General features: G+C 59.5%; 2 protein-coding genes across 10 annotated transcripts; one reads left to right on the top strand and one right to left on the bottom strand.

The window, feature by feature from the left end:
• Positions 1–8,900: 8,900 nt before the first annotated feature.
• LETM1 (leucine zipper and EF-hand containing transmembrane protein 1) lies at positions 8,901–49,137 on the top strand. The gene is made up of 14 exons (XM_080795184.1): positions 8,901–9,271; positions 13,186–13,246; positions 20,848–21,298; positions 27,760–27,903; positions 28,513–28,650; positions 29,349–29,552; positions 36,492–36,611; positions 37,996–38,127; positions 38,378–38,521; positions 39,159–39,293; positions 42,285–42,419; positions 43,524–43,714; positions 44,675–44,813; positions 46,239–49,137. Exons 1-14 carry the CDS (start codon positions 9,193–9,195, stop codon positions 46,386–46,388), a joined length of 2,223 nt encoding a protein of 740 aa, XP_080651310.1. The 5' UTR covers positions 8,901–9,192; the 3' UTR covers positions 46,389–49,137.
• Positions 49,138–52,850: 3,713 nt separating this feature from the next.
• On the bottom strand, positions 52,851–69,019 carry FGFR3 (fibroblast growth factor receptor 3). Of its 9 annotated transcripts, none has more exons than XM_080797227.1 (18): positions 68,884–69,019; positions 68,292–68,502; positions 62,532–62,801; positions 62,146–62,199; positions 60,206–60,378; positions 60,009–60,132; positions 59,733–59,923; positions 58,616–58,766; positions 57,048–57,238; positions 56,557–56,705; positions 56,035–56,156; positions 55,843–55,953; positions 55,579–55,769; positions 55,364–55,486; positions 55,189–55,259; positions 54,873–55,010; positions 54,658–54,763; positions 52,851–54,587 (listed from the first exon to the last, which is right to left on the bottom strand). In XM_080797227.1, the coding sequence occupies exons 2-18, from the start codon at positions 68,398–68,400 to the stop codon at positions 54,441–54,443; spliced, it is 2,421 nt and encodes an 806-aa protein (XP_080653353.1). In that variant the 5' UTR covers positions 68,401–68,502; positions 68,884–69,019; the 3' UTR covers positions 52,851–54,440. The 9 variants fall into 9 exon arrangements, with proteins under 9 accessions (XP_080653353.1, XP_080653355.1, XP_080653354.1 ...); XM_080797229.1 differs by having other exon boundaries at positions 56,557–56,702; XM_080797228.1 differs by having other exon boundaries at positions 60,206–60,375.
• Positions 69,020–112,085: the final 43,066 nt, after the last annotated feature.

Here is a 112,085-nt window from a genome sequence, read left to right as displayed (position 1 = left end):
CAGGTGATTACAGATGATGGACGGCTACCCTGTTCTGGCCTTTTGAGGGGTTCAGCTGCCCTCCGTCTCAGCTCCCACAGCAGCACCCCACCCCCCCAGCTCTCAGGCCAGGGCCAAATTGGGCAAGGCCTTTAGGACCAGAGGACTCCAGGCCTGGTTGTTGGACCTGGGCCAAGCCCCACAACAACAGAACAAAAGATCAAGATTCATGGGGAGTCCCCTGGTCGCAAGGTCTTGCAGTGGGTAGTATTAACCACCCACTCTGGGCATACAGCTCTGGAAGGCACAATACAAGCTCCCCTCCTTGTCCCCAGGGTGGCCTTGGCCCAAGCACACTCTGCCTCCCTGCTCCTCCTTGCCACAGGTACTGCAGCTCATGGCTTGACCTCCCTGTAAGAGCTCCTGCCAAAGGCAAGGCCCAGACCCCTTAGCCGAAGGAGCCCCATCCCCTGCCAGGTCCAGGGTCCCTGAGGGGCCAGGCTCTTTGCTGTTTCCATGGGGATGCATGCACTCTGACCCCAGCCTTTCTCCATCCCTGGCCAAATAAAGAGGGCTTCCAAGTGGAAACTGGCAGTCTTAAGCCACCCCTCCTCCCATGCCCCAGGTGGCCCCTGCCTCCAAGGAGGGGAAGGAATAAAGGCCCTTCCCCCAGCCTAGGCAGAGCAGTAGGTGTGGAGGACCTCCCCCAACCCTCCTTCCCAGAAGCCCCTTCCCAGCCCAGCCCACTCTGCTCTCCAGACTGGAAACTTGCCTTTTCCAAGGCCTGGCTCTGCCTCATCTCCTAGGCCACTTCGGTCCACTGGGACAATCACAGGAGCAGGAGCTGCAGCCTCCAGGAGCCAGCAGACAGCACTGCAAGGGTCCTTAGGGTCACGTGGGCCAACTCTCCATGAAGTGGGAGTCCCTGTCAGGCAGGGAAGAAGGGCATGCAGACTGAAACCTGGCTGAGGAGACTCCACCCCACTTGCCCCCAAAAGCTGCTTCCTGGAGATCTCACCTGAGCTAGCCTACAGACCCCCCCAACCCCCCAGGAATTCCACTTCCTAAATCCCCTCTAATTCAACCTCTCTCCAGTAGGAGGCAGCTTTCTCCCCCTCCAGTCCATTCTCTACATCAACCAGAATTTTTCTAAACCACACAACTGACCGTGTCACCCAACTATTTAAAATCATGCTAAGGCTCCCCAGTGCCCCTCACACAAAACCCACTCCTCAGTCAGCCTTGTATTGGACGTCCAACTCTGCCTCTCCAACCCAGCCGTCCCCCCAGAGCTCCTAGTCTGAAGCTGACTCCCCTCTGGATGGCAGCCCTTGGACAGCCACGCACATCCACCCTGTGCAGGTATCAAATTGAACTTCTCCCTGTGTCCCCATGCCACATCTTACCTGGGATAGTACTTTCTCCAGAAGCCTTTTCTGACTCCTCCCAAGCTGGCTGCATCCTCTTGGAGGGTATGCACAGCCCTGTGTTTATCTCCAGGTGGCACTGCTGCCTGGGGCTGGACAGCCAGTCTTCTAGTCCTGGTCCCCCTTGAACAGGTTCCTTAGGGCCCCATTAAAATACCACAGAACAACACAAAGTTATTGTTTCACAGTTTTGAAGGCTGGAAGCCTGAAGCTGAGGCCTATGTAAGGCCATGCTTCCTCTGAGGCTCTCAGGGCGCATCTTCCCAGGCTCTTCCCAGCTTCTGGTGATGGTGGGCAAGACTTGGTGTTCCTGGGTTCCTATCAGCAATACTGCACTCCCAGGCTCTGTCTCACATGATCTCATTCCTTTGTGTCCACCTATTTTGTCTTCTTTCTTTCTTTTTAAAAAAACTTTATTTTTAAGTAATCTCTACACCTGAAGTGGGGCTCGATCTTACAATTTTGAGATCAAGCGTCGCTTGTTCCACCAACTGAGCCAGCCAGGGGCCCCTATTTTCCCTTCTCCTAAGGACGCCAGTCCTAAGCCGGCCTAAGGACTTCCTAATTTGATTACATCTGCAAAGACCCTGTTTCCAAATAAGGTCGCATTCACAGTTAGGGGAGTTAGGGCTTGAACGTATCTTTTGGGGGACACAATACAACCCACATCTCCCTTACTAGCTGCACGACCTTGGGCAGAGTGTGAGGCTTCCGTGTACACAGTGTGGCAGTAGTGCCGTAACCCCTGTAGGAGCGGCTGGGAGGTAGGAATGGCCGCTTCCCTAAGGGCACGTGGTCCCATTTGCCCCGCTGCCCTCCCTCGAGAAAGCGCGGGACACGCCTGGCCCGGGTGATGGCCCGGGCAGTCGCCGCGTGGGCGGCGGAACCGGAGCGGCGCGGGTGCAGCGGGGCAGGAAAGCTCGCACGTTCCGGCCGAGGGATAAGGAGGCGGCGCCCCGGCTGCGGAGGTTAGGAACCTGCCCCAGCGGGGTACGCAGAGCTCCCGCCGTCCTGGCCCCGCCCCACAAATCCCGCCCGCTCCATTGGCCACGCGCCGCGAGGCCCCGCCCCCGCCTCGGCCCCGCCAGCGGCCCGCTACCCGGCGGCTCTTCCTGCCTCTGACCGTCCGCCGCCCGGGTGCCGCCGGCTCAGCGAGTCTCGCGGCTTCAGCCGAGGGAACCGAGGGCAGCGATGAGAAGATGGGCGACCTTCGCCGTGCTGCGCCCACCCCTGCCTGCACCGCCCTCCTCCACGGGGACTGCCCCAGGTGGAGGACGACCAGTCAGGGCGCACCGGCCAGCGCTGCCCACCCACTCAGGCTTTCGCTGAAGAAACATTGTTTTGTGCTAAAGTTGCGCTTCTTTTTCTAATTATGAAGACTGCAGAAAATTAAAACCCAAACATCTTAGAGCGCCTGGGTGGCTCAATCGATAAGTGTCTGCCTTCCGCTCAGGTCATGATCCCAAGGTCGTGGGATCGAGCCCCACATCAGGCTCCCCAGGCTCCCTTTCCCACTCGCCCAGCTTGTCTTCCCTCTCTCGCTGTCTCTGCGTGTCAAATAAATAAAATCTTAAAAAAAAAAAAAAACACAACACCCAAAACATCAAAGAGAAGAAAATGAAAGTTCTTTGCAGGCTCTGGGCCTGCCACTAGGTGTAAGAACTGGTAAAATCTTGGAGAACTCTTTGGGGCACTTCCGTTCTGGACTAGTGACCAGCTTCCCCAGCCTGAGTTGGGGACTGACTAGAGACAGTGGAAGCGGGCGCTCACAGCCAGCCTAGTGGGCAGCCACACAGACAAAGAACCTGGCCTCTCTTTCCCTCACTCCTGCCCCCAGCCAGATGGACTTTTATTTTTTATTGTAATAAGTTTGCTTTTTTAAAGATTTTGTTTATTTATTTGTCAGAGAGAAAGAGTGCGCACAAGCAGGGGGAGCAGCAGGCAGAGGGAGAAGCAGGCTCCCCACTGAGCAGGGAGCCCGATGCAGGACTCAATCTCAGGACCCTGGGATCATGACCTGAGCTGAAGGCAGACGCTTCACTGACTGGCGCCACCCAGGTGCCTCTGTAATAAGTTTATATTTACAGAAAAGATGCACAGATAACATTTGCCCACCTGTTTCCCCTAGTCACATTTCCATGGTAGCTTTGTCAAAACTAAGAAACCAGCATCAGCCCATTACCACTAACTAACTTCTGGGCTTGATTCAGAGCTCACCAGTTTTCCCACAAATGTAGAAACATTTGTCCTTTTAAAAAAGCAAATTGGATTGAGGCTAGAACAGAGAATCCTGTAGTAGATGGGCCCTCCCACAGTCAACAACAATTAACATGGGCAAAACAGATGAGGCAGCTGTTTTCAGGTGTGACAAAACAGGAAAGGCAGGACTGCAATCTCCAGTGAAGGGAAATTCACAAGGTACACCTTGCCCACCCAGCTCTGTACTTGTGGCAGTCCGCTACCAGGGCACAGGGAGATGGGGTCCAGCCAGGGCACACCATCTGACTGATCTCAGGGGCCAGTGCTGCTGTTGGAATCTGTGGAGAGGGCACTGGAGGACAGGCAAGTGTGTCAAGGGGAGTCTAAGATGTCCCACTGTCCTTGGCTGAGAACGGGACTGCACATACTTGGGGTTAGGCCCCCAGACTTCCCAGACAAGTGTTGTGGGAGCTCTGGGCTAGCTAGAGTGGACACCTCGTTCAAGCCCATGAATCCCCCTGACATGAAGCTGAGACACTAGGATACATCCCCTTGGAATTGGAGCTTCATCCTACAGCAAAACATTCTCTGGACACATCTTGTCTGTTATTTATTGCTGTGTATCATGTTACCCAAAAACTAAGTGGTTCAAAACAAACAGTAAAGGGAGATGCAGACTCCCTGCTGAGCAGAGAGCCTGATGAGGGGCTCGATCCCAGGACCCTAGGACCATCACATGCAGTTGCTTTGGTCAGGAATTGGGAAAGAGTGAGACCACTAGTTCTGTCCTTGCGGACAAAATGATGCCCAGAGCTGCCATCATCCAAAACCTTGGCTGGGGCTGCAGATAGGATATGGGGACAGCTTTACTCGGGTGGTGGTGGACATTGGCAGGAGGCTTCAGGTCCTCCCCACGTGGGCCTTCTCTCAGGTTGCTTGAGTATCCTCCCAACACAGAGGCTGGCTTTCCCAGAATGGAAATCTGGAGGGAAGAAGGCAGAAGCCACAGAGTGTTTAGTAATCTGAAAGTACACATGGTCATTGTCAAAGGAAGATAACAGAATCTAGAGACTATAGTATATCATCCACAACAATCAGTGAGCAACAAAGTCACTGAGCATGCAAAGAAAAAAGGAGATGTGGCCATTATCAAGGTAAAAAAGCAATTAATAGAAACCAACCATTGGGGTGCCTAGGTGGCTCAGTGGGTTAAAGCCTCTGCCTTTGGCTCAGGTCATGATCCCAGGGTCCTGGGATCAAGCCCCACATTGGGCTCTCTGCTCAGCAGGGAGCCTGCTTCTTCCTCTCTCTCTGCCTACCTGTGATCTCTGTCTGTCGAATAAATAAATAAAATCTTAAAAAAGAAAAGAAAAGAAAGAACCAACCATAAGCCCAGTTTTAGATATGGTGAAGAAAAACTTTAAGACAGGTGACTGAAGATATTCAATAAAGGAAAATATGATCTAATGAATGAAGAGAAACCTCTATAGAAAAAATAGAAACTGTTAAAAACCACCAAATGAGGGGGCACCTGGGTGGCTCAGTTGGCTAAGCATCTAACTTCAGCTCAGGTCATGATTCCAGGGTTCTGGGATAGAGTCCTATGTCAGGCTCCCCTTGCTTCTCCCCCTGCTTGCTCTCTCTCTAATGAATAAATAAAATCTTAAAAAATAATAAAAGCTTTAATTTTAAAGGTTTACAAAAATATACGTTGGCAGTCACACTGACTCAGCAATCCAGCTTCTAGGGATTTGTCCTTGAGTTTGTTATAATAAAGTTCACTTTTAAATACAGAAACCCCTTCAAATAACAGTGGCTGAGAAGAGATGGATGTTTTCTCCATCTTAGGTGGAGCAAGTCCAAGGTCGGCAGTCCAGGGTCCGTCCTTTCCATCCCATCACCCACAGTGCTTGGCAGGCAGAAGGAAGCAGAAGGGTCAAAGGAAGCTGCTGAATGGAGCATTTTCCAGGAAACCCAGAAACCTAAGAATGGGTGTTGCTGTGGGGAATGAGTAGGCTTAGTCTCAGCCCCATAGACACCATTCCTGTGTACTCAAGGACCCAAATGAATGTCTCTTCCATACTCTAGTCTGGGCCATCACCTTGGTTGTGTATGTTGTTCCAACAACAAGATAGGGCTGGAGGCTAGTTACCTGCTCCTTCTGCTGTGTATGCCTGGCTGAGGCTGCTTTCAGTTGGAGGAAGGCATGCCTTTCCCCACGGTTCTCAAAGGTGTCCTGGCTCTTCCACCCCAAGGGCCTTGCCCTTCAGCTTCACTTCAGGCCCTTCTCCTGGGCTCACATCCTCGCACTTGTCATAGCCAATAAATGCAAGCCACCCACCACCCACTGTGAACATCCCTCTTTTGCTAGCTCACTTGCTGTGGTACCTGACTCCCATGGTACCTGATTCCCAACGCCCTTCAGGTCCTGCAGCCCCACAGGCCAGTGGTCCTGCCACTTTCCACTATCCCAAGCTGCTCCCACCTTTTCCTCACTTCCCCTCATCCCCTGTTTAAATTTCCCAGTCAAACCTTACGGCCACTCTTTTGCACACATCTTAAACTCCACAGTCCCTCTTCCTTCATCACCCTTCTGGGCAAAACTCCAACCCCGTGCAATCCAGTTTCACCTGCTCTGAGCCTGATCCTGGCCACAGGAGGGCAAACAGCTGGGTCTTCCTCTGCTACCCTGATTCCTAACCTGGTCCTCTAACCCAATGTCTAACATGACCTCCCCCCAACCAGATCCCTAACCTGACTCCTGACCTCATCCTCAACCAGATTCTCTAACCTCCCTAGCTAGGGCATTTGTGCTGTGTATCCCACCTCGTTTCTCGGGACTCTTGTCACTTGTGTAAACATGGAGCGACTATGGAAGAGTATGTTCAATTTGTGGGGAGCATAGAGAAAAGAAAAAGGCCTGTAAAAAAGAGAAGAAAGAAAAACAGCAGAGTCTGTGATACAAAAACAGACCCACTGCCAGGATTCTGTGCACTTGGACTGCTGCATGAGTAGGCGGGGAGCAAGAAGGCGGCCACCAATGTGGCATTAAGGGTATGGATGGCAAGCTGGCAGGATGCCAGGTTTCTACTTGTCTTTTAATTATTTTTATTAAGTAAGCTCTATGCCCAATGTAGGACTTGAACTTCTGACCCCAACATCAAGTCCTGCATGCTCTATGGATTGAGCCAGCCAGGTACCCCTCTACTTGTTTCTTTATATGACTTTTATTTTTAAAGATTTTATTTATTTGAGAGAGAGTGAACGAGTGCACAAACAAGGGTGAGAGGCAAAGGGAGAAGCAGACTCCCCGCCAAGCAGGGAGCCCAATGAGAGGCTCCATCCCATGAGCCTCTGATCCTGGGACCATGACCTGAGCTGAAGGCAGCCGGTTAACCGACTGAGCCACCCGGGCACCCCTTTATATTTATTTTTATAAACTTAAAATGCTTATAATAAGCACATGTTCTTTAGCTAATAAGAAAAACCAATAATGGGGGTTGCCTGGCGAGTTCAGTCGGTTAAGCCTCTGCCTTCTAGGCTCAGGTCCTAATCTCAGGGTCCTGGGATGGAGGCCCGCATTGGGCTCCCTGCTCATCAGGGAGCCTGCTTCTCCCTCTCCCTCTGCCTCTCGCCTGGCTTGACTCTCTCAAATGAATAAAATCTTTAAAAAAGAAAGAAAGAAAGTCCAATAAAGGTATTGTTAAAAATGACTTTCCCTAAAACTCCACCCTAGCAGTGGAGCTGCAGAAAGCATCCCAGGTGGGTGTTCACAAGTGCCCCCTCTGTAGAGACTCTATTTTTGCTTCTCTCTCTCATGCAAACTAGGTGGGCCACAGGAGAATCATGCCAAGGGCAAGTGAACATTGTTGCCATATTTCCTCACACTTGGCCCCTTGGCCTTCCTCCCATCCTCTGTCCTTCAAAGTCCTGCAGACACTTACAGCATTGTTAGGGACCAGCTTTGATTCTCACCCACTCTTTGGGGCTCCCTACTTGCCCCCTGATGGCTTTGGAACACAGCCTTCAGGAGCTGAGGGCCAATGTCAGTTACTAATATTAGCACAAGCCTTCTCCTACACTTTGGACATTGGAAGGCCACTCCTATCTGATCCTGAGCACCTGTTTGCCCTGATTCAGACCTGACCCTGGGCTCCACGGACAAGAACTGTCCTTCGTTATCCCACCATTGCTTCCTGAGGGATGTATAGGATAGGGTCCTGGCTTTATGGGCTTTTGACCTTGGAGGCCTGTTTCAGGCATCAACATGCTTAGATTAACTCTGTGTTAATGTCCATAGCGCTCACTGCCCAGTGCCAACATAAGCACTTCGTCTGGTCTCCCAAATGCCCTGCACTAACTAGCTCCATTTTCTCCCACCCGAGATGGGGACGCCAGGCCCATCCCCGCCCAGCATCTGACAGTCCCGGAAAGGAAAACCACTGCAGGCAGGCAACTTCTTCCAGATGGTGAGGGCCGAGCCCCCCAAAGAGACATGCAATTCAACCAAGTTCAGTCTCTCAATAGCGGAGAGCCTGCTAAGATTAGGGCTTCCACACTCCTGCAGCCCAGAGAACAGTTCTTCTGCACGGAGTAAGTACTGCCGAACCTTCCCTAAGCGGTACCCTGGGATTTACATCAGCGAACAAGAAACAGGCACTTGAAGCCAGAGGGAGGTAAAAGGCCTTCCAGGCTAAGCGTGGGACGGGGCAAGAAGGGGAGTGAGTCCCGAGGAGGAGCCTGTTGCCGCCGGGCTGGAGTGCTGGCTGGCAGGAGTGGCCTGCTGGGGGGGACCACGTCCACTGAACCCCAGGAGCCGCCCACCCCATCTCTCTCTGCCTGCTTTCCCTGCATCACCTCCTCCGTCCCCGTACGACCGTGGCGAATAGAACCCCATCTTAGGAAAGGGGAGCGTGGGCTAAAAGGTCCGCTCTGGGTGGAAGGTCTTCTGGAGCAGGCGTCTGAGCTCAGCTGGGAGGGTCAGCCCGCGAGCTGGGGGCGCCACCCTAGGCCCGGCCCCAGGGAGGGCCCCTCGGGGCTACGCGCGCCGGCCGGGGACGAAACCCACACCGAGCACTGGCTCGGCCACTCAAACCCGGCGGACGGCGTCCCTCCATTGAGCCCTCTATTGAGCCCTCTCCCGAGCGCCCCCAGCAGCGCGCGCCGCCGCCCTCCGCCCGCCCCCCGCCCGCCCCGACCCGGAAGGGCCCAGCGCGCATGCGCGGCTGGCGCGACGGGCCCCAGAATTCCGCGCGGTCTCGGAGTCCGGCCGTCGCGGAGCACGCCGGGACCCGCAGTCCGCGGCGGCGCGAGCCCGCCCTGCACCTGGCGGGCGGCGGGCGCCCGAGGGACCCAATGGGAGCGGCGGCTCGGCCGCCCCGCCCCGCGCCGCCGGACGCTGTGCCGGGACATGGCTGCCGCCGGTGCCGGGTCCTTGAGCTGAGCGCCCGCCGCCGGGAGCCAACCGCCGCCTTCAACCGTCCGCGCGGGCGGGCCGAGGCGCCGGCGGGCGGGCGAGCAGCCGCAGCCGCCGCGCAGGAGGTGGAGGCAGCAGCAGGAGACCCGAGCGACCGCCGCGGCCGGGCACATGGCGTCCATCTTATTGAGGAGCTGCTGCGGCCGGGGGCCCTCTCGCCTCCCGCCGCCCCGCCCCGCCGCCCCGAGGGGTAAGAAGCCGGCGCTCCGCCGACAGCGCGGGGCCTGGAGCCGGGGCCGGCGGGGTCGGGTGGGCCGGGCGGCGGCGAGGCCTGGGGCCGGGGCCGGGGCCGGCGCTGTCCGGAGGACGGGAGCAGAGGGCCGGGAGTCCGGGCGGACGGTCTCGGGCCTCGGGCCTCGAGCCTCGAGCCTCGGGGCTCGGCTGCCCCGCGGTAGCACAGCGCCGGCCGGCGTCCTGGTGGTCGCTGGGTAGGGGCGCTCGGACCTTGGGCTGGGGCTGGGGTCACGCGGAGCTGGGACCTTGCGCCGCCTCGCCCCTCTGCCCCGCCCTGGCCAGCCCGGTGTCGGGGTGTGGGAGCCGCGCGCGGGGCGGCGGCCTGTGACTCACTCGCGCCGTGACCTTAGCCGCCCGGCTGCTGGCGGCGGCGTCCTGAGCGGGGTTCGGAAAGTTTTTTGAAGGGAGCGCGCTGACGGCCAGCCCTAGGACGGTCTGGGCGCTCCTGTCGTGGTTAAGCTTGGTGGAATGCGGTGTTCACTCTCGGGGAAAGTCGTGCCCTTGGGACACGTTTAGGACTTCTTGAAATGAGATGGCCAGGGTCTGCGGGCTTGTAGGACGTCCGCAGCGCCGGTATCCTAGAACTGTTACGTGTTTGTAGAGGGGACCCCTGGCCTTGCTCGGGATGGCCCCAGGCAGGTCCCCTGGTATCCCCAGCCTCTGTGATCCTGGTGTCCACATAGAGATCACACCTAACTCGGGGCTCTTAAGGGTCCATATGTCAGTAGCCCAGATTCCCTTTCTGATTCTTTTTACATTAACCTGAGTTTGTTCCTTATCTGTTAAGATTAGGACTTCCCTTGCAAGTATTAGAGGCTCAAGTGAAATATATTTCAAAGTACTTTAGGATTCACAAAAGCACACCCGAGAAACATGATTCTTTAATTTTTAACAGTAATGACTGTTGGCTGCTTAGAATTTTGGAGCCATGGGAAGGGCACTGAGCAGCTTGAATTGACGGTGTGAATGGTCTGGGTGTCCAGGTCCCTCTGCTGTTTGAGCTCTCCTTGTATCTCTTCCCTGTTAAACATGGTAATAAAAATACTTTGGCCACTTCAGGTTTCTGTAGCATGTTCACAGTTTAAAAGTGAGCAGAATTTGTTTTTGTGGTTGTGTCATTCTGGGAATACAGATGTTTCTTGTAGTTAGCACTGTTCTTTATTATACAGAAAGGGGCTGAGAGTGGCTTGGACATTAGGTTTGCTGTAGGACCAACAGGGAATCCAGAGCCCGGGAGACCCATGGCTGGACTCCGAATCCAGTCTTGAACCTTCCAAAACATTCCTGGCTGGGCGCAGTGGCCCTTTTCTCCAGCAAGTTTCCCCAGTATTAACTTTTTCTGTCAGTGTGGCACATTGTCACAATTAGTGAACCAACACTGGTACATTGTTATTAACTGAGCTCCATACTGTATTCAGATTTCTTTTATTCTGTCTCACACTTTTTAAAATTTTATTTATTTTATTTTAAAGATTTTATTTATTTATTTGAGGGAGAGAGTGAGAGAGAGCATGAGTGAGGAGAAGGTCAGAGGGAGAAGCAGACTCCCTGTGGAGCTGGGAGCCCAATGCGGGACTCGATCCCTTGACTCCGGGATCATGACCTGAGCTGAAGGCAGTTGCTTAACCAGCTGAGCCACTCAGGTGCCCTCTGTCCCACGCTTTATTCTGATTTTTTTTTTTACTTTGTTATTTACATACTCGCTATTCGCCTTTGTCTTTTATTAGTACCTTCCCTTTATTGTGCACATATTTTATTTCTGATGTCTTGCTGCACCCCAGGACCTTACCCAGGACACCACATTACAGGTTGTAGTTATTTCTCTTTAGTCTCGGCTGTGACACGTTTCTCAGGGTTTTCTTGACAGTTTTGAGGACTGTTCAGCTCTATTGTAGAATTCCAACCTTCAGGGAGGGGAGAGGGTCTGGGGATTGACATTGATTGCCAGTGGCCTAGGGTGTGATCAGTCATGTCTAGGTAATGAAGAAAAGAACTCTTGACTAAGGGGGTTTGGGGAGCATTGGACTTAGTGGCATCTGTAGATGCCAAGCCCACAGGGACACAGACTCCTGCACTCAGAAGTCTTCTACACCATGCACTGTGTGCCTCCCCATCTGGCTGGTCCTCATGTCCTTTATAATAAACTGTAATAGTAGAGAATTTTCCCGAGTTCTGTGTTGTTGCAGAGAATTAATAAAACTCAAAGTGGTGGTGGGAACCCTCCTATTTGTAATTGGCAGAGGTGTGGGTGACCTGAGGAGCCTTTTTTGCAACTGGTGTCTGAAGCTGAGCAGTGTTGTGGGACTGAAGCCTTAGTAACCGTGGGTGTGCACTAACTCCAGGTAGGGACAGACAGAACCGACTAGTAGGCTGTCCAGCTAGGGCCAGAAAGTTGGAGAATTGGTTGTGGGGATGGGGATTAAAGGGACTTATAGAAGGAGGAAATGGCCCATCTGTGGCCCGTATCCCTGAGTCCTCCCCCTGGATCCCTCAGGAGCAGGCTCCTTGGAGGGCTGGGGAAACCTTCAGAGTGTGGAGATTGTGGGAAGGGGCCAGGTAGGACAGGGGATGTGCAGTTCACATAATATAGTGATAGGAGGGCAGGCCAAGGAGCTCTGGGAGCTGTGACAGCTTGTCTCCTTGCTGGGGGGAGGTGGGTGCGGGGCTGGGAGCCGTGGCTGAGCCATGTTCTTGAGGTGCGGGGCTGGCTCAGGCCTGGCACACTTCTGTTTGGTCCTCAGCTGGAGTAAGAAGGGCTTCGTGTTACTAAAAATGTGGTGTTTGAAGTATAAAAGATTATGAATCATGGTAACCACTTGGGAGCCCAGAGCCCAGCTTAAAACAAGACTGTCATCTATACTACAAGGTCCTGAATTTGATGGGAATAGCCTTCTACACAGAAGTTGCCTGTGATGACACTGGGTTTCTCTTGGGATACATAAAGTGACAAGTCTTTGTCTCCAGAGAGTCTGCCGGGAGCTGCTTGGGTCTCCCCTGCTTGGCCTGCTCGAAAGGTGTTTCGGGCTGGCACCTGTCCCTTGTCGTGCCCATCTTCTCTCCTCCGTTCTCACTCTGGTTCCCAGAGTGAACCCTCAGCACCCCGCACCCGCTCTGTGTACTCCTGCTGCCTCAGGGTGTTAGGGTGCCAGCCTGCCTTTCCAGCCTTGTGGCCTGGCACCCTGTCAGCATGGTGCCTCTGGCCCCGTGGCCCCCATATTTGTCACGTTCCCTCCGCAGGTGGTCTCCACAGCACAGGGCTTGATCCCAGGTAAGCCCGGGCATTGGTCTTGAGAACGCACTCTGAATTTATGCTTACGGAAACCACACTGAGTTAGAAAAAGTGTCAAAAATATACAAAAATCATTAAAGTGTGCTGTACACTCACCAGTACTGTTTATCCAAGAAATAGCTTGCTCTTAGCGTCTGTTTTACCAATAATTCTATAGCCCTCGCCCCCTCCTGTGGGCAGAGACGGTGTTGGGCTGTTTGCATGGGGTCCTTGTTGCTCTGTGGGGTGTCTGTGCGTTGGGGGTCCCATGCAGCCTTGCATCAGCTGGAGTGAGTAGGGAGTGGTCCTGCCTGGGGAGACCCCCAGGCCTGGACTCTGTGGACCCTGTGCTGGTGAAACCTGGTATCCCTGGTTGGGGTGTTTGAAGCCAGGGGCTGTTGAAGATTCCCCTTCTTTCTAGGGCTACCCCAAGACCCTGTGTTCCTAACTGAACAGACCCTTCACTTAGCAGCAGTCTGAAACCTTCTAACAGAACAGACTTCCAGAGACTTACTCTGCAAAAGAGACTCTAAAAGGTGAAATCAGTCTGCAGCCCCTGGTTTGAGACTTACATTCTTGTTTTCTCCTTGTCTTTGTTGTAGGTACTCTGAGAGATCGTGCCTGTCTCAGCTGTGCCAACACCGTGGGGCTGATAAGCCACCTGTAAGTCAACAACGTCACTGTGCGTCCCTTTAAAGTGGGAGCTTGAAAATGCTTGAGTGCTGTGTGACTTCTGATTTTGGGGGGATGGTACAGTCTACCCTCCTGTTCTTTAACCTCATATGTTATTGGAATTTGGGAAAATAAACATTCATAATCCTAGTACCTGTGGTAAATATTACTACATTTTGGTGAATTTTATTCTGGTCTTTTTTTCATGTGTCTGTTTTTGAAAAGTGTGTACTTACTGTGCACCATGTGCTTTTCCACATTCCCACGGCTGTTTGTGGGTTTTCATGTTCTTGTGCAAGGAGACATAGGCTGCACCAAGACCCTCCCTTGAACCCCATTTGGTCCTTTGCAGAGCATTGTGTTGAGTGACTGCTGGCCACAGGGCTCACCCCCGCCTGGTGGGGGATGTGTGGGATGTGGTGGACTTAGCCCTTCCCTGTGGTGGTACTTTGTGAGGCTGGAGGACTTCCTGGGGGGAGTGGCATCCATATTTCCCTGTCCACTGTCGTTATGTGGACTCGAACATCCCTTAGGGCTCCTGTGCTCTCCCACCCACCATTCCCTCTGCCCGGCATCCCCGAGCATAGTTTCCTTCTTCTTCTTCTTCTTTTTTTTTTTTTTAAAGATTTTATTTATTTATTTGATAGACAGAAATTACAAGTAGGCTGAGAGGCAGGCAGAGAGAGAGGAGGAAGCAGGCTCCCCGCTGAGCAGAGAGCCCGATGCCAGGCTCGAATCCCAGGACCTTGAGACCATGACCTGAGCCGAAGACAGAAGACTGAGCCACCCAGGCGCCCTGAGTAGTTTCCTTCTGATCAGCTTCCCCACCTACGTGGTTGGATTCCCAGACCTGTCTCTTGACTCCCAGGCCCTTGTCTACTTGCCCCAGATACCCAGAGTAGAACCTGTCTCTCCCTTCGGACAGCCCAGATTCTTCCAATCCGGGAGTACATACATTTTTCCCAATTGCTGTCCAGCTGGCCCCTCACAACCACGGAGCTATAGGGTCTTCCAAGTTTTTTTATAATTTGAGCTTGTTCATTTATCACTTCATCTTGTCTGTAACACTTTTCTGGAGAATGCTTCCTGGAATAGATTTAATTCCCTAAAATAAAAACTGTAAGTCATACACAAAAACTTGGTTGATGGTGAAGCAAAATTGTGTTTAAACACAGGGGGCTTGAGTGGCCTTTCCTGCATGTGTGAGTGTCTTTGTGGAATGGGGTTGGCACATGTGCAGTGTACCGTGGGGACACAGAAGAGTCTGATTCAGAGCGTCTCCCAGCAACAATCCTTACTGGCCCCTGCATGTGGCAAGAGTACTTCCCACCTGGCTCTTGGGTTTGATTTTCTTTTCTTTTTAAACAGGATTTTATTTATTAGAGAGAGAGAGAAAGAGTGTATTCACAAGCAGGGGGAGCTGCAGGGAGAGGGAGAGGCAGACTCCCTGCTGAGCAGGGAGCCAGATGTGGGGCTCCATCCCAGGACCCCAGGATCATGACCTGAGCCAAAGGCAGATGCTTAACTGCCTGAGCCACCCAGGCACCCTGATCTTGGGTTTGATTTTAAAGATTTTATTTATTTATTTTAGAGTGGGTGTTGGGAGAGAGGCAATCCCGAGCAGACTCCCCACTGAGTTCGGAGCACAACATGGGGCTCCCTCTCACATCCCCAGGATCACAGCCTGAGCTGAAATCAAGAGTCAGCCGCTCAACCGACAGAGCCACCCAGGTGCCCCTGGGTTTGATTTTAATTAGATTTCTCTTTTGACCAGTGTAAGATATTGTTGTCATGAGCTCTTTCTTTTTATGATATGGAGCCATTGATGAATGTTCATAGAACATCTTTACTCTTGCCAAAGTGTGCATTTCTAGATTTAATTTTAAAGCAAACTCTGTAATCCATGGGTAACCCTCTCAGGGGCATGGGGCCCAGCGCAAGGCTGGAAGCAGGGGCTGCTGATCCTGGGGTGCAACTCCTGCTTGCCATAAAGCCTCGTAAGGCCAGCGCTTGGGTTTTTTCAAGACAACCTAGAAGTCTGGGTTTTTGTGTGAAGTGTCTGGTTTTTAGGTACCAGACCTCTAAGGGAGGTTAGAGGACTGCGGTGGGGGCTGGTTCACCTGCATGAACCACTTGGGGGTGGGGTGGGGTCCTGCCAATCAGTGGCCCCAGCGGCCTGCAGAGCCTTCCGTGCCCTTTTCTCTTGCATGGGACGCTTGTGTCTGAGTGGTCTGCTCCTGACATTTTCCCTGGTGAGGCCTCCTGCTGGCTTTTATCTGCAGGGGACCAGGCCTGGAACACTTCCTTTCTGGACAGTCCTTCTGTGTTTACTTCTGAATTATTTCAGTTCTAAAGTGGTCTTTTTGGAATTGTAACTGGAGTGTCCTCAAAACCATAAAATCAGGGCTCCTGGGGGGCTTAGTCAGTTAAGTATCTGCCTTCAGCTCAGGTCATGGTCCTAGGGTCCTGGGATTGAGCCCCACATCGGGCTCCCTGCTCATCAGGGAGTCTGCTTCTCCCTCTCCCTCTGCTGCTCCCCCTGCTAGTGCATGCATTCTCTCTCTCTCTTTCTCAAATGAATAAATAAAATCTTTTTAAAAACCCATAAAATTGTTTGGGAATATTAACTTAAAGGTGCCCGCAGTTTCCTAGGGGGTTAGCTGTTTTCTTTAGTAAGACCTTCTCTCTTGTTTCAGGAAGAGGTCTGTCATTTTCTTTATCTGGGCCACACCCGGTGCCCCTAAGAGGATGCCCAGACGTGTTGGGTGTGGTGTCCATGGGTCTTCTTTTTCATTATTTTTCTATGTGATCATTGCTGGCATGTAAGTCACCAGTTTTCTTGTGTCCAGCCACTTCTCACAGCTCATTTATCGTGTTTTAGCTCACATGGTACCACCTGTCCTTGGAGGCACAGTCTGCTGGGGCCCGGCGCCCTGTGCATCTCTCCTTCTGATGCCCGTGCTTCTGCTTTCCCACTTCCTCAGCTGCCAGTCCTGGTATCTGAGCAGCTGCATTGTCACTCCAGCAAACAGTGGAGCATCTAGTGTGTGGCCTGTGTCATGTTAGCTTTTGTTTTTAGTACTCTCTGCCCTCTATTTTTATTCCTGTTTTTGTTAGGGATGAATGTTGAATTTTTCAACCACCTTTTAAGAGTCAAATGTACCTGCATTTAAGATTCATATTAAAACATAAAAACTGGGGCACCTGGGTGGCTCAGTGGGTTAAAGCCTCTGCCTTCGGCTCAGGTCATGATCCCAGGGTCCTGGGATCCAGCCCAGGATCTCGGGCTCTCTGCTCAGCGGGGAGCCTCCTCCCCCCCCACACCGCCTGCCTCTCTGCCCACCTGTGATCTCCTTCTGTCAAATAAATAAATTTAAAAATCTAAAAAATTAAAAATAAATAGAACATAAAAACTGGGGCACCTGGGTGGCTCAGTGGGTTAACTAAGCCTCTGCCTTTGGCTCGGGTCATGGTCGTGGGGTCCTGGGATCAAGTCCCGTGTTGGGCTCTTTGCTCCGCGGGGAGCCTTCTTCCCCCTCTCTCTCTGCCTGCCTCTCTGCCTACTTGTGGTCCCTCTTTCTGTGAAATAAAAACCAAATAAACAAACATAAAACCTGCTTTATTAATACAAATTTTTTTACAAGTTAACAATTTGTAGAAAGTTAAGTGCTTTCTTTAGAAAGTTAAGCAATGTGGGGCGCCTGCTGGCTCTGGTGAAGTGGGTGACTCTTGCTCTCAAGGTCTTGAGTTCAAGCCCCATGTTGTGTGTAAAGCATACTTAAAAATAAATAAAAGAAGATTATAGGGAAAAGAAAAAAAAATAATGTTGAGCAGTGGTAACCAAAAAGCTGTTCAGATGAACAGTTACACTTCAAATGAGAGGTTACAGGTGAGAATTGAAGTCTTTATCAGCGTCAGCATCCCAGCCATGTTGCTTTTCCTTTTGCTGGTTCAGTATAAGAAATACTAGCCACACGGTTAAGGACAGGTGAACAAGGCAGGGAAGTGTCAGGGGCACCAACCCCTGTGCATTCGAAAACACACATACGACTTGACTTCCCCCAGCTGAACAATGGCTAGCCAGCTGTTGACTGAAGCCTTGCTGAATTCAAACAGTCGATTCTCACTTGTCTCGTCTGTGTAGCACATGCTGCATTCTTACAATAAAGCAGGCTAGACAAAAGAAATCGTAAGGAAAGTGCACTTAACAGGGCCATCCCGCATTTGTGGGAAGAGCTCCGCGTATAAGCCCAGCCACAGAAGTCCACGCGGTCCTGAGGCCAGTGCGGTGGCCACTGTGCTCTCTCTGGTGGTTCTTTTGCGATCTCAGTCTTCAGCTAAAATGGTCCAGACCCCAAAGGGTGAGCAGGTGGGGAGTTTCTTTTTTTTTTTTTTTTTAAGATTTTATTTATTTATTAGAGAGAGAGAGAGCGAGAGCGCACAAACAGGGGGAGTAGCAGGCAGAGGGAGAAGGAGAAGCAGACTCCCCGTTGAGCAGGGAGCCCGATGTGGGGCTCGATCCCAGGACCCTGAGATCACGACCTGAGCCAAAGGCAGAGGCTTAACCAACTGAGCCACCCAGGCGCCCCGGGAGTTTCTGATCCAAGACAATGTCATGGCTGTTGTCTAGCTGCTCTTGACCTCCTTTATCATAAAAATAAAATTGGGAATAAGCAAACTAACTCATTAGTCCTGGAGCTCATTCGGTGGGAAGACTGGGGCTGCTGGGAGTCTCTTCCCAGAGTCTTGTGCGGTTTGAGTTCTCCTGAGATGGGCTGCAGAAATGCTAAAACACTAAAAACTGCTTCCCCGGCCCCTGGAGTGCTCCTCCTGTGGGGGACGCTGGGTATCACGGGGCTCTGATAGGTGTTGAGATGTTGGCAGTGGTCTCCGGCTCCCTGGTGGAGGGGCCCCTTGTCCTGCAGGCAACCGTGGTTTCACCTCTTGTCTCTGGGCAGAGAAATGTCCTGCACTTCGGGAATCACTCCTCTGGGTCCTGGCACCTGTTGCTCTGTTGTCCATCTTTGCTTCCCTTCTTGCTGCTGGTATCGCTTTGCCCTTGCTGGCATCATGTCCCTGAAGAATGGAAAGGGGCACGTGGAGGTTTGCAATTCTCCCTGTTCCAGCTCAGGCCATTGTCTGGGTGAGCTGTCCCCTCAGGAACAGGACATGATAGGAATCGTGTGGCCACAGGAGTCATGCCGTTGACAAGAGTTAGGGAAGAGCCCCGGGGAGAGCAGGTGTGGGTCCCTTTGCCTGCCACGCTGCAGTTGTGTGGCTGGTGCCACGAGGCAAAGGAAATGCTGACTCTGTGAATATGTTCTTCTGTCAGGCACCACTTAGTTTTTCTCTTCATTTTTTTAAGATTTTTAAGTCCTCTCTCCACCCAACGTGGGTCTCAAACTCAACCTGACTGAACCAGCCAAGGTATTCATAGTTTTTCTCTTCTTGAAGGTGGCAGCAGGGGGCGTATGTTGAGGTGGATGTGGGCATCAGCACCCAAAGTAAAATGGGCAGCTTCAGTAGGAGCCCCCAAGTTTTTTATTGCCCACAGTCTGTCCTCTAGTGACTGCGAATTTCTTGACACGTTGCTTTTGCCTGGAATGGGTTTTCCCCACTTTGAAAGGAAAGAAAAGGAAAAGCAGGATGGGTCTGGCTGGTGGGAAGCTGGGCCCACGGACCCTGTGGGGTTGAGGCAGGCGTGCACTTCTCAAGAGCGAGGCCAAGCCGTGGGCTCTCGTGAGCTGGGGCAGAGCAGGGCACCAGCTGCCCATGGGAAGGCAGCAGTGCCCAGATTAGTGTTACTCTAAGAAATATTTTTAAAATAACAGATTATGCAATTTTATGCTTTTGGAAAATAGCTAAGCCTTTCTGGCTAGATTATTAGTAATAGTCTCTTTTAGTAACAGTCTCTAGTATGCATGAAGATAGCCAGATCTTGGAGGGTCACTGGCCCCAACTGGATACGCCAGGTGCTTTTCTGCATGCTCTGTTTTCACGAGTCTGTCTTTGCCTGTTGGCTGCCCCTGCAGCTGCCGACATCATGCCTTCTTGTGGCAGCCACTTGTTTCCTTGCTAATTGAGGGTTGGAAAATTGGATAATTAAGTTTGACGGAGATGGGAGGTAAGGTTCATTACTGTGTGTGGGCACTGTCATCGCCTACATTAGGAGGTGAGGGTGAGGCACAGAGGGTCCAGGCTGTGGCTGCAGCCTCTCTCTTGCCAGCTGTGATGCAGCGGGGTGGGCTCAAGGCCACCAACCTCCCTGCTCAAGCGTTGACTGCAGGGATCTGGGGGTCCTGGCGCAGGAATGACCCTGCCCTCGGCACACGGGAACGGGGGCTCCAAGCAGGCAGGAGGCCAGCGCGGGCTTGATCAGTGTGTGGCTGGCGGTGCCCTGTGCCCTGTGCCACTGTGGGCACTGTGCCTGTGGGCACGTCTCTGTTTTTCCTTCAGTATTCCCTGTCCGTAAAAGGTGCATCTAGACTAGACATTCACAGAGCTTCCTTCCAGCCCTGACCGGCTGCTGCTCAGCTGCTTTGATGGGAGGGTAGTCATCACTACCACCCTTCTGGTAGGTGTTGCTGTGTGCCAGTCACGGGGACTTTGTGTGTGTGTTACACACGGAGGGGTTCATTACGTTGCCCAAGGTCTCACAGCAATGAGCAGTGGATTGGAATTTGAACTGGGACAGGCAGCTGTAGAGCTCAGGTGCTCACTGCTGGCGCTGGGCCAGGTGCAGTGAGATGATCCGGCAGCTGGGAAGAGGCTGGGGCGTGTTGGTTGTACGCACATGCCTCTGAGGTTAAGTTGGAGCCTGTGGCCTCCCAGAAGAGGGTCTGTGCACCAGGAAGGGAGGAGGTCTCCAGTGAGATGGGTGGGGTACATAGACGATTGTAGGGCTCCGAGAATCATGCAGGTAAGTTGCTCCAGCACTGGACTATAATTGAGGCTCTGGGCTGAGCAGCGGGAGCAGCACGGGGAAGAGAGTTTAGGAGTGGGCTCTGGACGCGACTTGTTAAGTTTTTGGCATTTTGCACAAACGTCTTTGTTGGGCCACACACAGGGTTGGGGCCCCGTTGATTCAGGTGTCCTCACTGACTTCCAGGACTCGCTCAAGAACTGCAGGTCTTTGTGGAAAGTCATCTGCTAGGGGAAAGGACACCCCCCCCCGCACCCCTGTCCCACCCTGGACTCCCCAATTCTGGGAACCCATCTGGGAGATCTGCCCTGAGGTTGGGTCTGTCTAATCCAAGGGTCTGGCTTGTACTCTTTGTGTCCAGCCTGTCCCTTCACCCCAGACCCTAGTCCATGCCCAGGCTCCTTGGTGTCCTGGTGTCTTTCATGAGCCCATGGGGATTGGCTGCCTTTGGTCTCTCACACAAGCCCCTGGCAGGCAGCTCCTCCTCTTCCTGCTGTGGTTTCCAGGCGTCGGGAAGCAGTGGGGAGTCTGTTTCACGAGCTAGGAAGGCTGAGTGTGTGAGTGGTTGTGGTAGGGCTCTGGTCTGTGTCGCTCCCGTTGGCATGTGGTGCTGGGAGGTTGTGGACTGTGGCTGGCTCCTCATCACTGTTTTCCTTTCCTCCTTTTCAAGGATCATGCCGTTTCGCTGCCACACTCCTGTCCACCCCGTGCACCTTTGCTTCAAAGCTGATCCCCGTGGCTACTGGACTCTGAGGCCCGAGCGCACGTGCTCAGCGGCCGGAGCACCGTGGGCCCTCACCTCTGCCAGTCTGGTTGTCCCAGGGCCACTGTTCCTTCCCTTGCGCTGCTGGCACTCATCGGCCCCGCTGGGCGATGACTCCGTGGTGGAGAAGTCCCTCAAGTCCCTAAAGGACAAGAACAAGAAGCTGGAGGAGGGTGGCCCCGTGTACAGCCCCCCACCAGAGGTGGCCGTGCGGAAGTCCCTGGGGCAGAGAGTCGTGGACGAGCTAAAGCACTATTACCACGGCTTCCGCCTGCTGTGGATCGACACCAAGATCGCGGCGCGTATGCTTTGGCGCATCCTGCACGGCCACAGCCTGACCCGCCGGGAGCGCAGACAGGTAAGGGGCATGGGCAGGTAAAGGGCTTGCGGGCAGGCAGGTAAGGGGTGCGGGCAGGTAAGGGGTGCCAGTGCTCCCGGCAGCTTCCCCTTCTGGGTGCTTCAACATACATTCCAGGCTTTTTTCTGCCACTTCTGATGTAAAAAAAAAAAAAGCACAGGAAAAATAACCTGTGAACTTCTCCATAAGATGCCACTGACGGCAGCACATCTTCTCTGCCAGAGGCTTTTGTGCCTCCATCATCCGCTCCGGAACCTGCCCGCTTTCCCGCTCCCTGGCCATCTGGGTTGGCATTCAGTGCACAGGCTTTCTCTGCCATCCACCAGCTCTTTCTTTGTTAAGATTTTATTTATTAGAGGGGCACCTGGGTGGCTCAGTGGGTTAAGGCTCTGCCTTCAGCTCAGGTCATGATCTCAGGGTCCTGGGATCAAGCCCTGCATCAGGCTCTCTGCCTGCCTCTCTGCCTACTTGTGATCTCTCTCTGCCAAATAAATAAGTAAAATCTTAGGGGCGCCTGACTGGCACAGTGCGTTAAAGCCTCTGCCTTCGGCTCAGGTCATGATCCCAGGGTTCTGGGATCAAGCCCCACATCAGGCTCTCTGCTCAGCAGGGAGCCTGCTTCCCTTCCTCTCTCTCTGCCTGCCTCTCTGCCTGCTTGTGATCTCTGTCTGTCAAAAAATAAATAAAATCCTTTAAAAAAACCCAACTAAATAAAATCTTAAAAAAAAAAATGATTTTACTAGAGAGCTAGATAGAGTATGAGCAGGGGGAGGGGCAGAGGGCAGGGGAGAAGCAGATGCGTGGGAGTAACACAGGGACTCCATCCCAGGCCTGGGATCCTGACCTGAGTTGGAAGGAAGATCCTTTGCTGACTGAGCCCCCCAGGCACCCCATGCCATCCCCTGGCTCTTAAAACAAGATTCTTCCTATTTTTCCAGGAGCCCAGACCTTCTAGATCTCTTATCTGAAATAACTGATGGTTACAGTGTTGATTTTTTCTTTCTTCTTCCTCTCTTTCCTTTTTTTTTTGGTGAGTCCCCAGGGGGCAAGGGGCACCCTTAGATTCTCCAAGGAGAGGTGCAGCAATGGGTGATCCCTTGAAGTTGACCTTCAGAGGATCTTAGGGACTGGCTGTCATGTGTGAGAGTTACTTTGGCTTTGGATTTTATACTCATTCTCAGGAGCTTCGTGGAGAACGTGGGTCATTTTAACTGGCTAGAGTGTCCCTTGGGACGCTGTTCTAGGAGGGGGCAGGTTGAGGACTGGAAGAAGGAGCAGTGGCACTGGTATTCCAGAATCATGCTGTTAGTGCTCACTGGGTGTCAAGTACAGTGCATACGTTAATGCTTTCTCGGATTCCCTTCTGCTCTGCCCTCATCCCATTCTGCCTTGAAAGGTGCATGTGTTTGCTGTTTCATTGAAGACAGTGAAACTTTAAGAAAAAACAGAGTTGGGGTGCCTGGGTGGCTCAGTGGGTTAAAGCCTCTGCCTTCGGGTCAGGTCATGATCCCAGGGTCTTGGGATTGAACCCCACATCAGGCTCTCTGCTCGGTGGGGAGCCTGCTTCCTCCCACCCCTTGCCTGCCTCTCTGCCTACTTGCGATCTCTGTCAAATAAATAAATAAAATCTTTTAAAAAAATAAAAGAAAACAGAGTTGGAGCAGATGAGCACATCCCAGGGTGAGGTCTCTGTGTGGACATGGGCTTGGCTGAGGTGGCGTGTCTGTCCATTGCCAGCATTAAGGAGAGGGTCTGTGGAGCAATGCTATTTTCCCTCGGTTTAGGGTCCTATAGGTACCTTGAATTTGAACAGAACGTTGGCAGTTCTGATAATTAGAGAAAAGTGACTCTTAAATTATGTTTACAAAGGCAAAGAGATTGTAGAATAATTTGTGTAAGTGTTGTATAAGCAGGAGGTACATTTGAAATGTGAATTTAGGTCATGCAGCTGTTGAATGCTTACTGATCATGTTAAACAGAGTGTGACAGACCTGTCTGGGGTTCCTGTGTGACACGAGTATCTGGAGAGTTGTTTTGTGTTCTGACTCTGGGCCCTGTGGGCCTGCGTGTTTGGCGGAAGGGGCGCTTCTGGCCCTGTCACAGGAGCTCTGGCTTACCCGCGGAAATGACTCCGAGTGACAGTGTCAGCAGGAGGAACCACGAGGCAGCGCTGTTGTGTCCAGAGTCGCAGCATGTGTCTGTTGACCGTGTGTTGAGCAGCTGTGCGGGCAGAGATGGTGCCGTCTCGGCCTCCGTCCTTGATCGAAGTTGCTGTGTGCTCTCTAGGTGCCCCGGGGTCCTGGTTTTCCAGCCGGGACCATGTGCGGCTGACATCTGGCAGAGCTCTCTGTGGAGAAGTGCAGCTAGGGCCTGGCTGGTGGGCTCCTGGGGGCTCTGGGGAGCTGGGGGCTGTCGTACAGGCTTGGTTCTCTGCCTCTCCAGTGTGTTCACAGCTCCTCCTCCCAGAGCCTTCTCGCCAAGTGCTGGCTTCAGGTGGAGCACGTTGGAGCCCTGATGTTTACCATGCGGCAATGCTCTTAGGCTAACAAAATTGCTGGTCTAGCCATTGATGGTAGACACGTGATCGAGAATTACCGCAATTCCTCAGCTTTGTTAGACTCTTACGGGTTCCAGCCTCCTGCTCCCTTCAGCTGGTGACTAGGTGTGGCAGGCATGACAGCCTAGTAGTAGTGAGCACACTTGGCGCCCAGCCCTTGGCTTCTAACGGGCCCACAAGGGGGAACTGGGGCTTCTCGGAGATAGAGCTCGCCAACGGTGCTAGGGATGAGCCCGTGTCAGAAAGTAAGGAAAAGGGACACCTGAGTGGCTCAGTCGTTAAGCCTCTGCCTTCGGCTCAGGTCATGATCTCAGGTCCTAGGATTGAGCTAGGGGCTCCCTGCTCAGCGGGAAGCCTGCTTCTCCCCCTCCCACTCCCCCAGCTTGTGTTCCCTCTCTCTCTCTCTCTGTCTCTCTTCTCTGTCAAATAAATAAATCTTTTAAAAAAAAAAAAAAGAAAGTAAGGAAAGACTCGAAAATAAGCAAAGCGGGCACTTTTTGGGGTGACCAGTGTGGAGTAAAACAGTTTTCTTCATTTCTCTTAGCAATATTGTACCATGTCATATTTTTTGGTGCTATTATAAGTGGAATTTTTTATTGTGGTAGAATACACAATCTAAAATTACCATTTTAACCATTTTTAGGTATGTGCTTCTGGGGCACTAAATAGTTTCACATTGCCGTAAACATCGCCACCCTCGACTCCAGAGCTCTTCCATCTCACCAAACCGAAATTCAGCCCCTCATGAGACACTAACTCCCCATCCCCGACACCCACCCTCTACTTCCTGTCTCTGTGACCTGGCTCCTCTGAGGGCCTCGGGTAAGTGGGTCACATAGTGTCATCCCTTGGCGACCAGCTCACTTCACTCAGTACCGTGTCCTCGGGGTCCATCCCAGTGGGGGCAGGTGTCAGAGTGTCCTTCCTGTTTAAGGCTGGATAACATTCCATTGTGTGGATTGTGTGTCTGTTTTGTTTATCCATCTGTCTGTCCATCCATTCGTCCATCTGTCTGTACACGGACACTTGGTTGCTTCCATCTTTTGGCTCTTGTAGGTAAAAGGACTTTTTGAAATTTCAGTTCCTAGTTGTCGATTTCTAGTACAGTTGACTCTTAAGCAACAGAAGTTTGAACTGCAGATCCACTTATGTGGATTTTTTAAATAAATGTATAAACATAAAAAATATATGCACTACTGCAAATGTACTTTGTTTTATCATTCTCTTAGTATTTTGTCTGGCTTTATTGTAAGAATATGGCAGATGAAATCTACAGCATAGAAAATGCATGTTCATGAACTGCTCTGTCCTCACTGAGACTTTCTGTCAACAGGAGGCTCCTAGCAGTTACATTTTTGGGGAGTCAAAATGTATATATGGATTTTTGACTGGGTGGGAGATTTGCTGCCCCTAGCCTCTGTGTTGTTCAAGGGTCAACTATATATAGAAGTAAAACTGACTTTTTAAAGATTTATTTAGGGGCGCCTGGGTGGCTCAGTGGGTTAAAGCCTCTGCCTTCGGCTCAGGTCATGATCCCAGGGTCCTGGGATCGAGCCCCATATCAGGCTTTCTGCTCAGCGGAGAGCCTGCTTTCTCCTCTCTCTCTCTGCCTGCCTCTCTGCCTACTTATGATCTCTGTCTGTCAAAAAAAAAAAATCTTTTAAAGATTTATTTATTTGAGAGAGAAAGAGCATGTATGTGCTTGAGTGTGGGGGGGGACACAGAGAGAAACCCAAGCTGACTCCACGCCCCATGCAGAGTCTGACGAGGGGCTCCATCTCACCACCCTGAGACCAGGACCTGAGCCGAAACCAAGAGTTGGACGCTCAACCAACTGTGCCACCCAGGCGCCCCGGGGCTACAACCGATTTTTATGTATTGATCTTGTGTCTTGCAGATTTACCAAAGTCCGCTGTTTTGGTATCTTTTGTTGTGATGGAGTGTTTTGTTTTGGGGAGAGGTGGGATGGGCAGAGGGAGAGAGAATCTCAAGCAGGCTCCTTGCACACTGTGGAGCCCAACATGGGGCTTGATCTCACGGCCCTGAGATCACGACCTGAGCTGAGATCACAAGTCAGCTGCTTGACTGACTGTGCCACCCAGGCCCCTCTGCACCTGTTTAGATGATCCTACAGTTTTCCTTTTTTTTTTTTTCAGTTTTATTAATTGAATGGTTGAGATTATGAGATTGGATAAAAAAACGAGACCCAACTCTGTGCAGTCTACAAGACACACCCCTTAAGTGTAAGGACACAGATAAATTCCAGGTACACAGTGGGGAAGGGAAGTGGTGCTGACGGCAGAAGAGAACCGGCACAGGCACATGAGCACCGTTCTGCGGTAATTGCAGAGCAGAGATGACCAGGGATGGACAAAGTCTTCCTGGTGTCTGGCATTCACAATGCTGAAGGGGTGAAGTCACCAGAAGGACAGAACATTCCTAAATGTTCATGTACTTAATGACAGAAGTCAGACACCAAAGAATATATTGTACTGTTCCGCGTGTGGGAAATGTCCAAATAAAGCAAATTTATAGAAACAAGTCAATTTACTATTTGCCTTGAGCTAAGGGTAGAAACAGAGCTTGACTGCAGACGGACATGGGGAACTTTGCGGCACAACAAACATGTTCCAAATCTGTAAATTTACCCAAAAATCATTGAATGACACACTCAGTGGTGAATGTCATGGAATGCGAATTAAACCTCAGTAGAACTACTAACAAAAAAATTAATGGACGAAGTCAAAAAACACCTTAACTGAAAGGGTCTTTCCGTGGTCTAATTTTGGACCATTTGAGTATAAAAATAAAAACAGTAATGAATTGTAAACAAATGAAAAAATAGAGGAATCCATGAGTTGGTTTTGACAATAAATAGGAAAGTGAATGTGTGAGTTTTGTAAATGAGATAGGTTCAGGTTGGGGGTCCCTGTTCTGTGACCCTCAGAGTAGAGACTGGTCTGGGAAGAGCCAGGAATGTGTGCTGTCTGGGGAGAAGAGCCTCTGCTGTGTCCTCCGCATATGCAGGACCATCGAGAGGCAGGTGGCTCCTGATGGCCTGGAGGGGTTGCAGCCCTCAGGGAGCCGTGCTCCATTGGGGATGTACTCCTGGAGCCCAGTTGGAAGTGTCAGACGAGGCCAAAACGCAGCCATTTCTAGGAATGACATTGCTCTTCGTGAGCACAGAGCAGGTTGTGACAGTGGAAGTGCGCACATAGGTGCACAGGGTGGCTTCGTTTCCTGGGAGGCTGGACAGTTGTGAGTGTAGACCGTCGTTGGCTGGTCATGACTGAAGAGAAGGCTGAGCTGCCTGGGGGCCTGGCAGGGAGTGTCGTCTCAGGTTTCAGGGGATTTCAGCTTGTGCGTTTCTTTAATGGCTTCAGCAGTAGTTGATTTCTGTCGATGAAGCCCTTGGACGCTTGTCCGATCATTGCTGTGTAGCACAGGCTCAAGTCAGGTTATCCGGAGAAACACACAACCTGTACTCTTCCTTTCTGCCGCCCATGTGGGGTGGGTGGCGTGGCCACAACCTTCCCTGGTGGCCCTTGCTGGTGCCAGCAGTGGCAAGTCAGCCTGCCGCTCCTGTCCCATGGCGTTCAAGCCCATGGGCAGTACCATGGCTGTGCCAGGCCATCTGTGCTGAGCAGGACCCCCTCGCCCCCAGTGGGCAGGGCATGAAGGGATGGGGCGGCTCCTACGACAAGCTTCTACCCCTCCTTTCTGAAGGCTGTCTTCCCATGGTTTGGACGCGGGAGGAAGAGCCGGCTTTGGGAGCAATTGGTAGAGCTGTTTGGAACTTAGCGCTCTCGCTGACCCCTGGCAGGCGGTGCCTGTGGTCGCGCCTCTGACAGCCTTGTGAGCAGTGGCGTTGCCTCACCCTCTGATCCCTTCCGCCTTTGCCCAGTTTCTCCGGATATGTGCTGACCTCTTTCGCCTGGTCCCCTTCCTGGTCTTTGTGGTGGTGCCATTCATGGAGTTCCTGCTTCCTGTTGCTGTGAAGCTCTTCCCCAACATGTTGCCGTCTACATTTGAGACCCAGTCCATCAAGGTGAGGAGCCACGAGGGCGGTGAACTCAGGGCAGGGCGGCTGCGGATGCACTTACGACGTCTGCACTGTTCATGGCTGATGCTCAGGTGTTGTGTGTCTCCTTCACTCAGCCAGGCTGCGCTGTGAGGGGTCAAGGATGGGTTTCAGAGATGCTTCTCTTTAAACCTGTTTTACGTACGGTTTCTCTAGCCCACCACTTCAGGGCACGGGTTGAGGCTGTTGGTGGGGGTGAGACCCCGTGGAGGGCAGGGCCAACCTGCTGTAGGCAGGGCTGGCGGTGGCTGCCCCCACAGGCAGGGACTGGTTTCATGCCACACAGCCCATGAAGCTTCAAAGCGTCACTGGCCGACCCCTGCTCTAAGAGGCCACACAAATATTTTCTAAAACCGTGAACTAGAAAAGAAAGTCTCAGAATGCATAGCGCCTGGGTGGGAGTGAGTGCTGTTCAAGGAAATGTGGGTGGCCCTGGATTGAGGAGTAACATGAACTCCGTGCGGGGGTTTCCATTGGAGGAATGGAAGCAACTGGTCTGACTGGTGCCATCCAGGGAAGCCATGGGGGTGCCGGGGTGCGGGCCAGAGGAGTGAAGCACCCCCCTTTGACCCTCAGGAGGAGAGGCTGAAGAAGGAGCTGCGGGTCAAGCTGGAGCTGGCCAAGTTCCTCCAGGACACTATTGAGGAGATGGCCCTGAAGAATAAGGCAGCCAAGGGGAACGCCACCAAAGACTTCTCCGTGTTTTTCCAGAAGGTGCCGTGATGCTTCGGGGCCCTGGTGGCCTCAGCCCACCGGTCCCGAATGCTGGTTAGAGCCTCAGGGCCGCTCCCGTCCTACGTGGGGGCACGCCTCACTTCCTTTCTTCCCTCTACTCTACCACCCACGGCAAGAGTGGGTCTCCCAGACAGGTGTGGGCTGGTGCCATAGGGGGTTTGACTGGGAGCCCCACCCCGACCCCGTACTCAGGGAGGTCAGGCCTGCTGTCCTGAGAACTTGAACCTCACTGACATTCGCCATGGTGTCTCCAGACTTTGCAGCAGCCCCAGGGAACGTAGAGTTTGGCAGATGAGGAACTAAGACCCTGCAGCAGTGACGTGCTGGAGGGCCAGGCTTGGGGGGCCAGCTACATCCACAGTGGGAGCCTCTTGCCAGTCAGCAGCCTTGGCTTGGCTGGCCTGGGCAGGAGCAGGGTGGTTGGCAGCCGTGTGCTGCCTGGAGGCCTCGTCTGCAGAGAGCTAGCACTGGCTGTGCTCAGGGCCTGGAGCCCTCCAGGGGCTCCTCCCCAGTAGGAGTGTGATGACAGGGTGGACCCAAGGGAGGGCATGCATGGTCTGGGGCTCTTCACCTTATCCTCCTTTGTTTCTTCACTTGAGGCTTGTGGCCCAAGTCCGTGGGTGGCACTGCGGAGCACCCCCCCCCAACAGGGCTCACCCACATGATTGCTCCTGCAGATCCGAGAGACTGGCGAGAGACCCAGCAATGAGGAGATCCTGCGTTTCTCCAAGCTGTTTGAAGATGAGCTGACCCTGGATAACCTGACTCGGCCGCAGCTGGTGGCCCTGTGCAAGCTGCTGGAGCTCCAGTCCATTGGCACCAACAACTTCCTGCGTTTTCAGCTCACCATGAGGCTGCGGTCCATCAAGGCTGACGACAAGGTGAGTGGCCTGAGGTTGAGGCTCTGCCTCTTCCGGCACCTTCCATGTCCTCACTCTAAAGCTCAGGTGGCCCTGTCGTTCCCCAGTCGTGGCTGTTTGCCCCGCGCCATGCCCTGTGGGCACCCACTGAAAGCATGTGCACGTCTGCTGGAATCACTCTGGAACCATCCCGCCAACAGCTAGCCACTTGGCAGGATGTTAGGAGACCTGCTGAGTTGCTGAGTGTCGCTGAGTGTTTGCTAGAAGGATGAGTGGCAGTGATTGCCTAACCTTTCGTTATGTGGACGCATCAGAATTTATTAACCATCACTTTCGCTAATATTTTGTTACCCGAGACAGCACTGTAATAAACATCTTTTAACATGGATTTTAGTTCCAGATCTTTGATAGTTTTCATAAAAAGAGTGGCCTACAACCAGCTTGCTCCCAGGGCTCTGCTGACCACTGTGTCTTCCTGGTTGGCCTGCCCGCAGCCCAGAGGCTGCCCTGCCCGTGGTTCCAGTGCACTTTTTTCCGCGTGAGCTCCTGAAATACCCTTCTTTTTCTCCAGCAGTGCTTCTTGCTGTACAGTGTCTGGCGTCTGATGTCCTCCTAGCTCTCCAGGCACATCTCGGAGGTGTTCAGTCTTTGCTCCAGACCACTTGTGCTCCACTTTCTTGAATAGCTCATCGTAGTTCCTGTCTGATTATTCTGATAACTGGACTGTAGGTCTTTGTTTTGTTTCATCTTCTCGGGCTTGTGCATTTGCAGTGTCTAGTTGTTCCTGAACGCAGACATGTCCGTGCGAAGTTTCCGAGCTTCCAGCTGTTGCCGTCATCCTCCCGGAGGGGCCCACCCAAGTCTGTTGAGGGCCCAGTCACCTGGGGGTCACTAACTGTGATCAGGGCTGGTCCTACAGCTCCGCCACGGCCCTTCCCTATAGTGCCGCTTGCACAGCAGGGCCCTGGAGGCCCCTCTGCTTTGTGAAGAGTTTCTGCCCAGCTCCTCACCTTTGTGCTGCTCAGCTGGAGAGCCTGATACCAGGGTTCTTTCCCACCCTTCCTCCTCCCTGGGCAGCGGCCCTCAAGGCCTGTGTACCAAGCAACCTCTCGCTTCCAGCTGTCATCTTAGCCTGGTGAGATGTCTCTGCCTCTTAGCCGTGGCACTGGGACTGGCCTCTCGGCCTGCCCTAAGAGTCAGCAGATGCTGCCGCGTCCCCAGGGGTTCACAGATGGAGGGCCCACACCTCCGTGGTTGCCTGGCCTTTCCAGGCACATCATCTCTCTGTCCCTGAGCCCTTGTGTTAGCTTCCTGATGCCGCGGGGTGTGTATTTGTGTGTTTCATCTGGCTTTTCTAGGAGCTCTCAGCAGGGTGTGGGTCCGGTGACAGTTGGCTCCTCCTTGTAGCTAGAAGTAGCAGAGTATCTGCGTTTTTGTGAGACTGAAAAGAAACCCTTTCTTTAGCATGGTGCAGATTGTCTGGGAGGGTGCTCTGGACGTCCACTCCAGCAGAGTGCGCTGTGGCTACCATGTGACTTGGGGGGGCCTGCACTATGGCTGCCATGTGACTGGGGGGGGCCCCCCTGTGGCTGCCATGTGACTGGGGGAGCCCTCTGCTGTGGCTGCCGTGTGGCTGAAGAGGAGCCCACACTGTGGCTGCCTTGTGGCTGTGGGACAGCCTACCATGTGGCTGCCGTGTGGCTGCGGGGGAGCCTGCTGTGTGGTCATGGGGGAGCCTGCAGGGTGTGGCTGCTGTGTGGCTGTGGAGGAGCCCACAGTGTGGCCGTAGGACAGCCTGCAGTGTGGCTGCCCTCAGTCTCTGCCACCCCACCTGGGGAGAGGCAACTCAAGGGTAGGTGGCCTGGGGTTGAGTGCTGCCCACTTGCTTGCTCTGTGACCTTGGACAAGTCATCCCACTGCTCAGTGCCTCAGAGTCTTGTGACGTAGGATAGCGGCTGGACCTCCACCGTCAGGAAGGTGGAATGGGGTTCCTTTCCCCGGGTGTTGATGTTAAGTGACGAACACACAAGAAGTTTGAGAAGACCCTGGGACCCCAGGACCAACCAGGTGGGTCTTTGTACCTCAGGGCTGAAGAGACGAAGAGGTGCTGATGCATGCAGACCTCAGAGTCCTGACGGGGGCACCAGCTGGCTCTGTCACTGGAGCGTGTCACTCTTGATCTCAGGGCTTCAGGTTGGAGCCCCATGTGGGGCGTAGAGATGACTTAAAATTAAAATCTTTTGAAAAAAAGGTAAACAAAAAAAAACCCCTAACAGAAGCATGTTCTATCTGGCCAGAGGACAGGAAAGGAGCTGTTTCACAGGACAGGGGACTTGGGGCAATAACTTCTGTACTTCAGCCAGACCCCAAAGGAGGTGCTGTCACCCCCACCATGTGTTCTGCTGGCTGAGGGCTGAGACCTCCGCCTTTGTGAGGATGTCACAGCCAGGATGATGTCCAGGAAGGCCGGCCGATGGTGCTGAGCCACCCTGCTAGCCCGGGCACAGTGTTGGCAGGCCAGCAGGGGCCAGGACCACCTCCTCCACCTGACTCTCCCCGAGCCTCCCCCTGCATCCCGCTGGGATGGTGTCCAGAGCCAGCTGGGCCGCCTGCTCCTCCTAGCTCAGGAGGCATGGAGAGCCCTGGTGGAAAACCGGAGCTCGAATCCCCATTACCCAGCAGAAACAGAGGTGTGTCCCCTGGGACTCAGTGGAGGCTGAATGGGGGCCTGGCAACAATGAGCTGGCACCCAGCCTATTCCAGGCTGTGCCATGGATGTCATTTGTGGGTATAACTGAGAGCTAGCCCAGAGAGGTCAGTCATCAAGGGAGCTTATGACTCACATTTGGCTTAGAAATGGAGGCAGAGCCCCTACTAATGGCCAGATGAGACCTTGCCACACATGGAAACTAGGAAATGGGATCGAGGGAGGACCTGGGGCTTGGCCTTTAGTCCTCGCATGAGAGGAGTGGCTAGTTGCAGGAAGGGACACACAGGGCTCGGGCTTTGTGGTTGGAGGGTTTGAAACAGGATTCTTGCATTCCCATGAAAGCCAGGCCACGGGGGAGACTGAAGCCACGTAGGCTTGGTGGTTTGGTCAGTAGATGCCAGACTAAATGCAAAATCTGTCAAAGTTGGTTAGAATGTCACACACCACTCCTGTGCCGGAATGGTGTCCGAGGGGGCCAGCGAAAATTGAATACCGAGACAAGATCCAGGGTCTCCTGTCTGATACCTAAAACGTCTGGGTTTAAAGTGAAAGCCACTCCTTGTGAAAACCACTCCTCGTGGGGCACCTGTCGGTGGAGCGTTCAACTCCTGATCTCAGCTCAGGTCTTGATGTCAGGGTTGTGAGTTCAAGCCCTGCACTGGGATCCATTGGGAGCTTTAAAAAAAATAGAGAGAGAGATTAAAATCTTTCCAAAGAGGGGGGGGCACCTGGGTGGCTCAGTGGGTTAAGCCTCTGCTTTCAACTCAGGTCATGATCTCAGGGTCCTGGGATCAAGCCCCACAGCAGGCTCTCTGCTCAGCAGGGAGCCTGCTTCCCCCTCTCTCTCTACCTGCCTCTCTGCCTACTTGTGATCTCTCTGTCAAATAAATAAATAAAATCTTTTTAAAAAAGAGAGAGAAAAGAAGAAGAACTAAAGGCTCTCAGAGTGAATGAGAAAAGGCAGCCCATGGAGACAGCAGAGACATGAGACACCAGACAAGAGTTGTGAAGCAGCTGCTGTCCCGTAGCCATGTTCAAGAAGAGTCTTAGCAGAGAAAATGGAGAAAAACCAAATGGAATTCTTTTTTCATATAAAGATTTTATTTTAGAGTGCAAGCATGAGCAGGGAGGAGCAGAAGGGGAAGGAAAAAGAACCTGAAGCAGATTGTGCCCTGAGCGTGGAGCCCAATGTGGGGCTCAATCCCATGACCACGAAATCATGACCTGAGACGAAACTGTGAGTCAGATGCTCAACCGACTGAGCCACCCACGCATCCCACTAAATGGAAATTTAGAAGTGAAAAATAAAATCCAAAATAGGTCCCTTATATAGCAGAAGGGAAAGGACAGAAGACAGAGCCAGTGAACTTTTTTTTTTTTTTAAAGATTTCATCCATTCGTTTGACAGACCGAGATCAGAAGTAGGCAGAGAGGCAGGCAGAGATAGAGGAGGAGGCAGGCTCCCTGCCGAGCAGAGAGCCTGATGCGGGGCTTGATCCCAGGACCCTGGGATCATGACCTGAGCCGAAGGCAGAGGCTTAACCCACTGAGCCACCCAGGCGCCCCAAGGGCCAGTGAACTTTTAAGATGAAACAATAGAAATCACCCATCTGAACATCTGAGAAAACAGTTGAAAAAAATGAGCATTGGGGGGGCGTCAGAATGGCTCAGTCGGTCAAGCAACTGCCTTTGGCTCAGGTCATGATCTCAGGGTCCTGGGATCGAGTTCCGTGTCGGGCTCCCTGTTGGGCAGGAAGTCTCCTCCCTCTGCCCCTGCTGCTTCCCCTGCTTGTGTGCATTCTCTCTCTCTCACAAATGAATAAATATAATCTTTTAAAAAAATGAGCAGGGTTTCAGCCACCTGTGGGACTAAAGGAAAGCATCTCACATACTTGTCAGAGTTCTGGAAAGAAAGGAGGAAGGGCAGAGCCAGGAAAGTGCTGGAAGAAATAACATCTGAACTCTTTTCAGATTCAGTAAAATACCTGAATCAGCAAATTTTAGAAGCTGAGTGAACGAACCTGAGGTGGGATCAACCCAAAGAAATCCACAGGAGGACAGTCATTGTCAAACGGAACAACACTGAAGACTGCTGATTTCGACAGCAGTGTTAGAGTGGTGTCTGGCCCACAGGGAAGGTGCTCTGTGGAAACTAGGGGCCAGAAGGAAGTGGAACAATATTGTTCACTTGCTGGAAAAAACCCTGCCAACTCAGAAGCCTGTTCCCAATGAAAATATTCTGTAAGAGGGGGGATTGACATTCTCAGAAGAAGGAAAACTAAGAGAACTTCACCACCAGCACCTCTGCCCTCAGCCTGGAGGAGGAGCTGTAATTGGAAGGGACATAGTCGACCTTGAATGATGTTGGGGTTAGGGACTCTGGACCCCGCATCCCCCCAACACAGGTGAAAATCTGCATGTAACTTTTCTTTTTAATTAGTCTCTTTATCCATAACTGCAGTGGTGTTACTGTACAGAAGTTATTTACAAGTGGTGGTAATGTGTTACGAAGTAAATTACCTAGAAGGCAGCAGAAACGCACTGTGAATGTGTGTAAAACTGTGTGATGTTTACAGACACACCTTTTATATGATCCTCAGCTCTGTAGTGTTTCAGGCTGTGTTCTCAGAGGAAGAAAACGAAATGCTCAAGATGGGATTTGACTCCATTAAAAACACAGCTGGAGGGAGCTCCCGCCTCTGTGTCCCTTGGTGGTAGGCAGGCAAGTGGCACAGCCAGGCCACAATGTGTGACATCTGACCCCCAAAAACTTACGTAAGAGCCTCCTATGGACCAGAAATCTTACTGATGACATAAACAGTTGGCAAAGACTTCTTTTGTGTGTAATATGTGTTGTGTGCTGTATTACAATAGAGTAAGCTAGACAAAAGAAAATGTTACTAAAATTGTAAGGACGAGAAAGGATATTTCCAGTGCTGTCCTTTGTCGAGAAAACCCGAGTGTGAGTGGACCTGCACGATTTAAGCCCATGTTGGTTATGGGTCAGCCGTGACGGGAGAAGGCCTGGCTCTTGAGGAAGAAAGAACATGGCAAGCAAACACAGGTAAACCCAGTAGACTTCCCTTCTTGTCTTCCTTCTACACGAAGTTCAGTGGTCACAGCAGAAACAACGGGGCTGTGCAAGGTGGCTCTCCGTGGAAGGAGGAGTCGTTGAGACGAGTGCATCGTGAGTGGGAGAGGTCAAGGGTCGTCTTGGGGCTGAGGTTCCTACATGTTGCCGGGACTGGGACGAGGATGTGGACAGTGAGTGACCTCTGCGCGTGCCCCATAGGGAGATGGACTCAGAGGCATGGGACACAAGTCCACATGGAACCGTGGAACCCACGGGAAGACGGGGAAATGAAAACAGAGACTCAGCTTTTTCCTAATAACTCCAAACTGAAAAGACCCAGCTGCGTGTGAGTGGGAGAGTAGTTAAAGCAGGACGGTCTCCGGCACAGGGCTGTCTGCTTATGGATGAGCAGGTTCCGCATCCTCCTGGATGTCCCAGAAGTTGTGGCAGGCTGCACGTGTGCCGGAAACAAGGAGCAGGGGAAAGCTTGCCAGGGGTTCAGGAGGTGGGAGTGTGTGAAAGCACACGGTCCCCCTGGGGACAGGAGGCTTTCCTGCTTGGTGTGGTGTCGCCATGCCGGCTTCGACTATCGACTATCAGCATCGTCTGTGCTGCCTTAGTGTTGGCAGAAACCCTGCTGTCACATTTGCATGTTGGTCTCCAATCCTCTCAGAATGGAAAGCTTACCTCAGAGAAGGGGAGTCATTGTGTTGTCCGCCTCACGGTCATTGGGAAACTCGAGAGGGGGCCGGCCAAGGGGGCCTCTGGGACGAGGACTCTGGTTTGCTCTTCTCACTTGGGTCCCCCTGACCTTGGGCTGAGGCCAGGAGACCTCTTCAAAAGGTTGGGATCACTTTGCTCTCCATCCTTTCTCCCCTGTGGCTGGAGGGCCGTGGGGGATGGGGAGGAAAGCTGGGGTGACCCGGAGGAAGAGGAGGAAGAGGCCGTCAAGTGCGGCGAGCAGGGCCTGGGCAGATGTGGGGTCCTGGCCACTCTGTGCCTCCCGAGTCCCCACCTTCTGTCAGATAGTTCTGGTCCCTGCAGACCCCCAGCTGAGGCAGGCCCTGGTGGTGCTGGTGCGTCTTGTGCTCAGCGAGGCATATCAGGAGCGTGTCTGACAGGACACATAATCTTGGAGTGACCTTTCCTCGTGGGCTCAGTTGACTTTCCATTACAGCTGATCGCAGAGGAAGGGGTGGACAGCCTGAACGTCAAGGAGTTGCAGTCGGCATGTCGGGCGCGAGGCATGCGGGCCCTCGGGGTCACGGAGGACCGTCTGAGAGACCAGCTGAAGCAGGTATGTGGCTGAAGGGCTTGCCTGTGTCTGGCCAGTGTAGATGGGCTTGTGGTGGAAAGACACCCCCAAACTCCAGGGGCGGCTGGGCTTGGACGAGGGTGCGCAGTGACCTGGCTCTGTCATGTGCTTACGTACCTGTATGTTCGCTCCTGGCTGATATTCCCATCCTGACTGTCCCACTCTGATCCTGTGTGGACAGATGAGGACTTGGTTAACCTTCCTTAAAATCCCAGTCTGCCTTATGACTTATGAGGCCAGGGCCTTCGGCGTAACTAGGACCCAGGCCAGCCCAGCCTGAGTGTCCCTTTTGGCTGTGCTGTGCTTTCTCCTGCAGCTCAGAGGGCCCTTGGTCCGCATCCAGAGCCCAGGTCTGCAGCTGGCATCAGTTTGCGTAGGTTAGAGTTTGGAAGGGGACATCATGGCCCTTGAGCTGTCACATCAGAAGACCTAACACATGGCCGGTGCCAGCTGCGCCCCCTCCCCACCCCCGACTCGACTCCCTGTCTGGGGGCTGTCCTCCATGTGTAGACAGAGACATGTCCACACCTGTTTCTCCTCTTTCAGCACATGCACTGTTCAGCATGTGGTCCCCTAGTGGAAGCTTCTCCACAGGCTGAGTCCCCCTGTGTCTTCCCCGGGCAGCCTTCCTTGAGCACAGCTGGCTGTTGCAAGTCCGAGTCTGTGGGTTTCCCTGGTCGTGGGTCCTCCGTTTTGTCTCAGCTTCTGTCCTGTGTAGTTTGTGTGCAAACCCTGTGTTGGTCTCCTGGTCAGTTTGAACGCTGTCTTTCTGTCACTAACACCCCTCCCAACAGTGCCTAGCCCTCACTGGGCCAGCAGAGCCCTGAGAGCCTTCTGAGACCACAGCTGCTGACCCCGCAGCATCTGTGGTGCTTGGACGTGAAGAGCTTCAGGGGCGGCTAGTGGCGCCGTTGGCGGAGCGGCCGACACCTCAGCTCGTGATCTCAGGGTCATGAGATGGAGTCCCACGTCGGGACTTTGCCCCACCCCATAAAAGAGTAAAATAAAATAAAAATTAAAAAATTAGTAAATGAAGCAGTTCATTAACAGAGTATGTGGTCGCCACACTCCATGCTTTCTGAGCCTAGTGGCCAGGCTGCTAGTGCTCGTTCATGACCCTGGGGGCATCTCAGGCTTGGTTGGCTGAGGTGGGCATCAGGTCATAAGAGGCAGGAGTAGGTGGGCCTTGTAGAAACTGAGGAGTCTTGTTTTTGGGAGCCCTGCCTTGAGTGAGCTAGTGCATCCATCTACTCCAGTCCCCCTCCGCCATGAAACCGGAAGAGAGAAGATCCCAGGGTCCGGGTCCCAGGAGAGGCCCGTGGGAGGCAGCCAGCAGGTGAGCCTGTGTCTTTTCCCCCAACTGCAGTGGCTGGAGCTGCACCTGCACCAGGAGATCCCGACGTCCCTGCTCATCCTCTCCCGGGCCATGTACCTCCCGGACACCCTCTCACCCGCTGACCAGCTCAAGTCCACGCTGCAGACGCTCCCAGAGATCGTGGTATGTGTGCCAGGAGACTGCATCTGTGGCTTGCTCTGGAAGGTGGGGGGCCCTCTCACTTCTGGGGACGCTCCCCACACTGTCTCGTCAGTCCACTCTGATGCCGAGTGTTCTTGTGACAGTGCAGAAGGTGCCCCTCAGCTGCCTCGCAGCATGTCCAGCAGATGGGGTTCCAGGTGCAGGTGGTCTGGAAGTGCCGTGGGGGCGCCTCAGGCCACAGACACCCCCTCACAGTCTACCCTTTGTGCAGGCGAAGGAGGCCCAGGTGAAGGTGGCCGAAGTGGAGGGCGAGCAGGTAGACAACAAGGCCAAGCTGGAGGCCACGCTGCAGGAGGAGGCGGCCATCCGGCGTGAACACTTGGAGAAGGAGCTGCAGCGGCGCCCTGATGCAGTGGTAAGCAGCCGCCGGGTCCCTGTGCCTGCCTGGGCAGCGCGGGAGCCACACGGAGCATTGGGACAGGCTACAGGCCATCTGCTCCAGCTTTTCTAGAAGCTGCTTGTGGAACTGCATCGAGAGGGTCCCTGTGGCCTGTCTCCTGTCTTCTGCTTGGAGTGCCCAGGGGACGGGATTGGTTGGCTCTCCTGTGGCCCAGGTGCCAGCGCCCAGCATGGCCGGCTCCACCAATGGGCAGAGGGGCAGCACGGTGCCCGTGTTCTCTTTGGGCCCCCCCCGGCCCGGGCATTGGGTGTGTTTGCTCTGGAGGCCACGGGGCAGCTTTGTGCACTTGTCAGGGAAGGACTGAGGATGGACGTTGGTGCTGGTACCGTGTTAGACGGGGGCCTTCATGGACCTGGCGAGTGCCGGTGCACAGCTGTGTGAGTCGTGGAACGTGCCCATCAGAGCCTGTCAGGGACACCTTGCGGGAGACACCCCCCACCCCCAACGCTGGCTGCCAGGCTTTCATGAAAACCTCCACCGGCGCGTGGCCGGCCTGTTGACAACACGCCCTTGGTCTGTGCCGGCGCCGACGCTCCAGGACAGCAGCTGGGGTGCCATTTGGTGCTGAGCCGGCAGTGGCCTTGCATTTCAGAAGGAAGTGGAGCCGGAAGTGGCGGCAGAGGCTGCCCCTGGGAGGCCTGCGGCCGAGCTGCAGCCTGGAGTGCCTGAGGCGACCCTGCCGTCAGAGGCCCTGAAGGACACGGCCCCTGTTCTAGAAGGCTTGAAGGTAACCGTGCACGCAGGCCCGGAAGGCAGGCCATGTTGGAGCCCAACAGGAGGTTGAAGAGGGGGCTGGCTTGTGGGACGGGGGCTCCAGAGGCACTGTGGCCTGGCTCAGGGTGACAGCAGACGGTCGTGGGGGGGCAAGGGGTGAGGCCGCAGCTTGGAGGTGTTCTCAGGAGGCCCGAGTTGCTGTGCGAAGGGCAAGCTATGCTCCGAACTCTGGGCCTGAGTGTCTGGAAGGTGGAGGCTCCCGGTGCTTGGCCCCCTGGGCCCTCTGTCCTCCCAGTGGCTGCACAGTGGGAAGGAGGGGGAGCTGGTGTGATCCCCACCCAGCCTGATGTGCTGGGCACCCTAGCGGGATACTTCTTTCTAGGGGGGTCTGACTGTCCAGGTGGTAGCCCACTTCCCACTTGGGACCCCTTCTGTCTGGAACTACCAGGTGTCAGGTACGGGAAGTCTCTGCAGACAGACGGCAATGTCGGTTTGGCAGCTGGAGTAGGAGAGAGACCGGGCCGTGGGTTCATGTTGGTGGCGGGTGGGGGGAGTTCAAGTGAGGTCCCAGAGGGGCCGGGACACAGTGGCCTCCACGTTTGAAGGTCGGAGGAGAGGCGAGGCTGTAGAGGGACCACTCGTGCTCCCAGCATGTCTACACCTAGTGGGGGGGGTTGTGTCCAGGGGAGGGTGGGCCTCATCTGGAGCATTGAGGGCTGGGTGGAGGAGGCCTGAAGACAGACCCCTAATGGGGAGGGTGAGGTCGTCCGTGGTTCAGTAGGAGTAGTTGTGGGGCAGAGCTGGAAGGAAAAGCTCCCCTGTGGGTGTCTCAGGGTGGAGCTGCCGGGAGGTGGGGGAACGCCAGCCTTCTCCAGGCCCGTGGGGAGGGAAAGCCCCATTGCAGCAGGCAGCAGGGAGAGCTGGTCTCAGGGAGGATCTAGACTGCTATTGCAAGAAGACTCGGGGTAGCAGATCCGAGCTGGTGCGCCTGCCTAAGACGGTCTGTGGTCCTCAGAGGCCATGTTTTCGGGTGGAGGAAGGTGGGTAGGACAGGCCTGCGAGGTGGGAGGCCAGGGCCATTCTGGAAACAGATGTGCTGGTAAGGACACATCAAGGAGGTTGGGAGGAAGAGGGTCCCAGAAATCTGGGACCAAGCTGGGCTTAAAGGGTGACTCAGAGAGGGGTCAGGGTCATTTTTAAGGGGGTGGAAGGCTGGGACATGGACAGCTGAGCAGAGATGGAGCCCTGCTGGGCCCATGGAATGCAGCTCGGGAAGAAGGGGCACCTGTCATTAAATAGAGCTGGGACAGTGACTGTCTTCATGGAAACAGATGCATCCCATTCCCAACGGTTTATGTGAAAAGGCAGTTAGACCAGTTGGAAGAACTGAGATTTGGTGAGGATTTCTTAGCAAGAAGCACAAACCTTTAAAAAACTGACAGCTACGAGCCTTTGTTCCCTGGAAAGTTACTATAAGGGGTGAGAAAAGCAAGTGCCTCTGTCCCCATTTGCAGTGCGACCTCGTAGGTTTTACCTGTCCTGGCCGCCTGCTGGGGCTGCACAGAGAGCCTGATTAGCTCTCCCTTGGGTAAGGACGTTGAGCTTGTGGCTGAAGGCCTAGGGAAAGCCAGACCCATGTGGCTTCACAGGCCAAGTTTCTGGGGAGATCCTTCAGTGCTCCACAGAGTGTTTGCAGAAAGCTGAAGAGGGGGGCCGTTTCCAGCTCCTCCTGAGATGGGTGTTAGCTGATGCCAGTACCAGATTGCTGGGAAAGCACTGCACAGCCGTATCTTTCGGGACGCAGACGTACAAGTTCTGAATCAACTCTTAGCAAATCAGACGCAGCTATTCTGTGAAAAGGCTAATACATCATGATCTCCTGGGGCTTGTCCGGGGAATACAAAACAACAGTCAGTATAATGAGCGTATTGACAGAATGAAGAGAAAAACCACGTATGAGCATCTTGATAAATGCAGGAAAAGCACTTTGCAGAATCCAGCATTTGTTCCTGATTTAAAAAAAAAAAAAAAAAAAATTTCCTAGCGAGCCAGTCGAGGAGAATGCCCTCACCCGACGGGGAGCATCTGTGGAAACAGCTGCAGCTCACTCGGTCTCTGGCATCCGCGCTCGCTGCCCCGTTCAGCAATGTGCCAAGGTTCTGGCCAGCACGGTTAGAGGAAGGGAATGAGAGCACACAGTCGGAAGGAGGGAGCGAAACTGCCTGTCCGCAGAGGGTGTGAGCAGCCGAAAATGATCGCCGCTTCTCTGGGCCGTTGATGAGCAAGCGACTGGCAGTCTCAGTACAGTAGACGGTCCCTGCAGGGAGCCCCTGGGCTGAGTCTGACAGTATCGCAGCTGCACTGTACGGCCGAATGCTGAGGTGCTGCTGAGGTTCCTTACCTCCAGCGGGTGTCCTGTGTTTGTGTGTGCTGGGGTCCTTGTGAGGTGTCCGTTCTGCCGCTGATGCCCACGTCTGGACCCATCAGCATCCCAGCAGGCTTGGTGTGGAAGTGGGCAGGCTTGTTCTAGAACATGCGTGCAGACTGAGAGGAGCTAGGGTGGCCTGTGGTGGAGGAGCAGGTTTGGTCTATGCTCTGGCTGGGAAGCTGTCAGGCCCCTGGAGGCCCAGGACAACACGGGGCGGGGGGGCTCCCAGTGAGGCGGGGGACGACGTCCTACATGCATGAGCTCACTGTCTGGGATGTGTTTGTCTGACCTCCCGGAGGGCAGCTCCGAGCCAGCCTGGGGACAGAAAGGTTTCGGGTGGCCGACAGGTCTCTGTCAGTTGGTGATGGTGTCCCGGGCTTGTGTGCGTGGTGGCACAGGCACACCTGGGCACCTGGGGGTGAGGACGGGGCTGTGCCTGTGTCTGCTGGCATCTGCGTGCACGGCAAGAGCAGACGGTGTGGACAGAAGAGCCGCTGAGTCTCTGGAGGTGGGGGGTCAGTAATGATTTTCCTCCAGCTGGGTTTCTGTTAGGGCGCTTGTGTGTCCTCTTTCCAGGAAGAGGAAATAACGAAAGAGGAGATCGACATACTCAGCAATGCCTGCTCGAAGCTGAAAGAGCAGAAGTCGTCCCTGACCAAGGAGAAGGAAGAGCTGGAGCTGCTCAAGGAGGATGTGCAGGACTATAGCGAGGTGGGCGGCAGTGTCCCGGGGATGTCCTCTGCCCCCTTCTGGGCCAGCCGGTGGTCTCTGTGCAGCTGAGTGCCCAGGCTCTTTGCTCCTGCCATGGGCTGCTTACCCTGGCGGTCCATAGGCCCATGAAGGGACCAGACCAGCAGTCTGGTCGCTTGATAAATGAAATCCTCGTTGCAGTCGTGTTTCCCCAGACCTTTCTTTCTTACACAGTAACTTTTTTCATTTATTGATTTATTTGTTGTTGTTGTTTTAAGATTTTTTATTTATTTATTGGACAGAGATCACAAGTAGGCAGAGAGGCAGGCAGAGAGGGGTGGGGGGGGGAGCAGGCTCCCTGCTGAGCAGAGAGCCCGATGCGGGGCTCAATCCCAGGACCCTGGGATCATGCAAAGGCAGAGGCTTAATCCACTGAGCTACCCAGGTGCCCTGTTTGTTTTTTAAAGGAAAACCTGTCTGTTTTATAAATGTTACTTCCAAATCTGATTTGGAAGCGCTGTTTCAGGGCGCCCCCTGGCTCATTTGGGTGTGTGATTCCATCTCAGGGTGGTGAGCTTAAAGCCCCATGTGAGCTGTGGAGCCTACTTCATGAAAGAACTATGTTTTCATAGATCCGTTGGGAAAAGATGACTAGTTTTGAGATTGGTGAAAATAATCAGCCATGTTCATGGCAGGCCTGTTGACGCAGTGGTTCTCCGTTGGAAATCCGGGGTTCACCAGAAATGCTGAGCCCTTCGCCTCATTCCCAGCCCCACCTTCCATCCTTCCCTGTAGTGCCTGCTTATGAGGACCGTCATGACTTGAGATTTAAGAAGGGCATCTTCTATTCCCCAATTTTTCATCTATTTATTCTTTTAACAAATATAAAGAAAGTTGAGCTTCACATAGATACCATTTCCTTTGCAACACAGTCCATATTTGAGTTTGCAAAAACAAGTGATTCGTACGAAAGGTGCAGACACGATTGTGCACCCCCATTCGCGACCTGGAATTTATTACCTTTGGGTTAATATAACTACTTTTACGAGGTAAACAGAGTTGTATGGGTCCTTTTTACTTTATTTTTTTTTAAGACAGTCTTTTACAACTCCATAATTTCATTAGGATTTGCAAGAGATCCAGAAGGAGCTTTCGAAGACCGGCGAAGAAATCTACGTAGAGGAGTCGAAAGCCAGCAAGAGGCTGACGAAGAGGGTGCAGCAGATGATTGGGCAGATCGATAGCCTGCTCTCACAGCTAGAGGCGGGCCCGGAGGCTGGCAGGCTGGGTCCCACCGCCGAGCAGCCGCCCGCAGGGTGAGCATGGCCCTGATGCTGGACATTGGGAGCTGAAGTTGCACTTGTTGGCCCTGGTGTCCAAGCCCTGAGCTTTCACCCGATGGTTCCAGCCAGAAGCCTAGCCCCACCTCCGTCTCCACTTGTCGCTGTTTTACCGAAGGAGCTCTTGGGGTCCTCTCTTCTGCTCACACACGCACACACTTACACATGCACGCGCACTCATGCACACAGGCACACAGATGCGCACTTTGGCCAATGTCAAGACCACTATTCCCTGCCCCCAACCCTTACTCTCCAGGCACCATAGGCCACATCTGTCCCCAGACTGCCATCAAGCTGGTCCTTCCAGAATGTGCCTAGGATGCAGCTCCCTTGGACCATCCCCTGCCACCTCTCTTCCTGAAGCCCCTACACACAGGAGCTCAGTGTTGCTGCCACTCTGGAGGTCATCGTGTGAGTGAGGAGCTGTCGGGCTGATAACCAGTGCTCCTATGGGCTGGGCACTGTGCTCTGAGTGCCCGCATCTCCAAGAGGGCAGGAGGGCTGACTGTAGACTTCTGCTATCCCCAGGTTGGGGGGCCTTCACCCCCAGACGAGGTCCGTGTCCTTCCTGAGTTGACCTGCTGGGCTGTGTCATTGTGTCAACCCACCTGCCCTCCTCGGTCAGAGGGCAGCACAGCCATACTCGGCCCCTGTCCCTCAGGCTACTACACACACAGGCCTGAGGACCACTGCCCAGGAACCATGAGGCTCTGTCCTCAGCAGTGGAAAGGCTTCCTGGGGAGGCAGCGCCCAGGGAGACCTGGGACCAAAGGAAGATTTCTGTGTTTGTGTTTAAGTTGGGTGGGAATTCCCAAAGGCAGGGGCTGGGGAGCTCCGGAGGGAGGGTTGCCTGGGTTAAGGCTGACCCTTAGGGGGCCTGGTGGGGCTGTGGGTGTGGCTGTGCCACAGGCAGGCTCTGTCCCCCCCAACCCCCAGGGAGACTGTCATCAGCATCGCTGAGCTCATCAGTGCCATGAAGCAGATCAAGCACATTCCAGAAAACAAGCTCATCAGCTTGGCCTCCGCGCTGGATGAAAACAAGGACGGCAAGATCAACATCGATGACCTTGTCAAGGTGAATTGGGACCAAGTCAGGGCTGCCTGGCCCAGCCAATGGCTGGGTCTGGGGGGGATATTTTCCACATGTACCCCGTCTCTGTCCTCACTCTAAACCCTTGGCTTAGTCAGGATGTGCACCTAGAGCAGCCTGTCTGCATTTTGACTGGACACTAAGCCTCTTGCATCCTCTGGTGGGGCTGTGGCACAGTCAGGGGAGTGCGGTAGCTGTGGGGTGTCTAGGGCAGACTCAGAGGTAGGGGATGTGTCAGGCTGTCCTCCGGACTAGACTTCAGCAGGTGCTGCCTGAACCCTGAGAGGGGCTGAGCGAAGCACTGGGGTCCCTGGGGCCAGGAGTTGGGCAGCTCAGGAGACTGGGAATGGGATTCCACCTTGATGAGAGGGACTGTGCGGAGGGCGCACCCTCCTGGCTGTTCGAACGGCTTCTGGTCTCTAGCTGGTTAGTGGTTATCCCCAGGTTTACCGAGCATAGCTGCTAATTGACTGGGGTCCTGTTGAAGGACCAGGTGTTAACCAGGAGCACATGCTGATGGCTTCACTTTGGCAGCAGCAGAGGCTGGGAGTCCTGCGCCCACGCCAGCTGCCCTTTCCCTGGGGCCCCTTCCATGCTGTGGCTGGCAGCTCAGATGCTCTCGCCCTGCACACCCAGAGCCACGGGGGTGAGAGATTCCTGAGGAGTCTCTGTCTAGGGCATGCCCTGACCCTGCAGCCTCATGGTGCCGCCCCCACACTCCCTCCCCGACCCCTGTATCCTCACAGAGCCCTTGTTTCCTGCTCTCTGAGCCCCTTTCTCATAGCTTTCTTTTAAGATTTTATTATTTAAAGGGACGCCTGGGTGGGTCAGTTGGTTGAGCGGCTGCCTTCGGCTCAGGTCATGATCCCAGCAACCTGGGATCAAGTCCCACATCAGGCTCCTTGCTCGGCAGGGAGCCTGCTTCGCCCTCTGCCTCTGCCTGCCACTCTGCCTGTGCTCGCTCTCTCTCTCTCTAATAAATAAATAAAATCTTTAAAAAAAATATTTCATTATTTAAAGAAAACAAAAGATTGTATTATTCATTTGACAATGCACAAATGGGGAGGGGCAGAGAGAGAAGCAGGGTCCCCACTGAGCAGGGAGCCCAGCATGGGGCTTGATTCCAGGACCCCAGGATCAGATCCTGATTTGAAGGCAGATGCTTAATCCCTGAGCCACCCAAGCACCCACGCCTCATAGCTTTAACCTGGCCTCAGGCTTTGGAGGCTGTTGGCCTCTGGGGGTGGTTAAGGGTCTGATACTGCAGAACTAAGGCAGCAGAAGGACCCTGGTGGTCCTCTTGGTGGGACGGAGGAGCTGGGCTCCACCTCACCTGCATGCTCTACTGGGAAGGCGCTGCGTGGGGGCTGGGTCACCCCTGAGCCCCTTGTCCCTTTCTTGTGTGTGTAGGTGATCGAGCTGGTGGACAAAGAGGACATCCACATCTCCACCAGCCAGGTGGCCGAGATCGTGGCCATGTTGGAAAAGGAGGAGAAGGTGGAGGAGAAGGAGAAGGCCAAGGAGAAGGCTGAGAAGGAGGCTGCTGAAGTGAAGAATTAGGGCCTGCCCCCGTCCCGGGCACCTCGGGGCCCCTCCCGCATTGGCCTCCGTCCCGCAGCGCCGGCTGCCGGGCCCTGCTGTGCTAGTGAAGGCTTTGAGGTGATTCTTAGTGAAAAACCTAATATTTTGTCTGGAATAAATCAGAAACTTCCATAATCAAGTAATTTTTAATTTTCATCATTCCATGAAGATTCATTCAGTCTGGAATCCCAACCCCTTCCAGGGAATCATGTCTGGATTCACAGAGTGGCACGATGCTGCCGTGGCCCCAGCCGTGGTAGCCCCAGCCATGGTGGCCACATGTATAGCCCGCCGATGGCCGGGGAGTCATGGCTGTACACAGGCTTCCTGGCTCCAGAGGTGGGTCCAGGGCAGGAGAGTGCCTCCCTCCCAGCGTGTGCCGTACCCTGCTGGTGCCTGTCCCAGGAGGAGAAAGGGTCTGCTGTGTGGACGCCCCATGCCTGTGGAGCTCGAGGCATACAGATGGGGAGGACAGAAGCGCAGCCCACTGTGGCTCAAGAGAAGACATGCCTGTTATCTGCAGACCTGGAGTCCTGACTGGCAGCCTACGTAGCAGCGATTCCTGCACATTTCCAGAGTCGTCTCTGGCACAACTGGGATGCTGTGGCCTCTGGACAAGCACAGATCTGCGACAGGGACATGGTGCCTTGTGCAGGCCTCCTGTGACGGCAGCTCTTGCTTGGTTTAATCTCTGGAGTGGCCATAACCCTTTAACCGGCTGACTAGTACTGGATGTTTGCACACCACTGTGCGTCTGCCCTGTAACAGCGCATGAGAGTTATGCTGGGGGAGAGGCTCATGAAGCCCTTAGAAATTAAGCCTTTCCACTCAACTGATCATGGTGTTGTGGCTTTCAGAAAGTGTCTCCCTTTGGGTGGTCTGCATGCCGTCACCCCCATGGGTGACCGAGTGGATCGCGCTGAGCGTCCAGGGACGGTGAGGGGCGCTCCGGGCACACAAGCCTGCCGTAGCATTGCTCTCAGCCTTTCTGGACCCACCGGCCGGTGGCTGCGCTCCTGCCCCCCGGGGTGGGGCATCCTGAGGGGCTTTCAGAAAGGCGGCACCCCTGGGGGGACTGGCCCAGCACTCGGGCTTCAGGATGTCGGGCTCGCCTGGCACACCCCGCAGCTGGAGTGGAGCAGCATCCATGGGCTTGGTGTCTAGCCACCTCAGCACTCCCGGCAGCTCGGGTAGAGGTGCTCTATGGGAGCTGGGGCTGTGGTCTCAGCTCCATCAGACTTGTCCTTCAGACACCAGGTCTGTTATGGGCAAGAACATTTTCGTGGGGCAATGCAGGTGTAGGCTTGGAAGACCTAGGAACAGAGTGGCCAGGTGAGCCAGGACAGGAGCATGAGGGCCCAGGAAGGATGGCTTCTAAATTACTTGAAACGTTTTACTCAGCCATTAAAAAGGAAACTTGACAAAATAGGAGTAAGATTCTGTATTCTCAAATGTAAACCTTTGTAAAGTAACAGTTGGGTTCTAAAGGGTTTTTATTTCGATTATTTGAGAAAGAAGTATACATATTCTAGATGCTTAATTAAAATATTTATGAATTACCTTACACTTCTTTAATGGTGTGATATTGAGCTGTAGGAAGTGGGTGCATGAGCTCAGGGCCGCTTGTGGGCCCCAAGAACGGCGGCTGTCTTTCTAGCGAGCTGTTCTTCGGCACCCAGTCAGCTGTGCCCAAATCCCGTTTACACCCTCGCCGCCCTGGCCTGGCGTCCTGGGTGGCCCCACGGTCCGGTTGCCACCACGGCCCGCCCCTTCGCTGCGCCCCCTGCTGTCTTTGTCTTCCAGGGAAGACACTCATGGGCCCAAACCTCCCCCCACCCATGCTGCCAGGCTTGCCAAGGGCCCGGGGCCCCTCCGGCATTGGCCCCGGTGGCAACGGTCCTGTGGTAGGCCCCCCTTGATGCGGGGGATGTTCCTGTCCCAAGCTGTTAGCTGCAGCAGAGAGTTGGGTCCCGGTGCAGGCACAGCAGCGGTAAGTCTAGAAAGCCATTCTGCACGGTGCAGCTTGCAGGGGTGGCTCCCGCGGCCTTCCTGTGTCGCCTCCAGAGGGGCCCGCGGTGTCCACACCCCTTGAGAAGGAAGCAGGAGTTCTTAGCACAGGCTTCATCCTCCACGTTTTAAACACCTGCTCTTGTAGTTGGGATTCGGGAAAATAGTGTGTGGCTTCTAGAGCCCTTTTGGAATATCGAAATCCAGACTTTTTAAAAAATGAAGGGCACTTTGTAATTTTTAAAGAATAACCTCCAGGCAGTGGTTCTCACAGTGGGGCCCTGGGCCGGCTGCACCTGAGAACCACCCCCCACCCCCCGGCTGTGTATAAATGTCTTTTTTTAGAAATAGTGTTTTTATTAAAATGCTAAGTTAATGTTCCTATAATAGCTCCAAGTAAGATTTTTGAACTGTGTGACACACCAGAAGTCAAGGTAGAAGCCATCTGAATCGTTGGAATGTCTGCCTTTGTGACCACTTGGGGGTCCGCTTCTACCTTTGCAGTGGAAGGGGGTGGTCCGTGGCCCGTGGGTGTGGCTGTGCTGCTGGGAGGCCAGATTCCAGATGGACATCCATCTGGTGGAACCATGCCCGGGTGGCCTCTGCTGCGCACTGGCTTCACGTCCTGACTGTGCCCCCATTCGGACCCCCGTGCAGCAGATAGGCACTCAGTGTGATGTCCGGAGGAGGGTTAATAAAGCACTGTCGCAATGACCTGTCCACTGTGCACTGCTTGCTTTGTCCAGACTGGGAAGGAGGCCGCTGCCTGACCGGGCTTTCCCCCAACCCCAGCCCTCAGCGGATGCTGTGGGACCTGGGGAGACAGGACTGGGATCCCGGCTGAAGGATCACCCAGGAGGGCCCAATTCCATTGGGAAAGACTCTGAGGACTCCTGAGAGTGGGGACTGTGGTGCCCAAGGGTGTACACTCCGCTGAGGGGGTCCTTGATGATGCAGGGGCTCTCCCTCCACTGCAGCCCGCTCCCCAAGCCTGGACAGGGCCCAGAGAGCTGGTTTAGGGCTGCCTGCGCTCTACCCCCCAGTAGAGAGCCGAGAGGTCTGCCAGTCAGACAGGACAGACACAACGATGCCCCCTGCCTCCCAGGTCCCTTCGATAGACAGGCCGCCTCATTCTGAGCTGCAGACCTCCACCGTCTCCAGTGGCCTCACCACGGCCACCAGACTGCATGGGGCGCTGTGTGGGATCCCTCCACCTTTGCTGAGTCCTGACACCCTGCCTGCACCCTACCCGAGGGCCACCCTCACTAGTCTCCCATTTGTCCCTGAGGCCGGCCTTGGCTGTGTTTCCTCTGCTTTGTAGGTCTTGGGAGCTCGGACGCTGCTCTAGAACCGTGCGGGAGGGTTTATTTCTGTGGGTGCAGGTGTGAGTGGGGGACTGGTAGGTCTCCGCTCTTGCCTGCCCCCTGGCCTGGGCCCTGGGCCAACAGCTCCATCCAGGTTCTTTAAAATGCCCCTAGCAGGCGCCTACATGCCCTCAGGGGAGTCAGGGGCCTGGTCGGGAGCCTGTTTCTCGTCTCCACAGTTCAGAAGGCCACGGAAAGGCACCAGGGTTCTGGGGTTGCTGATGGGGGGTGCTGGGGGGTTGCTTAAGGAGGTGGCTCTAGAGTCCCGGGGACAGGGTGCTCCTGACCAGAATGAGGAAAGAGTGAGTGTGAAACATGGAGATTGGGTTTTTAACAAAGATTCCGCCCCTGCAGTGGTCCTCTGGCCAGCGGGCTGGTGCTGGTGCCGGTGCCAACTCTCCCACCAGGAAGGAGAAAGCCACTCCCCCGTCTTCTCAGGAGGAGGTTCCATCCCCAAAAGGTGTTGTTGAGGGAGAATTCCAGCTGGTGGGCCTGAAGAAACGCTGGAATTTAGCATTGCAGCTTCCCAGCCCGGGCACCATTCCCTGGAACAACTGGGGGGAGGGCTGCTAGCCATGTGCCCCTTGCTGTGCCCCACCCCCCACAGCGCTTCTGCCCCAGGTGCCCACCCAGTAAAGTGACGACCTCACAGAAGCACCAGCATATCCAGAAAGCAGGGCCTTCCAATACGAAACCGTTGTGCCCCCAAAAAGCTCAGGGAAGAGGGGGAAAGGCCAGGGACTCTTCTGGGCTGAGGACAACCAGATGAGGTCCGGATTTAAAACACCGCTCACTGTATTGTGGTGGGGGCAACTGGAGCCGGCCCACGCGGGCAGGCTGCAAGTGTGGGGCTGCGACCCTGCAGACCTTGGCAGCTGTGGCCGAGTGTGTGCGTCCACCCGCCCGGGAGGAGGACGCAGGGTGTACGGCTGGTGCCCAGCCTGGCAGGACAGGAGGGCGGCAGCTGACAGGTCAGGAATAAGATTGCGGGGTCCAGGAAGGGAGCCAACCCCGGCAGCGAGGGGGAAGGGTGAAGGGCGGGGCCTGGAGCTCCGAAAACTGGGGAGCTCTCCACCCTTCGAGGGCGGGTGGCGTGTGGACGCCTCTCTTCCTGAGCCGCCACGGAGGCCTGCCCGGGGCTGGGTCGGACCCCATCCGCCCAGGGATTCAGAAGACACTCTGGGACTGGCAGCCGGGCTTGCAGGAGGCGAGCCCGGCCGGGGAGGGGCGGGGTCGCAGGTGCCGCAGCACAGGTGTAGCAGGACAGGGGCGGGGCCCTGGAGTGGGTGGGACTGGCAGGTGAGGGGCGGCGGGCCTGGAGTGGGTGGGACCGGCAGGTGAGGGGCGGAGCCTGGAGTGGGTGGGACCGGTAGGTGAGGGACGGGGAGGCTCCACGGCCGCGCGGGGGTGCAGGGCTGCCCTTGCCTGCCTGTCCAGTGCCCCAACCTGCCGGCCTGGCCCGTTCGTCTGCCCGCCCGCGTCCAGCCCGGGGTCTCGGTCCGGCGTCCGCAAGACCCGCAACTCCCCGGGAGGCCTAGCCCCGGTTCCCGAGAGCGCCCCCGGAGCCCCGCGGGGCCGCGCAGGCGAGGGGCCGGGGACTTGACGGGGATGCTTGCGGGCGGCACTAGAGGGCGCTCCCGGCCCGCGCTTCGCCCGCCTCCCCGGTTTCTGCCCCCTCCCCGCCCCCCACCAGCTTCCCCTACCCCCGCCGTCCCCCTTTGCCGGGCCCCCCTCCGCGGGGTCCCCTCTGGGCTCTCCCCACCTCCCCGCCAGCCTGGGGCCAGCAGCGCACACTTGGGCGCCCATCGGCCCCCATCTCCCCAGAGTGCTGGGGACTCCAAGAACACTGGGTCTCTGGCAGGCTGGACCGGAGGCAGGGAGAGCTTCCGAGTGGGGTCGCGGTATGGGGGGGGCACCCACCAGGTTCAGATCCTCCCTTCCGGGGAAGCCCCAGACTTGGAAATTGAGTTGGACACAGCTGCAGCAGGAGTGAATTTCTGAGAAGCCAGAGTTAAAAGTTGACACAGCCAGGTGGCTGGTTAACCCAGAGCAGTCCTCTCTGGTGGGACCAGACCAGGGGTCAGCAGAGGAAGGAGGGAGAGGGGCCCTACACAGCACTGGGCGCCAGAGAGGAACCTGGGCCAAGTTTGTGCTTAGCTGCCCATCCCTGAATCCTCTCTAGCCTCACCATCTAGCCTGGGCACTGCCACCTCCTTTAGGAAGGCTTCCCAGACTTACCCCCACCAGTTTGGCGTGGGTGAGTGCCCTGATTGGTGACCCCACTCCCTCAGACTGAGAACTCAGAGCAGAGGGGACCAGGTCCTGTCACTGGGTCCTCAGTGCCCCAACTAGCTAAGGGTCAGCATGCAGCCTCTGCCCAAGGGTGGGGTACTAGGCCTGGGATAGGGAAGGTAAGCTCCAGGAGCTAGAGTGTGGCCCCCAGGGCAGACAGCACTCTCCCTAGGTCTGGCTGAATCAGGGGCCAGGTGAGAGCTTTGCTGACATGTGGTTCCATGAGGGGAACCAGCTAGAAACCAACTTCTTCTCCCCAGGTAACCGCAGATGCCAGCAGGTGGGGTGTGCAGTGGGGAGGGAAGCCTCAGAAGCCGCTGCAGGTGTCTGCACAGGACCCCCAGAGCCTACCTAGATTCCAGGAGCTGGGGGCAGCCAGGGGGCTTGGCGGGACCTGCCTTCCTCCTTGCTCAGCCACACCTCAGGATGCTCTCACTGCCAATCCCCTGGACACCCCCTTGCCACCATTCCCTGCCCTTGGGGACCTCAGACAGTGAAGACCACACATGGCCCTGAGGTTGGACCCCCATGCAGCTGCACACAGTGGACCATCCTCACCCACACCCTGGCTTTGCCCAGGATCGTCCTGTCCTAGCCGAGACCTGGGCTTGTGACCCCAGGCAGCCAGTCCCAGTGTGTGCCAGCAGCTGGGGGGACCCCTACCTCCTCGGGGTGGGGAGGGCAGATGACAGGACCTGTCCCAGGTGGACATTAAGGATGCTGAACTGCCTGGGGTTCCAGAAGGGCCGGAAACAATAAGGCACAGAACCAGGACAGGAACCAGTTGTCTCCGTTTATTTTCTGGAAAGCACATCTGCCAGTTTGGGCCAACACCTTTGGCTCCCATAAGGCAGGGGAGAGGGGGGGCCCTGAGAACAAAGACCACCCTGAACCACTGCCCGGTTGGCCAGCTGATGAGCAAAAAACAGGCCCCCAAATTTGGGCCATTAACAGTACAAAAAGTAACAAAACTGAATTCACTGCTTTCTCTTGCAAGCTTTGAAAGGTGGCAGTCCGGGCTATAAAGTCTAGAAGCATTGCGCAAGAAGTGTTAAGTCTACAGCAAATACATCTTGTAAAAACTCAATAAATTATATATATAGATATATATAAACTTGTAACATCTAATAACATCGAAGCCTGCATGCAGGGTTGGCCCCCACCGGAAGCCACCTCCCCACCTGGAGCACATGGCAATTAGAACTTGGAGGAAAATACCAGCTTGCTTTGAAGTCCCAAAAAATAAATCTCCTAAAGAAAAACCCTATAGAAATCTAATTCCCTTGCAAAAGAAGGCCAAAGGAAACAAAACACCTCACTAGAATCACCTCAAACTATGAACAACCCTTGAGGGCGCAAGGGAACTGGCTGGGTTTTGGGGGGCGGCAGGCCATGCCCCGCACTATCACAACCCCGCGGTCCCTTCTCCGCGGTTAATAAGTTAAAACTGAAACCTCTGTGCCATGCGGCTGTCTCAACACTATGAGTGTGGGGCGGGGGGCAGGGGTTCTGGGGGATCGATAAATAGCTTTACAAATATACAGGTCCAGGTACAATTTTTAAAACAAAACTGTCAGAAAAACCGCCCCGTGGTGTGCTGGTGTCTGTGCTTGTCTCCACAGCAAATCCCTCGGGGAGGCTCCCTGGGACCCCGGGATACTGTGCTGGCCACACCAGCCTTTCTTCCATGTAGATATGCATATATATAGGCATGTATGTATCCGACACACAGCTTCTATTTATATAAATGTACACTCATTTCTGTAATGAACCTCTCGGAGAGAAGGTAAAGGCTCCTGCCTTCAGGTACCCGTAATTTAGCCTCCAAGGAGCAGGGTGGGACATGGGGCAGGCTGGGGCGGGGGGGGGTGTCACACGTATCCCCAGGCACAAGGTGGTGCATGGCGGGGGCCTGCCACACAGGGGCTACCCTGCAGGCTCAGCCCTAGGGGCCTCGGTCCACACTGCATGCCAGAGCCTGGCTGGGCACCCCCCCGGCCCCTGGGAGGCAACAGATGTGGGGGGAAGGGAGCCTGGGGAAGGGGCCCGGCTCCCTGTCCTGAGGAGCTCCTGGAGGAACCCCTTTACATTCTACATTTGTCCCCCTGGTGCTGCCGGCGCTGGTGGCCAGGAGGTCACTGTACAGCAGGGTGGGCACCCCAGGGATCCCTGTGCTGGGGGCCTCAAGACTCACTCACACCCATACACACGCGTGCACACACAAGTGTCTGTCCATTGTCTGTCCCAGGCTCGGGCCCAGATGAAGGGGCCCCAGTGGTCAACAGCATGCCACCAGCAGCACGGGGAGGGGGGAGCTGGCGTCCACTCTCAACAGTGGTGGGGGCTCGGCCTGCAGGCCGCTGGCCCTTCACGTCCGCAGGCCCCCGCTGCTGGTGGGGGCCGGAGGCAGCAGGTCATGGGCAAACACAGAGTCGTCCCCTGAGGAGCTGGAGCTCGGGGTGTCCTGGCCGCCTGGCGAGTACTGCTCAAAAGGCACGGACAGGTCCAAGTACTCCTGTGGGAGGGTGGAGGGTCAATGCCGCGTCCCCCACACAGCACAGGTGGGGGGAGGGGGCGGCACTCACGTCTGTGGATGTCACAGTAAGGATACGGTCCAGGTCCTCCACCAACTGCTTGAAGGTGGGCCTCTGGGAGGGCACAGCATGCCAGCATTCCCGCATGATCATGTACCTGCAGGGGGGTGGGGGTGGCAGCTGGGTAGGGCTCCCGGCCTGCCCCCAGCCCCGCCTGCACCCCTCAGGAACCTTGACAGCTGCAGACAGTGAGCAGGGACACTCACAGGTCGTGTGTGCAGTTGGCCGGCTTGTCCATACGGTGACCCTCCTTCAACAGCTTGAAGAGTTCCTCCACAGGGATGCCGGGGTACGGTGAGCCCCCCAGGGTGAAGATCTCCCAGAGAAGGACCCCAAAGGACCAGCTGGTGGGGAGCACAGGACGGTCAGCCCGCCTCCCTGAGCAGACCCCCAGCGGAGCGCAGGGGTGACAGGCCAGGGCCCAGGAGGCTCCCAACGGTGTCCTGCATCCCCTCGACACAGTCCTACATCCCCCGCAGCTCCCGACCCCTGGCCCTCCCCGGGATCTAGGAGACTACATACACGTCACTTTGGTGGGTGTAGACCCGGTCAAACAAGGCCTCAGGTGCCATCCACTTCACAGGCAGCCGACCCTGGGTGAGGGAAGGGGGCACGCTGGGTCAGGGGCCCTCCTATGGGCAGGGGGAGCCCTCCCTAGCCCCCCACCCAACCGACCCCTGCTTTTAGCTGGGCTCACGTTGGTGGTCTTCTTGTAGTAGTCCAGGTTGTGCACATCACGGGCCAGGCCGAAGTCTGCAATCTTCATTACATTGTCCTCGGTCACCAGCACATTGCGGGCAGCCAGGTCCCTGTGGATGCACTGGGGGAGGGTAGGGGGGTTTGAGGCTCCCATGGGGCCCCCACTGGCCGAGGGGCCTGTGCCCGCCCTCCCGTCCCCCAGCCCCCGCTTACCTTCTGGGAGGCCAGGTACTCCATGCCCCGGGCCACCTGGTACGCGCAGGACACCAGGTCTTTGCAGGTGAGCTGCTCCCCGGGCGGCCCACAGGTGTCGAAGGAGTAGTCCAGGCCCGGGGGCCGCCGTGCCCGCAGGTACTCCCGCAGGTTGCCCTTGGCTGCGTACTCCACTAGCACGTACAGGGGCCCTGGAGGCACAGGAGCCTCAGAGAAGCGCCCCGCCACGGGCCGCGAGCCCCCTGCCCCCACCACGGCACCTACCGCCCTGGGTGCAGGCCCCCAGCAGGTTGATGATGTTCTTGTGGCGGCCGATCATCTTCATCATCTCCATCTCAGACACCAGATCGGATAGGTCCTTATCCGTGGCATCGTCTGTAAAGGAGGGAGGCCACCTTAGGGGCTGCTGCTCCAGCCCCATGAGGACCCTTCCGCCACAGCCCACCCCTCCCTCACCTTTGAGCATCTTCACTGCCACAGTGACAGGCCGGGCAGCCCGGTCCTTGTCGATGCCGATGGCCTCCGCCATGACCACTTGGCCGAAGCATCCCTCCCCAAGTGGCTTGCCCAGGGTCAGCCTGGCAGTAGAGATGGGAAGCCATGAGCACACCGCCTGGTCCAGGCTCTGTCCCAGGCCGTTTTGGAGGCTCGGTGCCGCTGCCTCCAGAAAGCCCTCCATACGTGCCCCTACAACCTTGCTCGTGAGGATGGAGAACGTTGGCCCTACAGCCTCTCACTGTGTGGGGCCCTCCAGATGGAGCACTGTGCAGGGGTGCCCTCCACCTGCAGGGTCCCTAGCCCAGCCTTCTCTGGCCCCAGCCCCACGTCCAGTGGTGGCCACCCTATGCAGGGAGCCAATTCCCACCTGCCTCTGACTGAAATCCAATCAGGCTTCTGAGGGATCCCTCCTCCCCGACAAGGCTGCACCCCATACGTGCCCCCGGCCCCGGCACACAAGGTCCCATTGCCACCACTGACCGGGCCCTGGACAGCTCCCACTTGGGGTCAGCAGGCAACTCCAGCTCGGAGACATTGGCCAGCGCGGGGCCTTCCCCCGAGGACAGCCTGGCGATGCGCACCAGGGGTGTGTTGGAGTTCATGGACGAGTTGGACTCCAAGGACACCTGCTTGGGTCGGCAGGGACAGGTTGATGCCGCAGGGCCAAACCACGGCAGGGTTGGTGGGGGGCTGGGGATGGTGAGGCTGCGGCTCTCTCTGCAAGGGCAGGGCTGGCCAGGGCCTGGGGGGGCTGTCCAAACTCCACATAGTGCTACGTGAAGACAAAGTGACCCAGGGGATGGCAAAGACAAGGGTGGGGTTGCCTCAGCCACCACACACACCCGCGTCCCCACGTGGGCCCCAGTCCCCAGACACCGCAGAGTATCCCTGAGCTCAGCAGCCCAGGAGACGTGGCCATGGAGGGTCTGGGAGGCCAGGCAGCTCGGAACCTGGTATCTACTTTCTGTTACCTGTCGCTTGAGTGGGAAGCGGGAGACCTTGTGCACGGCAGGCGAGCCCAGGCCCTTCTTCGGGGGCACGCGCAGGCGGCAGAGAGTGACGGCCGCCACCACCAGGATGAAGAGGAGGAAGCCCACCCCGTAGCTGAGGACGCCCGCGTACACGCTGCCAGCCTCACCAGCCTCCACCAGCTCCTCCTCCGCTGCAAAGACACGGGTGTTGCAGGCCTGGCCCAGCTGCACGGGAGCCCCAACGAGCCGCCCTGGGCCTGAGCCAGAGACACAGTGGGTGTGGGGAAAAGGGCTCAGACCCCAGAGGGGGTGTACCAAGGGTCCTGCAGTCAGAGATGCTGGGTCAGCAGGGGGACGCCCAGGAGCGGAGGAGCCCAGCAGAGCCAGCAGCACATACACCCACCACCCGGGGAGACACCAATGCTACCACCTAGGCTGTTGGGGACCTGGCTGAGAGCGGGGGGCTCCAGGGGAGGGGCCCCGAGCCAAGACACGGTTTGTCAGCTCCATTCCCATGCCTGCCATTGGGCCTGCATGAGCACTCCGTGGAGTAAGCTGGCCACGGGCCGCAGGTTCCCCTGCCTGTCCCTGGCAGCCGTGGAGTGTCCCAAGCCAGCAAACCCGAGAGGACAGGGACAGAGCAAGCAGCAGCAGGAGCCAGTACCTGGCAGAACCACCAGCCACGCAGAGTGATGGGAAAACCCGATAGAATTGCCCGCCAGACACGTGTACTCCCCAGCGTCCTCAAAGGTGACATTGCGCAAGGACAGAACCTCTAGCTCCTTGTCGGTGGTGTTAGCGCCCGCCGTCTACAAAGAGAGAACAGAGCGCGATAGGCGAGTGCCAGCACCTCCCACGGGCACCACAGCCAGAGTCCACGCGGTGACGATCCAGCCAGGCTGCAAGGAAAACGCCGCTGCCACCACCACCACGACCAGGGCTACGGCGCCAGGGGTCTTCCGCTTCGTGAGTCCACACAGAGCCCGAAGCCAGTCCCTCCACCGGCGAGTCCTCTGTCCCAGGTGAGCGCCAGGCGTGCAGCCAGCAGCGAGCTGCACCCACGCAGCATGCGAGGTTAGCGTGCACACAGGGGGCGCAGGCGGCGAGCGCGGGCGGGCAGCTGAGTGGATGGACTGACCAATAGACCGACAGGAAAGGCACATGTGGGAGAGCCAGGGGCAGAGGTCACGAGAGCAGGCGAGAGAGCGTGGGCAAGGGAGACACACACACACACACACGCACGTGCACACACACATGTGCACATGCACGCACAACACGGGGGGTGGGGACGGAGCAGAAGCTCACAGAGGGGCACAGCCTCTGCTGGGGCTGATGGCCTCCTGGGGGTGCAGTGGGAGCGCAGGCGGGGTCAGCACAGGCCACAGGGGCTTGAAGCACATGGTCACATGGAGGCCAGTGGCACCCACATCGCAGACGTGGCTGTGTCAGGAGCACAGCGTGAGCCACGGGGCAGGGAGCGAGCAGGATGGGGGCGTGCAGGTGGGCGCATGGCCAGGGCGTCGGAGCTGGAGCTCGGCGTGCCAGACAGCATGGGACAGAGTTGTTACCTGCTTGGGGCCCGTGAACACGCAGCCAAAAGGCCTTCTCAGCCACGCCTATGAAATTGGAGGCTCGACAGAGGTACTCGCCCCCATCACGCTCGGACACATTGGCCAGGCGGAGGCGTGCGTCGGCCTCCACACTCTCACTGATCCAGGACTGCGGGGACAAGAGACCCGGCTTAGGTGCGTCCTCGGCAGCCCGGCCGGGCACAGAGTGGCCATGCGGGCGCAGGGCCCGGAGCAGACCCTGCCACGGGGGTGGCACTCAAGGAATGGAGGGGGTGGGCCAGGCTATGCCAGGCAGGAAGGCTGCCTGGAGGAGGTCATGGAAGCACCTCCCAGTGGTGGGCCATGGTTTCTCAGGATGTGCCTTTGGCCTGCCTCCCCCACTTCAGCCCAGAGCATGGCCCTCCAGGGCTGGCCCTCCACCTGCCTACCCCAGGGTCCTGGCGGGGCCTGGCTCTGTTCCGGGGTGTGTTGAGATCTTGCCTGACGGGGCCACGGCGGCCTCTGCGTTCGGGCCTGCACTCCCGCTCTTAGCCCAAGTGCCCGCTCTCCACCCTCACGAGCAACAGATGTTTCTTTCTGGGCTGACAGTGTCGCAACCATCCCAACTCGGGGCCGTGGGAACAAAGTGGGGGCCGAGGGAGGTAAGTGGACACAAGCCGTGCTCTGTGCATGCGGATAGCGCCGAATCAGGTGCGAGGCGTGGTGGCCTGCACCTTGGGTCCCAGAGCAGGCCGTGCCCCAAGGGTTCAGCAGCCACCTGCCTGCCACAGGGCCTGGAGCTTGAGCCTGGCCCAGGGCGCTGTATGCACACCCGCCTCCACCCGCCTCCAGGGCTGAAGCCAGCCCGTAGAGCAGACAGGGAAACTGAGGACTCACCACAGGGCCACGCACTGCCTGCCTCACATGCTGGGACTGGGCCCAGACTCTCAAGCCGACCCCCACCCACCCTACCGCTTCTCCCCCACTGGTCGGATGCTGAGACCCCCAACACCAGTGACCCAGCAGGCCTCCCTGCTGGGATGCCTTCCGGTCCCTGGCCAGGGGGCGGGCCAGGCCCAGCGCCCTGAGCAGGAGCCTGCAGCCCTGCCAGCACCCAGCCTGGGGCGGCACCCACCTTGAGCACGGTGACATACGGGGTGCCGTCGGGCCCAACTTTGCTGCCGTTCACCTCCACGTGCTTGAGCCACTGGATGTGGGGCTGCGCGTCACTGTACACCTTGCAGTGGAACTCCACATCGCTGCCCAGCACAGCTGTCTGGTTGGCAGGCAGCCCGGCCTGCAGGATGGGCCGGTGCGGCGAGCGCTCTGGGGGGTCAGATGGGGCTCAGGGGCGGCCCGGCCCTGAACCCCCAGACCCCGCCCCACCCCCGCCGCCAGCCCGGAGCCTCACCCAGCACGTCCAGGGTGTAGGTCTGCTGGATGCTGCCGAACTTGTTCTGCACAACACACGTATAGTTCCCGCGGTCCGAGGGCACCACGCTCTCCATGACCAGGCTCCACTGCTGGTGTCGTAGCTGTGGGCAGGTGTCCAGGTGAGGAACGGTGGCCCAACCCCCACTGGCCAACACCACCCGCCAGCAGGCCCACCTTGATGCCCCCGATGCGGTGCTCGCCTCGGAACTCCTTGCCATTCTTCAGCCAGGAAATGGATGGCGTGGGGTTGCCGGCAGCCGGGCAGCGGAAGCGCACAGTGTTGGCGGCTGGCACCGCTAGCAGCTTCTTGTCCATCCGCTCGGGCCGTGTCCAGTAAGGAGCCCCTGCTGACAGAGGGGCACTTGCCAGCCATGCCCAGGGCGGGGGCAGAGGCCCGTCTGACCCCCCGTTCAGAGGCCACCGGGCTACCCATGCCTCCAGCCTCAGCGTCTCCTCCTGAGCACAGAGTGTTGGACTTCTGAGGCCTGCTGCCTCAGCTGGACGAGGCCGCTGACAGCCCCAACGTCACCTCCTGGCATTCTCAAAGCCGAGACGCGCATCCCTTCCCTGCTCTGGCCACCTCCCCCAAGCACCCGCCCAGCCAAGGGGGCCCAAGGGTCCGGAACAATACACCCTGACCGAGGAGCCTTCAAGACACAGCGGTACCTCCCAGGGGACCACCCACCTACCCGGGGAGGCACATTTGGAGCTAGTCCACTGAGGCACAGACCCAGCAGGCCGCAGAACCAGGTCAGCCCAGGTCATGGGGCCCAGCCGGACCGACGAGCAAGGCCAGGACCTGGAAGCCAGGAAGGTGCAGAGCCCAGAGTCTCATAGGTGGCCAGGTGCCTGCTAGAACCCTTGAGACCCAGAGTCACCCTCTAGAGTACACTAGGGCCTGATGGGCAGGGGGAGCGGACATGGTGACACAGCATTTGGGAGGCCCTGCCCCTCTCCTGGTTTTTTCACCACCCCGTCCCCACCCTAACTGGTTTCCATCCTTCCTTGTTGCTGGGGTGCAGGTTGCCTTCCTGCCATGGGAGGTTGGACCAGCATCCCCTAGGACAGGGGAGAGACACCCCCCTCACCGGCACCTCTGCCCTGCTGCCTTCAACACAGCCACCTGACAGAGGAGGGCGCCGAGGCCCAAGCAGGGAGCCCTCCAGGGACAGAGACCCCCGGGGTGACCGGCAGGCTGAGACCATGGTAGCTCAGCGCTGCTAGACAGTGCCTGTGGAGAGCAGCCCTGCCAGCAACCCTCAGAGCTGCTGAGCCCACCAGCTAATGGGGGAGGGGCGCCAGCATGGCCTGGTGTGGCTGGGGGTCCTGGGGGGTCCAGGTGGGCCTGGAGTTTGGCTCTGAACTACTGGCAGCCAAAGGAAAAAAGGGAAAAAAGAGGAAACCTAGCAGCTTCTTAGGAAGGGCCTTTAATGCCTCTGCCCTCACGCACACCCAAGGTGGAGCCAATCTACGGCCTGGGGGCCTGGACCTCTGCCGGGACCACTCCCCTCCCACATCCCCACCCAGGCCTGCATCCCTGGCTGGCTCCCCCTCACCTCTTCGCCCACTGGACCCCACAGGGCCCCCCACCCCTGTTCCACATCTCTCAGCTTCTCAAACTTGGCTCCTCCAAAAACAGACAGCCCACCGCCCCTAACCAGCCCCTCTGTGACGGACAGGCTTAAACCTGCGTGCCGTCACCCGCCTGCTCCCTACACCTGCAGCCCCCCCACCCAGCAGATGCGACAGCCTCCCATTTACATTGAGCACATGTCCAAAGCTTGGTCCCTCGAGCCCACAGCCACCCTCTGCTCCCACCTCCCATGCCCCTAACGCCCCAGGCTGATGGCCCCACGGCAGCCCTGACATAGACACATCTGGCCTGGGCCACCACACCCAAGGCCTTACAGCTCCCGCTGCTACCACCCAGAGCTCAGGGCCGCCACACTGACGGGACCCCACACTCGGCACGGCCCCGAGGAGGTGGCCCCCAGGCCTCGGGCTTCCACCTGCCCGATGACAGTGAAAGGCTTGGCACCTAGGAAGCAGGCCCACCCCTGGGAAGGCAGATCCCCACCCCTGGCCAGCCCTGCATACCTGCAATCTGGGCTCACCTGTATCCTCAGCCTCGTCCTCCCCATCTTCATCATCTCCGGAGGACGGAGCATCTGAAATTCAGGCAATAGATGCGCAGGAGTCAGCCCCCTGACAGGCAAGCACCCAGCGCCTACTCCCCAGTGCCCGCCACCCCTCCTGAGTCTCTGGGGGCCCCCTTCTCTACCAACGACCACCAAGACACTCAATGTGGGGCGCTGTGGGAGCACGGTCCCAACCCCTCACCTCGCAGCCACTCACCCATCACACCCCCCACCCCGCCCCACCATGGCCATAGGGTGAGCCTGGGGGAGCCCACACTCCTCCAGTCGCAGGGTGAGCCCAGGAGAGCCCGCACCCTCCCAAGGCCATGCGGTGAGCCTGGGGGAGCCTGGCGGGCACTCACCCGTCACTCGCACACTGAAGTGGGAGAGCACACGGTGTGTGAGCCGCTGCCGGCAGCTGTATGCCCCCGAGTCCTCATGGGAGGCGTTGAGCACCTGCAGCCGCTGAGGCCCCAGCAGGACGCGGTCTGAAGGCACCAGCCCCACGCCGTCCTTGACCCAGATGCTGGGCCCTGTGGAACCCCCGGCAGGCACGTGGCAGCTCAGCTCCACGGTATCCCCGCTGCCAAAGACCAGCTGTTCCTGCTGGCTGGGCTCAGGCCCTGGGGCCTCTGCGGAGGAGATGGAGGACCCTAAGGCAGGTGCCCCCAAAACAGGAATCCTGGGCGCCCCCCGCCGAGGCACCAAGGCAGGCCCACCGCCCAGACATGCAGCGGAGGCTGTGGTGGGGGCATCTGGGGCCTAGAGGCTCTTCGTCCAGAGCCCATAATCCTGCAAAGTGTCCTGCAGAGGGCTGGGGATGGCGACATCCAGCCCTGCCAACGGGGGGGGGTGCGCCTCGAGGACCCACCCCCAGACCATGGGGGCACTGACGTGGATGACACATGATGAAGCAGGTTCTGCTGCATTCCCGTTGGATCGTCCTGATGGATACCAAGAATTCCCAGGGCAAAGCATCCTGAAGTGTTACTCTTCCTCTGCTTTTTCCCAACCACTCAGAAATGCAAACTGCACCCTGAGCTCACAGGCCATTCAAAACCAGGCAGTCGGGGGCACCTGGGTGGCTCAGTGGGTTAAGCCGCTGCCTTCAGCTCAGGTCATGATCCCGGGGTCCTGGGATGGAGCCCCGCGTCGGGCTTTCTGCTCGGCAGGGAGCCTGCTTTCCTTCCTCTCTCTGCCTGCCTCTCTGCCTACTTGTGATCTCTGTCTGTCAAATAAATAAATAAAATCTTCAAAACCAGGCAGTCGACAGGCAGTCCTCCACAGACCTCTGCCTTCTAGCCTGAAATGGAGGCTCAAGGCAGGACAGACGGGGTATGGGCAGGGGTCCCACTTAACACCCCCATCTCTCCCCTTGGTGGCAAAAGCACTTCTGGACCAGAGAACAGACCCTCCCCAGCTCGAGAAGAAAGCCATGTCTAGGCAGCATGGGCCAAACCTCCCACAGCAGCACTTGCTGTGGGCCGGTGACCTCAGGGGCCAGCCCGGGGTGGGGGTGCTCAGGGTCGTGGAACACCCGGACTGACTTAGGAGGGAGTGTCATGCGTGTGAGCCACAGGTCAGCACTACACTAAACACACAGCAAGAAAAAACTCATACAGAGAGGGTACTGTGTCTAGCCAGCGGTGTCTCATCGGCCAGCGGGTTAAGGGGATCTGGACCCCCCCCCAATTTCATGGATAAGGACCCAAGCTGGGAGGAGTGGGAGATCGTCCAGACTCAGCCAGGAGCAGATCAGAGTGGAAGCCCTGATACTAGGGCTAAGGGGCCCTGGCCCACCTTACTTGCCAATGCTCTGTTGGGGGAGGGGATCCTCGCCAAGGGCGGATATCCACGGGTAAGCCCAAGGGCCCTCCTCCCTCCCCAGCAGCTGCCCAGCTCGCAAAGGGCCGAGGCCTGAGATCCAGGGACACACCACTGGTGGGGCTGATGATCACCCCCAGGCCTCCCTGCCAGGGCCAGACAATGCCCAGTGCAGGCGGGAGGCCTGGGCTTGGGGCCCAGGACAGGGGTGGGTGGTCCCACTGCCCAGGCCTCCTTCCCCAGACCCAGCTGGGTCAGTTACACTGTCACTTGTCATTCTGCCGACGCGTGGCCTAGATTCAAGGGCCCAGCTGCCCACTCTGGTCACACCAGCCGCTGGCTCCCTGGACAGTCCCAAGTCTGCCCACTCACTTCTGGCGGTCCCACCTGTCCAGGCCCTCCAGGAGGGTCTCTGAAGTATCCTCAAGTCTGCACCCCTGGGGCCCACAGTCAGGGGACTCCTACTCTGACCTCCGACCCCCCAGTCCTGGCTACTATGTCCTGTGGGGACCACCCAGTGCTGGGAGCTGGCTGAGGCCCCCCAGAAGGCTAAGGACAGACTGGTCCCGGCAGCCTCAGCCCCAGGCCCCGGCCCAAGGGCAACAGTGTGCTTGGTTCCGGTTTGGTCTGGGCAGCATTGGCAGGTCAACCGTCCACATAGCATTCCCTTCAGCCTGGTCCAGCAAGGGACTGGGGAGACACGGAGCAGCCCCTAGGCCAGCCATCCGCTGGTGGACAGACGCTGCCATCAACTGAGGCCCAGCCCCGGATGTGCCCAGGTGTCAAAGCTGGAGACCCCTGGACCCGGGTAGCCTCCAGGGGATCTGATTCACCAGGCCCATGCCAAGTTGTGACCCAGCAGTGGCTGAGTGCATAGGGTCCGGCAGGGGGACAGAGAAGGATGGGCAGGGCCCAAAGCGATGGGCACGGGTGGGCACAAAACCGGTCACCATCGGGCTCTACCTAGGGAGCAGCAGGGGCACGTGGTGCTCAGTCCCCACCCCCAGCAGCCCCAGGAGGGAGTCTTTCTCCATTGACACAAAGGGGCCCTGCCCACACCCACGCCAGTGCTAGGGCCCACACACAATGGAGGCCAAGTCCTGTGTGCCACGGCAGGTACCCACGTGCCAATGAGGGAAGTGGACCCAGGTGGAATGTCTGCCCCCACTGGCACCCCCACCCCAACGGGGTCTGGGCTCCACCAGGCGCTGCGTGCCAAGGGCACAGCTCAAGGGGTACTCTATCCTGGAAAAGCCCAGCTGTGCTTGCAGGCCTGTTTCCCAGTCACAGGGTCTTCCTGACTCTGCTAACTCACTGGCCTTGTGCCTCAACCCCCCTCCCCACCCCCGGACACAGGGCAGAAATCCCACTGGAAGGCCAGGGCAGCCACCATAGCAGTCGAAGGGCTGGATCACATGACAGCAGGGGTGGGACACCAAAACCATCACCGTTGAGGTCACCAGGCCACGTCCAGGGCCGGCCTACTTGGGAGGGCTGCCGCTGGGGCCCTGACTCAACGGGGAGGAAACACTCCTGGATTCAGGTCGCTACAGTTGAGCCCCCCCAGTGCACAGGGACGGCACAGGGGCTGGACCACATTCCCTCAGAAGGGCCTTGGGGGCAACCCAAAGAACAAGCATCAAATTCAGACCTGATTCAAAGGAGCCATTGGAGCTGGCTGCACCCGAGGGATTTGGGCTTTGGGGTAGAACGAAGAACAAAGGGTTCCGGTTCTGGACGTGTGCTAAAGGTTTCCAACTTCAGAGTATGGGACCTACATGCTTTCAAATAGCCCAAGAGAGACAGCTTGTCTCAAAGGGAACCTGAAGTCAAGGGAGAAAATCTGATCTTCCCTCTTCCCCACCTGGAAACTTTTCTGAAAAGTTTTATAACAAAGTTAGAATAAAAAGGGGGAGATTGGAGGTCAGGCAAGTGAATGTGGGCTTACAGGAAGACCCAGCCTGCCCTTTCCAGAACTCTGCCATTACCTGTCCTCACAAACAGGGGAGGTGACTGGGCCTGGAGGAGGGCACCCAGAGCACAGCCCCAGCAGGATCTGGAGTCAGGGAGCTCCCATCCCGTCCAGAAAAGACTCCTCTCATTGCTTACTTACTTCGAAGTCACTCAGGCCTGCTGGGGCTCCTGTTCCCCTTTAGTTTTGGTTATGAAATGGGGCACACCCAGCCCCAGAGTAGCCCCAAGCAGGAGCCGAGGCCCTGGGGGCAGGGGTGCTTCTCTGATTGGGGCAGGGGCTGAGGTCAGAAGTCCAGCCTCTCACTGAACCAGGTTAATGAACCACCCAGAGGGCTGTGGGGCTCAAAGTCCAGCCCCATGGGGTGGGGGGAGGGGGAGGGTGCAACCAGAGCTTTCCTGGGAAATGCTCTGTACCCCCAAAGGACCCCTCCTGACTGGGTGGAATCAGAGGGCAGGCGGAGTGCCCCCCCCAGGCCCCTCACAGGGAATACTGGGCCCCATTTGGAGATGAAGGCTGCCCAGGTCAGGCCAGAGGCCCCCACCTTCCTCACCTCCACCCCCTCTAACTCTGGCTTCCTGATTCATGTTTCCCAGTAAAATGTCAGCTGGAACCTCTATATTTCACAAGGTTTTTGAATGTTTATGGCCTGGTCCATCTACTTCACGAGCTGGATTAGGTTCGCTGACCTAGCTACTCACTACCTGTCCCACCAGCTCTCCTTCGGGGAGGGGAGCAGCTACCTCTAGTGGAGGAAAGAGCCCCCGGGGTCCCTCCTGTCACTGCGTCCCAGGCCCTGCCTCACGGGTGAGTTCCCAGAGGGAGGACGGCGCGCCCCCCATGCCTGCCCCCGAATGCCTCAGGGGGTCCTCGGGGCTAGTTGACATTCCTTGGCCGTAGGGAGTAATATCTTTATCTGAATGCGAATGCTAATTCGGGGCTCCCCCCGCGACCGCCTATTCGGCGCCCCTGGACGCTGGGGCCGCCTGAGCAGGGCGCTAAAAGCGCGCGCTGACCTCGAGACGGCCTCTGTCACGTCGCTGAATGACACACACATTCAAGCGCCGGGACCATTTCATTCATAAAAAAAATGACATTGTTCCGGGAGGCTGCAGCCGCCGCCGTAGAAAGGAGCGCGGGGGCGCGGGGAGGGGAGGGCCACCATCTGCCTCCGTCCTGCCCGCGGCCGCCGCCTCCCTGGCACGGCGCGCCCGCCGCCGCTCAGCTCACACCTCCCCGCGAGGCAGCCGCGGCCGCCATCAATGCGCGGTCTGTGGCCGCGCCGGGTACAAAAGGGCGGCTGTTCGGGTCCCGCCCGGGTGGGGCGTGAGCTCACCGGGCGAAGGCCTCCCTCCGCGCGGCCCCCGGGGTCGTCTGCGCCCCCGGGATCGCCTGTGCTCCTGGAGTCGGCTGTGCGCCTGGGATCGGCTGTCTCCGCAGGATCGCCTATACCCCCGGGCAGGCCCTCTCCTCCCGGCGCAGCCGGGAGCCTGGCGGCGCGTGTGCGGGGCGGCGCCGCCCGGAGCGCACGGCGGGCTTGGCAGGGGGCCGCGCGCGCTACACCTCTAGGGCCGCAGCGCGTGTGCGGGGCGGGGCCCGGCGCACGGACGCGCTCCTTCCCCTCCCCGGCGCTCGGCTGACTGGCCCCTAGCGGACCCCCGACGTCCACCAGACCTTGACTGCCGGCTGGGGTCCGCGGCTCCAACTGCCCTCGGACCCCCGCCCTCTCTCCCCTCCCCCGCCGGCGCCCTGCCTGGCGTCGGGCGCGCGCCCTCGGGGAGGGGGGCAGACACCTTCAGCCACGGGGCTGGAGAGCAGGGCTGGCGAGCAGAGGCACTAGACCGTGTTGCGTCGTCACGCAGGTCACTGGCGGGGGGGCTGGGCCCGGGGGGCAGGCTGTCGCACTCACACCCTCCCTCCAAAGTTAGGTCTCGCGCTTTGGGCCGAAGTCCTGAACCGGGACGGAGGCGGGTTGGGACTGCAGCACCAACAATAGGAACTTTCCGTCAGGGAGGGCCCGCGGAATCGTGGAAACGCAGCCCCGCGCTCTCCCGATGCTGCCCGGGGTCAGGCTGCACCCCATGGGGAACCGCGGGAGGCAGTGGCCCGCCACGGCTCCACACTTGGGTAGTAGCCCCAAGGCTCCAGGAGCCCCCACAAACTGCCGCGCCAGCTCTGGGAGGGCTGCAGAAACCCGGGCACCGGTTCCGCAGGGCCAGCCCAGGATGCACCCTCGGGCCCACCCCGATCCGGCGCCCCCACCCACCCAGCAGCCTATTCCTGGGCCCCGACGCCCCTCTCCGGTATCCGTCGGGTGCTTCCTTACCTGCCGCTCTCCGCACGATGCGCGGCTCCATGCCCGGGGGCATCGAGGCGGCGCCGGTCAGGACAGCCAGCACCACGCAGATCGCGAGGGCGCGAGCCAGAGCGCCCATAGTGGGGGCGAGGGCGACGACGTCCTCAGGCGGCGCGCGCGGGCGTACTGCCCCCCATGGCCCCGCTCGGGCACCGGCGGGAGGAGGGCGCCCCTCGGGAGACTGCGGGAGGAGGCGGCAGTTCGTTACCCGGGAGGAGCCGGGACGCGCAGGGGCGGAAGCGGCGGTGGTTGGGCTCCTGCACCCCGGCTCCGCGGACCCTCGGCCGCCCCGCCTGCCGCCACCGCCCTGGGCTCCCGGGCCGCCTGGCGCCGGCCGCCTCCTCCCCGCCGCGGTCCCTCCCTTCCTCCCCCTTCCCTCCCTGACTTCTGCGGAGCCCTCCCAGGGCGGCGGCGGCGGCGGCGGCGGCGGCGGCAAACTTTCCAGAGCGAGAAGCCTGCGCCCCCGCCGGGCCCCGCCGCAGAGACAGCTCGGGACGTGAGCCCGCCGCGCGCTCTGGCCTCGCCGCGCGCCCGCCTCGACCCTCCGCGCCCGCGCACCGACCTGGCGGCCGCTGGCGCCCACTCGCCGCGCGCGGCTCTTGCTCCGCTCGTTGCCCGGCGGCCTAGCGCCCGCGTCCCTTGCCTGCAGCGTTGGCTGACCTGTGCGTCCGTGCGCCCGGCGGAGCAGGACCGCGCGGCGCCAGCTAGCCGCACCACCGCCGCCGCCGCCACCGTGCACTGAGCCCAGGCGGCCTGGAGCGCAGCAGCCAGTGGGGGCCGGCCCCCGGCCGCCCCGCCCCCGGCCCCACCCCGGCCCGGCCACGCCCGCCCCGACTCGCCGGGCGCGGGGACACGCCCCTCCCCTGAGGCGGTCCGGAGGCGGGGCCGCGACTCGCCCGGACCCCGCCCGCGGAGGGGATTAGAGGGGGCGGGGCCGGGCGGGGGCGCCGGGCGGTCTCGGAGGGCGTGGGAGCCGGGGCTGGACGCGCGAGATACCCCCTGCCCCACCGCGTCGCCCCACTGGACCCGGCGGGCGCGCGGAGGGGCCGAGCGCGGTCCTCCAGTTGCGCGACTCACAGTCCCAGTAGCCACCCGACCTCGGATCAGGGCCTCGGACTACCGAACGCGGGGACATGGAAAGGGGGGTATCCTGGTGGGTGAAGGCTGTCAGACAGGCTTCACCGAGAAGGAGCTGCTCAAGCTCTAGCTTGAGGTGAGCAGCCAGTCCTCAGGTGGACAAGCCCCAGGGCGCATGGAGGCCAGGGAAACTGTGTGTGCAAAGGCCCCGGGAGTGAGGGGCGGCTCTGCCTGTCTGCCTGGGACTGGAATACTGGCGGACTGCACCCAGAAGCTTGGGCCTTGCTGCTGCCTGTAGCTAAGCCGCCCAAGTTACTCCCAGTCCTCCAGGAGAAAACAAGTTTGGAGATGGGGCGCTGGCCAGGCATCAGAATGGAGATCAGGGGCTGGGGGCCGCAGAGAGGGGACACCAACCCCAGGGCTCTGGGGAAGGATGAGGGTAGTTGATGGCAGAGCTCAACCTGGCGGAGTTGTGGCAAGTCCTGGGTTCTGCTGGGTGGGACAGGTTTGAAATGGATAGGACCCCACGTGACCCACGTGACCTTCGCGGGGAAAAGGGCACTTCTCCCACTTCCAGGCAAACCCCAAGGGGCACCAGAGAAGGGAGGGGAGATACTCTGGCAGGGCTCTGGCCTGTCCCACCCAAGTGCCTCTGGGCCACCCGGCTTCTGGGACTCTGTGTGCTCATCAGGAAAATGGGCCATGAAAGTCCCCCTATGACCGGGCTCTGGCAGCCCCCCCCCCCCGCAGATCCAGGGGGTAGCCTGTGTTTTGAAAATGCCTACCTGGAGAAACCCCAGCCTCTGAGGCCAGACTGCAGGGACCTAGAAGAGCCCCACCCCCCAGGGAGCCCTCCTGCAACCCCAGGGCGCCCACCTGAGCAGTCAGCACCTGTGGGGCATGCTGCTCTTGTTACCTGCTCTCCGGAAGCCTGAGCGCACTGTGCTGGCCCTGGGCCCTCTGTCTGCACCCTTCCAGTGCACAGTCCCAAGTTAGCCCCACCTGGGTTCCCACCCGGGATACCATCCCAGGGGCCACAGCAGCATATATGGCTCTAATATTCTAGCCAGTTCCTTAACTAATCGGCTACTTTTTTAAAAAGGTTTATTTATTTTATATATATATGAGAGACAGAGAGTGCTCATGAGTGGGAGGAGGGGCAGAGAGAGAGAGAGACTCTCCAGCAGACAACCCCCCCACCACTGAGCGTGGAGCCCAACTCGGGGCTCGATCTCATGGCCCTGAGACCATGACCTGAACTAAAACCAAGAGTCGGACGCTTAAACAACTGAGCTACCAGGTGCCCCTAACAAGTTACTTAATGAATCAGTCACTCGATATACAAGGATGGGTGTGGGTTGTTGCCCTGTTAACCATTTTCGTCTGTGTGGACTGGATTGGGTTTGTCCTCCAGATTTGCTTGTGGACAGAGCAGGCAGGGGGTGCAGGAATCTGCTCAGAGTGCGGCAGAGGGGGATTGGCCGCTGGCACCTGACGGATGGCTTCCCAGGGGACTCTTCTGAGGCCCAGGAAAGGCTCTGATTGTCCCCTGCAGGTCCCCTCCCAGGATGGCACCCAGAGTTCCCCCCTGGGCCCCAGAGAAAAGCGTCCTGCATCTCTTGGTCTCTGAGTGTGGGGATCCAGCCACCCTCCCATGAGTAACTTTCCTGCTTTTTGCCTCCTAGGACCGTCTCCATGGCCGAAGTGCCCACAGGGTTTATGGGTCTGTGTTAGTGGTCTCTATGTGCTTCTGTCTGTCCCAATAAGCCTGAACCCACACAGCATCAGGGGCCCCCTCCTGTCCCGCTCCTGTGTGGCTTTGGCCACTGGGCAGCACCAGCGAGAGGAGAGGCTGTTGGGGGATGGGCCCTTGCACTTGGAGCCTGCGGGAGGGAGCGTGCCCCTCCTCTTGCTCCAGTGCCAGGCCTGGGTACTTCATGCTCCGTCTTCCTTTCCTAAGGTTGCTGTAACCAATGACCGCACTCCGGTTGGCTGAAATGTGGTCTCTCATAGTCCTGGAGGCCAGAAGTTGGAAATCAAGGTATGGGCAGGGTCCTGCTCCACCTGAGACTCCGGGGGCTGGGGTGTCCTTCCTGCCTCTTCCTGCCTCTGAGGCTCCAGGTGCTCCTGGGCTGGTGGCTGGGTCACTGCTACCCACTCTGTGCCCCAGGTCACACGGCCTTTTCCTCTTCCCATCCTCTTCCGTCCCTTATAGGAACACTTGCCATTGGAGGTAGGACCCACCCAGATCATCCAAGAGCATCCCAAGAGCATAATTTAACAATACCACAAAGAATGAGGTCACATTCTTGGTCTCCAGGGGTCAGCAAGTGGACCTGTGTCTTATCCTGCTGTCTACACAGCTTGTGGTCACTGGTTCCTCCTGTGGCACGCAGTCTGAAGGGCTCCCTTCGTTGTGACCTCTCCACTGGCCTCTCCTGAATGTCTGCCGGCCTCCAGGTCAGAGAACAGGAGGTCCTTGTGGCTCTTGGCAGATTCTGCCAATTTGCTTCCAAAAGGCCCCAGCACTGCCTGTTGCCAGCGCCCAGGGGAGTCGTCCAGCCCATCCCATCCTCGCCACAGGGAGGGCATTGCTGGAAGGCCTTTTTTATTATCACTGAAAAAATAATTGTATTGGTCATAACTGTTATTTCCAAGTCAGCGTTTCGCAGTGCCTTACCTTGACACCAGGCCTGGTACTCACGATGCCATCTGGGCTGTGTTTCCCAACATCTCAGCGACACTTTCTAAAAATGAGCCAATAGTCGCCACTGTGTCAGCATGGCTCTCCTGATGGAGATTTTCCCCTGGGACCCTTTGCAGGCCTCCTGGACCCCATGAGGGAGGCCCCCTTGGGGCACCTCAGGCCAGGGAGCAGGTGCAGGGGCTTAGAGAGTCTGCAGAGGGTCCGAGTGGGGGTGTAGGAGTCCTAGGGCCGCCCCACTCCCTTCAGGCTTTATGCCTCCCTGTCCACTCCCCCCGCAAGGCCACCCTTCTCCCAAGCCCCACACTCATGGGGGTCCCCAGTGAAGGTGAGTATAGGAGGCCTCGGGCTGGAGTCGGGGACTGTTGGGCAGCCTGGCCCAGCCCAGCCTGATTGGTGACTCAAAGCCGGGCCGCCCGGCTTGCTGGGGCCTGTGCAGGTGCAAGCGGAGAGGGATGCTGTGGCGGATGGGGGAGGGGGTGGCTGCACAGTACCCTGGGTGTGGGGATCATGGCAGGCTGTCAGCCGAGGGCCCTGCAGCCACTCCTCCTCGCCTCCCCCTGCCTAGTGCAGACTCCAATTCTGCCTGCTAACCCCTTAGGTGGCCATCTAGGCTGCTGCTGGAAGCCAGGGCATGGAGAGGCCCCGGTCAGAGCCTTCCACTCAGCTACCCCTGGAACGGAGTGCTTGGCCCAGAGATGCGGCTGTTGCTGGAGTCTTTGCTCTGCCCTGCCCCGGGCTGAGTGCTTTGATGCAGGAAACAGGGCCCAAGGGAGCCTCAGGTCTTGGCCCAGTTCACCTTCTCTGGGATGCCCTGGGGGACCCCCGGGGTGCTGCTTGACCTCCCTCCTGGGAGCTCTCCATCTCCCAACACACAACTCCACCTTCTTGGAAACCACTGCTACCGGCCTGCCTACTGACAGGGCACCTGTGGGGTGGGACCCAGGGACAAGGGGAGTCACCACAGCATGGAGCAGGAGGTGCCTCTCCATAGCAAGCTGGGCTGAGCGGACTTCCTTCCCCTGAAGAAAGAACAGATTTGAGAGAGGCCAGAGCTGCTATGGATTATGGGTAATCTCCACCTTTTAAATTTGTACTCAGAAAATTGGAGGAGGATTAAAATAAAAAGCATGGGACGCCTAGGTGGCTCGGTTGGTTAAGTGGCTGCCTTTGGCTCAGGTCATGATCCCGGGGTCCTGGGATGGAGTCCCACATCGGGCTCCTTGCTCAGCAGGGAGCCTGCTTCTCCCTCTGCCTCTGCCTGCCTCTCTGTCTGCCTGTGCTCACTCTCTCTGACAAATAAATAAATAAAATCTTTAAAAATAAAGTAAAATAAAAAGCATGATTGATTTGCCCGTTATAACAGAAATGGAATTCTAAAGAACATGGAGAAGACAAAGTATTCCAAAATCCGTCGGCCAACACTATCTACTGTACAAGAACCTTAATTTGAGCTCTGAGCTCCCTGGCAGGCTGAGCAAAGAGGGCAATACCATAATCATGCCCCATGAGGAGGCTGTCTTCTGGTATGTGCTGTAACAGCCCCTGTCCAGACATTCTGGCCTCTTTTCCCCTTGGTTAGCTCTGACCGCTAGCCCTGGAATCCCAAGTTCAGGTTTAGAAAGTGTGGTTGTTCCCAGATGAGCAAGGAAAGGAGACCAGGGCTGCCTGTAGTTGCAGGAAAGTGGTGGCAGGGAGCAGGGGAGGGGGCAACGAAAGCTCAACCTTGTGCTGGGCTCCAACCAGGCTGGGGTGAGGGGCCCCCTGCTCCCTACATGGAACTTGGCATAGAGGGCTGCTCCAAGGAGCAGGGGGCCAGGAGGGAGCTGGTGTGGGCAGGGAGCCTGGCTGGGCTGGGGAGGGAGGGAAGGGCAGCGGAGAGAAGTGGCCAGAGCTGGTCCCGGAGGGGTTAAGGCCTCTGCAGCTCCTGGGGCTGCCGGGGGCCAGGCCGGTAGCCGCTGAGAAGCTCAGAAATCTATTTTTCTAAGCACTTGGCATTTGCCTGAAACCTCAAGTGTATTTTCCCTAAGTTTTATTTTTTCTTTGACCCCAAACTCTGGTAAATTTAAGGGAAATTTAATTATGGTGTTTTGGGTCCATTTACACTTAAACCTTCTCAGCATTTTTTCCAAGACCCTTTTGGAGTTCAGCACGTCTTGGGAGCCTTCTAAATGAGCGTTTTTATTATTATTATTTTTTGAAAAGGCTTCACCACCACCTCCCCCCCAAGCCTTCCTGCCAAGAATAAACAAGCCCGCTCCGCAGGCTCCGGCTGAATTAGGAATCCAGGCCTCAGGGGCCTCATGGGCCAACCCCACGTCACACCCTCCTCCCTTCTGGGCAGCCTCCACCCTCCTCGATGGAATGCCCCTTCCTCTGGGTCCTATTGGCTCTTCCTGGCGAGTGTCTCCCGCTCTAGGAAGCCCCTTCGAACTCTGACCTGAGCCTCAGCTGAAGTCCCTCCTCAGGGCCTCGATCCCTGGCCCTTTGCCCCTGCACAGGTCACCCATGGACAAACCTCAACCGCGCTTCCAGCCGGAGCAGATGAGCTCAGTGTGGCCGGCTGGGTCCAGTGGGCAGGGGAGGCCTCCATCTCTGCCCGCTGGAGGCTATAGACACTGGCCAGCCCAGGCTGGGGCCAGAGGACTCCCAGAACTCTCACTGGGGCAACCTGCATCCTGAGGGACTGGGAACAGGAGGACTTGTGGGTAGTGATGGTGGCTCCTGACAAAGAACCTCACGCCAGCTCCATCATCAGTTCCCCTTTGACAGGTGGGGGAACTGAGGCACAGACACTCAGATGGCACAGCCTGCACAAGCATGCAGTGGTGGGGTGCGGCTGCCCTGCCCTGGGGAGAGTTCCACCGAGCTGGGGAAGGGTAGGTGTTCTCTGCAGCATTCAGGGGGCGCACAGAGCAGGCTGGACCCCCCAGCCTCAGGCAAGTGCCCAGCCTCTTGAGGCCCTTCTCCTGGATGCCGGCCTGCAGGGCAGCAGGGAGCTAATTGGAGGAGGCAGCTGTTTGCAGAGTGAACTTGCCGAGGCCAGGCAGAGACTGCTGGCTCTCCAAGCAGCCGTTGTCCAGAGCCCCGCGCTCCTTGTGCACCCCCAGCCAGACTCGGGCCCACGAGGAGCACCCACCCCCACCCCTGCCCCACCGGCCAGGCCCTCTGTCCAGGAGAATGAGGTGTGGGGGCACAACTCCTGCCCCAAGCTTCCCCTGTGGCCAGCTCAGAGCCCCGGCTGCCGCCGATGCTGTGGGCAGTGGGGCTGGAAGGTCACAGTGGGCGTCTGAGGCAGAGACCTAGAACGGCCACCGCCCGCGGCTGCCCAGCTCTGTGGGTCACCCGGCCTCTGTCTCCCACCTGTGAAGGGGCTCTGACAGCATCTGGGGGGAGGCTGGTCAGGAGGAAGGAGGTGGCTCTGGGGAAGTGCTCAGGCAGGGCCTGGGGAGGAAGGGGCCGGTGGGGGTCCTGGGCTTCCTGGAGAAGGGGGCCGGGCTCTGAGGATTCTGGGAGGAAAGGCCTAGCTGTCCTCTGCCGACCCAGGACCCTGTGGCCGCACACCCCCACCCTCTGCAGCCCTGGGCAAGGAGAGGTGGGGAGCAGCTTGCCCCACAGGGTCTTCTCCTCCTGGCCATCTGCTGGGTCTTGAAAGTCAGAGGCAACATGTGGGGTCTTGCTAGCCCCCCACAGGATGAGGGCTACAGCCAGTACTCCTGCAGGAAACCTGCTCTGGTCCTATCCTCCCAGGAGACTGGGGCTTCTGTGGGTCCCCCAGCCCTGAGCTTCTGAAACTCTGCTCCTGGGGAAGCCTGGGGGCAGGAGTGAGTGTGCTGTCCTGCGGCCCCAGCCTGGCCTGGGCACAGGCTGAACACAGGCAGGAGGACTGTCTGTTGAAGCTAAAGGGTTGTCCAACGCAGTCGGCAATGCACCATCTTACAGATGGGGAAACTGAGGCACAGAGTCACGAAGCACCTCACAAGGGGCCTATCTCAGCTACTATTTGCTCAGGGCACTCCCAGTCTGGGGGAGACCTAGGGTTCAGGTTCCTCCGGGGTTCTCTCAGAGACAGGGTACCCACACCACGCCACTCCCAGCCTCACTTTGCACCTCTGCCTATAGGCCTGCCCTCCCTGTGGGCCCTGATGGACAGCGAGTCCCCCGCCTGCCTCCAGCCTGAGAGCCAACTCTGCCCATGCTCACCCACTCCTCCCAGTCCTGGGAGGCCCTGGGGCTGGGCAGGGATTGTGACCCCCTAATAGAGATGTCTTTGCAAGGCCTCCCAAGGCCTCCCTCCCCGGCCACGCCTGCCTGCCTTCCCCATGGTCCCAGGCTTCTGACAACTTTATTGTCCAGCTGGTCTGCCCAGCAGGCTGGCGGTGTGGTTGGGATAGCCCCCTGGGCCTGGGGGACGCTGACCACCACCCAGGCAGAGGGTAGCCATCATGGCAAGGGTGCCTGGACAATGGGCAACTGTCCCACATGGAGCTGTGTCCACACTTGCGCTCACACAGGAACTGAACTCAGGTCAGACAGGGCTGCTCAAGGGACCACAGCCAGGGAAGGGCTTCATGGGGCCCCCAGGCTCCGGGTGAAGGCGATGGGAGCCTCTCAGGGAGGTGGGAGAAGGGTCTGCTGCCAGGCCCACGGGGCCAGAGAAGGCCACATGCAGCCAGGCTGGGGGACCAAGGGGAGGAGCAAGCCCAGCTCCCCTCCCCGCCGCCAGGCCTGCTTCGTGGGGCACCACCCCTGTCCCAGCCTCCCACCTTCTGGGCTCAGTGGGTGGGGGCAGGGCGGCTGGGAGGACAGGGCTGGAGCCTGTGGCTGCAGGTCCAGGTTATCTGAGGACAGGGGTCTGTGCTACCTCAGTGCAGATCAAAGGGGCTTATCAGGCCAGGGCTCCCTGCCCATGGCCACCCTCCTCTCCCACCTCCCTGCAGTCCTTGCCCCAGCTATGCTCCTGCGGCCTCTCTGCCTGGTGGGACCCTCCCTCTCACCCCTCCTCTGGGACATCTCCCAAGGCCTGTCCAGCCCCTGTGGCTCCGTGGGCTTAGCCCCAAACCCGTGGCCTCCCAGGACTCTGGTCTGCAGCTGGGCCCCGGCTGATTTCCGGGAAAGAGCGACAGGGAAGCCCTCTGCCAGGTCAGGAGCGGAGGGCCACAGGGTTTGGTCTTTGGATGACGAGCTGGTTCATCCTGAGAAAGAAGGAGAGGTGGGCAGGATATAGGGGGGCCCGGAAGCAGCCTGCCTCCTGGGAGGCTTGCCCATCCCCAGCAAGTGAGGCCTAGAACCCTCGTGGGGGCTCATGCGGGCACACCTCTGAGACCAGCCAGTGCCTGCATGCATGTGTGTCCCCAGGGAGCAGGCCTGCTTCAGCCTGGAACATGTGGAGCTAGCTGGCTCCTGCCGGCAGGACACCACGGGCCCAGGCACCCATGTTGCTGAGAAGTTCTCTGGGCCTCCACTGCCAGGGCAGCCTGCTGGGCCGTGCCCGGAAAACTGGGTCAGAGCAAGGCTGGGCAGGCTCCCCACACCCGTCCCAGCACGCACCCTGTGAAGGCAGGGGGTTCAGATCCCAGCACTCCCTGGGCCCAGGCCAAGTTTGGGTGCACACGTTTCCACGTGTGCATGGGCGCTCACGTGTGCATGCCCGGGGAACACAAGCGGGGCCAGAGGCTTCGGCAGACAGCCTCTGCTCAGGGCTCTGGTGGCCCCCGTCTGGCCCCCCTGGGGACATGACTTGGCTGAGGAAAACCTTGGGCCAGTGTGCACTCCAGGCTAGTCCAAGTCCCAGGCTAGCCCACTAAAGCTAGGTCCCCTGGTGACCCTGGCCAGCCCTGGCCAGCTGGGAAAGGGCTCCCTCTCCCAGTCCCTTGGGTCTTTGGGGAGAAGGAGATGACTGAGCTCAATTAGAGAGATGAGGAATCTGCTTTGATTCAGAGAAGTTAGCCACCTGCCCCGGGCCGCACAGCAGATCTAGAACTGCTACTCCTCCTTGGCATGCCTCTGGCCATGACTTTCTGGGTCCCGGTTCCTCTTGGCTCGCTGCCCTCCCAGGCACCCTACCCTGACTTGCACTGACCATGTCCCCTCCTCCACCTCGTGGCTTCTGAGAAACTTCCAGGGGTTCAGTAATGGGCCTCATTAGTGCTCAAGGTTTTTCCTTCCTGTGGTAGGGGCCTACAGGCCCAGCCCATAGAGGATGGGGATACAGAGGAGGAAGGCCTGTGGTAGTCCCTCCCCCATGGCTGCCAGGCATCCAGTCCATTCCCTGGCCTATCCCTGGACTGCTTTCTGCCTTCACATTCAAGAGTGGCTGGGGGACAGAACTCTCCATGCGAGCAGAAGAGTGGGGCCATTCATAAAACACACCGGGCTGGGGGCCTGTCCCCTAATTCCCGGTCTGGCCATGCTCTCACGTCCCCTTGGTGTGTCCATCCTGCTGGGCAAGGGGAAGCCGCCAGTCTCTGAAACCAGGAGCTGGGCGAGACTTTGCCGTTTCTGTATTCCCACATCCCCATCCCGCCCCAGCCCCATCTGGCACGGGTGCGCACGCACAGGAAGCCTGGTGTGTTCTTGTAAAGAGCTTACAGGTTCTGGGCCCTGTGCTGCCATGAGCTCACGGAACTGGTAGCACCAGAAACCCGGCTGGCTGGGCAGGTGGAGACTGGATGGGGGCCTGCCCACTCCCTGGAGGCCTGCCCACTCGGGCTCTCCCCAACCTGCCCAGCCCTCCACCCCTGAAGATGTCCCTCAGAAGTGGGGAGCGAGGCAATTGAGCCCCCTTTCCTGGGACCCTTCTGCTCTCCTGACCTCTGAATGCGCCTGTGCCCTTGGGACTTCTGTGTCCACAGCCCTGGCCGCCCAGAGCCTCCACCCGGAACCCCCCCATCATTCCCGCCCCAGGAGTGGGCTTAGCCCAGAAGGCACTGGGTGCAGGGGTCCCAGCTCAGCTGGTACTTGCTGAGTGGTCTCTGGCATGTTTGTAAGATGGGGACAGAAAAGTTGCCTCCCCATGGATGAGATGACTAGACTCTGGGTCTTTATCAGAGCGCCTGGGACAGGCAGGGGAGGGGCTGGCCGCAAACCCTTCATGCAGCTCTGTTCTCTCCAGTCCTGAAGGAGTCAGTCCCCTGGAGTCAGGCCCTGCCCACCGTCCTCCACCAAGACCCCGGAAGGGGTGGCCCCAAGGCCTCTCAGCCGTGGGGGGGAGTCACCCACCACCCCCAGCCTAGCTGACACACAGACTCTGGGCCAGTGAGACCAAGGGGAGGGGCTGCCTGGGGCGGGGTCTTGAGGTCTCAGGGGTGCTAGAGCTGGGTGGGGGTCACCCCTGTGGCCTGTGGGCCACCACGTGCTAGCCTGCTGTGTGGCAGACATCTCTGGTTAATCCCAGCTCTACCCGACTGCTGTGGCCTGGGACATGGTCCTCTCCATGCAGCTGGCCCCACCACCAGGCAGCCAAGGGGACTCCCTGAGCCCCCTGAGACCCGGCCCAGGCCCACATTCGTGGAGGGGCTCTGTTGTTAATAGAGGGAGTTTCAAGGTGGGATTAGGAGGATTCTGTCCCCTGAAAGTCAAGACCTGTGTCCCCAGAAAAAGATTCCAGCTGCCCAGGCTGGGAAGAGCTGTGTTGGACTCCACCGGGGGCTGTTGGGGCAGCGAGTGTGGCCTTGAGGACAGCTGGCTCAGGCAGGGTGAGCACAGGCTCACTCTCTGCTTGGGCAGGACTCCAAGAGGCCTCGGGATGCACACTAGCCCCTGACCATGGCGCCCCACATTTGGGCTGTGCACGACTGCCAGCTGGGCCCGGGACCTGCCAGTGGGGACACATCTGTCCTGCCAGGTGGGCAGGTTTAGGGGCTCTCGAGGAGCACAGTGGCCCATTGACACTGGCCCGAACATAGCCGTCTTCACCGGGGATGCCTGCCAGTCCCCAGGCCCAATGAGCCCCTCACCAGTTCCCCCAAACCCAGAGCCCTGTCCTCTTGAAACGTCTGGCAGGCTGACCTTGGAGAGACACATGGGAGGCCAGGGGCTAGGGCTTGGCCCCCTTCCCACTCCCCATTCAGGACAAGACTTGTCACAGAGCCCAGCGCCTGCCATCTCAACTCTGTTGCCGTCTGGACGTGGATGGCATCGGCTGGAACCCTTGGGAACAGGAAACTCACCCCCGCTCAGGACGCCTCTTCCACCTGGGAGGCGGCTTAGGACTCAAGTGAGTCCCCGGTCTTGGGCCAAGGAGGGGCAGGTGGTGTTTATGTGGGTACAGGACAGGCTCTGGGCCCTCCCGGGAGCCTGAAAACTAGATTTCCCTGATGCCCCGGGCCTTATCCACCTCTCGGGCCGGTTTTGACCAGGGCCAGGGCTGTAGGTGCAGGAGGGGCTCTGGCAAGGTCCCTAACCCATCTGGGCCCCGGCACAGAGATGGAAGGAAAGCACATCCTTATCTCTGGGCGGTAGACCCCGCACACTTGTGCTGTGCGGGTTTGAGCTCTAAGCTGCTGAGAAAACACAGCTTTTTCACCCTTTTTCCTTAGGCTGAGAAAACAGAAACACTCCAGAACCTAGGGACGGATGGTCATTGCTTGATCCTGAGCTCCCTGGAAGCAAGGGCAAAGAGAGAAAGCAGATACTGCTGCTCTCCATGTCCAGGAAAGACCAGCATAGGAAGGTTCAGCTGGGGGGACAGCTCGGCATTCTATGCCTCCAGCCTGCAGCTATGTCCTGCTGAGGGCCTGCCTGGATTTCACTCCAGGCAAGGGAGAGCTGAGAGGCGCCAAGCCAGGTCATCTGGGGCTCAAGGAGCTGGCCCAGGCCTGGGTGTAAGGTGGGGCCATGGCTGGGGTGTGGGATGGGCCCAGCCCTGCTGGCTACGGTATTTTCCCAGGGCCACTGACCTCAGACACCTACATGGCTGCTAGAGCCTGACCTTGGGCCCTGCCCCGGGTCCCGCCCCCACAGGCCACCAGGGGTCCTGCCCAAGTCTGCACAGGACCACACTACTCTCTACTCAGGAGCCCTGTGGCTCGGGGGCCCCAGGGCCCCTGGCTGACTCGGCATAGCTGGGGACTCACAGAAAAAGCTCTCTAACCACCCCTGTGCTGGCCAGTCCTTGAACCCAGGGCTCATCTCTACCGTGGAGCTCTGCCCCTCCCCCTCCTAGCGCCCCACCATAGCCACTCACCGATCCTCGGGTGCCACTTGCTCCGCAAATCCATCCCTGTCCACTCATGGCCACGGGCAAGGGCCTCTCAAGACAGCCTCCCTGCAGGGGACCTGAAGCCCCAGCTCCAGCCTGGACACAGGCTGGGACCTTGGGGACCTTGAGGCAGCTGGGCAGCGGGGGGCTTAGGGTGTGTGGGCCCTTGACAGCTGAGGCCCAGCCACCACCCCTGCTCCTGCCTTGCCCCAGGAGTGTGGAAGATGGGGGCCCACAGGGGACCCTGGGGGGTGATTTCTTGGTGGCTCACCCCCTACTCTCTAGGCCAGCTGGCCCAGGGCTTCCCCTCCAAAGTGAAGGAGTGAGGGGTCCCTGCCCCTGCAAGGCCAGCAAGGAGCGCCCTTCTCAAGGGGCTCCGTCCTCCGCCAGACTGCCTGGGCAGGGTGAGAGTGGAGGGGGCCCACTGTGGGCCTGGGTTTCTCTGGATAGTGGGACAGGGAGGGGGGTAGGCCTGGGCCCCCAGCGGTCCCCTTTACTCCCTGACACTCCCTGCTGTGAAGCGGGCATGCATTCAGTCCACAACTGTCTTCCTAACACCCCCAGTTGCCAGGTCGTTCTAAGGGCACCAGGGGCTCCCATGCACCCCACGTGCCGAGTCCTGCCCCCTAGGCCACAGCCCTGGGAGCTCCCAGTAAGCCCAGACCTGGCCCTCAGCACTGCGACACCTCACTTGTCTGGGGTTCCCTGGCTCCTGCCTGGGGGAGGTGGGCCGCCATGCCTGCTTGGGGGACATTGCCAGACCTGGCAGGCTGTTGACCCTGGCCAAGGCTGCCCCCCCACCGGCACTCTTTCTCTTCCCAGCCAGGTGCAACCAGGAGACAGGCAGGTGAGCTCATCTTCCCAAGCAGGATGGAAGGAGGTATCTTCATGGGGACACCCCCCGCCCATGGGCACTGAGCCAGCCCCCCTCCTGTCCCCCAGTTCTCTCCCGAGTGGGGGCCCTGGCACCCAGGGCTTTATGTCTCCCAATCAGCTGCTACCCCCTGGGACTACCCTCCCTGGGCTCAGGTTCCCTGGCATCTTGCCTGACATCCTCCTATCCTGGCCTGAAACAGGGCCACTGACATGGCCACAGAGGGCCACAAAGCCTGGGGTCCTGTCCAGGTGACCTGTCTGGGTGAGGACAGATAACAGTGCGCACAGTGTCAGCCAGTCACTGGCCTGAGGCTGGCTCTGTGAGCAGAGAAGAAATCCAAGCAGAGGGTCAAGTTCTTGGGCCATGGGCTGCCTCATGGGATGGGCCTCTACCTTTAGGGGCCCTGTGGGGCAGAACACACCTGCAACCAAATGTCCTTCATCCCTCCAATGGGGCTGCCGTGAAGGTACTGTGCCCTGTTTGGGGTGTGGGATACCTGTCCTGGCCATCCTTGTGGGCATTAAAACCCTGATGGGTCCATCCATGTGGAGCCCCTGAAAACCAGGCCTGGGGCAGACGGGATCCTGACTCCGTGGGGTTGATGGTGTGGACAGTGAAGAGTGCACAGGGGGAAAGGTAAGGCTGGATGAGAGCTGGTGGCAGGGTAGGCGGGGGCCACCAGGCAGGGTGAGGGAGGTGGAGAGCAGGGGTGGGTGAGGGGAGGGAGAGGTCAGCTGGCCCAGCTGTTGGAGGAGGGGCTCAGCCTTCAGTTCCTGCAGGCACTGGGTAGCTCCAAGGGCTATAGGCAGGAGCGTGACATGATCCAATTACAATTTGGCTGTGGCAAGAGGGGTAAGAGGAGAGAGGCTGTGTGGTCACTTGGTCCATCGAGAGGACCCAGGTCTGCCTGTGCCTGCTCTGGGCCCAGGAAGGCCTGCACAGGGTCCCCCTAACAGCTGACATTGGGAACACTGGGGGGCGGGTGGGACAGAGGAGGGGGGCTCCTGAGCGGAGGGGCAATGACGGCTCAATCCGGCCCGTCACCGCTCAATGGGCCCTTGTCCCTGGCCATTGAGTGCTGCATTCCCGGCCCCCTGGCGACGGCCTGGCCATGGCCATCTCCGGGGAGGCAGGAATGTGGCGGGCGGGGCTCAGGCTGGGGGTGGGGGCTCCCGTTCTCACGCCCGAGGCCACTCAGGCCGACTCAATTGGAATTTAAATGCTGGCCATTGTTGTCCCCAGAATAGCCAGGAGTCAGCACTGCCCTGGGGGCTGGACCAGGCCTGGACGGGAGCAACAGCCAATCAAGCAGGCCAGCCCCTTCTCTCCTGTAGGCAATTCCCCAGTCCCTTCCTCCAGGTAGCCCTCCTGGACCCTTCCATTCCTCTCTACTTGAGTCTGACCGACAAAGGCAGTTAGGGCAGGGGGCTTGCTGGCCTCTGCGGGCTCCTCGGGCCTCGGCTGGAGGAAGCACAGAACCCTCGGGGAGGCCTGACCTGGGCAGAGGGAATTCCCAGAGCTGGGGGAGGGGTCTCAGGATCAGGGGACCCTAGAAAGCAGCAGGTGGGGACCGTGCCTGCCTGCCTTTCAAGGAGCTCAGATCCTCCAGGAGGCTAAGAGTTGACTGTGGGTCCCAGCTGGGACCCCAGGAAGGTACACAGTGAGGGTGGGACTGGGCTCACAGGGGCACAGGGGAACCCATGCAGGCCTGCCGCCCCCCATCACCCAGGCTTGGGGCCTCTGATCCTGTCCCCCTCCGGAGAGCCCATGATGCATCGTGGGACAAACCAAATGCCAGACTGAGCCAGCCCCCAGCCTTCGTGGGAGCCCTTAGTGTGACACTTGATTCCTGGGCCTCGTTGCCCTGAACCACCCCCACCCAGGGCAGCTCACGGCCCCCAGGCTGGGGAGGCCTGTCCCCTGGTCCCCCTGCCGTCCACTCTGGCCCTAGTCTGTGTGCCCTCCAAGGGCCTGGACAGCTGATGGGAGGGTGCCTGTCTGCCCCCACCCCCAGCCCAGCCCCTTCCCACCACCTCTTCCTCTCGGAGACTTCATTCATTTATTTATTTGCTGAACCTCTGACGTCCCTGAAAGGGGCCTTTGTCTGCACAGACAATCAGCGTGGCACAAATGGAAATGGACTTGTGTTTGAGGAAAGTCTAGTGTGTGTTTCTGTGGGGGTGGGGGCTGTGGCCTAGGCCGGAGGTTGGGGGGACAGCCAGCCGGGGGGACCCTGAGCATTCCTACCCCCAGGCCACAGACACCCATGGGCAAAGGACACAGACCCAGATCCCCAGGCCTAGAAGCCCTGTGGGGAAGTCAAGAAGAACAAACTCTTAGCTCCCACGGCCAGCAGTCTTCCTCACAGAGGCAGAGCTAGGGGTGGGCAGAGGGGCACCGAGTAAACAGCCTGAGGCCACACGACCCTGATGTGCAGGGAACAGTGCCTCAGGCCCAGGGAACAGCCCCACAGGACCCCTGAGGCTGGGCCCTGCTGGTAAATATGAGGGCCTAAGGGGACCGAGGGGGCAGAGGCCGGCCAGGGGGTTGCTGCGAAGCCTTACTAAGGAGAGCCCTGGGGGCCTGGCCAAGGGGGGATAGGCCAGGTTCTCCACAGGCTGTGAGGGATGAGGTGAATGCAGGGGCCCAGCGGGAGGGGCGAGGCCTTGGGGAGGGTGAGAGGGGTCAAGTGTGGTAGGTCCCCCTGACAGCAGCAGCTGTGTGGCTCTGTGGAAGGCTCCCCACACGAGTGACCCCGAGGAGAGCAGGGTTAGAGGGCGGAGGATTCAGGGTAGGCCGCTGATTCTTCAGGGCGTGAGGTCTGGCAAGGTCAGGACACTCTACCCCATCCCTGCCCTGTGCTGCTAATACGTGACCCGGCCCATCCTAGAGGATCCACGCTGAGCAGGATGGTGGAGGCTGTCCTCTTCCCAGAGGGCTTCTTGGTGGAAGTGTTTGTGGCTAGAGGGAGAAACAGCCAGAACAGCACAGCTCATAGCTGGATGGGCACCTGTTCCCTCCCGAGCCCGGCCAGGGCCCTTGGCGAGCCCCCCTGCCCCAGAACCCACCACTTCATCTCAGGCGCTGCTCCAGTCGGCCCCAGCCTCCAACTGAACACGGCCCCTCATGGGCAGGAGAGGCCAAGAGTCAACAGGCATCGGTGTGGCCAGCCGGCCTGGAGGAGTGTGCAGGCCACTGCGCTGGCCGAGCTGTCTGTCTGGCGGCCATTTGTCTGTCTTGCCCACTTGAGGTTGGCTGTACTCACCTGGTTGAGGGAGGTGAGACTCCCGGCAGCAGCTGTGGCCCCTGGGACCGGTGTCTCCAAAGTGGGGGCAGGAAGGCCGGGCAGGAAGCCAAGGGAAGAACCTCTCTGTCCAGGGCCAGGCAGGCCATGTGCAGGGTCCCCAGATCCCTGCGGAGGGGCCGCCTCGTAAGGGGCGCTGACGGCCTGAGGCGTGGGCACAGCTCAGGACTCAGGCCCCCACAGGCATGCCAGCTGGCGGCTGGGAGCCTGTAGGTAGCTCCCTCTGGGGACAAACTCTGAGGCCCAGGTTGCCGGACCTCAGCTCTGGGGCTATGGGTGCCTCAGTCAGCCTCTCATGGACCAAGTCTCCCGGACCTGAGCGCTCAGTAGTCTGTCCTCCCGGGGAGCACCTGCTGACCTGACAAGTTGACACATGGGGCTGTTGTCCACGCTGACTGTTAGCCGGGCCCCTGCCAGCCGGTCTCAGGCCTCAGGCTGCAGAGGCCAGGGTGGAAGGCAGGTACCGTCCCTCGGGTGACCTGCATGGGGCCCCAGGGAGCCCCTGGGATCCCACCATGAGCCTTCCCCTGCCCAGCCCCCACTGCTCCACCCGACAGCCCACAGCCACCCTCTGCCGTGGCCCAGGGCATGCCTTCCTGAGAGCAAAGCTGTGTGGCTGGGATGTGCTCAGACCAGCACCTGGGGACAGTGTCCAGGTGGGATGGGGTCCTGGGGGATGTTGGAGCTGGACTCAGTGGCCATGGGGGCTGCCCTGGGCCCAAGGGAGCAGGTCTGGAAAGCTGTCGAGGTCCAGGAGTGGCCTTTGGTCAGCCCAGGGATGGTGTCCAGAAAGTGCCCACTGTGTGTATGGCCTGGTTAGGGGTATAGAAGACTAGCAGGGGCATGAATGGCCCAGGACTTGCAGGCAAATCCCTAAGATGTGGTGACGAAGTGGGGCAAGGGACAGTTTCCCCAAGCAAAAGGCCTCGCTGGCGCCAAGACCCCAGGGAGAGGCCCAGCCGGGCCCACGGCCATAAGACAGCAGGTTCTGCAGAGACAGCAGTCCTCATCAGCTGGGGGAGGCAGAGAAGGAGGAGGCCAGGCAGCGAGGCCAGCCCTGCGGAGCTATGGAGGGCACCCGTGCGGTGGCGGGACCTGGTGGCCAGTGGGAGGGCTATAGACGCAGTGTGAATGGAAAGCTGTTCTAGAGGACACCCAGAGAGCTCCAGGCTGTCTGGCCCAGGGAGGGCTGTGCTTAGGACAGGCTGAGAACAGGCTGAGCCCCCGGGGGGGTTTAAAGCCCCAGAAAAATGAGTCCCTCCCATGTCCACCTCACCCCCTTCCTAGAGCCCAGCACCCCACTGCCCATGTCAGCTCTGGGGGATCAGAGCAGATGGGCCCTCCAGGCAGAGACGCACACCTCTAGCCTCCATGGAAACCCCAGGAGGATCCACCCTCCCTGGGAGCCCCCTCCCAGCAGGGAGGGCTAGGAGGGGCAGGGTCTGGAGTCAGGGGCTCCCCAGAGCAGGCCCAGCAAGTCTGTGGCCTGAGAAAGGAGGATGTGTGTGCTTGGTGAGGAAGCCCAGCTGTTTGGGCAAGGGAGTGCACAGGACCCTGAAGGCCCGCAGTGAGAACCCCAGGGGGGAAAGACCCCACAGGCCGCAAACGAGGAGCTGTCCTGTTGTGGTCACCCCCCGGGGACTGTGTGGGCCCAGGGTGCCCAAGAGAGGGTGCTGTGAGAGCGGTAAGCCCACACCCGTGTGCACCACTCTTCCCAGCCCCCGACCTGACCTAGATCTCCTGGCCACCTGAGCAGGAAGGGAGTTGGGATGTGAGATTAAGCCTACCCCAGCTCGGGTCCTGAAAGACCAAGCCAGGAGGTCCCCCTCCTGTCCTGTTGTCCTGCGTCCTGCCCCCCCACCCCCCACCGCCCCGCTCACCCGCCCTGGAACCCACCTTATCTGGGGCAGATCGATCGGGGAGGGGCTGGGACAAGGGTCCTGCTAATCTCTCTCTTGTCTCAGGGGAAGGCCTGCCAGGTTTGCAGCGGGTGGGGGTGGGGGGTGGGTTGGGTTTCCAGTTGGCCCTGTCCCAGGCGCCGACACCTGCCCTGGGTGCGACGGGCTCATTCTGCTGCTGTCACGGATAGCACCGGTGGCGCTCACCGGCTGTCCTGGGGACAAGGGCTGGCACCAGCTCTGGCCCAGTAGGGGGGTGGGCACGAAGGGGCAGGCCCCAAGGGAAGGGTGAGTGGAAGCGAGAAGCTGCCCCCCTTCCCATCAGCTTCTCTCAGGGGCTCAAACTGCCCCATGCTCCTGTGTGGCTGCCAGGCACATCCCTGCCCCCAGAGAGCCAAAAGCCAGTGCCCCAAGGGGACGGCAGGGTGGGGAGACCCCTAGCAGGGGCGAGGGGCAAGCATGGAGCAGACTCGGGGGTCCAAGGGGACCCCCTTCCTCCAAGAACACAAACTGCCCCTGTACCCGACTGGCCTCAAGCCCTGGGTCAGACGAAGAAGCCAGAGCTGAGGAGGTGGAAGGAGGCCAAGGGGGGCTGCCAGCTGCAGTGCAGCCATCAGCGAACACAGGCTTGGCCCCGCCCACAGCCCAGCCCGGTCCAGCTCCCCGGTCCGGCTCCTGGGACACCCCCCACCCAACCCTGCGGGCAGGGGGCATGGGCACCCTCCTCTAGCCTTTGTCTCCCACCCCGGGAGATGGGCTGGCCTGTCTCAGGGTCCCTTGCCTTCGCTGGGTCTCTGGGACCATGTGTTGGGGTGCCCACAGGTCTGCAGGACCCGGAGCTGGCTTTGGTCAAACCCTCTGCTGGGCTCCGGCTTTTCTAGTAAACTGGGTCACCACACAGCCTCCAGATCTCTCTGTGCTGACCGTCAGCCTTTTCCCTGGCTGCAACCACAAATATTCACGGAACCCTAAGCCTGTGGGGGGCCGGTCCCGAGGCCTGTGCTTGTCTAGGGGTCCCACGTCCAAATGCATGTGCAGAGGCCGGTGGTTCATGTCCGTGTGCACGGACAGTGTGCATGGGGGTCAGGCCGGTCAGGCCCTAGCCCCCCGGGCTCCTCTCAGGGGTCAGGTCAGCAGGGTGGGGACCCCGATGTGCACTGCTGGCCAGGAAGCCCCCTACACTCTTGCTCCCCTCTGGGCACCTGCCCACCAAGGCCCCTGCCCCCCTTCCCTGTCCTGGGCCCCACAGACACAGTCCGTGACTAGAGGGGCCTGTGGGAGCGGTAGTGGCAGCCAAGGCAGACCCAGAAGCCCCAGGGGACGCTCGAGGCCCTGGCCCTAAAAGCCCCCTCATCTGGTGGACTGCGGTCCCAGCCTCTCAGAGGCCCTGCACACCCAGCCTGGCCTCTGAAGCTCGGAAGGTAGCACAGGACAGGCAGACAGTGTGGGGTAAACCCGTTCCTGGTAAGCCTGACACCAAACCCCCCAGCTGGCCATCTCAGCCTGCTAGTACCCCATCTCCCTCCACCAACTGAGTCCTGTGTGCCCCACTCGGCCCCAAGCTCCCCAGTGACCAGAAGCCCTGGGTTGGGGGAGGTCTGGACTGCCCCATCCAGTCTGACCTGGGCTCCCCTGGTCGGCTTCAGAGGTTTCTGGAAGATTCCCCTGGTCCTGACACCCACCCTCTAGGGCTCCCTAGGTCCTGCCCCCCTCAGCCCCTCACTTCTCCCCCCCAGGGCTCTGGGCAGCTGCTCTGAATGGGAAGGGCTGAGAGGGAGCCCCTGTGTCTTAAAGCCAGCTGCCAGGACAGGCACCCCTGCCCTCTGCCTCTGCCACAGCCCCCACCCCTGTGGCGCCCGCCACTTGCCCTCCAGACCCTGGCCCCTGCCTGGCTCCTGGCCCTGGGAGGGTGTCTTGACTTCTGAGTGAGGGCTGTCAGGGGGTTTTGCACAGAGAGGGGGCCTTCCTGCATCAGGTGTCTCTCCGTCACAAGGGTGTCTCAGAGCTCCACTGGGCAGGTGGACACAGATAGGGGAAGGCCCGTGGGCTCCCCTCTGGAATGGTCCCAAGCCTCCCCTCCCCCCCCACCCTGCCGCTCCTGCGCCCCCCTGGCACGGAGCCCAGCAGCCCACGGAGCTCATTAGTGCAGCGGCAGCCCTGCCGAGCTCTCTTTAATTGGGGCCGGCAGGACGTGAGAACCTGGGGACCCTGTGCCCGGGCTGCGGGGGGAGGGGGCACCTCCCTGCACCGCCCGCAGCGGGCCCAGATTATCTCGGCTCAATGGGCCCAGCGAGTGGTAATTAAAGCTGCCCGCCTGGGCTGCAGCGACAGAGGGAGGCTCTGGTGCCCTGCCCAGCCAGACCGGCAGTGTGTGCCCTGCGCCCATGAGTCCCAGGAGGCCACCTGTGCTCCCCGGCTGGTTCCCCCGTCCCCCCTACACTCACTGGCCTCCAGGACATACCTCAGCTTCCCCTCCTGAGTGGGGGCATGGGTTAACAGGCCGTTCCAGGACCCTCTGGGGACCCCGCAGGCCTGCCGCCGCCCCAGACCCCCCACAAGTTGCCCACAGCCCTGCCTCAGTGCCGGACACTGGACCCTACCAGAGGGGCAGCCCCCACGGGGCTCCAGGAGGCTTGGGCTGAGCCCACGCATGTACAGGGTTGGGTCCCCACGGGCACGTCCACAGGGCCTGGTGACTGCAGGACACCCGTGGCCGTTTGTAGCTCCTGACCACCCGAGCTCCCAGGCCATCCCTTCTGAGCCTCGAAGCCTGGAAGGCCCCAGGCAGAGGGGCCAAACTGGTCCAGGGAAGAGTGCAGGTGACAATGCAGGGCCACAGCCTCTCCGTGGCCTGACACCCTTCTTGCGGTTGCTTCCAGAAGAGCAGCTCCAGAAGCTCCAAAGGTCCTCAGGGCAGGGGAGGGCCTGGTACGGGCTGGCCGAGGGGGGTTGGGTGGCCAGGGTGAGTGAGAGGCTGGGGGTCCAACCAGGGCAAACACACACTGGGTGTCAGAGGCCTTGAGGCCTGGCTTCTGGCATCTGCGGCCATGGGGACGTGGAGGGAATGGGGGTCCTCTGCTGCTGATAGGCCTGTGGTGGGGCCTCAGCCAGTCACCCCCACGCCAAACCTGTCATTAGTTGATCGGGTTTCCCGAGGCAAACCCCAGGCTCCGTGTGGTTTCTCCAGAGTCATAGGATCTGGCCTGGCCAGTCCTTGTCCTGGCTAGGCTGGTGGGGGCCCCTGGGCAGGGGAGGGTCTCGACTGCCCTTCTTCTGCCTTTCCAGAGGCAAAGAGGTGAGAGGCAGTCACATCCTCCCAAAGCCAACAAAGGCAAGACCCCTGGACTCATCATCCCAGTGAGGCCTAGGACCCAGGGAGCCTCTGTTCTGGGCCCCCGAGAGCCAGGGGCTCTCCCTTAAGGCCCAGAGGCCCTGTGCTTGTCTGCAGTTGGTCCCGACCCATCTGGGGCCCAGGGTGGTGATTGCGGGGAGGGTGGGGAAGGCACAGGGAGACTCAGGTAGCAGAGTTGCAGGCCCACGAGGGAGGGAGCTTTGTCTCTTTTAGGCAAGATCCCCTGAGCAGATGGGGCAGCCCTGGGGGCCTTCCAGGCCCTGAGAGTCCCTCCTCGTGGCAGGGGGCAGGGGTAGCTCCCAGGCCCTCCCACCCCCAACGTATGCTCACACGCACCAACACCTGCCGTGTCCTACTTGCTTGCCCAGCCCCACGCTCCCCCAAGGCACCTGCTCATGTGAGAACCAGGCCAGTGGAGGAGGGGGGCTGTCAATGTTTTACCACCAAACTCGAGAGGCCATCGTGACTCCAGGGTGGTAGCAGGAGAGGGGCCCACAGGCCTCCTGGGTCTGGTTTGGCCACATTTTTTCTCTTGGGAGACAGGCCTGTTGCTTCCTCTGGAGAAGATATTTACTCTTCCCAGGGTGGGGGCGCGCTGCGGTGCCCCAGTGGGCATGTGCGTGCACGCGTATACACATGTGGGGCCTGGTGGCAGGTGGGCATCAACCGGAGCCCCAGTCCTGGTGCTGGTCATGCTGGGTCGATGTTGAGGGCCCTTGGGCCAGCGGCCGCCCCCGACAGGCAGGTGGCTAGGTGAGAGTGAGAAGGGGGCCGTGGGTGTAGAGTGTGACCCGGACGGCTGGCTCCTCCCCCACCCATCCCTCAGTTTCCCCAGTCAGTCCGGGTCAGGTGTCTGGGACAGGGTGCGTCAGGCGGGCTGCACTCAGCAACTGTGTCATCCCTGACTCCAGCTGCGGACAGGGGCTTCTCCCACCTGTAGTCTCCTCTCTGGACCCAGGGCTCACGGATTATTCTGAGAGAAAAAAGAGTGAGCCTCTAGCTGGGTGCTGGGGGAGGGATGCTAACCCACTGGGGGGACCTTTGAGCCAGGGCTTCCAGGAGAAGAAGAAAGTTTTGGAGACCCAGAGGCCTGGAGCTCAGTTTGGGAAAATCCAGGCAGGCTGCTGGGAAGAAAAGATGTTTGGATCAGGGAGAAGGTTAGAAGCTAGGACTGGTGGTGGGCGTGGGAACAGCGCTGCGGTAGTTCTGGGGGTCGCTGTGCGGAGCCTGAGAGACGCTATGGCAGGCCAGCCCGATTCCAGCAGGCGGCATCCTCGACGCCCATGCGGAGGCCACTTTGGAGCAGAGAGCGGCTGGGGCTCTCCCCAGGTCACCCCCTGGAAGCCGTGGCAAAGGGATTGGGGGGCTGGGGGCATGGGCTTCCACCGGGTAGGGCTCGGGGGCAGGAGGCCACTGCGCAGGCTGGCCATCCGGACTCCACAGGGCAGCGGCCCGCTCGCCGCCTGTGCTGACTGCCCCTCGGCTCCAGGCGGGGCTAACGCCCTGAGCCCTGACCCGAGGCCTGACAAGAAGTGGGGACTCTTGGCCTCCCCTCCCCCAGCCTCCCGCCCCGCGGTCCGGCCTGTGCGGGGCGGGGCAGGCGGAAGGGGCGCCCCGGGCGCCGCTCAAAGGGCCGCTAATGTGCGCTAATCCCGGCCTTTCAGGCGGCCGGCCGGGCTGTTGGCCCAACAACCCGCGTCTGAAAGGGGAGCGCGGGGCGCTGGGGGCCGCTGCCCCCGGCCGCCACGCCCCCGACCCTGGCGGCCCCCCGCCCCCAGGACCCCGAGCCCGCAGGACCCGGCGCAGGTGCGCGGGCGCCGGCCGTCCCAGCTGGGGAGACTGAGACCCGGGGCGAAGCCGGTGGGTGGGGCTGGGGTCCAGCCACCCCGTCGGGAGTCGGGGGGGGGGGCGGGCAGGGCTGGCGAGAGGAGGGCCGGCCCGGCCACCCCCTCCGGCTGCGCGGAGGTTCCCAGGCCTGGGAGGGGCACGGGGGGCCCTCACGTCGCAGACGGGCCGGGACCCTCCGGAGCGTGACCCCGGCTTTCAGCGCCGCCTCTGGCCCGGCCCCAGCGCCTCGTTAGGGATTTAATTAAGGAGCCGCCGGGGATTTGCATAATCTCCGAGCCGGGCTGGGAAGCCCCGGGACCCGGAGGGCTGGGCGGGGGAGGAGCTGGTTGAGCAACTATTTGGGCTGGGGTCTCTGGGTCCAGGGCACAGAGGGTCCCTGAGGAGGTGAGGGGGCAGGCTGGAGGCAGGAAGGACCCTTTTGTGTCCAGACCAGCCTTGGAATTCCCCATCCGACTCAGAGGGTCCCTCCCCCACCCCAGCTGACTTAGCTGTAGACTCAGCTGGGCCTGGGGCCCTAGGAACCGGGAGGGGCTCCCCAGGAGGGCCCCCCATCCCGGGGGCACCACCCTCCTCAGGCAAACAGTGAATGCAAACATTCCAGCCCCAGCCCAGCCCCGGGGAGCAACAGGCCCCACCCCCGCCCTCAGGTTCCCTGGAGGGGAGCAACAGGCCCCACCCCCGCCCTTAGGTTCCCTGGAGTCTGTCCCGCATCCCGGATGGCAGCTGGGATCGGGCCAGAGGGGTTTCCAGCCAGAGCAGACTGATGGCAGAGGCTGTCCCCCCACCCCACAGGGCCTCCTGCGTCTCCTCACAGTCGGTCCTGGCGGGAGGTTTCCCCCAAGGCCTGCCAGGCAGTGGGGTAACCCCTAGAGGAGAGGTTCCAGAGGGGCCTGGGAGGCCTGCATTTCCTTGGACCCTTGTCCACCCTGAGGCCCACACTGCGGGGGTGGGTGGGTGGGAGTCTCGCTTCCATACCTTCTTGGTCTCTGTCTACTGGCAGTACAGATGGGGAGACTGAGGCACGGTCACAGGCCTTGCTTTTTGCGGCTGGTGGAGGATGGTGGTACCCCCTGCCCCCATTGCCCACTGACATCTCTGACAGGGCAAGGCCGTGGCAGTGTGGCCTTGGGAAGGTGGCCAGGGCTGAGCCAGGAGGCCCTTTCGGCCAGTGCCCCAACACCAGCAGCCCCCCTCCCAGTGCCTGGCACCCGTCTGCCCTGCAGGCATTCCCACAGCCTTCAAAGGGCACCGTGGGGGCCCGAACAGGGCAGGGCCAACGTACGGCCTTTCATCTCCTGGGTGGCGGGCTGGAAGCAGCATGATTCCGGGGGCACAGCCATCTCCCAGGCCTTTTCCCTTGGCCCCCTGGTGGGGGCTGTCACCCTAACCCAGCCCAGGTTCTGCCCACCGTGTCAAGGAGGGGCCCTAGAGCAGCCTGAGGGTACAGGAGGCTGAGTCCCAGGGCCTGAAATTTCAGCCTTCACCCAGGATTGACCTTGACCCCAGCTCCTCCCCCCCGGGCCTGTGCTGCCCTGCCTGGTGCCCTCCCTCCCAAATCCATGTGCCACTCTGCTCCTGCAGTGGCTCCTGTGCCCTGGCCCATGGTTTCCTGCCTCCTGTGGCTCCATCTGTTTCAGCCCGTGGGCCCCCCAGAAGCCCATACTTCAGGGCCACTCAGGCCTGGCTCCTTCTTATCCTTCAGGTTCAACCCAAGAGTGCCCCCCTCGCGGTGCCCTCCCTGCCTGATGCCTCTGAATTCACCTCGCTCCCTGGATTCCGATATCTGGTCTGTTCTGAATACTATAATCTGGGTCCAGTTGGGAGGCCAGCCCCACCCCAGCCGGTCTTGTTCATAGGACCTCCCACCCAGGTAGGAGAGCGTGAGTTACTGGTACCCCAAGGGGCTGGCATCAGTCATTTGTGACTCCCAGGATTCCATGCATCAGCTGCATGGAAGCCTAGGTTTCTGAATCCACACAGGGAGCGAGGACTGTGAACCCCTGGCTGAAGCAGAAGAAGCTTCCAGCCTGATGGGGACGGCGGGGGTGGGGGGGGGCAGACGGGCTCTGGGCCCAGAGGGGGTTGCCACCCTGACCTTCAGGCCCCATCTTCAGCTGAGGCATCTGGAAAGTCCAGAGGGCACAGGTAAAGCCAATCGCCTGCAACAGAGAAGCCAGAGGCCTGGCTGCCCCAAGCAAGCGCTTGCTTGTCTGATGTGGTGCCAGAAGTCTTCCTACCAGGCACCTACCCGGCTAGGGGGCTCAGGGGCGGGGCAAGCAATGCAGCCTTGTCCTCTGGCAGGGGTGCAGAAAGGAGGGAGGGTGGGCCTCGGGCTGCAGCCTCCTCTGCAGTTCATGGGGCTGGGGTGCTCTGGGGAGGCTCTGGAGGAGGCTGTGGGCCCAGAGGACCTCGCTCAGGGGGTGTCCCTGCACGGGCAGGGCTGGGGGGCCACTGGGGGCTTCCTTTGGGAGTCCATGTGTGGCAAGAACCTGCACTCACACACCCTGAGTTTCCACCCACTCACCCTGCCAGGGTCTGTGGGACACTAGCGCCCACCTCCTGGCTGAGGGAGGAGTAGAGATAAGGCCCCTGGTTTCCATTCATTTTCACTTTAATTGTCTAAAAATTATCCTAGGCAGCTCCTAAAGCACCACCCACCCAGCCTCCTGTGACCCTGAGGCTGGGATAGCCGGGAGCCATGGAAGACTTGAGGGGGGGACTCCCCCTGAGGGCTGGCTAGGGCTCCAGCCCCCACAGCAGAGCAGGGCCTGAGCCCACCAGGGGCAGTACAAAGCCTGCAGCTTCCCAAAAGCTCCTTCCCTGCTCCCTGGAATGTCCATCGTCCTCCCATTGGAAGGGAAGATGGAGCTCTTGGGGATGGAGGTGGCTCACCCAGGAGCTCCACTCGGGGGCAGATGGAGGCTGACTCTGCGGTGGGGGGGTTTGGAGGGGCCCCAGCAATGTGTGGGGGACCAGGGTGGGGCCACCCAGAGAGCCCGCAGCACAGGCCCGCCAGTCCTGGTGCAGGAGCGGGCACCGGCCCCCCGTGGCTGGAGCTGGTCCTTCCTGATGGGCCTTTATTCCAAGGCCCTGGGGTGCGGCTGGACCCCCCGCCTCCCCGCCTGCCTGGTGCCCAGCCCTGCTGTTGGCGCCTCCCAGCCGGGCGGCCGCAACCCTGATGTTGCTTTAATAAAACAAAGTTTTTCTTTCGTGCGCAGCCTCCAGTGGTGAAAGGGCCGATTTACGGACACCCCCCCCACCCCCGCCCGCACTGCGGTGGCGCTGGCCTCGGCGGGTAATTTATAGCTTCAACTTCGCACACTCGCACTGGGCCGGCCCACGGCATGACTGGGGCCATTTATCCCGGGCCCCCCTGGCTGGCCGCGGAGGACGGCCTCTCCCCGGCACTCACAGGCGCCATTCACAGCCTGGCGGCCACGCTCCCGCCCAGGCCACGTTCCTTATTAAGACTTTTGGAAACTCCGTGGAGCCCCGTGGGTGAAAACAAACCAGGCTGTTTGTGCCGCAGCCACTGCCCCCGGCTCCGCTGGCCCGTCCGCAGGTGAGCGGGCCTGGGGTGGCCACTGCGGGGCGGCCTCGCGTCTCCTGTTCTGTTCGGTGGAACCTCAGTCCCCTCCTGGCAGCACAGGTTGCCCAGAGGAGACCTGGCACAGGCAAGTCCCAGGACCATCATCTGACTTGGAGGCTCCCGGGCTAAGGGTCGCTTGCCTGAGGCCAGGATGTGGCTTCATTGGGCGGACGCTCATTTAGTGGCCTTCCCAGGACTCCCCACCCCAAGAAGGAAGTGCCTATAAGAAGGCATGGGGGCCTCAAGCCCTCCTGAAGCTCAGTGTTCCGAGGGCGGGCATGCTGTATGGAGAGAGCTTGGGGCTTCCCGGGGAACACCTGCACTCTGATGACTCTGGGGTGTGGCGGGGGGCTGCTGTAGCCACACATGGACAAGCCATGTGCCTCAGTGTCAGCACCTGCCACGCACAGCCACCCTGGGTACACTTCCAGGCCCAGGCCTGCGGGCACAGAGGGACACCTGTAAGCACAGGAATGTGCCCTCTACGCTCTGCCTGCACATGGATGCAGCCAGTGGATGCCTTGAGGGGGTCTCCTGACCCTAATGGCATCACAACTTGCTCCTGACCCCAGTTCACTGCCCAGCTCAAGCATGGGCTGTTCTGTACCTGACCAGCTCTCAGGCCCGATCCCTGAGTCCTCTGGGAGTCTGTCCATCTTCTAACCACCTGGACACCCCGCAAGACCTTGGCCTCCCCGCTGGCTGGCCTCACCCACATCTGCAGGCCATCACAGGTACCCCTTGCTGGTCTCCCTGGGCCCATTTGGCCCCACAGCATATTCAACGAAGGGGTACCCAAGGAGATATGGATGGTGGGTGGGCTGTCAGAGCTGAGGCCCAGAAGCGGAGGTGACCCTGCAGAGGGGCCCTGGCCTCTGCCCCTCCCCAGCTGGACACCCCATCCTGAGCCTAGGGGAGAAGCTGGCCCTACTGCATGTCCCTCCCAGTGTGCTGGGCTCTGTGACCTCAGCCTCCTGTCCCTGCTCCAGTCCAGAACAGGACAGAATGCACAGGTTCAGGCTGCTGAAGAGGGTCCTCCTGCCACAGGTAGCTGGCACCCGGGGGCAGGGGGTGCCCTATCTGGTGCCCCGGAGTTGCTTCCTCTAACTGCCACCCTTGGGAACAATGTGTCGGCCCCCTGGGGGGCTGCTCACACCTGGCCCCCACGCTTGGTGTTCTCCATGGATTATCCTATGTGGCTGAAAATCTCTATCTGTGGCTCCGCTTCTGCTCTGGGTCCCTGGACACCTGGCCCTCCAGAAAAATGAGGCTCAGGACACCCAGGGCCTCGCCAAGTCCCCACATGGCAAGTCCAAGGTCAGAGCAGATGACAGGCACAGGCCCAATTCTGTACCTTGGGGTGAGGGATAGGAGGTGGTTTGTGGGGGATGGGGTGGGGGGAATGGAAGAGCTGGCTGGTGGCACCTCTGAGAACGTCAGGGGCTGAGGGCAAGCAACACTGGATGTGAGGGCCTAAAGGAGGAAACAAGCAGGTGGCCATCCCTTCCATGGTCTCTGCCACAGCTCTGGGGCCCACAGGGGCTCCCCGGTGCCCCTCCGTGTGAGGAAGAACTCTGCGAAGGAATTGGGGAGGCGTGGCAGAGCCCCTGGTTTCCCACGCTGCAGGTGACCGACCCCCCTGCAGGGGTGCAGCTCCTAGTCTGAGCTCAGGACACAGGAAACTTGCAAGCACAGAGAGGCAGGGATGACAGACCCATGTTCCCAGCTGGCGTCCCGCTCCTGCACAGGGTCTCAGTTGCACCCAGCTGTCTGGCAGGGGACTGGGGCACAGGCTACCTGGGTGGGGGCATTGGGGACCCTGGCCCCTGGACCTGTTTCTGCTCGTTCTCCATCTCAAAGGGTCAGTGACAGGGGCCTGGATGGGGGTGGGCGGCCCCAGGGAGAGGGCCCGACAGGGTTAACGAGCTCCCTCCTCTCCCACCCTTAGAGTCCAGTCATTAAAACCCCATCTCCTGCCTGTGTCCCAGCCCTCCCGGGGCCTCCCGGGCCTTTGTCTCACTTTCTAAGGCTCTGACAGGATCGGCCGGGTGGGGGCCCAGGAAGAGAAGGGGGTCTGCAGCATACAAAGCCCCCGGCCCTGGCGCCTCCTCTGCCAGGATGCCAGCCCAGAGCCACTCCCAGGATGCCCTCCTCCAGGGGCTGGCACGGGCCAGGCACGGCAGGCGTCCCCCCGGCCCGGCCTGGGATGGACCCTCCCCGGCCGCACCCCACGGCCACCCTTGCGCTGTTCCCAGGCCCTGTGGCAAGGAGCCCCCAGTCCTCCTCACATTTGCCCACGCTCGGCTGCAGGTTGCTAGGAGCTGGGGGTGGGGGCGTGCAGCCTGCGGCAGGGCCAGGCGGAGGATCCGGGCAGGGAGGCAAGCGCCCAGCGACAAAGCCCGCCTATGATTAAGTCATCTGCCCAATGGCACCACACACGCCCCCCCCCCCCCGGCAACTGAGGGCCACTCCTGCCCACACTTGGTGGCCACTGCAGCCCAGCCATCCTCCTGTCCTGTGGCCAGGCTCGCCGTCCCCCCACCCACGGTCGGGGTGCCTGCCTCTGCCTGCCTTACCCTTCTGTGTAGCCTCTAGTTCTGCCCCTGACCCTCAGGTGACCACAGCCAAGGCCCCCTGCCTCAGTGTAGCTATCTGTTCTTCAGGCCGACTGAGCGTCTAAAGGCCCTAGTACAAGGGCTGCAGACTGCACACACCCCAGGGACCTGACCCCCTTCCCAGTCCCCACCCTGATGCCCCAGGAAATGGCCAGAGAGTGGAAGGTGGGCCACCTCATTTAAGGAAAGGAAATAGGGAAGTCCTCATGCCCCAGCTGCCTTTCCTGCTGTCCCCAGTGTCCATGCACAGGTCCTCCAGGGACCTCCTTCCCTGAGGGCCTCCTGGGCGGGCTGGTTTTTCCCTGACCCATCTCCATGAGAAACTGTCAGCTCCCTCCCTGAGCCCTACCTAGGGGCCTGCTGATCCCCGGGGCATTTATGAGGCCCTGGTCCAGCCACAGATAAGACAAGTGGGGAAGGCCCTGGGGGGCAGGGGCGGCTCTAGGATCCCTCAGTCATCTCACCCCTAAAGTGGGCAGAGAAGGCTGGGCCCTCAGGGAGGGGCTACGGGTGCATGCCAGTGGTGGTGGCCTCCGGGCCAGGCCTGCCCCGGATGGGTGGGATGACTGCCCAGGCTGAGCCAGGCTGCAGATGGGGTTTCAGGATGGGGCGGGGACTTCCTGGGATTTGCTGTTAATCAGGTCCTGGGGCGGGCAAGTTTATCTGCTTCTCAGTCCCACGCTATCTCTGCTACATGGGGAAGGGGACATGGGGTGGGGGTGTGCTGGGTCAAGCATAGCTGAAGCACCAAGAGCCTTGATGGGGCCTACCCTTCTTTCTTAGGCCTTGCCTTTCCCAGGGGTGAAAACGCTGGCGTGCTCTGTAGCCAGGAGGTGGTGGTCGGCTCCCTGGGAAGCCCACTCAGGGTCTCAGGGCCCCTCTCCCCAGGGAACTGCTCTGTGGCCTGGGGGATCTTGTGGTCATGAATGAGAAGTCCAGAGAGCATGCAAGTGAAGCAGGGGCCTTCCTGTCCCTCTTCCCCGTGCTCATGAAAGGGTGGGGTTCAGCTGGACCCCGGGATTTGCCAGGACCTCACTTCCTATCCCAGGGGCTTGGCTTACTCTGCTCTTCTGGGGACCTGGGCCAAGTCTCAGGACGGGCGGAAGATTCATCCTTGGTTTAAACCCCAAGTTTTCCAGCTCCATCTCAGCGGGGCCCAGGACCTGGGGTTATGAGCAGCAGCCCCGCCAGGCACCCGTTACATGGCCACCTGGGTGCCTCTAGCAGAATGGGGAGGACCCCAGGTGCCCACCCTCCTCCTGACGCAGCTTTGAGTGCTGCTTGCCAGGGCCGTGGACTACCATGGACCGGGAGCCTGTGGGGCCTGGTCTCCATGTTCTCAGGTGTGGAAGGGGTCAAGACCCTGGGTCAGGTACCATGTCTGCCCAGGGGACAGGGCATTGAGGCAGAGACCCCTCACCCACCCTGTTGGAAGTGAGAGGGCCTGTCTTGTCTCCTGAGCCTGATGACCACCTCCCACTGCCCGCAGGCCCCCGATTGAGGGGGAGCACAGTGTTGGCCCAGGGGGTGGCATTTCCTGGTCCTCCCAGCCTCCCTGAGCTGGTTCTACAGGTCTCTGAGCCTGGGAGGACCCAGGAGCAGTGGGGACTGACGCCTGAGGGGGGGGAGCTTTCCTGAACCAGCACCCTTGAGGTCCATGTTGGGGGGACACCTTCACCCAGAGTCTTTCCTTTACCGCCAGGCACAAAAGCAGCTCTGGGGTGGGCTCTAGCTCAGGGGCTGTGGGGACCATCCAGGCTCTCGCTGTGGCTAGAATTCAGCTGGGCAGCCGTGGCAGAGCCGGAGAAGGGCCCGAAGCAGGCGGGTCCTGAAGAGGACGTCAGCCCTGGCCCGCCGTCTGCTGGCGCGGGTGGAAAGGACCGGGAGGGAGGTGTGCCTCTGCCATGCCTCCATCATGCCTGCTGAGGCCTGTCCGAAACCCTGGGCTGCAGCCTGGAAGGATGAGGGTAGGTGTGCCTGTGTCACCTCTCTCCCATTCCTGCTCCAGCATTTGGTGCGGCCCTTACCCCTCTGGGTGGAGGCAGCCCCAGGCTATAGGGGCCCGGAAGGGCAGGCAAACCCTTTTTTCACCCCCAGACCCAGCTGTCTCAAGATAGTCCTTGGCTTCTTCCTTGGGGCCCCTGACTACTGGTATGCAGCAGGCACTTATCGGGTCTGTTGTGGGATTGTCTCTGGCACCATTTCCCTCTCCTGCCTTCGGGCCCTGCTCTTGGCCTCCTGCCCTGCCTCCCTCAGGACCTGCCCCTTGCCTTCCGCCCTGCTAAAGCCCCCGTGCCCCCACCCGCCTCCCGACACACCACACCCACCTGCCTCCGACTAGGTGCCCACCCACTCTGCCCGATCCCTGGAGGGGCCCTCGCTGTCGGTGTGGGAGGTCCTGAGAGCACAGCCTTGCCCCACAGTGCCGGGGCCCGTGTGCCTGGTCAGGACCTGTTTGGTGGACACATGGATGGATCAGTGACTGGTCTGGTGGCAGGATGGGAGAGGCAGAGTGATGGAACAGGAGCCAGAGGAGTGCACACAGCTGTCTTGAGCCAGCAGGGCCGTGGGCGGTATATGGCCTGCAGGGTGAAGAGATGGTAAAGCTGCTGGCCATACAGGGCTCTGACACTTGGGAGAGGGGCGGGTGGTGAGTGTGGAGTGGGTATACAGAGGGTGGGGGGGGTGGGGAGGTGAAGATTTGCAGGGTCAGGGGTGGTGGAGGGGTGAGTATGTGCAATGTGGGTGAGAGTGGAGGAGTGGTGCAGAGGTGAGTATGTGCAGGGTGGAGGGTGGGAAGTGGTGGAGTGGGGAGGGGTGGAGGGATGAGTATGTGCAGGACAGAGAATGGAAATGGAAGTCGGCGGCAGCCAGAATCCTGGGAATTGGCTCCCAGAGAGAGTGGAGTTTGAGTGCCCAGGAGCCAGTGACCTGGGTGGCGGGAGGTGGCCTGGGTCAACTCTGTGCTAGCGCAGAGAGTACCTGCTGTGGCCCGGCTGGTGCCAGGCAGCCTCACACTGGGAGGTAGCTGCTGGCATTAGCGGCTGGGGGGCTCTGGGGAAGCGCCTGGAAGCCAGACTCTCACCAGCATTGGCCAGGGTCTGGTGAGGCAGGTCTGTGCCTCCCCCAGCTTGGGGCAGGGCTGAGGGCTGCTGGTGGGTGGGGAGGGGTGAGTCAGCAGCCTCAGGCAGCCTGGGAGAAGAAGCACCCACACCTGCCTTGGTGGGCCCCGGGAGCACCTTCACTGTTCTCAGTGGAGGTGAGGCCACAGGATGACATCACGTCTGCTGTGGGTGCCCCAGGGCCTGGCAGCGGGCGCAGGAGGTAGGGGTGCTCTGCCCAGCACTGGGCCAAGTCCCCACCTTGACCTTGCCAGCTGCAGTTCATGTAGGGTCACCCTGCGGTCATCGAGTGGGCAGGGTGCTGGAAGGGAAAGGCCCTCGGCCACCATCTTTGGACGGCCTCTCTGGGTCTGGGCTGCAGCATCCTTGTCCCTGGCCAAGCCTATCTCTCCACTCCCCACCTCCACAAGACCCCTGATGGGTCACCTCTGGGATGCTGGCTGTGACAGAAGGTGGGGTGTCATGGTGGAACCTCCCCGGAGTACAAGCCCAGGAGACGCCATCCCTGGAGGGTGCTGGGGTCCCATAGGACCCAGCCACCCCTCCACACCTTCCTGGACATCCTGGGAGGGACCCTCTGCTTGGTGCCCATTTTACAGGTGGGGCACCGAGGCCAGGCAGCTGTGGAGCTGGGGAGAGCCGGTGGGGCTGACTCCAAGCTCCAATCCAGGTGCATGGGCGCTCCCAGCCCAGGCCAGCATCCTTGAGCCAGCCTGGAGGGTGAGGGCATCCCCACTGGGGGCCCAGCAGCCGCCCTCCCCAAACCCTCCCGATGCCATTGTGCCTCCTGGGCCCACCCGCTTCCACCACTGGAGTGTGGGGCCTTAGGCCTGCATGTGGGCAGAGATGGGAGGCCCCTTGCTGTCCTGTCCGTCCTCTGATTACATGCAAGGGGCTAGGGCCTGGGGCTGTCCTGCCTACTCCAGCGGGGCTGAGCTGGGTTGAGGGGTGCAGTGGAACAGCAGAGTGGGGTGTGGGGGGTGCTGGGTAGACACGGACCGCCAGCTCCACAGGAAGGGCCGGGGAGGCCGAGCAGGGAATCTTATTACCTGGCAGAATTCCTAGCAGCCTCGCTGAGCTCCTGGGGACCTTCCTGTTCCAGTGCCCACCCTGTGCATGCCCTGCCCTATGGGGCTGGGTCTCCCTTCCAGCAAGTGGGACCAGGGCCTCCAGCTGGCCCCCAGGGGTCTCGCAGCTGAGAAGGATGCTGCTCTGGGTCTGTTCCTGCCTGGAGGGAGCAGGAGGGGCAGGCAGGAGTCCTGGGACAGCGCCCCAGACTCTGGGAGCCCTGGGACGGAGCTGGGTTCAGCTGTAAGCAAGGGCTCCTCCCATTGCTGCGGAGCTGGCCTTCCCTGAGCAGTGCGGTCCAGGCCCTCTGCCGATCACGTCCCTGACACACTGGTCTGCTGCAGGTCCCTGCTCTGGGACCCGGGCTGCCCACCCCAGGGAGCCCCCTGCCTGGAAGGACCCCCTGGGCCAAGGTGCCAACTCTGCCTCGGGCAGTGCTGTCCAGTAGCCCTGAGCCTCAGTTTCCCCATCTGTAAAATGGAAATCGTGAGCAGTAAGAGAGAGCTCCTTCCCTCTGGGCAGTGAGCCCTGAGCCACAGCAGCCACTGTCACCCTGGAGGGGGCCCAGCCCATCCTCCCTTCTCCCCCAGCCCCGGGCCGAGCACAGAGCAGCCATCATTCGGGTCCCCATCTGGAAACGATTGTGCTCGTGGCCCTCAAAGATATAATTAAAATATATTGGGTTTTTATGCTCTTTCCTTGGCTGGGGTGGAATCCAGGCTGGTTATGAAACAGGATTGCGCTGACTCTGCGCACGGGAGCTGCCCGTCTCCACGGCCTCCTCTGTCCAGGCACCAGCAGGCAGGGGGGCTCTGAGGCCTGTGCCCGCTGCCCCTTGTCTCTGTCCTGTTCTTGAGGAGTCATCTCTAGCCTGACTTCCACTGGGAGGTGGTGAGACCGCCCAGCCTCATCCTGCTCCTCCTCCCTGGGAGCTCCTTCCTTCCTGCTACCAGGTCCTTATCCTCCAGGCCTTGCCTCCCCCAGGAAGCCTCCCTAGCTGGCAGCCACGTTGTGGAATGGGCCCCCCTTCCCCACAAGGTCCCGTCCATGAGATGCGAGGGTCATCCTGGCCTCGAGTGCCCACAAAGGGTTTGGGGCATGAGAGGGACGAGGATGGGTGCCTGCCTGGCAGAGGCCAGCCCCTCCCCCCAGCCCAGCACCTCTGCCAAACCGCTGGCTCCGGGAGCTGATGAGAACCGCCCGCTGAAGCCTCTGAAACTGGCCGCCAAGGGGCAGGGCACTGGGGGGGCCACCACCTCCTTCAGAAAGCCCTCAGGCTGCTGCTCCGGCTCAGGTTCCCCCGAGGGACCCAGGGTAGCCACAGGCCCTGACCCTCTCCTGCCTCCGGCCTGCCAGCTTTTCCTGGGCTGAGGGCATGGCCGGGGGCTGCCTGGGAACGCCAGGAGGGTCCTGCTCAAAGCGGTGGCTGTCCAGTTGCTGTGCTGGGCTCTGGCCTCCCAGCTCCTTCGGGACCGGGTATCCTCAGAGAGGGCCCTGCAGAGACAGCAGCCAGGCCCTGGCCGCCAGCCTGCCTCTCCAGCCTCAGAATGGGTGACCAGCCCGGCCTGGCCATGCACCCCCGCTGCCCCCACAGCCTGCTTTCAGCAGGTGTGGGGTGGGGGGCACCTGGCCAGCCCTGTTGTGGCCACATGGCCCCACACCCTGCCTCAGAGCCCCGGCCACTCGGGGAATCCTTCCCCCATGGCCCCAGTGGCTGCTGGCCCTTGGGGCCCCCACCAGGTCTCCCCCAAGTGTCCCCGCTTCCTCCCCACAGGTCACTCATCCACCCTCTGAGAACCCCTCCCCCACACTGGGCCCTCCCTGTGGCCTGCCACTCCTAGTTCCCTGAGGTCAGGGCACCAGCCTCCATCCCCCACACTCCCCGCCCAAGTCCCTGTGCTGTGGGACCATCCCCGATCCTCTGGGCTGCTGGGGGAGCCCAGGGTCTGTGAGCAGAAGTTCTTGGGGGGCACGTTAGCATTTTGGGAGATTTTCTTGGGAGGGGCTCTCCTGAGAAGCCCCACAGCCCCCAGCAAGTTTGGCAAGTCTGGCCAAGTTTGCCAAGTGGGGCTCCATGACAGAGTGGCTCCAAGTGGACAGGCGGGAGGCCAAGCAGAATGGCATGGCCTCACTGCTTACTGTCCCCATGCCCTCCTGCAGGGGTAGCACAGGGGCCCAGGTCTTAGAATCTGGGGACCCTAATGTGAAGAGGGGGTTCACAGCCTGGCCAGAGCCCTGTGCCCTGGTCTGGATCCCATTCTATTTCCTCCTTTGCCTGACCTAAGCCCCTGTCCAGAGTCCTTGCCTACCAGCCTCCCCCTGGGCTGGTATCCAGTGAGGCCCAGGGCACCTCCTCCAGGAAGCTGACCTTCCCCAGCTGTCCCTGGCAGGAGGGAGGGGCACCTTGGGCCAGACAAGCCTGGGCTCAGGGCAAGGGCACATTCCTGCTTTCTGAGAATGTGGGGAGGGGGTTCCCAGAAGCGTCCAGAAGGCCTGGCCAGTGGCCCACAGGAGAGCCCCAGCATTTCCTGCTTGGTGAGAGGAGCCCGGGGGAAATGGGAGACAGCAACAACCAAGCCTGCCTGCCCTCCCCTTCCAGGGATCCGGACCAGATAGCGCCCAGTCCTGGGCGTCTCGAGCCTAGGGGTTCCTGAGCCCCTGGTCCAGCCAGCGCTCCTGTCCACCAGGCCTGCCAGGTGCCAAGCTTTCCTGGGCTCCGTCCGGGCGCCTGCCCATGGCGGTCATGGTCCCTCTGAGGGCAAAGAGTCCTGGGAACCCCCGGGCTATTCCAGGAAGCCACTGATGGGGCAGGGTGGGGAGTGGCCATGATGGCTGTGGGACCTCGGGCAAATCACATGGCCTGTGGGGTGGGGTATGGCCCGCCCTACCGAGGGAGAGTGGAGTGAGATCATGCTCTTGGCAGGAGAGCCGGCACCTGGCGTGTAGGGTGCGCTCCCGAAGGGAAGCAGTGCGCGGTGGGCACGTCAGGGCGGGCACAGATCCGGCTGGTGCCTGCCTGGCCCGGGTGGCCCTGGGGCTGGGTGGGGACTCCCCAGGGTGACATGGCGACCCCCTAGGCAGCGGAGAGGATGGGTGTGTCAGACACTGGCCAGCATTCAGCCTTTTCTTGGAGAGAGGCCCTCTGCCGGCCATGCCCACCCCCCGTCCAGAGCCCCCTCCTCTAGGTAGCCCCTCAGTGCTGTGCTGGCCCATAGTGCTGCACCCCACAAAGAGAAACAGGGAGCAACATGGCAGGATCCCCAGTCCTGGGCCTTGTCAGCAGCATGAAGTGCCCAGGGCCTGGATGCCAAGCTCACGGCTCTCAGCTTCCTTTACTGTCCTCCACAGTGACAGCAGCCCCAGAGGCCCCCCCCCCCCGCAACTTCCCCCAGGCGGTCTGCTGCCTCATTCAGGACTGGATGCTCACCAGGACCTGGGGAAGCCTGGAGGCCCAGGCCACAGGGGCGGGAGGGCCTCTGCCCTGGGAACAAGCCTGGTCTACAGCTTTGAGGGCCCACCTTGTGTGGACAAGGCCAGGCTGGAGGCATGAGCCTTGGAGCAGAGCAGACCTGCATGCCAAGCTGGGCAATGGAGGGGCTGAGCCAGGGAGGCCTGTCCTGTTGCTGACAGGGGGGTGGGGGCAGGAAGGCACGCGGTGGGGGCGGGGGGAATCCTGCCCCAACTCTGCTCTGTGGGTGAGCTGCCTGAGGCCTGGATGCTGGGACATGGGGACACTGGGCTGGCCTGGCCATGTGTTTCTGATTCCTCGAGGCCTCCCCAGTGTGGGGCTTGTGCAAGAGGAGCTCCCCACCTCGGGCCTGCCCTGCATCCGGGTGGCTTTTGCTGCTGGGCCTGGTGCAGGGTGACACCCCCCAGCCCCAGCCCAGCTGAGGAGGGTTGGGCCTGCACCCTGGTGGACAGCCACCTTCCAGGTTTGGAGGAGCCCAAGGGTTGCTGGCCCATGACCTCTGCAGTCCAGAGAGGGTGAGGGAGGGCCCTGCCTGGGGTCCCAAGAGCAAGGGACAGAGCTGGGCCAGCCCAATCTTCAGCTGCCCCACCTACCTGCCCACAGGTGAGCTGCAGGGGATGGGGGCCACCTGCATGGTGTGGGAATCTGAGGTCTTGGCAGGACACGGGGGCTAGCCCACGCTGGTCCCTCTCCCATGCTCCCTGCTGCTCTGGGTCACTGGAGCTCCTGCCTGGCTGGCGTGGAGCTCCATGGAAGTGGCTCAGTGTCTGTGGTGTGTAGGGGATGGGGCAGAAGAGGCTGTGAAGCAGCCTTGGGATTTTCCTGGCTAGAGGGGGTGCTTGGGAGCCCCCCAGGGGCACTTCTGCCTCTCAGGACCCTGCTCTCTGCCCCCTCACCCACAGTGCTGCCACCTTCCTCCCAGCCTGTTCTTGCTTATTCCTGTACTCTCTGCCCCTCACCCCGCCAGAAGGTGGACTCCATCAGGGCCGGGGCTGGACCCCCAAGGCTGGGCATGGTGCTTGGAACCGAGAAGACCCTCTGTACATGTTTGTGTGTGCGGATGACGTGTGGGGCTCCAGAGCTCTGTGCCTTGGTCTGGATGCCCCTCTGCTTCCTGTAACTTAGGGTGTGATGTCCCACACCCTAAGGGGGTTGTTGGGGTTGTTAGGGGTCCACCCACAGCTGCCAGCCCTCCCCCTATCCTCAGCATCAACTTCTGGTCAGCCCTGCTGTCAGGGCTTATAGCCACAGGCCCCCAAGAGGGCCAGGCGTGGCTTCAGCAGCTAGTTCTGGGCCAGGGCAAGGGGCAGGCGGGCTCTGGGTCCTGAGGTCAGGGGACACCCCAGGCAGAAGGGTTAGGGCCCGTCAGGCTCCCCTGCATGCCATGGGGCCAGGATACTGCCTGTGTGGGATGCCAGCGGTTCAGCCCCAGGCCCGGGCCTTGGCAGCTCTCCAGGCCCCACCCGCTAACCACCCTGCCAGCCTGGCATGCCAGGGGAAGACCGCCCTCTGGTGGGACCCCTTGGGCTGGCTGTAACTCTCTGGGCTGGCCATCTCTCTCCCGTCTGTGTGCAGGAACATCTTCCAAAGCCATTCCACAGGCCCCGGGGATGCTGCCTGTGCAGCCAGTCCTGCCGGAGACGGCCCCAAAAGGGGGCCCAGTCCCATCCCATAAGTGGATGGACACGATGCTTTTGGAAACCCATGGGTAGACCGCAGGTCTAGGCTGGAATCGCACAGGCCACCCACTCCTCTGCTGCCCAGCAGAGCCCCCTCCTCCTCAGGGAAGCTGAGTGTCACAGGTCACCTGGTCAAGAGAAGCGTGCTCCCTCCCCACAGCCCCACCCACCCCATCTCTGCCCCTGCAGAGTAGACACCTGGGTCAGAGGATGCCAGCCCAGGGTGGGCCCGGCATGTGCCTGTGGGGTGTATGGGGGGAACGACTGGGAGGGGGAAGCAGACCAGGGCTCCTAGGTTAGAGGTCACCACCTCTGGGAACTTGGCCCCCAGTGGGCTGGGCACAGCCCCTCACTCTGTCCCTCTCTTCCCACCTGCTGTCTGCAGGAGGTATGGTCCCCTCGCCTCATGCCCTGTCCCAGAGCAGGGGGTGCTGGGGGAGCGCTTAGTGTCCCCATGCTCATTGGCTCGTGGGGTCTGTCTACAGACACCTGTGAGCCGGGCACCCTGGAGCCCAGGGCCAGGTTGGGGCTGGGCGTGTTTCTCTGAGTCTGGCCCACTCCTAAAAGACTGAGGTGGGGGCCAAGAGCCCCGCACACCCTGGGGCTTGGCTGGTGGTGCCAGGGGGCAGGGGGCCCTTGCCTCGGCTCCTGGAGCCCCGCTGGACAGGGACGGGGCCAGGGAGGGAAGGGGCAAGTCCCCACCATAAGCCTCTGCTGGCAGGCCCATCTCAGGCTCACCCAGACCCTCAGTGGTTGGTGGTGGGCCCCCCAGCTGCTCTGGGCCCAGGTGTTCCTCCTAAGTACCTCCACTGTGGCTGGGCCTGCCCTGCAGTTTGTGGGGGCCTAGGTTGGTACCTGGGTGTCTCAGGGCAGAGGGTAGGTGCAGGGGGTTGGACTGGTGCCCCTGGCGGCTGGACAGGGCCGACAGGGAGGTGACCCCCTTATGCCCCAGGGTAGGGGTCTGGGAGACCCAGCATGGAGGCCTGGCCCCTGGGACCTTCACTGCTCAGCTGCAGGAGGCTGAGGCCAGCCCAATGGCACCCCCTGCAGGCCGCTGGGCACAATGGCTCTCTCGCAACCTTAACAGCGGTGGGTGGGAAAGGATGAGGGCAGCCCGGCGCTCCTGGGGTCTGGGGTCCTGGGTCCTGGGAAGGGAGGCCTCTAGGAATCAGGGACAGGGTGCGTGGGGCTGTCCCCCACGTGCAGCCCTACAGGCAGGCCTTCCACCTCAGGGACACGCTCCACACCCCAGCAGGCAGCCTCCGCTGAGTCAGGACTCCCTTCTCTGGCCTCAGGCAGCCCTACGGGCTGGCCCGGGGGGCAACCGTCTGCTCTCCAGCATGTGGTGGCTTGCTGGCCTCCACCCTGCCAGGATCTCTCTGAGAGGCCGCAGGCGACAGGAGCCTGGGTGTGCACATCCCGGTCCCACGGGCCCAGGCAACATCTACACTACCTGGCCTTCTCAGAGTACAGAATGGCACAGTGGGGAGGGGGTCAGCCCAAGAAAGGACCTTCTGGGCACCCGCTTGGTCACGTGGAAATCCTCCTTCCCTCTGAGGGGCCAAGGAGAGTTTGGGGTTTAGCCTGGGCTGGGGGCAGGTGGGAGTGGAGGCAGCATCTGACTCCAGGGGGAGGCCATGGCTGGAGAGAGCTACAGTGGCCTGCCAGTGTGGAGGTAGGGGGGACACTGAGGAAGGCTGGTCCCCCTGCACCCCCATTCTGCTCCTCCCCCATGGGCCCTCTCAGCGGGGTGTGGATGGCCACAGCTCCAGGGAGGACAGGTGGGGCCCCCTGCCCCCCGCCCCGAAGTCCTAGTCACGGTGAGGGTTGCAGTCCCTGGGCTGCCCTCACAAGATCCTGCAGGCCTGCCTTTGGCTACAGGCCATTAGATCTCTTGGTTCTGGAGGCTGAAGTCTGAGCTGCGGTGGCGGCCCACAGACCTTCTTGCAGTGGCCTCACTTGGAGGCAAGGTCTCTCCCCTCTCCTCCCCACCCTCATGATCGCCTTCACTTCACCCCTCACCTGAGGTCCCCCCTCCTGATGCCATCCCACTGGGGGTAAAAAAGGGAGTCTCTGCAGACTTGGGGGGCCCTCCTCTCCTGTGCTCTAGGAAGGTGGGGTTTGTCATGGGTCTGGGTGGCAGCCCCGGGGTGCCCCGTCCACGAGGCCTCTGTGGGCATGCTGCCGGCTTGTGGACACTACTTCCCTCCTGCTCAGCACTGGGGATCCGAGGCAGTGTCCCAGGCCAGCCCCCGAGTCCTCATGCCCCTAACCTGGCAGGAGGCCCCAGGGTACTGCTGGTGTCCCATGCAGGGAAGGCAGGGGTGTGGAAGTTCAGTCCCGCGGCTGTGTGCCTGGCTTGGCCATGTTTACCCGGGGAAGCCCAGTGCCAGGCCTACCCAGCCTTGCCGCCCTGAGTTAGCTCGGGCTCCAGTATAAACACCCATTCAGCTGCACAAGGCCCCTTTGTCCCGAAGAGAGTCTCCTGGCCCAGGATGCTGACCGGCGGCCCGTGTCCTCAGCATGGCCGGCTGCCCCCAGTGGCCTTCTCTGGGCAGACTCCTGGCCAGGCTCTGAGAGGCTCCGTGAGGGACAGGGCCCTGGTGGCCGGCAGGCAGGCTGAGCCCGGTGAGGAGCTGGCTACGACAGAGCCTTCGGGGCTCCCTGTGAGGAGGAGTGGGAGCCCTGCAGCTGGAAGGGCCTGTGCGTGGGTGAGGCCCCAGATGAGCTGCAATCCTGAGCCCCAGGTGCCACAGGGCCTGGAGCAGTGGCGGGCACTCTAGCCCGGGACAGCCAGGCATGCTCTTGAGGACATGACTTCCAGGCCCAAGTGCCCCAACCTGAACCTCGAGCGGGGAAGCTGTGTTGGGGAGTGGCGGTGAGCCGCTTGGAGGCATCACAGGCCCTGAGGGGAGGAGGCTGCTGACCGGTGTGGTGGGTCAGGCCTGCCTGCCAGGGGCAGCGACGGGTGGCCTCTGAGTGGAAGGGACACTTTTGTGTGAGCCTCGTTTCTAGGGTCCCTGGGTGGGGCTAGTGAGGGCATTTCCCAGATGCCAGGGCCCCCAGACACACCTGGTTTGGGACTGTGCTGGAGGGAAGCCATTCGAAGTGGCTTTAGAGCAGAGAGCTGGTGGCTGGACAGTGGTATCCTGGGGGCCCGCCCCAGGGCCTGGGCTCCAGTGTGGGGGCAGGGAGCAGGTTCTGGAGCCCAGGAACACCCTGGTGGCCATCTAGAGAAGAGGCCCTATAGGAGGTGACTCAGGGCTGGGAGACATCATGGGACAGGAGACAGGAGGGTGGTGCAGGCAGCAGGGGGCTCCCCGGTTCCTGCTCCCAGCACTGGGCACTTTCCTTCAGATGCTCTGAGAGCAAACATACCCTCCGCCTGTGGGGTCCTGGGTGCCCTGGTGGCTGGCCCCACAGTCTCCTCCTACTCTACACTGAGTCCTGGCTTTGGGCCAGCAGCGCCCCCTGGTGGTGGCTGGGAGGGCCCGCTGCCCACCCTGAGGTCCGTCCTGGGGAGGCCAGCTGCCAGCAGGAGTCCAGCGTGGGGCGGTGGCACTGGGGAACTCAGAGGCCTCCTACCTGGGCAGGGCTTGGCTTGGGTCTCTGTGCCAGGTCCCCTGCTCCCTTTTGCTAGCTGTTCCTCCTCAGACCTGGGCACCAGCCACTCCTTACCCCTGTCCAGGTACTGTTTTCCTCACCTGTGCCCTTTGCCTGCTCCTTGAGGAGCTTCTGCCCGGTTCAGAAACCACCTGTCCCAGAGGTTCACCTTCACCCGGCTGTGCCCCCTTTTGGCCCCATCCCCAGTGCCATGCAGTCAGTGAGCAGGAGATGGAGGGAAGGACCATGCTTGGCCATGTCCAAGGGTCCAGCAAGTGCATGTGGCAGGCCCATCCTCTGGATATGGTCCTGACAGCCACCGAGGGGTCACCAACTCAGACACCCACCTTGACACCT

The sequence above is a fragment of the Martes martes genome (assembly GCF_963455335.1).
Source record: "Martes martes genome assembly, chromosome: 2".
NCBI classification, from domain to species: Eukaryota; Metazoa; Chordata; class Mammalia; order Carnivora; family Mustelidae; genus Martes; species Martes martes.
This window is presented reverse-complemented; position numbering and strand designations above follow the sequence as displayed.

Excerpts from the sequence above, each read along its gene's own strand:
- LETM1 (XM_080795184.1), top strand. The coding sequence starts at position 9,193 with ATGGCGTCCATCTTATTGAGGAGCTGCTGCGGCCGGGGGCCCTCTCGC. Across the intron at positions 9,272-13,185 it reads CCGCCCCGCCGCCCCGAGGG|GTACTCTGAGAGATCGTGCC; the intron begins GTAAGAAGCCGG and ends TCTTTGTTGTAG. Across the intron at positions 38,522-39,158 it reads AGCGGCGCCCTGATGCAGTG|AAGGAAGTGGAGCCGGAAGT; the intron begins GTAAGCAGCCGC and ends CTTGCATTTCAG.
- FGFR3 (XM_080797225.1), bottom strand. The coding sequence starts at position 68,400 with ATGGGCGCTCTGGCTCGCGCCCTCGCGATCTGCGTGGTGCTGGCTGTC. Across the intron at positions 62,200-62,531 it reads CTTCAGTGTGCGAGTGACGG|ATGCTCCGTCCTCCGGAGAT; the intron begins GTGAGTGCCCGC and ends CCTGAATTTCAG. Across the intron at positions 54,764-54,872 it reads GCCAACTGCACACACGACCT|GTACATGATCATGCGGGAAT; the intron begins GTGAGTGTCCCT and ends ACCCCCCTGCAG.